The 141,981-nt window shown below is 37.6% G+C and overlaps 16 protein-coding genes across 22 annotated transcripts; 2 read left to right on the forward strand and 14 right to left on the reverse strand.

The window, feature by feature from the left end:
* Positions 1-3,522: 3,522 nt before the first annotated feature.
* Positions 3,523-7,990, reverse strand: LOC116206430 (protein DETOXIFICATION 24-like). 3 transcript variants are annotated; one of them, XM_031539302.1, is made up of 9 exons: positions 6,919-7,990; positions 6,149-6,690; positions 5,784-5,870; positions 5,651-5,707; positions 5,318-5,556; positions 5,088-5,206; positions 4,842-4,928; positions 4,513-4,746; positions 3,523-4,310 (listed from the first exon to the last, which is right to left on the reverse strand). In XM_031539302.1, the coding sequence occupies exons 1-8, from the start codon at positions 7,189-7,191 to the stop codon at positions 4,687-4,689; spliced, it is 1,464 nt and encodes a 487-aa protein (XP_031395162.1). In that variant the 5' UTR covers positions 7,192-7,990; the 3' UTR covers positions 3,523-4,310; positions 4,513-4,686. The 3 variants fall into 3 exon arrangements, with proteins under 3 accessions (XP_031395162.1, XP_031395161.1, XP_031395163.1); XM_031539301.1 differs by having other exon boundaries at positions 4,513-4,756; XM_031539303.1 differs by having other exon boundaries at positions 4,513-4,756; positions 6,149-6,767; positions 6,919-7,055.
* Positions 7,991-20,727: 12,737 nt separating this feature from the next.
* Positions 20,728-26,643, forward strand: LOC116205270 (protein DETOXIFICATION 24-like). 4 transcript variants are annotated; one of them, XM_031537812.1, is made up of 10 exons: positions 20,728-20,782; positions 20,908-21,005; positions 24,072-24,325; positions 24,427-24,968; positions 25,093-25,179; positions 25,254-25,310; positions 25,400-25,638; positions 25,793-25,911; positions 26,025-26,111; positions 26,312-26,643. In XM_031537812.1, exons 3-10 carry the CDS (start codon positions 24,080-24,082, stop codon positions 26,399-26,401), a joined length of 1,467 nt encoding a protein of 488 aa, XP_031393672.1. In that variant the 5' UTR covers positions 20,728-20,782; positions 20,908-21,005; positions 24,072-24,079; the 3' UTR covers positions 26,402-26,643. The 4 variants fall into 4 exon arrangements, with proteins under 4 accessions (XP_031393672.1, XP_031393671.1, XP_031393673.1 ...); XM_031537811.1 differs by lacking the exon at positions 20,728-20,782 and having other exon boundaries at positions 20,818-21,005; XM_031537813.1 differs by lacking the exons at positions 20,728-20,782; positions 20,908-21,005 and adding an exon at positions 22,659-22,680.
* Positions 26,644-26,766: 123 nt separating this feature from the next.
* LOC116205271 (RNA-binding protein pno1-like) lies at positions 26,767-27,818 on the reverse strand. The gene has a single exon (XM_031537816.1). It carries the CDS (start codon positions 27,684-27,686, stop codon positions 27,027-27,029), a length of 660 nt encoding a protein of 219 aa, XP_031393676.1. The 5' UTR covers positions 27,687-27,818; the 3' UTR covers positions 26,767-27,026.
* Positions 27,819-28,832: 1,014 nt separating this feature from the next.
* LOC116204347 (probable arabinosyltransferase ARAD1) lies at positions 28,833-30,634 on the reverse strand. The gene is made up of 2 exons (XM_031536433.1): positions 29,669-30,634; positions 28,833-29,583 (listed from the first exon to the last, which is right to left on the reverse strand). Exons 1-2 carry the CDS (start codon positions 30,632-30,634, stop codon positions 29,035-29,037), a joined length of 1,515 nt encoding a protein of 504 aa, XP_031392293.1. The 3' UTR covers positions 28,833-29,034.
* A 661-nt stretch (positions 30,635-31,295) lies between these two features.
* LOC116202423 (BTB/POZ domain-containing protein At3g09030) lies at positions 31,296-34,001 on the reverse strand. Its single transcript, XM_031533967.1, has one exon. The coding sequence runs from the start codon at positions 33,821-33,823 to the stop codon at positions 32,411-32,413; it is 1,413 nt and encodes a 470-aa protein (XP_031389827.1). The 5' UTR covers positions 33,824-34,001; the 3' UTR covers positions 31,296-32,410.
* A 620-nt stretch (positions 34,002-34,621) lies between these two features.
* LOC116202422 (vacuolar protein sorting-associated protein 53 A) lies at positions 34,622-44,896 on the reverse strand. The gene is made up of 24 exons (XM_031533966.1): positions 44,382-44,896; positions 44,201-44,295; positions 43,371-43,427; positions 43,034-43,184; positions 42,512-42,582; positions 41,907-42,031; positions 41,525-41,685; positions 41,278-41,419; positions 40,877-40,940; positions 40,202-40,387; positions 40,071-40,112; positions 39,573-39,677; positions 39,400-39,459; positions 38,212-38,289; positions 37,468-37,575; positions 37,288-37,353; positions 37,049-37,126; positions 36,811-36,944; positions 36,630-36,723; positions 36,201-36,278; positions 35,923-35,985; positions 35,742-35,810; positions 35,544-35,639; positions 34,622-35,439 (listed from the first exon to the last, which is right to left on the reverse strand). The coding sequence occupies exons 1-24, from the start codon at positions 44,428-44,430 to the stop codon at positions 35,149-35,151; spliced, it is 2,463 nt and encodes an 820-aa protein (XP_031389826.1). The 5' UTR covers positions 44,431-44,896; the 3' UTR covers positions 34,622-35,148.
* Positions 44,897-45,965: 1,069 nt separating this feature from the next.
* On the reverse strand, positions 45,966-47,927 carry LOC116203902 (probable lysophospholipase BODYGUARD 4). 2 transcript variants are annotated; one of them, XM_031535869.1, is made up of 4 exons: positions 47,401-47,927; positions 46,933-47,276; positions 46,614-46,810; positions 45,966-46,419 (listed from the first exon to the last, which is right to left on the reverse strand). In XM_031535869.1, the coding sequence occupies exons 1-4, from the start codon at positions 47,852-47,854 to the stop codon at positions 46,086-46,088; spliced, it is 1,329 nt and encodes a 442-aa protein (XP_031391729.1). In that variant the 5' UTR covers positions 47,855-47,927; the 3' UTR covers positions 45,966-46,085. The 2 variants fall into 2 exon arrangements, with proteins under 2 accessions (XP_031391729.1, XP_031391727.1); XM_031535867.1 differs by having other exon boundaries at positions 46,933-47,279.
* A 163-nt stretch (positions 47,928-48,090) lies between these two features.
* LOC116203901 (zinc finger protein VAR3, chloroplastic) lies at positions 48,091-51,849 on the reverse strand. The gene is made up of 5 exons (XM_031535866.1): positions 51,303-51,849; positions 51,095-51,212; positions 50,096-50,376; positions 49,874-49,972; positions 48,091-49,783 (listed from the first exon to the last, which is right to left on the reverse strand). Exons 1-5 carry the CDS (start codon positions 51,767-51,769, stop codon positions 48,217-48,219), a joined length of 2,532 nt encoding a protein of 843 aa, XP_031391726.1. The 5' UTR covers positions 51,770-51,849; the 3' UTR covers positions 48,091-48,216.
* A 22,436-nt stretch (positions 51,850-74,285) lies between these two features.
* LOC116202564 (transcription factor CSA-like) lies at positions 74,286-77,083 on the forward strand. Its single transcript, XM_031534159.1, has 3 exons — positions 74,286-75,389; positions 75,529-75,966; positions 76,437-77,083. Exons 1-3 carry the CDS (start codon positions 74,900-74,902, stop codon positions 76,694-76,696), a joined length of 1,188 nt encoding a protein of 395 aa, XP_031390019.1. The 5' UTR covers positions 74,286-74,899; the 3' UTR covers positions 76,697-77,083.
* A 2,014-nt stretch (positions 77,084-79,097) lies between these two features.
* On the reverse strand, positions 79,098-80,830 carry LOC116204348. Its single transcript, XM_031536434.1, has 2 exons — positions 80,097-80,830; positions 79,098-79,329 (listed from the first exon to the last, which is right to left on the reverse strand). The coding sequence occupies exons 1-2, from the start codon at positions 80,828-80,830 to the stop codon at positions 79,098-79,100; spliced, it is 966 nt and encodes a 321-aa protein (XP_031392294.1).
* A 10,479-nt stretch (positions 80,831-91,309) lies between these two features.
* Positions 91,310-94,473, reverse strand: LOC116202885 (WUSCHEL-related homeobox 11-like). Its single transcript, XM_031534520.1, has 3 exons — positions 93,711-94,473; positions 92,696-92,871; positions 91,310-91,724 (listed from the first exon to the last, which is right to left on the reverse strand). The coding sequence occupies exons 1-3, from the start codon at positions 94,336-94,338 to the stop codon at positions 91,707-91,709; spliced, it is 822 nt and encodes a 273-aa protein (XP_031390380.1). The 5' UTR covers positions 94,339-94,473; the 3' UTR covers positions 91,310-91,706.
* Positions 94,474-113,457: 18,984 nt separating this feature from the next.
* Positions 113,458-115,005, reverse strand: LOC116203098 (peroxidase 44-like). Its single transcript, XM_031534761.1, has 2 exons — positions 114,607-115,005; positions 113,458-114,466 (listed from the first exon to the last, which is right to left on the reverse strand). Exons 1-2 carry the CDS (start codon positions 114,793-114,795, stop codon positions 113,696-113,698), a joined length of 960 nt encoding a protein of 319 aa, XP_031390621.1. The 5' UTR covers positions 114,796-115,005; the 3' UTR covers positions 113,458-113,695.
* A 1,596-nt stretch (positions 115,006-116,601) lies between these two features.
* Positions 116,602-118,178, reverse strand: LOC116205420 (probable carbohydrate esterase At4g34215). The gene is made up of 3 exons (XM_031538029.1): positions 117,308-118,178; positions 117,011-117,220; positions 116,602-116,920 (listed from the first exon to the last, which is right to left on the reverse strand). The coding sequence occupies exons 1-2, from the start codon at positions 117,896-117,898 to the stop codon at positions 117,077-117,079; spliced, it is 735 nt and encodes a 244-aa protein (XP_031393889.1). The 5' UTR covers positions 117,899-118,178; the 3' UTR covers positions 116,602-116,920; positions 117,011-117,076.
* Positions 118,179-121,493: 3,315 nt separating this feature from the next.
* LOC116206432 (peroxidase 44-like) lies at positions 121,494-123,050 on the reverse strand. Its single transcript, XM_031539304.1, has 2 exons — positions 122,710-123,050; positions 121,494-122,569 (listed from the first exon to the last, which is right to left on the reverse strand). The coding sequence occupies exons 1-2, from the start codon at positions 122,914-122,916 to the stop codon at positions 121,799-121,801; spliced, it is 978 nt and encodes a 325-aa protein (XP_031395164.1). The 5' UTR covers positions 122,917-123,050; the 3' UTR covers positions 121,494-121,798.
* Positions 123,051-124,903: 1,853 nt separating this feature from the next.
* LOC116206433 (probable carbohydrate esterase At4g34215) lies at positions 124,904-126,494 on the reverse strand. Its single transcript, XM_031539306.1, has 3 exons — positions 125,598-126,494; positions 125,301-125,510; positions 124,904-125,203 (listed from the first exon to the last, which is right to left on the reverse strand). The coding sequence occupies exons 1-3, from the start codon at positions 126,087-126,089 to the stop codon at positions 125,201-125,203; spliced, it is 705 nt and encodes a 234-aa protein (XP_031395166.1). The 5' UTR covers positions 126,090-126,494; the 3' UTR covers positions 124,904-125,200.
* A 1,311-nt stretch (positions 126,495-127,805) lies between these two features.
* LOC116206121 lies at positions 127,806-128,873 on the reverse strand. Its single transcript, XM_031538893.1, has 3 exons — positions 128,694-128,873; positions 128,467-128,522; positions 127,806-128,219 (listed from the first exon to the last, which is right to left on the reverse strand). The coding sequence occupies exons 1-3, from the start codon at positions 128,782-128,784 to the stop codon at positions 128,064-128,066; spliced, it is 303 nt and encodes a 100-aa protein (XP_031394753.1). The 5' UTR covers positions 128,785-128,873; the 3' UTR covers positions 127,806-128,063.
* Positions 128,874-141,981: the final 13,108 nt, after the last annotated feature.

Here is a 141,981-nt window from a genome sequence, read left to right on the forward strand (position 1 = left end):
TGTAATTATATCTAAATAACTAGTCTTTTTCTATCCATCCATTTTACTGGTTCTTTTTTTATTTTTTTACATCTCTATATAAGTTCTTATTATAAGCATGACATCTGGAAAAATCACTTTTGTTATTAAAAACAATATCAATTAGTAATTTTAATCTTCAATATTTTTATTAGATATTAGAGTAATTTAATTCTTATCATAATGTGGTCAAATAAGTTGTAATAATAATTGTATTTAAGTTAATATTGTTAGTATAAATTTGTCACTTGCATTAATTAAGTTCAGTAAATTAGTGTCTTGTCAGACTTATTTTTGTTTTATTTATGAGATTGAGTTCATATAGCTATATATTATAATATTTTTCCTTTATAGGATTACAATTGTTTTTAAAAATTCTATATATGATTAACAAAAAAGAAATTGTGGTTTTTATATCCTTTGCTTTGTATATGTTCGTTTTAGCACATTTGTATAACATTTCTTATGAAAACTTATTTACTTCTTAACAATAAAACATTTTTAATGATTAATTTCAAAATAATCAATTAATAAAATGAGGCCAATTTTGAATAATTTAATAAATATGTAACTCACATCTCTCAGTTAGTCTATAATTATATATATATATATATATATATATACATAAACTTCGTATGCATTTTAGACAGATTTATTTTATATATATATATACACAAACTCGAATATATTTTTTAAATATAAAATTCATGAAAAATTTATTTCTAATATTAAAATTTTTTATATTATCATAATTTGATATTTTATAATAATTTTAATCTTTTGATATAAATTAGATTAATATTTATATTCTTTTAAAAGATTATTTTAATAATTTTGTTCCTTTAATGATGGATTATTTATTATAATAGGAGTCAATTTTACTTATATATATGGATGGATTATAAATTTTCTATATTCTCTCTCCCACTCCCTCACCCTCGCTTCTCTTCTCTCCCTCTCACCTCCTCAAATTTTATCTTTTAATAATTTAAAACATTTTGTGCCAAATTATTTTTAAAAAATTTGTGTACCAATCGTGCTAACCGTTAAAAGGTTTTGTACCACTAGAATAATTTACCCGTTTTGTGTGCCCTCAATGATATATCAGCCACTTTTTGCATATAAAAGAATGAATCTTCATTTATTAGTATATATATGGTATATATTTTTTCAATTTTTGTTATAGCTATTGCAACCTCCAAAGCCACTATTGGGTTAGCTATCGTTTCGTCAATTTATCGTAACAGAAAATCAGCTCATATCAATAAATCAAATTTATTGAATAAATAAAATCAATAAATAAAGTAATATCAACTATATAAATTAAACTATTCATCAATTTAAATTATCATCAACTTCAATTAGTATGAATTGAAATCAGCATAGCATGTATGATACGTAGCTTTGAATAAAAAGTGAAAATCATATTTTGGGAAACCAATTATTAATATGCAATTTAAACAATAGTCACTGAACTTTGAAGTATGCATTTTACATATATTTGATAAATTTGCATATAATAATCTCACACCACGTGTGATAAACGGCTATCAATTATAATATATCAAATTCAAGGAGCGATTTGAGAATATGTAACAACTCACTTTTTTGAAATCCCAAGCCTGTGATCGTCTTTTTGATTGCACGGAGAATTTAATTTCTTATTGGAAATCGAGAGCAAACATTAAAAAATTTTATTAAATAATGAAAAACTTACCGATTTATGAATAAATATTAACATATTCTTCAAAAAATATTTTTAGATAAATTAAACGATATGTTGTACTATGTCGTAACATGTGAGCATGCATTTGACACTTTATTATTATATAAGAATTTCAAATAAACATTAAAATTATTCATGAAAAAATATATAAAAATTCTCGTTCAAGAAGAAATTTAATTAACTTTCTCCATAAATTAGATAAATTTTTTTGATATATTAATAATTTATAACACACCAGCATAAAGGCGGACTATACTTAGTTCTTATGAAATTCCTTCAGTCATTCATTCGGCTGACTTCTTGTTTCCATAACAATTTTTGGGGGCAAACTCCACAATTTAATTTCCATAATAAATTTTAGGGCAAACTCTACAAACAATTCCGTAAAATGACAGTGACACTCCCTTTTTTAAAAAGAGGACGCAATTCCCACTCGTGTTCGCTGACATGCAAGGCAGCCGATTGGGCGCCACGCACTCATTGCGATGACGAGGCACTTTTATATATTATTTTTTTATATTAAAAAGTAAAAAAAAAATTGAAATTACAAAAACTGAAAAAAAAAATACTACTAGTGGAGGCATCGGTATCGGGCCGGGAGAGTCACTGTGTCTTTTACCGGGCTAGTTTCTGGAAATCTCCTAATTTTTAATTGGCGAAAGGCAGACAAAAGAAGGGCAGAAAGCTGAGTGTCTGTTCACTTGCACATATAAAATGTTCCACACTGACCGATGAACACTGGAACTATCCATGCTAATTGAGTTGGCAGAATACCTAGTACGATACGACATTATAATATAACATATGACTAGTCTAATAATTCGTCGAGTGTCTAAGTCATGTGCATCTGTTTTATGCAAGTAGACACACCGACATAATCGGGCAGTACTCTTTTTTACCGTTAAAATTGAGGTCTACGACTGCAATCGAGTCTAGTGGCGAAATAAGGTTAAAGGGAAAGGAAGGAGTATCTGAAGTTTCCATGAATGAGAAGTGAATCCAGGATCCCTTAATTCAAAGGATGAGCGAATATCAGTTTGCACCGAATATTATTTTTCTTGTGAATTGATCAGTTAGAGATCATCATGATATTCTTTAATTTAACCCTTAACCGATGTCAGTTTGAACTTATGATCTTTGTCTGACGTAAATCCATATTAAGCAAATAGTTTTCATGGTAATAATACATACCGTGATGTGGAAGATGACCGAAAAGCACAAATTAAATCTCTGCCTTGACTATTTCTCGCGTTATGTTATTGAGACTTCGTATGGTTCAATTACAGAGGGAGATGACCGATTTATATCTATGTATTTGGCCATTAATACGGTACATCCATCAAATCAAATGAACGAAATACTTAACCTGCTTCTAAAATAATAAAGATAATCCTATGAATAATAAGACAGTTCTATATTTCGATAAATCATTTCAGGTTGTTTTCTTGTTTTGACAACTCAACACGGATATTAACCAGGACACAATATTTAGTCGGGACGAAGAATAGGTTCTATTTTGTAAATCTTTTTTTTTTTTTCCTTTAGCATGAAATATATGAATTTTGTTCCTTGGACCACTAATGGATATATAATACTTCTTAAACAGATGAATACTTCTTTTCTGTTCTGTTTTTTTTCATTTGTTTATTTATTATTTTGCATTCTAATTTGTCATCCAAGTTGATGCCCGACGAATCCCAACGGTCAAGTTGAAGCTCGGCTAGCTCACTCAACCGCTCGAGTTTTTCCTACTACAATGCATATGCAGTCTCTGAAAAAACATCAAAATAGTTCATTTCGTTCAACTACAGGAAAGGAGTACAATTACATAAGCACAGACTAAACAGACACTAGGAAAATACAAGAAAGACGCACATAAGTGAAGCAAATCACCGGAAAGACAGACGCAACCGTAATACCAGTGTAGCGTTTGCTGTAATTTGGTTTTCGGACATATTCCACAGCTTGGAAACTCTGGAGTCCGGTACCGACTTACTTTGTATGCCATTTAGGACGTTGTGCTGCAAAAGGATTGAACAAGCCACGAGGCAGGTCAGGATCTAGGCATTTTACCATTCCCAGTGTGCTAGAGGGCGTCGATTCATGGCCCTGAGGCCCTAAAATAAAAACCTGAGTCTTTGAATCAGATAATCTCAAGGAGATCTCCGCGAGAGGCTGCAGATACTACTCCAACAAGCTCTATTCACCATTTGGGGGCGGTTGAGCTGGTCATCCAAGTCGAAGCTGATCGAAGCGGACATGCCGGCCGAGGAAGCTGGCGGGCAGACTTTGCTTCTTATATAGAAAGAAGGTTCTGAAGAGAGAATAAATGTAACCTCATCATATGCAGATGCAGTCTCTTGAAAAATATATTTTGCACAATCTGGTTCTGGAAACATGGACCGGGGCACAAAGAAATGGCGAGGATTCGGGACATATCATCTTCCAGAAAACCCACTTCAACTGAACAATAGTACGACTCTTGCTTGGTGGAAAAGAAAAAGCCTTGACAGAATTGGTGTCATATAGATAATCTCCTTTTTTCACTGTGGCCTAATCAAGCCATCTGGACAAAACCGAGATAGACGCAAATTCAGGTTCTCATTCAGTGCACCGAGCAATAATGTTCTCGCGAACTAATACTTTTAAGCCATAATCTAAGGAGCACCACTTTAGTAACTGTTTAAGCACAAAATTAAAAACGAAAACTGATTTTAATTAGCATAAATCCAAGAATTTAAGTAGTAATTCTCATGAGTAATACATACATGATGCAGAAGACGAAGCTATCTTGTAAACTCATCAGGCAAAACTCTCACAAATTGGTGCGATCTGAGAAGTCTCCTTTTTCTTATAGTCGTCTAATCAAGTCATCTGGAACAAAGTCGGGGTAGATGCGCAATGAAGTTCTCATTCATCATTATCTATGAGCCTTTCTCTCGTCAAACTGCTGGTACCATCTTCTGCATCTTGCAGGAACCATCTGTTAAGCCGCTCCGATGCTTTAAGTACCTATCATGAGCAGAATCATGGGAAATTCCCGGTACCAACTTCAAGAAAGCACGACTTTAAGCATTAAGATCTACTAGCTAGATACCTGCTCATCCCAATTGGTTCTGTAGGTGATGAATCCGAGTATCAGTGTCTGTACTGCTATCCCTATTGTCATCCCAATCCATATACCCTGCGGAATCACAGGTAATAATTTTCTTGTAAGTTATAACAGTGATCTGAGGACAGCGAGCTGTTATCAGGCCACAAGGTAGTCCAAAACAATCTGAACCAAAACTCATAATTCAAAATGTCTGGTTAAATTAGTTAGATTTTGCAGTACTTTTATTACCCGAACTTGTAGATTGGCTACATAACCAAGCACAACTCCTAGAGGCACCCCAATCACATAGTAGCATCCAATGTTGACATAGGCCACCATACTCTGCGTCCCAGCTCCAATTGCCGCCCCTAAGACGTTGAAAATACATTAAAAAGATAGAATCTTCACCTTTAGACGATTGAGTTGATAATTCAAAGAGTCATCAGGGAAAGAGTATACAATTGATTGGAAATATTTACCCAAGAGAACTGACTGAACGCTGTATAGCAAAATCGTAAATGCAAGCAAGACCGAGAGGCTAGCAACCTCATCTGCGATGTCCTCTTTGCTCGTGAATATGTAGGCGATTTGACGGCCGAAGACTAGGCAGAGAATCCAGAAAAAGACTCCAATATTGATAGAGGTGATCAATATTACTTTGATGGAAAATTTTGCCGCCTTTGCATTCCCTCGCCCCAATTCATTCGAGATACGCACACTGCATATAAAGAAGAGAGATACATAAGTGGCGAAAGCTCCTCTTAACTTGATTTAAGAAGAAAATATCGAGATTCCGATGATTTAGGAATTACCTTGCGCCAATAAGGAATCCTAGGAAGATCGTAAATGCCCATGCTGATATGTTAAGACTGAAAGAGAACAAATGATTAAAAGGGCTGCTTATAGAATGGAACCTCAGTTAATTGCATTTTTATATATTCTCACCAGATGGAGAATGCTGATATCGCAACCGTCGCATTCTTCATGTAACCGGCCAGCAAAACCAAAATTGCGGTGTACCAAAGCTCCAAGCTGTTTTCGATCAATCAAATGAGATTTTGGAAATCAGAACTAAAACAGGGAGAATCCAAAACAAAATTTGGCCGTGGAAAATCTTTACTGTTTTTCATTTCTTCATTACTAGAAAAACAGAAGACGCCAAGCAGCAATTCTGAGAATAGTTAACTGGAGAAATTCTCCTTGTCTTACCCATAATCCTTGAAAAACAAAAGTTCGCACAGATAAATTTACATTATAAAACTTCGCATGAGCTGCTTTCCAATCCTGCAACGAGCTGAACACCTGCTTACCATATCATCACCCCCGACGATACCGAAAGCTTTATGACAGGCCACAGATCAGCAAAAGCAGCCAGAGAGAATCCTTTCCATGTATTTGAACACCACCCTCCAAAGATGTACACAAACCCTCCAATCACCACGAACCAGCTAGCCACGATCATGGCGCTCATTGCACCAGGAATACCCCAGTTGAGCACGGTAACAAATATCCATGACAGCAACACGTGGAGCAGAAATGAGATTGAGGATAGCCAAGCGATTACAATATTCTTGAGCTGGGATTGCAAGAAACTTAGAATGGTGAAGCTGAAAATGAAGTAGTAGAGGATTGGGATGAACCAGCGGGCTATGTACCCCGCGGAGTCTGCAATCAAGTCGTCTTCCCCTAGGAGCTTGAAAATTGCCGCAGTACAGATGAATATGGGAACTAAGATAGTTACGGTGATAATGTTGATGATCCACGACCTCTGCAGGTAGATGCCAAGCATGTGGTATTGTTTGGCTCCAAAGGCTTGGCCACATAGAGTTTCAGTCGCACTTGACATGCCCAACTGTGTCAAAGAGCAAGCTCAATCCTCAATGCAGTCTCAACAGTATGGTCCTATCAAGCTATTGGTTTCCTGAAACACTAAGTCAGTAGAGTAGGGAGGTGCTCAACTAATGTGACACAGCTCGATCAACAATGTTGACATACATATGTGTATCGATAATGCTTCATGCACTAGCTCTTTACTGTTCAAATATTCTAGGGAGCTGCAGACTAAAGATATAAGGCTTACGATTATTCCGTTAACAAATTGAACACCGATGATTTGAATGAGGGCATAAGCGGCTAGCTCAGTCTCGCCAATGTGACCAATGAATGCCTGAGTGACAATAAAGATTCCGGAGACGGAGACTTTGGACAACATTCCAGGGAAGGCCACTCTCCATATCTTCTTTGATTCCTCCCAAACTTTGCTTCTGAGGCTACTGTCCTCTTCTGGCTCTGCTGCTCCACTTCGACTAAGCAGCCTCTCTTCAATCCCCTCGTCTGCTGTCATCCTGTTCATTAAAACTCGTTTGAAGATCTCTTAACCTTGAATGTGGCATTGGTGTGGATGGATCCATTGGCTGAGTGAAATTTGAAATTACCAGCGTGATGTGAAATGTGTAGACCCGACCGACTATAATACAGGAAACATGAGAAGTCGAGCCTAACATTAGTTTTGCAACTATATATTCCAATTGGGTGAGACCTTGGATATCCTCAACTTATCGGCTGAGAATAATTCCGTTTGGTTGTTGGCTTGGCATTTCTAGTGAGTACAACAGGATGACAATCAGCCAAAATCACATATGCAGACTAGCTAGGTGGCAATTTCCAGAACTCAAAGGTCAGGGACAAATTTCAAAGTCAGCCTAAACTTTAGAAGTTCAATTTGCACCAAGTGAAACCTTGAGGAGACATTTCACCACACAAGAAAGCTAGTTTAGGAGGGGGCTTTTTGCAATCTTTGCTTGTCTTATTTGGTAAGGAATGGTACAAAGACAAATTTGACAATATCTTTGCTAGCAATTGTATTTCTGAGGATACCAATGTTTTGGTCTGGGGCACTGGGATCTAAGTTATCTGACACAGATACACATTTCTTTTGCACAAAAACTGCTATGCTCAGGCAGTCACTTGAATCGATCTGTCGAAGGAAATGCATCGAAATATATTGAGTAGAATCTCCATTTGTTCCACTTTCTTGGTCTTACTGAACTTAACATAAGAATCTAGATTATGGATAAACACAGCACAAAGCACACCACATTTGAATTAGAGATGGAGACGCGCAACATTGAACCTGAGAGCTAGAGAGAGAGAGAGACTTACCTATGGGTTCTTGGAGGGCCCTTTTGCAAAGATGATGGCCTCTTGAGATTTGACCCTCAGTAGCATTTAATTGCTTAAGAGAGATTAAGCTCATCATTAGCTTCAGCACCCAAAGTCAACCCTCTCCAATAATTTTCCATCAGGGAGTATGAGAGAATATTGTATATGTTTGCATTTGTAACGTTACGTCTAACATGATAAGGAGAGTCACGGTGACGCATTCAATATTTTCAGTTGAGAAAAAGATAAAAACTCTCATTGTGGTTTGGGGTCGGGACAAATCGCACCATGTTCTTTTATTTGAGACAATTAGCCCCCTGTGATTTGTTCCATTAGACATAGGGATTACAACGTTAATTTTTTTCATTTTCAGTCCTCAATATTTAATCTTTTAATCATTTTGGTCATAAATATTTTTCTTTTATCATTCATATCCTCAACTTTTCATTTTGTTTCATTTTAGTCCTATAAAGAAAAATCGAACGGGGAGGGGGTCGGAGCCTCCAACTGGCAACCCCGACCCCTCCACCAAGGGCGCCGACGTCCTCTGTGGGTGTCGGCGCCCTCAGTGGAGGGGTCGGGGTCGCCGGTTGGCCGGCTCCGACCCCAAATCAACCAGGGACTTCGACTCGGGGTCCCCAGTCGATTCGGGGTCAGGGCCGCCAATCGGCGACCCCGACTCCTCCACTGAGGTCGCCGACGTCCTCTATGGGTGCCAGCGCCCTCAGTGAAGGGGTGGGGGCCGCCAATCGCCATTCGATTTTTCTTTATAGGATTAAAATGAAACAAAATAAAAAAAGTTGAGAATATGAATGATAAAATAAAAAGATTTAGGACCAAAATGATTAAAATGCTAAAGATTGATGACTGAAAATGAAAAAAAAATTAACGTCGTAACCCTTATGTCTAACGAAGCAAACCACAGAGGAGGCTAATTATCCCAAATAAAAGAACAAGGTGCGATTTGTCCCGATCCCAAATCACAATGAGATTTTTTGTCTTTTTCCCTTTTCAGTTTAAATGTTTAATATTTCAATTCAAATACTTAGTAATTTATATTATTTATCACAAATAGTAGAAATACCAATTACTTTATTCATCCGCAAAGAAATATTGATTGTAATTATGGTTAAAATAATAATGATTATACTCAACTCCATGAGATGAAGACAAAAGTAGTTGGGGAAATTATTGATTGTAATTATGGTTAAAAAATATGTGAGAGAATTTATTATTAAATTGAAGAAGAAGAAGAAGAAGATAAAATAATAATGATTGTACTATTAAATTGAGAAAAAAATACTGAATAGTTAAGACAATTTAGTGTTAAAAAATTAATTGTAATAATGGTTAAAAAAAGTATGTAAGTTGATTTATTATTAAATTGAATAAAAAAAAGTAATAATTGTGTCGTTAAATTGAGGAAAAATTAAAGTGTAGTTAAATGATGTAATAAACAATTTACTGAAATTATCAAGTAAATTTATCATGTTTGAATTTCTACTATATACTACATACAATATATATACCTTAATCGTCCTTTCATAATTAACTAATTGTAAATGTTCCACACTGACAGATAATGAGTGGAACTGTGCAACAGAGATCCATGTCTGATAAAAATAAGAAAAGAAAAAAAATTGTACGCAAGGGAAGTTTTGTGAATAGAAATCGAACTCAAGCTATGTTTGGTTTGCTGGAATGAAATAGACAGGGAATAGAATGGACAGGGAATAAAATAGATGGGAATATAATAGAAATTCAGATGAAATTTTTTTGTTTGGTTAGAGGGAGTAGCAAAACTGAGAATTATAATTATGATGTTTGGTTGATCGGAATACAAGGGGAATATGACATGTTTCAAAGCCAAAAGACACATATACCCTTGATTAAAAAAAAAGTAAACGAGCTATTGTTCATCTTCTTCTCCAAAGATGAAGAGCAGCACAACAGCCATGGATAAGGTCGGATCTGAGATCCCGAGCCCTGGTTATATGGCCGAACTCTATCTCAAGCGAGGAAACAGGCTGCGCAACGGAGCCTTCAAGGACCAGCCCGCCCAATCTGAACTTTGTTCTTCGAAGGATTCGCGGTGTACTTTTGCATCGGTCAGAGCACATAGGCTTTGGTCGAAGGCTCCCAACCTCGAATCGAAGCTCTAGGCTTTGGTCGAAGGCTCTCAACCTCAAATCAATCGAAGCCTTTGCGTGATTCGATTAATAGGTTAGAGGCTTCAAATGAAACCCCCGGTCTCGACATAAGGAGAAGAAGAACATAGGAGGAATCGAAGACGTGATGCCGCTCAATCTTGACAGAGAAAGCTCTGCTAGGGTTTTGTAAGCCTGCCGAAAGAAAATGTCAATTTTCAACAGAATATATGGGATGGCATGGGTTTGTAATTAGTGAAATAAGATGAGAGTATTTTTGTCCTTTCGCGTCTAATTTCGGATCCGAAAATGCCAATCCGGACTGTGGAGGGAGGCACCCGTATTCCACATTCAAACCGGATAAGTCTTCCGAGTCAGAATAACTATTCCGTATTCCGTTCAACCAAATGACGAAACACCTATTCCGTACGAAATAGTTATTCCGTTCCCTATGAAAACCTGTGAACCAAATGTAGCATCAGAGTTTTTTTATTCGAAATTGAGAGGGAATGATAGTGCACCAAGCAACAGTGTTCTTACCAACTGATACCACTGTAACTGGAAGTGTACTTTTTCATAAAGTTTTGATAATTATTTAGCTTAAAATCTAATTGTAAGTCCATTCCTGATGATGCATGTATTAAAGACATAGCCATCTCGTAAATTCATTGGACAAATCTTTCACTGAACGCACCAATTTGTTTCTCTCCCTCGACCCTCTTTTTCTCTTTATACTATAACTAGTCATATCATCAGCGCGTTGCACGAATATTTGTTTATATTGTTGATATTACTAATTTTATAATACAAAATTAAATAGTTACACTAATTTGTATCTCTAAATAATTTGAAAAAGTTTCATTGGCAACATATAATATAATGGTAAATATATTATAGAAATTTTGGAAAAAATTGAAAAAATGTTCAAGTTTATATTAATGGAAAAACTCGAAAAGATGGCTCGCCATGAACTAAGGGACACGAATGGAAGAATTTTGTAAGTCCATTACGCTCTTTGCAGGAAAGAGAAAATTTCGTGAGAATATATTAAATTATTATTATTACTATTATATATATATATATATATAGAGAGAGAGAGAGAGAGAGAGTAAGACTGTTGTACGGTTCAATGTCTATAAACCCAAAGGGGTCAGGAGATAAAGAACGTATGTCGCTTTGACTTTTAGTTGGATACATCCATCAAGTAACCAAACAAACGGATAAGATTTTAATATGCTATCAAGATAAGTAATCCCATAAATTAGGCAGTTGTTATATGATTCGAAGGATACCTACTCATATTCAGATGATTCAGAATATTCTCCCTATATTAAAAAAAAAAACCTTCAAATAAGAGACAAATGACCATCTCACTATACCATATATTAGTTGTTATATAACTCACCATACCATATACTGATTTGTGTTTTTCTTTTTTTTCTGTTATAAAGAATGCCCATACTTAGATGGAGATAGAAGAGAAATTAAGAGAAACTAGGGGGCATATAAAAATGATTTATATAAAAAAATCTTGAAAAATTGTTGACATCAAATAAACACAAATTTATTTAATAGAAGTTTGACGCTCTAAAATGTTCAAAAGAGATGCTCTATGCAGACTCTCTGCCCGTAGCAATTTTATTAATTATATATTATGGTGGATGACGCAATATTAAAGAAAATTTATATATTACAGGTTTACGCAATTTTTTCAATAGATTCCTGCTTTGCAATGACTTCTCATACAGTGCATGGAATCCCATCTCTGACCCGCCCATTTCGATTGAAATCAAATTGACTATGTGTGTGTGTGTGTGTGTGTGTGAGAGAGAGAGAGAGAGAGAGAGAGAGAGAGAGAGAGATTACCTTGAGTCATTGTCTCAGAAGGAGAACCAGAAGAGAGAAGGATCGGCGGAGGTTGTCCTTGGTGGGGATTCATGAAGGCGACGCCGATCGAGTGGGAGGGAGGCGGAGAAACCATCCAAGGATCTTGTCAGTGAGAAAAGCAGAGCGAAGGAAAGAGCGGTCGTGCGTAGAAAGGAGAACGCATGGATATGGGCATCGAAAAATGGAGTGTTAAGTGAAGAGAGATGTCCGTTAAACGAAAGGTATTGGCCTCGGAAGGGGCAGGTGGAAACGTGGGGAAGGGTACAATTGGCGTCTCCTCGCACTGTGAAAACACACAATGCAGCTTCACCTTTTTTATATAAGGTATAGATTATTACCAAAAGAAAATTACCGTTAATAAAATTTATTTTTTATGTGTCTGGTGATATATGCTCGTTACGCACAATACCTTCTCCTAAAACAGCGATAATAGATTGAGAATTGAGAAAGGTCGAGAATTATAGTTGTTATATCGAGGACATAAGACAGAGGATAATTTATGCCCTACTTCAACCAAGAGGTTTTTTCATTCAATTCTCGCTAGAGGGACTCTTCATGTCCCTTGATCGGATTTTTCGTTCATTTCCTCATATTAAATCCACGAATTTCATTTGTCATAAAAAGAGAGAAAGAACTATAAGAATATATTGTATATTTACATAATTAAAGAAATAATCCCTCAATTAGGTGGCCCTCGTGTCATAATATATTTCGTGATTTGAGTGAGATATTTCATATCTTGTGGATTACAATTAATATCCTTTTGATATGAGGATATATAAGGAAATATTATTCCGAGGGGTCCCTAACTCCGCCTATTTAAAAGGTTATGTGTCTTCATCTAGACGTCGTATACAGAGAGGTTATGAGCTAGAAGACATTCTCGGTCTTATTTGTTTTACAGGTCTATTGTGAGACATGTGAAAATTATCGACGTCATCAAAGCAATGGTTAGAAATCAATCGTTATGTTGCGCCATATAATATTATTAAATGTGAATTTAATCTTACAGTTGGTATCAGAGCTAACTACCATGTCATGCTTTGATGTTATAATCGTGCTTGATGATTTTACAATATCATGCAATTAGGGTTTGTAATTTACCGGTCGATTAAGGTTGATTGAATTTTAGTCTTGCAATTAGGGTTTCGATTATTGCAATATTATTTGATTCTATGTGGTTAATCTGTATTCAACCTTAATTAGTCCGGATTAGGGTTTTATTAAGGTGGATTAGGGCTGTGAGGGTCGAATTTGACCTTTGATGGTCGCGGTTAGCCCTTGGGGCGGCCAAAAGTGATGGCCAAAGGGTTAGACTAGTCTCGGAATCGGTAGAGGGCGTGTGTCCAGTCGGTGACCCGACACAGATGGAGGTGACCCGACCCAGACTAGATCGAATCATGGCCTGCAACCTCGTTCCGTGGCTTGAGGTCGACGTTGCCGAAAGGCGGTGTGATTGCAGTCAAGCGAGAGTTGCGGGTCATGCCTTGGAGGTCTTAGGCCCTCGATTGCAACCGCTGGTGAGTCGAGCTAATGGGTCAAACTCATAGACCGCAACTTCCACCCACTGATTCCAGTCGTGCGCGAGTCTCCCGACCTTTTGTCCATCCCGGTCTCTGTCCTCCGAACCATCCCGGCTCTGCTCTCAATCTCTATCTCTCTCTCGAGCCCAAGCCTAGCTAGTGATAGTTGTGGCCAACAACGGCGTGGGCATTGTCGTTGTGAAAGGTGGGCGTGACGGCGGGCATCTTATATAAGGAAAATCACATGTAGTTATACTACAATATGGTTATTGGCGTGAAATTATAATCGATTCATGAGATTAATAGTTTTGCCCCAAAGGGTAGATATAAGTCTTGGATCTTAGGTTAGTCTGAGAAGGTAAATTTTAATATTATGGTGGGATTGTTCTACGCCCAAAGGATTAAGGAATATTTTCATCGTAATTATCAAATTTACTTGTCTCACTAGTAAATTCATCCATTTTGCGACCTATTTCCAAAGGAAGGAGGAATTTACTATATATGATTATTTCTTATTTTACATAGCACCTAATTACTGTCCTTGATCTTTGTAGCTCTTTCTAAATTTGTTCTTGAAAATATTACTTATGTTTCTATACTTAATGAATAAAATTTTTCTGACGATGAGGAGTCAGTTCTTTTCACTCTAGGGTACATGAACCTAGACTATGCGCTCCGTGAGGAGGATCTACCTGCTCCCACAGATACAGATGCGCTTGAGGTCAAGGAGAAGTATGAGTAGTGAGAGAAATCCAACAGCTTAAGCCTCATGCTCATCAAGTACTGTGTGAATAAAAGCATATGGGGAGCTGTTGGTGAGGTGACTAAGACTAAGGATTTTATGAAGGCAATTAAGGAACAATTTTCCAAATCAGATAAGGCCTTGGGAAGTACCCTGATGAAGAGGCTGACTAGCAAGACCTTCGATAGTTCAAAGGGTGAGCGTGTGCACATTACGAAAATGAGAGACTTGGCAGCTCAACTCAAGACTCGGAAGATTTATATCTCCGAGCCATTTTTGGTTCATTTCATTCTCAACTCCTTGCCAGCAGAGTATGGACCTTTTAAGATCTCCTACAACACACATAAGGCGGATTGTTTTATTAGAGGACTCTTGACCATGTGTGTTTAAGAGGAGGAGAGGATAAAGCAAGACAATGCTGAAGTTGCCCATCTAGCTACCCGTCCAAAGGGTAAGGGTAAGAAGGATCATGGGAAGAGTCAATATAATGCATCACCCAAAATGAATGGCAATAAGGTGAAGTGCTTCTTTTGCAGGAAGGACATCCATGTGAAGAAAGATTGCCCTAAAATATAAGAAGTGGCTTTGATCCACTGCGAACATATATAAAAATAAGCGCAAATTCTACCAGCAAGTGTACTGAGTCAGATCAATTAATATAGTGATGAATAGAATGTCGATCTCACAAGGATTAATTAAGTACTAAACCTATATTAGATTCTATTATTATCTAGGCAATCAAATTGAGCAAATTAACTAATTAACTACTAACCAACCTAAATCGTCACAAAGAGCAGAAAGAGAATTGTATGAAAATATATCAATTGGAAGTGGAAAAAATAGAATCTACCATAGTTTCACTAATTATATAGATTAATAGCTATGTGGTCATTCAAGTGAGTTTATCAAGCCTTTAAAATTAAAGTCTTAAACCCCTAATTAATTAATCAGCTCCCGCATCTCTAATTAATAGTGGACTCTAAATTACAATCATACACCTTCTAGTGCTACGATTGCCTAATGCCCTAAATTAATTATCCCGAATGTCTTAGCGAATAACTAACTAGAAACATTGCATTAATCCATGGATAATCTCTAATTAAACTAATTAATGCAGCTTCCGCATGTAACTAATTAGTCTAATCAAGAATTCCTAACAAACCCTATATCAACTCCCGTATCAATAGTGTTTCTAACAATTATAATCAATTAATAATTAAAATTGAAATTATAGGAATTACAATCATGAATCATCCACACATCTATTAATCCTATAACATGACTACAATCATCATATTAGCTACCTAGGGTTTCATCATATTCCCAAAAGAGAAGCTTAGAACATCATGGAATTGAAAACATAATTATAATTCAAAAGAGTCATTGCAATAGAATTCATATTTAGCAGTAGACTCAAGATATTGAATCTTAAAACAAAGACCCCACAATTCCTTTAGGGAATAGTCTCTTCCACGATTCTTCGCTTCAAATCAATTGATCCAGGTGACGGCTCCAAACAAGACTCTCTCTCCAAAAACTCTCTAGGTTAAAAGAATGGTGAAAGATGGCTCCCCCCAGGGTTTCCTAATCTTGTTATAAGGAGTATTTATATCCAAAATTAAAAAAAAAATTCCAAAAAATATAGGCTGGCTCCAAATTGCACAAAACTCCTCAATATTGCTCGTAATTCTATCTAAGTCCTCAAAGACCTACAATATCAAATTACACATAATTAAGCACCAACTTCTTATAATTTCTATAAAATTAATAATAATTTAACATGAATTGCACAATAAAATATGAATATAATATGCCCTTATCAACTTGAAAAGAGAGGTATCTAAATTTGTTTAGTATGTCATGAATCATTCTTTATTAAAGCTCCTAACAATACATGGTGGATTGACTCTTGTTCTTCAATCCATATTGTTAATACCATGCAGGGCTTTCTCAACCTAAGGAATCCAATGGAAAGTGAGAGATTCGACTACTCAAGGAGTAAGAAGCGCTCTCAAGTCGTTGGTATTGGGATATTTAGGATAATTCTATCTTTGGGATATGCTTTAGATTTGAATGTCTTTTACAGACCAGACTTTTTGAGAAATTTGATTTCTATTTCCATATTGGTTGTATTTGACTACAAGTTTCTATTTGAGAATAAAATGACTATTTTTGAAATAATTATGTGATTGGTAGTGGTCCCATGATTGATAATCTCTTTAAAATTGATCTACATCCTGGCTTTGAGCAGAATTATTTATGTTTGCATGCAATTGCTAGTATCAAGAGAAATCCCGTGGATGAAAATTCCTCTCTACTTTGGTATAAGAGGTTGTGACATATCTCTTTAGAGAGGATTAAGAGGTTGGTAAAAGAAGGAGTCCTAAAGACTCTGAACGATATTGACTCTAAGACTTATGTGGACTGCATAACGAGAAAGTAGACCAACAGGACATCCAAGGGTTCTCGAAGGAGTTCTAAGCTTCTCGAAATCATACATACGTATATATGTGGTCCATTTGCTACCCTCTATTTTAATGGTCAGAGATATTTTATCTCTTTCATTGATGACCATTCCAGATATATCTATCTCTATATTCTATATAAAAAGACGGAAGCTCTTGGTGCTTTCAAATCATTTAAGGCAGTAGTAGAGAAACAAAAAGACAAGAAAATCAATATTGCTAGATCTGATAGGGGTGGGGAGTACTACAGGCGATACACAGAGAATGGACAAATGAGTGGTCCATTTGCAAAATTCCTCAAAAGTGAAGTATAATTTCCCAATACATAATGCTTGGCACGCCACAACAAAATGGTGTTAATGAAAGGAGGAATAGAACACTTATGGATATGGTAATAAGCATTATTGTCCATTACGAGCTGCTATTGTCAATATGGAGTGAAACCTTGAAAAATGTTGTATATATATTGAATAGGGTTCTTAGCAAAGCAGTGCCTAAAACACCTTTTAAGATATGGTGAGGTTGGAAACCTAGTCTGAATTATTTACACATATGGGTTGTCCTGCTGAAGTAAGGGTTTATAATTCTTACATGAAGAAATAGGACACAAGGATCATTAGTGGTTTTTCATTGGCTACTCCGTAAATTCGAAGGTTTTCAGGTTCTATTATCCTTCACACAGTCCCTGAATTGTCGGATCAAATAATTGAAGGTTTCTTAAGGATGTTAAACCTAGTGGGAGTAATGCTCGAGCTATTGAGTTTGAGGAAGCTCGAGAAGGTGTTTCGGGACCTACAATACCTTTGGTTGCATTAAGGCATAATAGATCGGTCAATCACAGAGAGCAACCAAATCAGGAACAAACTGCTCCTACTGAAGTTATGGTTCTCCCAGAAGAGCCAACTAGCTCTATTCATGACACTGAACAAGTTGATTTAAGGAGATCCTCGAGAACTAGGAGACCTGTTATTTCTGATGACTATCTTATATACCTTGTGGAGTCCGACTTTGATATTGGACCTAAGGAAGACCCCACAATGTATTCACAGGCCATGAGTGAGGATAACTCCTCACTTTGGTTAGACGCCATGAATGATGAGTTAGATTCTATGACTAAGAATTAAGTATGGGATCTCGTCGTATTACTAGAAGGGGCGATAGCGATGGCTGCAAATGGGTGTATAAAACTAACATAGATTCTTCTGGTAATGTCGAACGATATAAGGCTAGACTTGTCGCTGAGGGTTTTACTCAAAAGGAAGGTATAGACTACCACGAGACCTTCTTTTTATTTTCTAAGAAGGACCCGCTCAGGATAATTATGGCGTTGGTAGCTCATATTGACTTAGAGTTACACCAGATGGATGTGAAAAATGGCTCTTCTTAATGGGGATCTTGATAATGAGGTGTACATGAAGCAACATGAAGGGTTTAATGATGATAGTCATAAAGCGTGCAGGTTAAGCATATATGGACTAGAACAAGCATTCCGCCAATGGTATCTAAAGTTTCACAAGGTCATCACTTCATTCGGATTTTCTGAGAACCTTGTTGATCAATATATATACCTTAAGGTCAGTGGAAGTAAGTTTATTTTATTAGTCCTATATGTAAATGACATACTTCTTGCAAGCAGTGACTTAGGTCTGCTGGAAGAGACTAAGCAATTTCTTTTTGCTAATTTTGAAATGAAGGATATGAGTGAAGCCTCTTATATCATTGGCATAAAAATTCATAGAGACAGGAAAAAAGAACTTTAGGACTGTCTCAGAAAGTCTCCATTGAAAAGATTTTACAGATATTCGATATGGACTGTCGACAGTCTCCAGCTCCTCTAGTCAAAGGTAAATTCAATAACGACCAATCACTTAAGGATGAGTTCAAATTTGACTACATGAAAAACATCCCATATGCATCCGCAGTTAAAAGTTTAATGTATGCTCAGGCCTACACGAGACCTGACATATGTCTAGCAGTTGGATTGCTGGAACATTACGAGAGTAATCCTGGGATCCAACATTGGGTTGTTGCAAAGAAAGTGATGAGGTATCTTTAAGGAACCGAGGACTACCGGTTGACCTACATGCATACCGATCATTTGAGAGTAGTTGGTTATTCAGATGCTGACTTTGCCGAATGTGTAAATTCCAGAAAATCTACTTCAAGATATGTGTTTCTTCTTGTTGGAAAAGCCATTTCTTGAAGGAGTATCGAGCAGTCTATGGTGGCTACATCTACTATATAGACAGAGTTTATTGCGTGCTATGAAGCCACGACACAGGCACTATGGTTGAAGAATTTCATAAGTGGTCTTCAAGTTTTCAATACCATACAGAGACCAATTCAGATCTATTGTGATAACACAGCTGCAGTGTTCTTCTCTAAGAATAACAAAAGTGGCAGCATAAGTAAGTATATCGATATCAAGCACCTCAGTGTGAGGGAATATATCAAGAAAAGCGTGGTGATTATTGAATACACTAATACAGATACTATGATTGCGGATCCAATGACCAAAGGTTTACCGATAAAACAGTTTATTGGTCATGTTAGAGTATGGGCCTATACGCTATGTAGTTTCTCTTAATATACTTTGGACAATTATGTATTACGTTTATTATTTTATAGAATAAAGTTGAATTCTATTTTCCATCAGTTGCGCAAATAAAGTATTGAATTCATTAGGATATAAAGCAGGACCCATGTAACTTATTTTAAGTTATAAATTTTCCCTAAAGTACTTATTTTGGGAGTGTTATGCATTTTGACACATTAATGGGAACTACTCTCTTGCCAGGTATCATCGCCATGATTCGTGTGTAGCATTCTCAGGGTAAGTGAGAGGTTTCCACAGCTTAGAAATATCAAGTTTGGCCAAATAAAGTTTATTACTCATAAATATTTGTGTCATGGGACCAAGTAGGAGAATGTAAAAATATATTGTATATTTACATAATTAAGTAAATAATCTCTCAATTAGTTGATCATCGTGTCACAATATATTCCGTGATTTGAGTGTGATATTTCAGATCTTGTGGATTGCAATTAATATTCTTTTGATGGAAGGATATATAAGGAAATAATATTTTGAGAGGTTTCTAACTCCGCCTATCTAAAAGGGCACGTGTTTCCATCTAGACGTCATGTACAGAGAGATTAGGAGCTAGAAGACACCCTCGGTCTTATTTGTTTTACAGGTCTATCGTGAGACCTGTGAAAATCATTGACATCATCAAAAGTAATGGCTAGAGTTCAATCATTCCGCTGCGCCATATAATATTATTATATGTAAATTTAATCTTACAAGAACTCCCAATATTAATTCTATCGTTCTCTAAGAGTTATCCCCTTATAGATTATAAATTTGTGATAGAGTTTTTCATGTTAAACCTCCAGTTTACAAACAAGAACCGGTACTAAATAAAAGCCCATGATGATAGTTTATGCAACATAAATAATCTCAAACATATGCTGAAAATGTCGCGGTGTATAATTATCATATTATCATGAGATCATGTCGTTAGAGAGCGCCCGACGATAACTAGAATTCAAGATATAGCTCGACACCTAGTTTCAATATACATGGAATGATGAACACAACTATAATCTCTCCAAGCCTCTTCAAGCAAGCAATTCAACTCACTCTCCCCGGCCCCTCTCTCTCTCTCTCTCTAGAGTGCAACTCCTGTCAATCGGTGAGAAAATGAAAAAGGAAAAAATGCACGCGATTGATATTTCCTTTTCCACGTTTCAACACATAAATCACTGTACGAGTTGTTAGTTTCACTTATTCAGCAACATATATATATATATCCAACAGCTCACGTTGTCCTTTTTGACTTTTCTTTTTGTTCCTAATTAACTAATTTTAAACCTAGCTAGCCATCCCAGTACGCAATATATGTGTGGACATCCCCAGCTCATCGATCTTTAAGTGGACTGTATCCAATTCCAACATGATTTCGGGGATTTATACATGGTCGCGGTAGAGATGCGTCGACTTGTCCAAAAAATTTCAGTTGAGCAAAAGTCATATCTTTAACTAATACTATACCTAACTATATTCTCTCTCCCTGCTCTTACTAAGCTCTCTCTCTCTCTCTCTCTCTCTCTCTCTCTCTCTCTCTCTCTCTCTCTGTGCAGGACACACCATATAATTCGTGGGACTAATCGGTTTGAGCAGTTCGTCCGTGATACAGAAGTTCAGATTCTTCTCCTCAAGGATCCTCGACGAATCAACGGTGAGCTCGATCATCTCTCTCTCTCTCTCTTTCTCTCTAAGTACGCAGTTGTTTTCATACATCGTATACATACATCTTTATGTCTATATATGCGCATGTGCAAGTCGATCTTTCAAGTATACAGTGTTCATGTATGTACATGTACTTATACAGATGTATATATATGTGTATACATGTCTGCTCCCTCGTAGTCACTCTCACTTAATCGGGCATGGCATGAGCTATAGAGAGATGCTGCGTATATATTAATGCATACTTAATTATACATGTTTTTTATGTGTGTGTGTGTATATATATATATGCTTATCACCTGAAGATGGTGATAGAATGGTAATTTTTGAGCAAGCATAGTTACATTTTCATAGGCTTATAGCAACCACCGTCGATCAGCCTTCATTGAAACATAACATACTTCAGTGTTGGTGCTTATTGTGGAGAAACATTAATGGGAGGAAGTGACGGAAAGAAATGTGTTTCCATGCTCCAAACCATTTCCCCTCTTTTTTTTCTTCCTCGTAAGGGAGGATAATGAATCAAATACAAGAATAAGAAATGAAGTGAAATTAATGAAGAGGCAAGGCATATAAGTCTTACCGGAGAATATATATCGAACCCAAAATCTCTTAACTTCGAATCGACGCCTTGTACCATTGCATTAAGACCCCTTCATTCATTTACCCTTTGTTTGCATGAAGAGAGAATGAGAGCAAGGAAATGGAGGGAAGGGGGACTTCACATAGAGTTCGCAAATTTTTTCATATATACAAGTTCCCCTTTGTCCCCTCCTTTTTTTTTTTATTATCTCTATTTCCCTCCAATCCAAACAACTGTGATTAGAGCTTTTGGAGAGCACAGTTGGAGGTCTCATAAGAACATTTGTAAAGTTTTTAAGCAATATTTGGTGAGAAATGTTTTAATCATAATATTGAGTTAAATTTGTTTATTTCAAACGGTTCCTTATCCGACAGCTTGTTATTAAAACCAGCTCTACTTCTTAATTAGGCAATTCAAGTATGAACCGATCTTTCTATTTAATTCTGATGAGCAATTTTAAATTAGTGTCTTCCAATATTTCATAATTTTATTATGAAATTAGGTATTATTTTTCAGCAGGTCGGGTTCGATACTTTTCCATCAGCAACATAAACTCCCTCCCAACTCTCGGGGCAAGCCTTAATTACGTTGGCAAGGAGAAGCTTGACGTAAAGAGTGATCTTGGCAGGGGAATTTTCCCTGCTCGGTCTCATAATATTCCTAAAACAATCTAACATTAGTCAAATACAATCGTTCGATGGTGACATCGGACTTTATTGATTAGTTTTTAAGGAGTTTTTATGTGCTTCCGATCTTGGTTAGTGGAAGTACAACTCGCATTAAATTGTGGTAGTAACTTGTTCCAAATCGAACTACCTTGGGTCCCCCCACTTCCTCATAAGCTTCCATCCACTAGTCCAAGGGAAAGAACATATAAGTTTGACGCTTAGCTCAACTTCAAAAGGCACATTACGTACATAGTACTTTCCTTTTTCTTCTTAATATCGTAGGTCGTTTCAGTGATTAGTTCCTCTCAGTGGACCGGTTTTGTTTCGTCTTTAGGTGAATTCATTTGGCGGTACCACCCACCACAACAGTCCAGACTAAAAGGCTACATTTGACAAACCGGATTTGGATTGAAGTAAGGATTTCGAAATCCTTATCCTGTGTTTGGTGGTGATAGAATAAAGATAAGGATTGGAACAAGGTAAAATATAATCATTAAAAATGTAACGTAGGGGTGAGATTGTAGGGTGGATTAGGATAATATTTCATGCATAATGACGAAAATAATCCTCTTTTTACCGTCGAATTTCCCAAATTTACCGTCAAGCCTTTGAGGATGAAAAGGAGTTACAGTGGCCAAACTCCGGCCACCACCGCCATATCAAGGCTGCCAAGGGCCTCACAGGTCCCCAGGAACCTCGTCTGGACGATAGTGATTGACATCGAGTCACCACCGCACCTAATTTGTCCCACTCTCGACTCAAGAGGAGGGCGAGAGGGGCGGCACTGGCCAGCCGCCCCACCCCCCAATCCCCCCCCCCCCCCCCCCCCCCCCCCCCCCCCCCCCCCCCCCCCCCCCCCGCCCCGGGCGGCTTCTCCTCACTCGAAGAGACAGATAGTGACGATTGTTGGGAGCTGAGGGCTTGACACTAACCTCGTCGATGGCGGTAGTGGCCGTCGGCCCGCCGCCCTTCTCCTGTCTCTGTGCATCTTCTTCAATTTTTTAATTTGATTTTTTCATGTATTTTTATTTTAACTGAACCTTATTTTTATTTTTAGAAAATTATAAGAATAATTTGAAGGGTATTATATTCAATTTGAAAATTGAAACTAACTAAAGAAAATACTTATTTGAAGGGTATTATATTCTTTACTCTCTTTTTTTTTTTTATAAGTGAGGCTTATGGCCTAGTACGGTACAAAAATAGAAATAGTAAAGCTAAATAAAGAGAGACGGAAGTCCCACCCACAAGGTTTGAACCCGAGAACTTATAGTTTCGGGTAGCGACTAGATCATTTTAGTTTCATAATATCCCTATCCTAATTCATGACATGTACAGACAACTAATTAGGATAGTGCAAATTCATGGGATATTAAATCCTACCTTATCCCACCCGTATCCCTATTATTTTTTTAAATTTAATTCATATATGAAGTATCATTATAGGAAAGGGTAGTAAGAGATCCTAATTCAATTTGTTTTAATACGGTATATTTTTAATCTACTGAGTGAAATTATTTTTGCTCGGCGTCATTTACCCAGGCAGGTTCTGGTGATGGAAACTCATTCATTTCACCCTACCTCACACTGGGTCCGGCTACTTATTGTATCAGGATAAATATGGCTCAAACAGCTTGAGATGCTTATGAAAGTCAGTTCATATCTAGCCAAATCGACATGTTTCACAGTTCTCTTACTTACATGAATCGAACATGCTTGATAGATCCACGCATTAGTCGGTTTCTTCATGATGCCGTGCTTCAAGGTCTCATCACAGTACTCGTCCTTTGATTTGCTTATGTAGGTTCGATAATGAGCGACGGACCTGAGGAAAGGCTTCTTGGATCAGAGACAATTGACACGAGGAGTTTACCACTGAGGATTTGGGATGAGTCCAAGAGCATATTTCGGATATCATTTCCAGCCATACTATCAAGACTTTCTCTCTTCGGCGTCATAGTCGTGGCCCAAGCATTCATCGGACACATCAACTATCTAGATTTTGCTGCATTTGCGATAGTCCAGACAATCTTGGTTCGGTTCGTGTGTGGCATAACTGTAAGTATTCATATGCAAATCGTGTTACCAAAATTGTCCCACCCCGGAATTTGAGTATTATCTTACCATCACAAATTTTCTTAATACATGTATAATTGCAGCTAGGCATGTCAAGTGCGACGGAGACGCTGTGCGGACAAGCATTTGGGGCGAGGCAGTACCACATGATGGGCATCTACCTTCAAAGGTCATGGATCGTGAGTGTGGGAGCCACGACAATCCTGATTCCGACATTCATATTCGCGACGCCTCTCTTCCGGCTTGTGGGTGAGGAGGAGGCGATCGCCAAAGAGGCTGGGACTGTGGCCCTTTGGCTGATCCCTGTAATGTACAGCACGGTCTTTAGCAGCACGATCCAAATGTACCTCCAGGCCCAGCAAAAGAACTCCATCATAATATGGTTCGCCGTAGGCTCCTTCCTTCTCGATGTGCTCCTCTCGTGGGCCTTCGTGTCTTGGCTTGGGTTGGGCATTGCAGGGGCTTTCAGTGCGATGATCATAGCTTGTTGGTTGTTCGTGGTGATGAAGTTAGTGTACGTGCTCGGAGGTTGGCTCCCTGATACTTGGAAAGGGTTTACCCTCGAGGCATTTTCGAGTTTATGGCCTGTCATAAAGCTCTCAGTATCTTCTGGTATTATGATATGGTAACTTTGCCAGTCTTCATTTCAAAGTTATGGGGTCAATGAATATTTTCAATAATTAGTATATATTTTCGATATAATTTCGGGTTCCTGATGAAGATGGCTTTTCTTATTTTCACTTGGAAAGCTTGGAATTATGGTACAACTCTGTCCTCGTATTGCTTGCGGGATACATGAAGAATGCAGAGGTCACAATCTCATCATTTTCCATCTGGTGAGATTTTACAACTTCCATTCAGTTTCAGTCCGACTTTACGCTTCACTGATCGAAGTTGATTACCCTCTCAGCCTCAACATCGCATCATGGGTCCTCATGATCGGCCTCGGGTTCCTAGTTGCAGCTAGGTAAGTGATTTCTTGTGCGCTTCAAATCCGCCCTACATTTACTCCTTAATTTCCATCAAAACATTGAAAAATGTTGTTGTCGAGAACAGCGTGCGGGTCTCGAACGAACTTGGAAGAGGAAACACCAAAGCTGCAAAGTTTGCCATCAAAGTCATCTTTGGCATCGGCGCATTGTTTGGGCTGGTGTGTGCGGTTCTCTGCCTTCTCTACAGCTACGAAATCGCGGGTCTGTTCACAAGCAATGAAGAAGTGAAGGAATCGGTCTCCGAACTTTCCTCCCTACTCGCTGTGTCGGTCTTCCTCAACAATGTCCAACCGATTCTCACAGGCAAGCATACAATATATCTCCCAAGCAGCAAGATCTTACTTTCTGATAATCTGTTGCCAACTGATCTAAAAGCTTAGAAGCAGAAGCAATAATATACTCGACCATTTAGCATCAAAGTCGAAACTTCTACTTTTCGATTTCGTCTTGGAAGCAGGGGTTGCGATTGGGGCAGGATGGCAAAGTGTGGTTGCAATTGTGAACATAGGCTGCTATTACCTGGTCGGGGTTCCGATCGGAGCTCTGCTTGCATATGTTGCCCATTTGGAGGTTAAGGTAATAGAACAGAAAACATATGCTCCAGCACAGTTGAGTTAAAAAACAACTTCAAGTTTCAGAAAATTCGAGAAGTGTTCTCAGTGAGTTTTCACTTCTGATCATTCATGCAGGGCCTGTGGATTGGACTGATCTGCGGCGTCGCTTCACAAATGCTTGCACTTGTCTATATGACATGGAGAACGAATTGGGATGAACAGGTAATGTCTCTCGTTTCTGTACTTCTCGAACCTTCACCTTGACAGGAAAATTCCCAGATCAAAAGCTCGAATACTCCCAGTTCGGTTCCAAAATATCACTTCATGAACCGGTGCCGAAGCTTCCGTTCATGGAGTTTATACCTTGACAAACTGAAAACTGGTACCAACTGAAAACTGAAAGCTTCCGTTCTGGGTTACAGGTCATTAGGGCATCCGAACGTCTCAACCGGTGGCTGTTGAAGTCCTCGGATGAATCAAATCAGAGCGCGAGGGACGGTATGGAAGAATGAAGTATTTTACGAGCACTGCCTCATACTTCTGAAACATAGATCAGGAACTTACCATTTTGATTCCAACTTCACACACATTTCCAAGAGGTGGAATACAAACACCCGAGAGAGTTTGGGATTCTTCATTGCTGCATTGGGCATTCTGCAACATCTCTTAAGTAGATACACTGCTCGATCAAATCAATGTTTGAACCACAGTATGACACTAATCTGGCGACAACAATTACGTAGTTTTCGTTCAAGCGCTGTAAAATGCAGCTTGCCATGTTTGTTAGGCTTCTCAAGAAACGAAAAACTCAATTTCATAGGAACAAGTTCAGGCCACGATGCCATGTTTGATACTCAGGAACATAATTTCCACGACAGATTCAATCTCGTTTGACACATCGATCCCTAATTAAGGCACATCCCGAAAATCACAAAGAATGATGTGAGAACACAGCAACTCAGCAGAATCAAAAGATCATTTCTTTGAGCGATGTAAGCAACTCATCACCACTATGATTGAGTTTTTCATACAACTCACGCTCTCTAGAGGCCAAAATTGGATGTATCGAGCTTCGGACTTGAACACCGAATCGAACTTACGACCAACACAATAAACAAGAAGCAATGATCATCGGAATCAAAATCTCTCTGCAAGTCTAGCAGTGACAGCTCTGAGCTTAGAATAAACCTTCCCGGCGGGCGATCCCAGTATCAAGCTGCAGAGCGAATCCCTCGCGACCTTAATGTTCGCAAACGACCCAAGTATGTGAATCTTGGTGTCGGCAATGACGATCCTCGTCTTGGTTGCATTCTCTATCGCGAACTTCGTCTTGCCTCCCTTGCCCGAAAGTCGCCCGATCGCTCGGGAGAGGTGCTCACCTCGCAGGGTCTTCACATCCTTGATCTCAAACGACTCGACGTAGAGCTCGTCGAGGCGAAGGAGCGCAACGGCATCCACGACATCGAAACCAAGCATGAAGGCGTGGACGAAGTCGGCGCACTTCTGGAGGTTGCCAACGTCGGGGGTGTCGGACCTCGTCTTCAGTTCGACCTTGCGCGCTTTGAGGTTCATGCGGATGTCGATCTTCATCTGCTCGTACACCGGCATGTAGATCTCCATCCACGCCTTCTTCAGCGGCGAGTACCGGTGCGGCGGGACCGAGACCTTCCGGAACTGGACCCTCCTGTCGGACATCTCGTGCGGCTTCAGCGGCTCAAATTGAGGCTTCGGCGGCAGCGAGGCGGCCGTTCCCGCTGTCTCCACCTCCATGGAAGTGGATAATTCGACCGACTGCATTATGCAGCTAAGTCCAATGAAGACAGGAAGGAAATTCCGATTGAATTGCCGGCGATTCTATGCACTTGGCAAGGGTTTCTCGCCGTAGGCGGCGGTTGACGGGAAAGAGGGAGAGGGAGAAGGACGGCTGGGGTTCTGGGTTTTCGTAACTTATAAGTTTGGCTACTGTTGGGCTGGGCCGTACATAAATTGGACTGGGCCTTTCATGAATTAGGCTGGGCCGTCTTAGAAAGCGGGTGCCAGTAGAATGGAGATTGATGAATTCCATTTGTTTTTTCCTTCTCCAAGTTTTCCAACAATTTTCTATATTATTTTTTCTTTTTTTTTTTTGGAAAAATTTTCATATACGTCGCTTTTCCCGATTCAATTATGTTCTTCACTTATTCAGCCAGCATACGCAATCTTGCAAAATAATTATGAAAAGATTAGGTTGTATATTTAGATAAACAAATTACTCCTTGTAAGTTTAATTTATAAATCTTAAATTTTAATTTTGAAAAGATTCTTCAATGCTATGTTTGGATAGGAGTTTTCGGAGGGGCAAGGGTTTGGAGTTGTGTCATAAACCCCTCCAAAAAATCTTATTTGGGAAAAATTTATAACACGACTCAAACATAGTTTTGTTTGGTTTTCAAATAAATAATTTTACTCTATCCAAATCAACTCTATTCTTCTCCAAACTCAACTCTACAATTATTATTGTTTCGTCTTTTCTTCTATTTAATAATAATTTTTCACTAATTTTTCCTAACCATTTTTATAATCAATTTTTTAATAATAAATTTATCATATACTTTCACATCTATATATACATATATATTTTTTTTTTCACCCATCCATATATTTGTCAACACTTACAGGCATTACACAAAATCAAATTGAGTTGGATCATAATCGAAGTCAAAAATCAAACGAAAGCTAACCGTGATTACAGGAACTTTTAGCTCGTTAATCTGCTTGAGGATTTAACGTTGAGGATCTGGAGATTCAATAGCAGGTGGACGGAAGATTTACTCGGAAACCTTTCGATCGTCATGAGAACAAACGGTGCAAAACTTGAAGCATGCAGGACATTATGAATCACGCGCTAAGAGAGAAACGTAGAACGGGAAATGCAGGAACTAACGAATAGTGCTAATGAATTGATTATGCAATCTTGCCGCGCATTTTATGGCTAATTCACTAATGAACTCAAAAGGTTTACGTCTTTTCATCATCGACAATTCTCTTCAAAGATAAATGTTCAGTGCAATGTTGCATTGAGAGGGCATTGCCTGTCTATTTCTCTGGCAGCACTAAATTTGTGTTTCCTATCTAACTGAAACATACACCAAAACCACAAAAATAGTTATAAGAAATCGTGTCTGGACCGGACAGATCTCAATTTGACAGGAGCGGTGTGGTGAGAAAACCGGCTTGTCTTATGAAGCTTCCTGCGCATGGCCGGAACTTTACGTGCGATGGCTTGCCAAATCATCTGCACGGCATCTCCCTCTTTCGACGGGTACTGAAACTCGTAGAAACTCTCTACCTCCTTCAGCTTCTCCCACATTCGAGTCCACTCTTCCTTCCCGATACCTCTGATGTAGTTTACGAGGAAGTTCTTCTTGAGAGCATCTGAATTCCGAATGAAGATGCAAAACTTGGAGTAGTCCAGGACATCCTCGTACGGAAGCTCGATGTCGTCGCTGATAATGACCGGGACACAGTGACTGGCAATTGCGTCAAAGAGCCGGTTCGATGAGGGGGTATCCCCAGCTATGTTGAGGCAGAACTTGGACGAACGCATTCCCTGTGTCGCTTTCCTGATCCCATCCCGTTGGACGGTTCCGAACGAGAAGTGCACGTTCTTCTCGTTTTTCAGCAGGTTGAACAGCTCGTGCCGAATGAAGCCACCCTGTGCATCAAAAACCAAATTACTCAATTTCTCTTTCTTTTTTTTTTTTCATATACTGTATGGATTAAAGAGAGAGACAACATACTGATTTTCTTTGTATGGCGCCCTGGAAATAAAGCAGGGTTGGGCGGCTCTCGAACCCCGACTCATCATCAGCAAAGCTCTTGACCACATGCTTGTAGGGAACTATGATGTCCTTGTCAATGTTTGCTATGTTTGGGGGATACCTCCCGAAGTCGGAGAGGATAAACATGGCAGGCGACAGTTTCATCCTTGCGCTGAGCATACTGTTCGGATGGTGGGCAGGGACGACATGATCTCTTCCGCCTGACCGCTTCCATTCCTCTTGTTTCATTAAAAATTGGACGAGCTTCTCCTGCAACAATGCGTTCGTGCTCTTCTTCTGTCGTGGCTTCACCTTCGAGAACCGATTATAGCTCAGAGAGGAGAAGAATGGGACAAATACCACATCTGCCTCCCTGGAGTTAAGCACTCTGACCGCACTACGGCCTTCCGAGGAGAGGAGATCCAGAGTGAGCCAATACTCAATGCTGTGCTGCAGGTTGAGTCCTCCAGGATGGGATGGGACTTGGACTCGAATGTTGGGCCACACGTTATTACCATTCCGGCCTCGGGCTTTCCAATCTAAGAGTTCGAAGTGAAACTCAGGGGGCAAATCGTACATATAGACCTTCAGGATCGTTCTATTATTCGGGGGGCATTCTGCAGGAGTCGATTGTTGGAGCCCCTGAGAGGTCGTTTCCTGGGCATCCTTGGATTCCTCTTCATGGTCGTTAAGGATTGATCGATTTTTGATTGAGGGTTCGATGTCAGTTTGACTGTCGGTTTCAGGTTTGATACTCTCCAGGGGAATGAATTGCTGGGATGCTGGTAAGCTCAATGAGCTGCGGTCGAGGAAGCGAGGTTGATCACTGGACTGTAATACGGAGAACAGTGGAAAGACAAACAGGACGGATGTGACCATAAAGAAATACAGAACAAATTTCCAGGATACGACCCCGGGGGTCGAGACGAGGTTCCTTTCAACCATCAGAACCGCCTGGAAATACTACCTACGAGAGATGATTCCTCATCCAACCTTCAAAGCATTAACGTCACGAACACAAACATAGGACATGATCAATCAGGGCAACGAGCTCACATGTGACAGCACAAGATGAGCAAAGTCATCGACGTTCATACATCGAAAAACGGGGAGGGCCTGCAGCAGTTTTATGAGGTAAAGAAAAACTTCGGCGGAATGAACTCGATGGCGCGGGATTGAGAGAGATGGAGGGGGAGAAGAAAGCGACGGAATAGGGTCTTAACTGTTGAATAGGGCCATGGCTATTTTTGCTTACTCCCTGTTCCCTGTCCTTCCGTTACAGTTAAAATCAGTTAACCTGTAGATTTACATATATGCCTTGATTGGGTTTGCCGCTCGGGCAGGTTCTGAGGCCAAATATGGAATAAAGCATAAGAAATGGCTTGATAAGAATATACTGCTACATATCTGTGCCATTAGGTCGGTTCCGTTCTTTATGTATCAATGAAGAAGTAGAGAAGGATTTGAATTCTCCAAGAAGGCTGCGGAGAAGAGCCGTTCGAGGGTGAATTTGGCACGGATGAATGCGGGTTTTCATTCTGATCCGATAACTCAGTGTATGGAAGTCCGTGGAGTCGAATAGGAAGTGAAATGGTGAGGCTATGAGTAAGACGATAAAGAGTTTTTCCATAAAATCTATGGATAGAAATTTCGAATTTTAGGCCATAGAAGGCGATTACAATGTACATGTACTGAAAGAAAAACAAACATCCCGAGGATGAAGAGAAGCTTATCTAGTTCTAGATTGAGCTAAGCCAAGAATGAGCTATTTATGGCGGCCAATCGTACTTTTGGTGCTACTCCATAGAAGACATCTCGGGGATCCAAAATCGAAACTGATCGACGGTTGTTCGCTCTTCTCGTGAACAAAGCGTCAGCATCTCAGCAAAACATCCTTTCTCAGTTTCCTGCTCTTCAGCCTGCTCTTTATCCAATGTCTCGCATTACATACTCAGCTGAACTCGTGAAGGGAAGCGGCAGATTTCCTACCGAGGTCCGTAGCAAGTATCATCAGCTTCCTCCTCACCTTCAACTCTTCCTGTTTCACTCGAAAGATGGCTATATGATCCCATGTAATTGTAAAGCTTCTATGGCAACGGTATCCATCAACCAGGAATGTAATTGGTTCTCCCCCTTCGACTATTATTCATTAGCGAACCTGGAATGTCCTTTCCATCTCAACTTTGCAGCATCTTCAGCTTCAAGAATGACAGGGACGACCCCCTTCCTCCATTATTCACGAAAAAAGAGCTAAAGTTGAGTTCAAGGTACACTTGGCTTTTGCTCCAGGACCATAGGGACGAGTTGGCTACACATCGAGCTCAAATCAATCAGCTTCAACTGCAGAAGGTACAAAAGCTAACAAAATACAAGGACCCTAAATGGGACTTGAAAGTTGAAATTTCCAAAGACGACACCGGAATTGGTGTTCCTGCTGTTTTAGTTCCATTCCCAGTCCCCATTTCACAATGTCGTGGTGGCTCATTTAAATGTAATAGCTCGACCCAAAGTTAGAGAACCAATTCCAAGAACCTCTGCTTTAGGAGTTCGTTCCACTTTTCTTCACCTCATCAACAACAGCAAACAGATAGAACAATAGCTCAAGCAATGGAACTTCTCGAGAAATGTCCAGCAACCCAATACAATGACTAACTGGACATTGATCGAGATCCGAACTATGAAGCAAACATTGGAACCGGCAACAGTTTGCCCACGGTTCCATCACGAAATGGGAATGGCAGCAGCAAAATTTGAACTCTCCCAGACCTCAATGCCCTCAACCTGCTCTCTCCCAACAAACAACCTGTCTCCCCCTCCTTCGATCATCCTTATGGTCCCTCTCTCAGCATCCTCCAACTTGTCCACATAGTTCCTCCGATACATCGCATCGTTTTCTCCCTCCACTCCATTTTCTCCTTCCTCCACCCTCGACCAGACTTCCAAGTTCCCTTCCCTGCCCACAAACACCTGGCCCCGGTGGCACCGGATTACACTACTGCCACTCCCGCTGGTGTTCCTCATGCTGTAGTTCTTGTCTGTCAGATAAACCCACGGGTCATCCCCTAATTTACGCAGATCCGCCATTCCAAGGTCCCCCGACTTAGAGCAGATCTTGAAGAGCTTCGACCCCTCAATGTCCGCATCCATGTCCGCGAAGGAGTCCCCAAACCTACTGCTTCGGCCCGAGCCGGGCTCATTTGTCTCCCAAACCACCTCACTGGACCTGGGGTCCCACAGCCTGATGTAGCCTGAGTACCCGAAAGCACCACAGGAGACGGCGCTTCCCACGACGGCATTGCTCTCAGGCAGCCACGTCAGCTTCCCTGCAACCATGTTCTTGGCAGAGCTACCGGGCTGCCTGCCGAACTCCGAAACGGTCTGAAGGGTGGACTTGTCAATCTCAAAGATGGAGTTCTCCTTATGCGGGCACTCAAAGGAAGCGAATACTGAGTCTGCCGAGTCGGCAATGGCCATGACTCGGGCCTTGTATATCCGCGGATCCGACGGGTCGGTCCAGTGGGTGGACCCGACGTGGCGGCCGCCGGAGATGTCGTAGAAGTGGAGCCCTGGGGCGGCCTCGGACCCGACGGCGGCGATTTCCGGCCAGACGCGGCAGATCGAAGTAACCTCCTCGAAGTGGGTCCTGATGGTGGCGGTATGCGCGAGGCTCCAGTCGTAGCAGGAGATCTGGCCGCCGTGGGCGATCCAGAGGGATCCGTCGCCCGCGGCGGTGAAGGAGGAGGGGAAGCCGTCGGAGGCGGGGCGGATGGTGGACACGACGGAGGCGTCGATGCCGGCGAGTGGGGGAGGGGACATGGCGGACCGGAGGCAGGACTCGACGCCGTAGTAGAGGGCCTCGTCGGCGAGCTCCTGCTTGGAATAGCGGGAGGAGGCGGTGGAGGGGAGGCGGGAGGTGCGGAGGAGGGAGAGGAGGACGGAGAAGATGTCCGGGTCGCGGTCGATGAAGACGGGGTTGGGGTCGGCGACGGCGCGGTTGGAGAGGGCGAAGAGGAGGGAGTCGGGGCCGCCGGACTGGAGGGTGGAGACGGTGGTCTCGAAGAGCTTGCCGCCGACGTTGAGCTTGATGCGGCCGTGGGCCGGCGAGGGAGCGTTGTTGGGATCTCCGTTTTCCATCTCCACGGCCGAGGAGAGCTTAGTGATGATGATTGGACGGCGGGAGGCGGCTGAGGATTGCCGCCGGGGATTGCTTTCCCTCCAAATTGTTTCGGAGTTTTAGTAAGCTACAAAACAAGACAGCCTAGTCGATGTCGAGCCTCGATTTTGACAAACAATTTTCTTCTTACTTGTTCCCCCTTGTTTTTGGATAATTTCTTTTTGACCCTACAACTCATGTTTATATGAGATTTGGTCACTGGATGGATGCTCGAGTGACCTTGCAGGTGAGGTGAGGATAGACAAGGGTTCACTACTAAACTTGAAAAAGGCTCGACGAAAACTTGAATAAGGCTCAATCTTTTTGCGGTCAAGTTTTTCACTGCTCCATCGACACCTCCACATCCACAACAGCAACAGCGACAGCTCCTCGACATTGTATTGCTCCCAGACGAGCCCAGACCCCACAACCTCCACAGTAGGTGGCAGCTTCCCAACTACTGCTTCAATCGAGCTCGTTCGACCTCGTCCACCTAAAAGTTGCAGCTGGGCCTGTCGAGCTCGAGCTCCAGCCAGTTGTTTCTGTCACAAGCTGAGATTGAGCTTGGGTGTGCCTTAAAGGTTGACCACAACACCCCGAGCTCATAATATTTCGAGATATGTCGGCAAAATGCATACAAGGCATTAACTCGACCAATGTCTCAGAACAAATGAGGCTTAAACACATTTTCTTCTTAGATTTTCTGAGAACCAGATTTTTCACTCTGTATGTGTGGGTGCGTGGATATACACGCATTAATAACTAAGCTTACATTGACATGGGGGAAAAAAATGAACTTTATTTTTCGCATCTGTTCTCTTTTAGCAATACACCACTTATTATTGCATCCCAAATAACACAAAGCATAGAAACATGTCCTGAAAGAGAAGTAATTTCCCCGGGCAAGAATCGAATGCCCACCAGCGCAGGAACAATAGTTGGTAGTAGTACAATGAAAATGCCGACTCTAAGTCGGCGGCTCAATCAACTCACTCTTCCCAACTCAACGAAACTGCTGGAAGGAATGCTCATTTGTTTTACAAAACTTTAAGCCAGTTCCCGTCATCTATCTACAAGTACCTAATCTTGAGCTGGAAAATGTATAATAACTTTGTCAGGGTCATCTCCTCTTCTCTACAACACTATCCACAACACGAGACGCCTAAATTACTGTGCCAGGAGGAGCCTCCATCCCCTCGCAATGAATGGCCTCAAGAATTTGTTTGGACCAGGAGGTCCAAGAGCAGTCGCAATCCGGATTTCTACTAGAATTAATAAGCTTGGCACGATTGAGGCGCATTACTTCTCAGGCATTGAAGAGCTTCCTGAAAGGCCCATCCTTTCGGTCCTTGGCAGCTTCAGTGAGGGCAAGGAACCTCTTGAAACCCGTGGAGGCAGCACCTCTTCCTAGAGCAGCAGCTCGGGTTAGCACATCCTCGCCAGAAGCAATGAAACCGGCCGATGCTGCGTTGAGTAATGCTGGAGGAGGGGCTGCTGGTGCAACAGCTGGGGCTACCGATGCAGGAGGCTGGGTAATCCCAGGCCCATGTTTGTTGAAATCGTCCAGTATGCTTTGCTGATCAGCCTTCTTCAGCCCCTGAACACGTCAATCGACGATCAGTAACATATAACATGATCGAAGCAGACAGATATACTGAGAAGTTCCTAAAAGGGGGAAAGAAAAGGACAAATTGAAACAACCTTTAACTCTAGAACACGCTGAAACTCCATCGGGGTTCCCTCTGGTAACAATGCACGATAGGTATCCGCAACAGAATCAACAGGAGATAATATGACCTGTGCAGAAAAACAAGCGTTAGACTCGAAGAGTATAGTTAGCCTTCAGTTGCTTGAAACTAAGGCCCAGCATGAATATATGGATGAAGATAAATATTAAACCTTGAGAAGTGCTTCTGCTTTGCTCATCTCCCGGCTTACAAACTTTGTGTAGTTAGCAGCACTTGATGTCTGTTTGAAAGAAGGAACAACAGAGTATAAATGCTAACGAAAATAACCAAAAAAAAAAAAGAAAAGTGCAAATATTAAGCAATGTATTGCAGTGAAAAATTCAACGACTCGCCTGCCGCGCCAGAGAAGGGATATCCAGAAGAATAGTCTTTATGGCTTGAGTGTCCAGCAGCATCTGCAAAGGAGATGATACCGCAATTAATAATGCATAGCTTCCAATCAGAATAGACAATTTACGGTGTGGAGAATAATGAATTAGTATAAGGAGAAACTAGCATAATGTATTGAGCCCCTGTGCAGTAATAAGCTGATTGTTCTCTAAATGAAAGTTTTCATGCAGAAAAGGAATTCAACAACAAACAATTAAAAAGAAGAGGTGGCAATGACTACCTGTTGGGCTCCTGTTTCTGAAATCTGCCTGCACTTGAAGATATTGCTAAAGAAACGTGGACCAAGAGATGATGCAAGCTGCAAAGAAAAGAGTTCATTTTGAGAAAACGTGCGGTGATGAAAAGAGAATCTTCTGATCAATGAACACAGCACAGGAATTACTTCAGCATCTTTTTCTCATAAATTATGCATGCAATTTTGCATATAGGGACAAACCATAACATTCTTTAGTCCTACGGTGAATAAAATCAGTAATATCTGAAAGACGAAAGGGAACCATGAATGCAATAATCACACTTATCATCATCATCATCGGGACCAATAATCCAATAGGAAAGGCATGTATTAAATAGCTAGCTTAATCAATACATTGGATCAATAATATCTCAATGAGATCTAGTTCCTTTTACCCAAAAAAAAAAAATTCACCTTGTCTAGAAAGAACTGGAAATAGATGGATGATAGGAGGCTCCCCAACACAGGAATGCTGTTATTGAGCATCAGATTTATGTTATTCACATACCTGCAGGAAAGGTTTAAGTAGTTAACAACAGGAAGTAAAATAAGGCCGTAGTATTGACAGGCTTCAAGTCCCTAGGAAATGCCATACCCTGACTGGTCACCCACACTTTCAAGGGTATTCCAAGGGATTCGAGTCATTGCAGCCATTTCAATGTCAAATTTAGTTTCGAGTCCATGAACTAGAGTGACAAGAGCTTTAGTTATCACTGCTGAGAACTCATCCTGCAGTATTAATGTCATTATTAACCCAGTGGGAAAAGTCATCAGAAAATAGAAACAATAATGAAAAATTACCAGCTGAGTTTTATCTCTTAATTAATTAGTACCTGCACTTCTGTCATATCCACACCATCGGTGAATTGGGGATCAATTATCTTTGATATGCTTTCTGCAAGCTCACCGGACTGACAAACATAGAATAGCAGTTAGCATATATTTCATATTCATTGTGAATAACAGCTGCAGAAACTATTCCTGATGGAACAACAAGATATTCACTAGAGAGAGTCAGCAACCGCTAACTGCTGTTGTTGTTCCTTTTCTTTTTAATGAAAAAGTAACTAACCGTTTTATGGCAGTATTCTGCTGAATTCACTATATAGCATATGATCCTCTCGTCTCTATCTGAAGTCTGCTTAAAATTGTGGCACAGATGTCAGACAACATTTTCTCCACGTATGCATATTTCAAATAAAAAAGAAGAGAGGGAAAAAGGAAAGAGGGGAAAAAGAGAAACCATTGCTACCTTTATTTGGCCGTCTATACCAGTGGCTGCAGCAACAATTCCAGAACCTCCTTTTGGTAGTTTAGCATAGAGCTTCGTAGCGTATGCTTTGAGAACTCTTTGGAAAACCTAACCATAAAACGAAGGCATGAACTTAGGTTTCCTGCAGAGAATGAAGTATGTGTAGCACGACTGTCTAAAATATATTGTGCTACCATCCTGACCATGCAATTGCCATAAGCACGACTCAGTCCTTTGACAATCAACAAAATGTTTAAGATGATTTTTAACACTGTCACGTCACGAGTGCAAAGATTTGTTAAATGGCCTAATCCTACAGGAAGGACGTTCATTTCTTATGGGTTATGGGAGAATGGAGCTTAATACTAAAATTCATCAGTGTTGGGAAATGCCCTTCATCTTAGCTCTAATCTATGTTGTTATGTATGAACGGTCTGAAATTTTTGGTTAAAGATTTATTTCTCAGAAAGAACCACCTGAAGATTTCTTTTGTCAAAATGAATTGAGACAAATAGGTCATCTTGCAATGCAATATCCTTGGAGACGTTTTGAGTTTCACCTCACATTCCCATCAAATTCCAGTCAAACCAAAGCACTGCCAAAGTACCATCTATACAGAAATTTGTGAAAAATAAGGACAAATTCCCAGGGGCTGTTTCCATTCCCCCCCCCCCAACAATAAATGTGCCAATGCTTGCAGTAAATTCAACTTGATACATAATATGATTGGCTTCAAGGACACACCTTAAACAAATTGAATAATGTCTGGTTCTTAGTCAGAGCACTGCATCGCTTTAAGCTCCTCTTGATTATAAGGAATAGCTGCAGAAAACAAACATAATTGAACTACGTCAATCCAAATATCCAACATCACCGCATCATCAACTCATTCTTTAACAGGCACACAGTTAGAGTACTGTTCTCCTCTCACCGCTCGAGAAGCATTGGCTAATACAGTCTTTTTAATCTCAAGTCTTAAACCATCTTTTCTGAGAACCATGTAAAGTTCCTATTAAACAGATGAAACGATTTTTCTTTACACAGTTGACATAACGAGCCTTCCAACATTTGAAGGCCTGTTAATTCTGTATTCATGTGTCTAAGTAACCGAGACTTCATAAAGTTCTAGGAATTGTAGAACTGCTGATGCTTTATTCATCTGAAAGTGGAAAAAAGAAAAAGACCAGAAAATATCAATATTCGTGTTTAAAACTTGTGCAATCAACCCTTTCAGTTAACCCGAGAAAAAATGGACTAGATCTTTAAAAATATTAAACATTACCGATCTTTTTAAGACCCCAGCTTGTTAAATGACACTGAATTTCAAACAACCAGCACCAGTTTTGAGTCCCCGGCAACTGATTATAATTAATAATTCTGACAAAAGAACATGTGTGCATCTTCTTGCATCTTTCTTTAAAAAGATAAAAGCAAATGCTTCTGCCTTATTCAAGAAATCTGAAGTGTTTCCAGCTTTAGTTTCAGAATAATAACTCAAGTAACAATCCAAGTTGTATAATAATTCACATCATGAGAATAGAGATCTGAGACAAGTTTGAGTCGGGCATGTACAGAAACAAAAGGTTTTTCTTTTTATCGTATAAACTAGTAAAAATTTGTTTGACCAGCATCAGACACGAAGAATTTAAACAACACAGAACATTATTCAGTTCATTTAGACGAAGATATGACACCACAATTTAAAAGACCACAATTAATATTTAGGGGGACCAGGCCAAAGGTAGAACGCTAAACCTTAATACTATTACAATTGATTTCTCACTGCAGTCAATGCATAATTTATTAAATGAGAAGATTCCAGTAATTGGAGGTTGCTATGACAACCCACCTGTATTAAGAGATTGCACAAATTTGTATCTTTAACAAAGTGTTCCAGATAAAATCAACGTAGAAGTATGTTTAATTGCTTACCTGCATGCTACTAGATAAAACATTATTCTGACTTCCTTCTTCAATATCCCATGTTTCCTCCTGCAAAAAGCAGTGTACAGGCACATAAGCATACAAGGCCCTGTATATGCAAGGGATGAAGTTCATGCACCAAAACAAAAATTCAGGCTGTAAAAACAATGCACTCGGATTACCTGGATCAGTTTCTCTAGATGCTCCATTAGTGTCTTCTCTTCTAATTCTATATATACTGTCAAGTGAGGTTCAAAGCAAGATGATATGATTCCTCGGAAGTTGAACTGCCAGAGAAACAAGCATAGAAAGTTCTTAGGATCTATATTGGTCATCTAAAGACCATAGACAAGACAACAAATGAGCCCACAGCAAGTTAACAAATCATAAAGTAATGCACCCACGAAAAATACTTGAAAAGGCAAAAAAGAAAAGTTCTTTTTTCTTTTTTTTTTAAAGCTTATGCAACATAAGATGGTGAATGCATGGTACACAAGCATTTTATGCATGTGCGCCTGGTTAGGCAAATAAAACCACCACAGAAGTATAGTTAGTTATAGAGATTTTTCTGCAGGTACAGCACAGCAGCCCAAGAAAACCATTGAAAACTTCTGTTCAATAGTCAGATAGGTTCCAACTTCCATGTAAAGCTGAAAGTAGAAGATACAGCAGACAAATACCCCAGCTCCAGGCACTGACAAATCCTTGTGTATGTCCTTTTCCTGCAAATAAGTAATTTAAAAATCAGGAAATATATATGGATCATCATAGCAAGGAATTTCCTTATCACACTAATTTTAATAATACATACTTCAGTCTCAGCTCCTTGATGTGCAGCAAGCTTTCTTTCGTACTTTTTCCGAATATCTAGGACAATTTGACTGTTATTGTCCCCAGTATCACTGTCTTCTTTGTCATTAACAATCTCTTTGCTCCTAGTGCCTCCTCCAAACTTCTCAGCCAGTTCATCCTCAAATTCTAGAGTTCGTTGCAGTGCCTACAATAATTTTTCATAATATTTGGCATCAATCAGCAATAATAAAGGGCCAGAAGGGAATGTAACTAATAATCTTTCTGTCAAACGGCTGATTAAAGATAAACTCTCGACAATTCCAGTTACTGATCTTGCACTTTCAAGGGAAACTCTTCGACTGTCAAACATGAAATGCTATAATACCATCACTTAAGAGTACTATTGCATTTGAATGGACTGCAATGACAATAAAAAGCAACAGAAGGAAAAAAACAAAAAAAAAGAAGAAGAAGTGAAATGGACAAAACCAAAGTGTATGATATGGTTTACAATTTCATAAAAGCAATCGTGACTGTTAAAAATAAGACCGGTTGAAATAACTAGCACTGATGTCATAAAACTGCAGTCAGTGAACAACTACTAGAAGTATAGAATAAGTTAAATCCCAGGTTTTTAAAAAAATTGTATAAGTTCCAAGACTCAGATCCATTCATTCAGTTTAAGGTTGCTTACCAGTAATAAGGTTCCAACTTCGGGTTTTTCTTGCATACTGCTGAGAATATCTTCAATCTGCTTCCTGCAAAAAGGACATAGATGCAAGGACTGTAAGGTTCTCTCTGTAAATAATTTTAACTTCTTATTACAACTCTACAATTTACTCTCAGGAAATACTTTTGCTGTCTGACTAATATTAAGCCACAACTAATGCAATAGTAACTATTTAAATCTTCTGTGAACAGAAAAAGCTTAGAACAATGTGTCTTAGAATAAAAGCATTCCACTACATTTTTTAGCTCATTTATTTTATCAGCATAATACTTTTTGCACAATTTACTCAAACAACAGCCAGACATGGATAATTTTACATGACAGTTTCTCCACATATAAATTCTCATCAGATGTTCCGATCATACCTAGTCTTCTTGCAGAACAGGATACACAGGCGATAAGGCACATGCCAGGAAGAAGGAAAGATTTTCCAAATCTCTTCATTGGTTCTTATCCGACGCTTGATCCAGGCATATCTCCGTTCAGTTTTATCCAGCTTAGCTAATTCTGTTAACATGGAAGACAATCAAAATAAATTGGAGGTATATTTTTGAGAATTCTGTGGTGTAAGCTTAAAGGCTTATAATTGAGAAAGTGGAAAGTGAGGCACACCAGCTCCTTCAAATATCTGTTCATATGATGTAAGCTCTCTGCTGCAGAAAGTATTTACCAACTCTTCCCTCACTGATGGCTCCAATGCATCAACCACTAAACAAGCATCAGATAACTGCTGCAGTAAATTTGTTTCTTCGCTCTCTTTCCCAGTACCTAAACTGGACAGGGAACATGCCAGAGTCTATCTTAGCCAGAGGGCAGTAAGGGCTATCCCACTATAATAAACAGTAAATATATCTTCTACAATTCAAATAATGCAGAACCAAATCATAACTTCATAACTCCTGATAAAAAGAAACCAGTTAGTTATTATATATATATGTACGTGTTTTGACATCTCACAAACTGTAAACCTTGGTCTTGTTAAATGTTAGCATACCTAGAGAAATCAGAGAAAACGTGGGACTTGAGAATTTGTTTGATATTCTTAAACTTCTCCCGAAGCTCTGTAATTTTTGGGATGTCCCTGTATGCTTCAAAATGACTACATAGTTGGTTTACAGCCTGATGCACAAAGAAAGATAAGCAATTTCAGTCCTTTGCATGAGTAGAATGCCACACTGTGATTAAAACCAAAAAGTAAGAAAAACTATCATGATAAACCAAGATTTGAATGATCTTATAACGTGGAAAACAAGCCTTAATAGTAATTGAGAGGTTGGAGTGCCAATGGTTTTTTCAGAAGAATCCAAAATTAAGATCCACTCTTAAGAGAGTGCCATGTCAGAAAAAGTGTTTGTCCTTAACTGATGGGGCTTTATAGAAATAATAACACAATACTAATAATAACTTGTTAATGCCAGCATTCATTCAAAACATCAATCATCTTTTTTAATATAAAAGCCCCAAAACTAAAATCAAGGGCAAGAGGAAAAATTTGTTAGGGTTATTTCTTTTTCTTTTTTTTCACATAGAACAATTTCTCTAACTGCTGTGTCCCACAAGTAGCAGGTGACCATCAATAACCCAGTAAGAACAAAATACCTCTAATTGTGCAGCTGCCTCTTTATAGTGTCGTTTTGAGGCCATAACTTGAAGCTGATCAATAGCAGAGACTGGTATTACATGAAACACATCAGAATTTCGCCTAGAGTCTTGCATTTGAATAATTTAGCAATACGTGGAGATAGAACATTTTATCAAATAAAAATTTTGATAACCAAAATATATTTAGAAAAACAAAAAGGTAACTACAGCTGAATGTCTGCCCAGAAGATACTAATACCACTAAAAGTCTTCCAGCTGAACTCCACTGTCAATATTCTATTAGTATTTGAAACATTGAAGAAACTGAAGTCAATATAAACTTGTAGCTTCACAATGAAAATCCTGACTAGAGGAAGATGATATTATGGAAGGTAATCATGAATTCCTTGCTGCAATATAAACTTTATTGGTCCACCATACACTAAGAAGACGTTCTATAATCTTTAATCTACACATCCAAGAGGCAGCAACAGAAACTCTCAGAAGAATAAATGTGAAACCGATGTAAAAGCTTCTAACCTAGCATGGTAAGACGGTGAAGGGCAGTTATGGTAGTGGTTATATGCTTCTTAGCAAAGTCCAACTTCTTGATGTCTCGGCAGATTTCTTGTACCATCGTTTCACTTTGCTCAGCCTTGGTTTTTATTTCCCTAATTTTGTACATGAGCTCCTGTGGGGAGGGGAAAACAGATACCAGGATGAGAACGACTCCGATAATCAATATATGCTGGTGTATTGTTATGGCAAGCCCTCATGCAAGTAAAGAAGACACATTGATGTGGAAGAACTTCATTTTCCCCGGTGCATTGATAACATACCTGATAAAAGATTTCAGATTGAAATTCAAGAAACATACCTCAACAGCACTTGTGGCGGTGGCAAGATCTTCTTTAGCTTTCGTTCCCGAATTACTCTGGATGAATTAAAGCAAATTAAAAAATATGAAATTCATGACTGCATGCACCGTAAGTGTGGATTTGGTGCTCTGCTCCCGGTAAAATATACCGCCCTAATGATGACTCAGAGACACAAAAATTCTGAACTGTGACAAATTCTAGAATTTCTGATGTTTATCCAACTTCTTTACAGTAAAGCGGCACTGTCACTGTCTTAAACTTCCTCGGTGCCTTCATTTGACAAAGATCCTAGTTTACTATTCAGACAGGAAAGGAAATCGGTTCAAACTTTCATGGGAATAGTGCGTAGAATAATTTATTACAAGATTGCAGTATCTCTTTCCCATAATAACAAATTCAAAAGGAAAGAAACTGCACATCAGGCCCGGTGCAAATCCATAAACAGCAAATTTCTATCAGAGAGCATCAACAAAGTCTAATGGCCACAAACAACAAAATCACAAATTGCAATCTTATTTCCACCTTTTCATTTTCTCCAGAGGAGCAGATTTACCCTTCTTAAGGGTAAGAAGGACAAGCCTCAAAACAGCATTATCACTCAGAACTCTGCTTCTAATGACATTCTAAACTCCTTGTGACAACCTATGGTTTGCAGCGCAAAGCTGTGACCAACCTATACCTCTTACCAACTCGCTCTAAAGTCATCACTCAGCTATGCATCCGGCAGAGATGTGTGCCCGAACTACTAAAACTCGCTCCTTTCCTCATAAGATTGATGATTGATCCCAAGGAAACCGGAAAAAAGAGGATAGCGGTAAAGCTATATCACCTGTTGGCGAACAGCACTGAGAATTTCGGCATCAATTCGACGAATCTCACTGTGTATCTTCTGCATCAGCGGCTCAACACCAGAGAGAGACGCCTCTGCAAAACAAAACCGCCATTCCACAATGTCAATTCCGTCAATCATCGGGCTCGAACGAATTGCTCAGGAATCGAACCACACAGACCTGTAGGGAACATCTGATTGATGTAATCCAACGTGCTCGACTTGTCCATTGCTGCCACCGGTTGCAACCACACGCGGATTCCGTCTGATCCAGCCGACCTACAAACCGACTAATATACAACGAGCGGAGAAAGGCCAACGCCGACGGGCCTTCCCCTGCTTCCAACTCCTGTGACGCGGCCAATGACGCGTCGAACTCGAACCAGAAATTCAAGAACACCTGCTGAAGTAGCGACACCACCCCGGCCAATCAGGTTCGCCGAAAATCGACCGATTCAGCTGCCGTCTTGGCTAAGGGAGTGGATGGCCGGTGAAGCGGAACCGTGCAGGATGGTGAATGAGAGAAGGAAGCAGCAGGCCGACGACGGAGAGATTCGGAGATCGGCGGATCAGCTCAATTTCGTGGATGTTCGAAGCAGAGAGCGAAGATTTCCGGAGGAACTCCACTGATCAGAACTCGGTGGAGAGCTTGACGAAGAAGGATATTAGATCCGCACCTTCATGCCTCCACTGGACTGATGATTAGACGATATGTGTAGTTCGAGGCACAAAATGAAAAAGAAAGAAAATTTGGGTTAAAATTATAATTTCATCTCAAATTATGTACCTCGTTAGAAATTTCGGTCTAAAGTTTGTTTGGTGGTACCCCGACATTTTCGAGTTTTGAAATTTTACCCCTGAACTTTAACAGAGATATTTTTTAGATGGAAAAATTAACATCTTACAACACTATTTTTTGACTTTTTCATACCGCAGAATAATTTCACCATATATCATAAAAAAAATTTCTTACATAAGATAGAATTCCGGCCAAAGATGGACGAAACACTGGCGTGATGGCTTTTTTGGAGAGTTTTGCAAGTACTGCTATAATATAAAATTTTTAAAAAAAAATAAAAATAAAATTAGAGGCAAGATGGGAGAAGAGGGAAGGGGATCACTCCCACCAGCCGCCCATCCCCCAATCGTGGTCACGAGCATAGTCTGAGCCTGCCAGCGACCTCAATCAGGGGGTTGGCAGCCGACGGTGGCGCCCTGCCTCCCTTCTTTGATCCCATCTCTATTTTTTTTTTAAAAAAATTATATATTTTAATTTTATTTTATTTATTTTAGGTCCCTCTTGTTGGAACTAGCAAAACTCTCCCAAAACGTCAAAAAACCATGTTACCTGGTGCAAAAAAATAGACAGAATGCTACGGGGTAAAATTTTTCTTCTTGTGATATATGGTAAAATCATATCATATTATGCTGAAGTGTGAAAAATAGAAAAAAAAAAAAACCGTGTTGTATAATATTATTTACCAATTTGAGATTCAAGCCCGCTTGTTTATTACTACCTGCCTATACATCGATCAATACAGTAAGTTTTAGATTTCATATGGTTCGATGTGAATCATTGTCCGAGAACTTCAAATGGTCTGTGTCGGTCAATCTCGACGGCCGAGATGATAGTTCAGGTTTAATTTTGTTCTTTGGTGGGCTAATGAAAGTAAGATCAGATCTGCACAACAAATCCAATAATTCAGGTTAAATTTTGTTCATTGGTGGTCCAGTGAAAGTAAGATTAGATCTGCACAACAAATCCAATAGTTCAATTATGTTCCCATTCCATTTCATTCTACCTTTATTCTTTCGTACCAAGTATGTGAAAAATAAGCCCGCTCAACTGAAAGAATGACATCGGAACATCGATCTATCGCATTATTCAGCTCGTCCTGACACTAGAAGAGGACTCCCATGTGCACCCCAGGAACCTAGTAAAGTCACGCTCTCTCCCGAAGATGACGGTATTGTGATTGGCGTTCCGGATTATGTTGATCTCGGCATCAGGAAGCCTCGCCTTGATGCTGAGGCTGCATTCCAACGGGACGACTTGATCTCGATCCCCATGAATAATCGAGATTTTCGCCCCGGATCTCCTTAGAGTCTCCAAATACCCGTCCATCAGCTTCGTACCCCCGCAGATCACGTTGTGCATCGTGTGCCAAGCCGAGTGGTGGGTGTGCCTTGTCAAGTCTATCACCGTGAAGTGGACATCGCTGCAGACACGAAGGAAGAGCACCAGATGATTGTTAAACAATGTACATGTTCTCAATTCCGAAAACTATCTTGTTTTCTCTGATAATTTACGATTCTATATGCACTACATCGGTTCTTTTCATCTTACTCATCAGCGAAAACCAGTAAAAGCAAACGACGAAACAGATGCGAGGTTTCCAGGATTATCTTTCACCTTCTCCTCGTAATGAACTTTAGAATCCTTTCCCATGTCCTGTGGTTCCGGCAAACGATGAAACAGATGCACCGGCCCAAGTGCTCGTACCACGACATGACTGACGAGCCGAATAGTAATGGAGGCCAGAGCCTCTTCTCAGCGAGTCTTCTGAGCACCGTCAAACTAGAGTCCCGTTTCGAAGACGGAAAGTAAGGCTACAAGCAACAAGTAAATGGGAGATTGTCTCTCTGGTTTCAAAAAATTGCTTCTACTTGTCTAGATATCTGCTTGGAAATGAAGAAAATAGGGAAACTAGTCAAGCTGCAAAATGGCTCACAGGTGCTGTCAAAGTCACTGACTTCACGGACGTCTCATACTTTGAAGCTAATGCCACGGCCACGACGCATCCCATGGAGTGGGCGACAATGTGGAAAGAGTCCAACTGAAATGGGCAGATCACTGACTTCTCGATCATATTGAGGTGATCTTTTAAAGTGTACGAGCAATCCCGGGGCTTAGGACTCTTCCCGAACCCCAACAGATCGACCGCGAACAACCTGTAACTAGCTGCTCCAGATTCAGATAGATGTGGAAAAACCGACTCTGTCCAAAGAGATGACGAGGCAAGGAAACCATGGAGGAATATCACGTTCTCGGGTGCCTTTCCCTGCCCAGAGACGGCTGCTTAACATATGAAAAAAAAAAAAAAAAAAACAGCTGCATTACTATACAGAGAACCCGAGTTTCCCCGCAACATCGCTGAAACTGAAGCCATTGTCAATGAGTTCTATAACTGAACCATTACCTCCCGAAGGTTCCTTCACAACAACGTGGAGCTTCTGCTCCGTATTGCTCATCCACGAGACGCAAGTCTCGCACCCGCAGTCCGACCACCTAACCGGAGTCCCTTTGCTACCTCCATTTCCATTAACCAACCTCTTCTCCTGTCCGAAACTTGCACGTTTTCTCCCGAATGCGAGAAACCACATTTCCCGGAAAATGTTTTCCCTTCTGTACAGACTCTCTGAGAGCTCACCCTCTTCCTCTCCTTCTTCCCCATTAACACCACGACTGGACTCTCCTCCCTGGGTGGCGCAGTAGCAAGGAGAGGCTTCCCCTTCGAAGAACGAGTCAAGGAACCGGTAGACCGGGCACAAGACGCACTCGACTGCGTCGAGGAAGAGGAAGACGATGAAATTAAGGGCACAGAAGAGGGCTTCTGCCGATTTTCTCCCCCATTGTCCCAGGGAGGGAACCATGGAGAAAAGACTAGAATGAGCGAAAGAGATGACTTGAGAGCTGAGAACGGGATTGAGCCACGTCAAACAGACACAGACCAACAGAAGTTAAGAATGTAACTTCTGCCTTATTTATAGCAAACAAAATTCGAATCCCAAACGGCAAGGGAAGTGAATTAAGGACAGACCGGTCAAAAATTGAAATTTATGACAAGTGGACATAGAAAAGTAATTGCAACGTCAATACGACTAAAAGATTGTGGTTGTACATAGAAATTTGTTATTTGGACGAGGGTGTAATTAAATAAGAGTTGATCATGTAACAACATCAAAAAAGATTTTTTTTTCCATAACAAATTACAAAATTTATCAAGAACATTCATTCAGTTTCCATTACTGTCGGTGTCCTTCTTGATTGGATCCGAGCTAACAACCGGAAGATTCCTTCTGTATTGAGCAGAAGTCAGCCTCCTCTCCAACGGCGTCTTCCTCTTACTCACGACGAACCTGTTCACTCCTTTCCGCATCGGCATTATTGAAGGGAAGTCTTCGTCGGGGATTTGGCTCAGCTCTGATATGTCCTTGATCTGGGCGACTCGTCGGAACCACCTCTCAGCCTTCGCCTCCTCTGACATGTCCAATGGATCGGGTTCTTTCACCGCTGAGCCCTCTAAGCTCTTTCCGCTCCAGCTATAACTCCTTGATTGTTGGGTTGAACTAGTCGCCGTATTTGTTGTCTCATTCACAATGCTAACATTTGAACTCGCCTGAGAATCCCCAAATTCTTGGGTAGAATTCTCAATACCAGCTTCCCTATTAGGGGCATTCTCTATTGAAGATTGCATGTCCCAATTTCCTGAACTGACTTGTGGGATTTCTATCTTTTGCTCTTGGGGTCTTGTCGAAGGCGACAGATATTCATGGGCACTTTTATCGATGGTATTTTCCACATTGGACTGTTGATTTTCCTTCTTGGCAAAATAGTCGGGTGGAAATGGGACGAAGGGCACATAGTTGGAGTTCGAGTTGCTTGCCTGTTCCATTGCAGCCCGCCTCTTGTACAACGGAGAAGTTAGAGACCTATCTTTCTTTTTGCTGATCACAAACCGGCTCTCTCCCTTCCGCATCGGCATGGCCTCAGGGAAGTCTTCATTCGAAATGGCAGCAGTCAAATCTTGTGAATCGTGCAACTCAGTGATTCTCTTAAACCATCCCTCTGATTTTTCTTCCCGTTCCCTGTCTTTCTCTCCCGAAATATTACTAGGACTATTCGCATCAGCAGATGTCTGTCCTATGGTATTCGAACCAAGAGAAATGCTCCTTTCTTCTGTCGTTTTCCTGGCATCTGCTGCTGAATTTTCAGGTTTCTTCGCAAACATATCTGCAGGTAGAGGTACAAACGGAACATAACTGGAATTGTTTCCTCGGGGGTATCCTTGCTGTGGAGGAGGCGAGTTCGGATATGGAGGGGTATTATCTCTTGCTATATTATTCCCGACGTCAGCACTCATTTTATCCTCAGATTTACGGCCCATTACATCATCTGGCCTTCTGGAGATTGACGAGTCCTCAGTCTTATTAGCATCCCCCGTTGTAAGAGTTCCACCATTGCTTGAGTTTCTACTGTACTGGGCATTAGCCAACCTCCGCTCCAGCGGTGTCTTCCTTGTGCTCACAACAAATCTATTAACACCTTTCCTCAATGGCATGATTTCAGGAAAATCTTCATCCGCAATGGCACTACTGATATCAGATGTGCTGTTGAGCTGGGAAACTTTACTAAACCACCGCTGCGCCTTCTCTTCATTGGCGGCTAACCTGCTCTCAAGATCAGCCCTGTCCGCAGAGCTCCCAGCACCATAGCCTGAGCCAATAGGTGATAGTCCTCCAGGATGCTTGCAGTCACATCTTAAGCATGCCGTGTTTCTTCCATGATTAAGAAAGTCGCATCTAACATGAAAGGAATGGAAATTTCAGATCTTCCGATAAACACAATGTTAAATTATCAGAGAGCTACATAGAAGCATAAGAAATGATTACTGTGGACACTCCCACTCCCCGCCTGCCAGCTGTCTCTTCGGTCGTGCTTCCTCACATTCAAGGCATTTCATGTTTCTTGCAAAGTTCATGAAATTACACCTGCTCAGTCCAAAGAAAAATTGAAATGCCTTTTGTTAAGAACTAATTCGTTTAACATTACCATCTTGCAAGAAGACTGAGCCATCAATTCTAAAATTTAATAGAAAGCTAAGCAGGACATACCTTGGACAGATCCAATCCCCTCTTTTCATTTCAATGTTTTGTCCACGAGACCTTGGTGCCTGTCCATATCTACCAGCAAACTGATTCTGAACAGGTTCAGTAAATTTGGGCCCAGAAGAAGTGGAACTCAGCTTCACCAGCTCTTTTATCAGGTTCCTCACAGATGATGCAACAAGTTCCTGATTACTAAAACTGGCTGCATCCTGAATCACGGGATTGCTGGCATAACTCAATATAAACCTCATCAGATCAACGGTTTGTGCTTTATCAGAATCTGCCACCTATACAGCAGCAAACAAACAAAATCACATGTGAGATATGAGAGAACACTGAAATGATCAAAGATAAAGAAACCATCTTGAGATTTCTCATGCTATTAAATCATGATTCAGTGGAAAGTACATAAATGTTCTAAAGATATATTGGTAGTGCAAAGTATGGTTCGTGAACTCGTATTAGCAACTAAAATGAGATAACACTTTGCGAAATTCGAAAGGTGAAAAGGTGACAGATGAAGTACGGGGGCCGTCAGACTCATTGTTATGGGGGTATTGCAGCATGATCAATTAACCCTCATCCCATTACAGAAGATTAGAGCATAGCACATTGCATATGGAACCGAACTCATGTAATGAAGATAGATCGTCAATAAAGTACCTCTCAATGCTGCTAAAGCTATTAGACAGTATACTCAAGTATTAATATTAGACAGTCAATAAAATCCTCGTTATCAAATATATATGTTTTAGTAGCCCAGAAACTCAAACTTTCACTAGTCATCAAACATTTGCTGAGGTCCATTTCTGCAAACCAAATCGCTCAGTCATATGGAAGCCTCTTCATGGAAAAGTGTACGTTCATCAGATGAACTCTGCAAGTAATTGTAGCATAGAACACGTCGAAGCTCAACAACTCCACGAAGCTCATTCCAGAAGACTAGAGAAATAGCCCGTTGATCAATTTTTGAAAGCATAGGCACAAAATAGGTGCAGCATTTACCATTCCCTCACTGCTGATCAGAAACGACCTCATTCTCCTTATCGAATCATCGGCGTTCTTGAACAGAAATGGGGTTCCGTTATTGACAACAATCTCTATATCATTCCTGGGGAGCGCCCTGCAATGACCCAAGTTAAGCTCGGATCACTATCTTCCATCACAACAAACTATAAGGGGAAATATAAAGAGTTGGTATAAGAGAACAGACGGTATTAGCTGAGGCCGGTCACGAGCAAAAGCCAAGCAAGCCCTAGCAGCACTGAGAAACTCCTCCGGCAAATCAACGCCCGCCGCATATTCATCCTCGAACCCAATCTCCGGTGCCAACGCACTGGATCCTACCCTCACGTACCCGCCGACGGATAGATTGCCGATGAGATGGAGCCACTCTGGCCACGGATGATGAGCTTCCGGGGTAACTGGGGGAGCAGAGTCCGCGAAGGGGTCGTCTCTGAAAGTGCTAGCCTGAGCGTGGAGCTGCTGCGAGGAGGAAGACTTCACCCGAAACGATTCTATCCGATGAGAGGAGCCGCTGAGGACGCGGGGAGCAGAGAAGGAAGTGATAGAGGGGCAGTGGCGGTAGTGGTGGTGGCGGCGGGCGAGGCGGAGGAGGGAAGGAGTCCGGGGTGGGAAGGGAGTGGCGAGGAGCATGAGGAACCGGGTGGCACCGCCCATCGCGCCGGCGGTGCTTAAACCCTATTGGCGGTTTCCGGACTACCGGGCGGAGGAGAGAGCTAGCGAGCTGATATTCTCTGGACTCGGTCTGGAATATCTTCAGCCATGAGCCCCATCCGATGGGTCCCACATGAATTCTTCCTGGGCCGCTAATTATAGCTTTAATTGCAAATATTCCCCTCAACTATTACTATATTTGTAAATTGCCCCCCATCCACTTCATAGTCTTCGCTGACGCATTCCCGCCCTTTCTTAGCTCCAAATCCCACACTCTGAAAGCTGGCCCTTCCCATGTCTTATAACGTCATCGAGCATCTGCCTCCAAGATACATCCATTGTATACGCCACGTATTACAACGGACCGGTAGAAAGATAAATCCGAATACTCGAAGAAAGTTACTAGCAGGTTGATCCTTGTCAAGCCTTTTACATGCTCTGATGCTCTCTTGTATGTTACGGTCATGACCGACATAGAATTTACTAGTAGTTTGGTTCTGGTCTTAAAAACTTGAGCCAATGTTTTGCACGAGTAGAGAGCAGTGATAGCAAAAGCTAGCTGATCAGAGACGACATTGCAGCTGATCTGAAATTTCCACTGGCCTTTGAATCACAGGTAGGCTTGAAAATTCTACTGGGACACCTTTTATAAGGTTGTCATCACATCGGTGGCGGCGTGATTGAAGGTGAAAAGTTCCGCATAACTTGGCTCTCTTTTTTCTGAAAAAAAAAAATCTGCGATCACTGAGAATTTGAGTTGTGTTTGGCAGAAACTTACTTCTATAAACACTGATGGTGCGTTAGTGAAATTAGTCCGAAAAGCTACTTCACAAAGGAACAAATCAACGAGGAAGCTACAGCTCAGAATTTCGTTCCTCGATCTGTCACCGCCCCTGTTCTTGAGCCTCTTAAGTGAGGTATGGGAATGTAAACCATGATTTTGCACTCAATTTATGGTTCATCTGCTAATGTAATCCGAGGTGTAATATGTTGAACAGAAAGACATGTTAATGGATCATGCTGGTTGTCCCTCTCATTCGTAAGCTGATTGTTCCTCTCGCTTGCTATCATGTCCGGTGCTGGTTAATTTTTTTCTTTTGTTGGTAGATTCCCATGCTGCTTAATTAGATGCCATTTCGAGTTTAGATTCCATATATCAGCAGAAGTTTGTAATTTTCATCTACTGCTGGAAGTGTCTTAGTGGGAGAACACAAGTAGCAGCATTCAGGTTCATCTTGCCCATGTCTTTGCTTATTTTGCCGTCCAAGTTAGACGTATAATTTCTATTTTAGTGTCATAAAACATCGTAAATACTGGAGATCAATCTACGTACTCATGAGTCATCAAGTCCATAGCTGATTCCTTGGGTGAAAAAAATGTGGCAATTTATGATCAAGTGAGAAATTTATGACTTGCAAATATCTCCAGTTGTGAAAATGTTTAAGTCGCTTTCTTCTTGAAGGCACAACGGTCATCGCACAGACGACATGATTGACCCTTGTATTGTATTCTCTTTGATATCTTTTCCGGAAATAACACAAAATAATCGCGAGTTGCTTGCTCCTATCTACTTGCAACTATGAAGTTTGCTCTGGCATGGTGTGTGTATCTGCTACAGGAGAGAACTATATGTTTACATTGTTCCAAATTATTTTATACAGTAAGATAGAAATATTATCGGAAGAAGGCGGTTGATGGGGTTGAAACCAAGAGAAACGTTGAGTCGAATGATCGATTTCGGCTTGTATCTTCTGCTAGCGTGACTCTTTCATTGACTGCAGCAAAAATGTGGCAGAGAATCATGTCAATCTTGTGGCGCACATTCTCGATCTGCCAGGGTTCACTCGGACCCTCTGAAATCTGAATTCGATGATGCATCAATCTACATACTCCCGGCTCCAGTAAAACCAATATGCTGTCTGTGCTTTACTATTCGTTCGGAATGATTTGAAAAGCAAATCAATTTGTTTCCTTTGTATCATTTGTAGCATCTCAATCTGAAAACGAGATAATCCCGCAGCCTGCCAAGGAAAATGAACTGAAGATATTGCATACCTGTTTTGAATGTGATCAAGCATCAAATTCGACCTGCTTTTACTCCCCTTTTCAAGTATTTGTTGATTGCCCATGCCAAATTTCCAGCTAAGAGGCGAAAATTTCACAAATTTAATTGAAAGACATCTCTTTAGATTTCCACCGGACTCATAAGTAGATGGTCCGTTGTCAAATCTTGAACTCTCCACATAATAGAGTATCTGCACTATAAGATATTGTTCATTACGGGTTTTGATGCTCGAGTCGTGTGTTAGAGGATCGTAAGCTGTTGCAATCTGTTTACACTGGAATATTACACATTGACCCGGGCAAGTCAGGCCCAGACCTATCGAGGAACATGAGCCCGTGATTTTCATTCGATCGGAGCTAGTTATGGTGAGGCGAGGGTTACTTTGCTTGCAGGGAAAGAATCCAGAGAACGGCCCAAGCATTAATGCAGCTTGATTTGCAGCATAAAGGAGCAGATTCGGCTTAATTCCGGCTAACATGGGATCCTTGACCGCAGCCGGAAGATCATCTCAAGTTAAAGAGACATTTATTTGCTAATTCTATTTTTGTTTATTTTTGGAAATGGCTGAAAATTTTGGCTGTTGCCTCATGATTAGTTTGAGGAAGTATTGTATGTAATGTAACGGTTATATGTGATGAAATTTGCGTGGCAAAATCACAGAAAAGTTAAATTTCTATTATTGTAATATTTCTAAAAATTAATAGAAATTGAGATATCCTAAAATGTTGTAATTTTGCCATGTGAACTCCGTTACATATGAGACTTTCTTGATAAGTTTAGCCTATATATACAAATACAAGCTTGTAAACATTTCATGAATACACATCAATCAACTCTCTTTTACTTATCTTTGCATTATTGCAGTTCTAATTCATTGCACCTTTACTATTCCGCACAATTTATCTGTCCGAAAGCGCTTCGTCCTTTGTCTTATCAGAAGTGCCCCGTGCCTACGAACCTCTATATTATTATAAAATCCAGAGGTCAATTTTCTCAGAACTTTTCAGTCGTTAGCAATGCTTGATCTGATCCAGACTCGATTGCCGGTCAGCATCGCAGCGCTCCGAGCCTGTGACTCTACGTTAGGAGAGAACTCCGGTGTTATTGAAGGATCTTTCACTCTTGGGAGACGACACTCCTGGCACGCCCGGGTGATATCGTGTGACACTTCCTGTCCCAAGAATATTCACCAACTAGGAGGGGATGCGTGGCTGAGAAATTTTAACGAACACAATCAATCTTAGGAAGGACTATATCGACTGCTTAACTTATAGAAACTGAATTAAGGGCAGCATGCAGATAGATCGTTATATTGTTCCAACCACGAGAAAAAAAAATGGATTTATGCTATCATGACGCAATATCCTCAGTGATGTACAACTTCCAACCATAATCTCGCAGACTATTATTCTTCGAAGCCTGCTGAACTCGTTGGTTTCGATCTCGATTGGAAGTTGCTCATGCTACTTCGTGTGCACGAAGTAGTACTATCTTATTCGTAGAACTGTCGGCAAATTCAGACACATAATATTTTGCTATTCAAAGTCATGCATGCCATGCAGGACTACGCAGAGATATTGTTTGTTTGTTTATCACAAAAGAAGCACCTTTTTGTATTCAACGAAGACTGCGCCTGATATGTTCCGTTGCAGCATACAGCCATTTGTGCCTTTGAAAATCTTCATTCAGTGCATTTACTCTAGGAGAATCTCTTCACGTTTTAACATCTGCCGACATATAATTTTCGCGCAATACTCAGAGTTGTCTCGAGACATTACTCGGGAACATTGTTATGTTTGGGATCGCATGATCCATGAAGAGGAGACGGGCGAGGCAAATGGGGTCGGGGTCTACGATCATAACGGTGTCTTAATGAATATTTATCATGAATTATTTGTTAAGGACCTGGCACAACACATATTGTGGTGGGTGGACAATTAATTTCGGGCCAGGCCCAGTGGGCTGGTTTCAATCTTTTGACTTACGTTCACTCCCTCGAGATATATAATGGAAACGATTCTCGTCTCCACGAGTAATATCGGTTCACCCGTTGGAATGACTGCAAACCATGATATCGGGACGGACCTCGATGAAAGGCTTGAACGTATTACTGTCGAAGATCACCTCCTCGAAAATTTAATTTTCAGCTCGAGGAACAGCGAAAAAATAAGAGCTCGAAAGAATGAAAAAATAATAAAGACAAATAAGAATAAAAAAAAAAAAATTGGATGTTCTTGAATATGGCTTCTTTCCACCCCCCGCCCCCCTGAATGGCCTTGTTTTAAATTGGAAATTGATTGATGAAAAAACCTGTTATTGGTTTTCCACGAAGCAGAAATATTTATTGATGTGTGTCGAGGCTGAAATTAAATTTGGTTATTTTGTCAGGATTTGTTCGTTATGATGATTTTACAATACTTAGGATACTTTGCACGAGACGATTTATCAATTTATATTCACCCCTCGGGGACATCAAAATCGTTATATAATAGGCACGTAGAGATGCTTACTAAGAGAATCAAAAAACTGTTCTGATAGCAACAGCTCTTCTTCCCATTACGTACGATTTATTCCCCATTGAAACTTCAGCCAAAAATATCACATATATTCATTTTTTTTTCAAATATAAGATATTCCTAGTCTATTAGGTGGGAAAGGCTTGGACGAGCCACAAAATACTTTTGGTGGGTTTCAAACCTCATAATTATAAATAAAATGCCCGTTTGTCGAAAGCGTTATCTACCAACTGTATCACCTCTTGAATATCTGTTTATCGAAAGCGTTATCTGTCAACTGTATCACCTCTGGAGTTTAAATATATTTTTTCTATTTTTTAAAGAAAAAATATATTATTCGATCACAAAACAAGCAGGCTCTGTCTAGTCAATTTCCACCATTGAGAGGCCGGGATTTTATCCATAGTATTTCAACATTTACTGAAATGATTTCGTTATCAGATCAAGCGATACATGAACTGAAATTAGTATCTATCGTCCGACCGACAAGGGGAGAACAAAAGCCTCCTTCCCTAGACGATGACAAGAGTGTCAATAAACTTAATTTTGTCAGCATTATGTTAAAGAACTTATGTACTTAGTTAAGCCCCAAAACATGGGTTTCCACGCAGACAACCTCTCTCGTGCTAAGGGTCCCTTCGTTTGGCTCCTGGGAAAATGCACACTTCTCTTGGCAACATAACATTACATTTCCCAAAACCCTAATCAATATTAATTAATTTGACTTAATTGTGTCCTGTCTTCTGGGCTTTAGATTTTTTTTTTAATATTATGACATTAATTAGTTAGAGATTTTGATGGGAACAAGACTCGAACAAGAAACAGACATCCCTGGTCGTTAGATTACTCCTAGAACAAGAACCATATTATATATGATTCATTGAGCTCTGTCATTAGATTAATAAAGTATATCCATCGATTGATATATCAGGCCCCCATGTTGACAGATTCTCTTTGCCTATTAACGGCATTGTCTCTATTGGAATTGACGATATATTTGTATGATTGATGGCTGGTTAAAGTACGTCACATAATTAACTCGAACACGGAGGCCATGTGAGTCGATCGACTAGCCTAATAATAATATAAAACTTAGTTAAAAACACTACTGGATGATCGGAGTTTTCTACGAACACACACTTATAGTACCAAGATACATATAAATATATATAATCACTGACACCATTTTTGATATATTAATTGTTTATTTAATGTGTTGAAGTTTTTAATCAGTTTGCCTATGCCTAATTTTACTCAACTCAATTTTATTTTTCTCTCAATTCAACAATATAATCATTATATTTTTATTATTTCCTCTAATTTAATAATAAATTCTCTCCCATACTTTTTTCTAATCATTTTTATAATCTATTTTTAATAATAAATTCCCTTTCTACTTTCACATCTATACACATATCAATTTTTTAATAATAAATTTAACATATATTTTCATATTTACATATACATAGATATATATATATATTCTCAAACATCAATATATTTGTCAAACACTTGCAATCAATATACAAAATCAAGTTGAGTTTAATCATTATCCAACTCGAAAACCAACTGCGAGTTGTGTTTCTCAAGTATTTTTGCAGTATACTAAGTCTACCTGTTCCAACATTAAGACATGAACAAGGCTTAGAGCAAGAGCCCAGATTTCCTGATTCATCTCCCGGTGAGCTCAAATTTACTTATTCTTTATCCAATGCATTGTGGTTTACTTAACGTTTTTATTAATGTATTTTGTATGAAAATTTGCTTTTTATAGTTTTATTTCTCAGTTGTTTTGCAAAATTTTGTCTTTTTATCTTGTATATATCTATATAAATATAAAGTTCTTTAAAAAAGCATAATTTCTTTCATTGAATTTTTAAATCCCCTATCAATAGAAAAATCTAATAACTTTCAGGTTTATTTAATTATTAAAAATAAACTTGAAAAGGAAATCTTAAAGCCTAAATATCTCTTAATTTGTCAAATAAAGCAATTCATTTTGAGTCAATTGAGTTTAATTACTTAAATTTTTATTTCGTTCTAAACTACTATGTTAAAATTCGATATATATACTAATGAATATTAATATTTTTAAACTATTTTTCTACAGTTCTATTTTTTATTGAAAAAGAATTAAATTTATGATATTAAATTAATAATATTTGGACCTATATCCAAAGTTTAAAATATCTCAATGTCCTATCCATTAGGCTGTGGATACTTTTTTTTATTCCAATTAATTTTTTCACATTTTTTAGTTTCCATTTTTTTTATTATACATGTGGGAATTGCACATCCAATTCAATGATTATTAATATATAACCAAATATTATTGTTTTAAATAAATTCTAATGTAATCATACTAATATCTTATTTAATTAAAAAACTTAAGTTTCCTATTCAAACTATTCAATGAAAAATTGAAGGGCACAATTAATTTGATAAGAACTATCTATAGACATTAAATATAGATAAGATACCCATTCATTTGTAGAACCACTTATTTTTTTTCTAATAGATGTTTATATTGTATTAAAAAAGAAGAGAACAATAAGAGAAAAGAGAAATTAATTTTTATATTGTACGGACATACTTTTATGCTCTCTTACTATATATATATATATGTACATGTATGTATATAAGTTAATTGACAGGAGCATGAAGTCTAAAAGACTATTTCAAATATTATTATTTTTAATAATACTTTTTAAAAAAATAATCTAGAAGTACTTAATATTAAAGTGAGGATCACAAACAATTTAAATTTTCCAGATTTTTTTTTACATTTTTGAAAAAAAGTGATTGGTTACTCTTTTTTTTTTGCTGGAATAAAAGGTATTATTAGCTAGGTATTAAATGCTCTGAATAATTAATACTATGTTAATGCGTTTGAAGAAAAAGAGAATGAGAAGTTGAGGATTTACATATTTAATAGACATGGCGAATTCTGACGAGTATTTCGGCTCATATATATAATATATATACTCCTATCTAAAGTAAACGGGGTATGTCCTTGTTGAAGTTACTTTGAAGGTATACGTGAAGATGAAGAAAAGAAGTAATTGAGGAACTTATAAAAAGGAAAAACATCATAATGAGACAAAAATAAAAATTTAAAAAGATTATAGATAAATTTTGAAAAAAAAAGGAGAAATTTGGAAAGAATTTATTAGATGGAAAATAGCAGATACATGGCCACATTCGATCGCCATTAGTTTTAGAACATTTTCTTTTTACCAATGCAGATTAATTCAAGTGATTTGGCGAAAATCCCAAGAGATGGGTTACGTTTGGAAATAGAATGGAGTTGAACTCAATTCTATTCCAAATATAAATATATATTTAAATGGTGTTGTAATGATGGTTAGGAAAATGTACGTGGGGAAATTTGTTATTAAATAAGAGGAAAAAAATGAAAAGGTAATGATTATATTATTGAATTGATTGAAGAATCAAATAGAGAGAGGAAATTTATTATTAAAAAATTAATTATACAATGATTATAAAAAAACATGTGTGATAATTTATTATTAAATAAAAAAGAACAAAATAGTAATAATTATATTGTTGAATTTGAAAAAAAAAGGTGGAGTGAAATTGAAATGGGTTTCATTCGATCTCAAGTTCGAAACCCTTTGAGGTTACTGGAGCGCCTTTGATCAACCACTCCGTGCGCCACCGAGGATTCATGAAGTCCAAAGGGATTTGTCAGGCGAAGTCCAGACACTCAAGGTCAAAAAAAAAATATTCAGCATTTTTTTCCCTTAAATAGGATCTTATGTTCGAATTTTGGGATAGAAAAAGTCCACGATATGAGAGTCTTACTCTAATGAATCGATCAAATTCGACTGGATTAGTCAAGATTGACTCGATTTCATAATACCAAAATGCAGGAAAAAAAAACTTTCCTTTTCATTCTCTTTTCTTTTTTCCGGTAAGAGAAACATTTTCTTTTCCTTTTCACTATTACCCCACTTAGCAATTAATAAGTAGGAAACCCGTTATGTTACATGGTGGCACATAATGAGTGATTGGACGCACTTCTTATCAATGAATGGTATGTACTGGTCAGACCATAAAATATATATTTCAATTAATTAAACCTTGTCTATTATTAATTAGTGTTACACCACTTCATGATGTCTTCTTGTTAATAAGTGTAGTGCGCTAGTGGATCTTAACCCAAATCACTAACCATGAGCAGTAGCAATAATTGAGGAAAACGTATTTAACTTATGAAGAGGATATACCATTCCAAGTAGGGGATCTGTTTCCTTTTTTAGGGTGAAATTCTAAGGTGTTATGCCCCCCTTAGCTCAAACTAATTTCCGTTTAGCTATTAATTTATTCTAGCCTTGAAACGCTTCTAATATTTCAAATTCCTGCATTATATATAAAATTTGCCTATTGACAACGTCATATACCGTCACATCTCAGGGTTATAGTGATCCTTTTATTTATTTTTTTATTGAGTTATTTTTAGGATAGTCAAATGCGTTTCCCTCACCTGAATCAATAGTTTCATATAATCTTTTCAATCTCATGATATTGGACCAAAAAATTCATCTGGAAAATCCCACTTTTGGGTGTGGCTTTTGCATGCTTTGACCAGTCTCACATTAGCTTGACATAAAGCGGTGACAACATATGCATGCATGCACCAAAATAAGGGTCAGATTTCACGATGAAAGAAAGTAAACAATAATTAGGAGAAAAATACATAAATTTGGGTGGGGACATGAAAAATCGAATTAAAGCCATAGCACGTGTGGTCGATTGCCCCACCCACTTAGATTTCCTGCAATTTGATACCATTCACTCAAGCAAATGTACGATACCTTTTTGAGTCATCTGATTGTTATAAATAATTTACGGTCTTATTACTTTAACGTGTAACTCAACTGTCCATAAAAGGAAAATAACGCTTACTAAATTAACGATCATGCATGGAGAACTCCGTATTACACAAAGAGCTAGTATTTTTCTGTAACCTAATAGTTGAAGTTTGTTGTCACGCCCAGACCCATCCACATACATAAAATATTCCCCCAACTAAAATAAGGGTTTAGTCGTAATGTGTTTAATTTAAAGAGTAATAAATGGAGAAGGAATGCGCAATATAATTGCACATTCTGACTTTGAAAATAATATATTTTTAGTTCAATTTTCACTAATAAAATTGTGAGTATTTATTTATTTAGATTTATAATCTTCTTCATAATTGAAGAAAGCATAATAAGTTGAACTATTTTTTTTAATGATATGAAGTATCACAAGATTCAAACAATTGTAGGAATAAAATATAACTAACATAAATTCAAGACTTTTTCCGTACTAATCTTACTTTAAGTCACCAAATATAATGAAAATTGCATAACTAATTTTATCTTTCTTACGAAAATCCGAACCTTATAGGATATACACACCCACACACCCACGCACACACACTTTACTAAAAAGCGTATATAGCCATTTTCAATCCAAAGTTGGCCATCTCTTTCTTTCCTCCTCCTCTGCTTTATCCTTCTTATTATAATAAAATTAGGACATTACGACATGGTACACATCAGTATAGTAAAAAAAAAAAAGAAAATGTGAAGCAAAGGAAATCAATTGATTTATTGAATATAATAATGAACTTTTAGTTATAATTAGATGCATGATCAAGAAATTGGTAATACAGTGTGCCATTTTAGTTAGAATTTATATGAATATGCAAATTATAAAATGAAGTTTTCTTCGCTTTCTTTTTTTTAAGAAAAAGTGGAGAATTGCCGTTAGTTTGTGTATATAATGTGACAAAATGAAGTTTTCCTTTAAATAATAGCGTAAGATAAATTTAGACCTAAAGCAATTGATTAGGAGGCTGCTTAGCAAAAACTGGTTTAATATTAGATTAATCGATTTGATTAGGCACTTTAATCCTTGTAAAGATCCACTTTGAGACCACGCTTTGTATCTCCACACAGGTGTTGAAGTTGACATGAGTGAGGGAGATGGTCTTTTTGTCTTTTAAAGAAACTCTTTTGACCTAATAATAAACTTATATAATCAATGAGACGATGACTAAGATAATGCGCTAGTATTTGAAGTTTCATATTAGAGGTCTACTGTGAGCAGATAAAGTCAGAAGGTCCCTTATTTCTTGTTAAAATCACGATAGTATTCGGTCTATTAACTCTTGGATGTGTGGCATTCTTCCGAAGTTTTATTGCAGAGCGGTCATTAGCACAAATGCTTTAATTCCAGTGTATTTATGACTTAATTGAACATCTCGCAATGAGGTTCAGATTCATATGGTTACGTTCTATAGGACTTGTTAGGCTAATCAACCCGATCCCTTCCTATAAAAAGAATAATAATAAACTTATACATATATATATATACATGCATATATATTAATTATTTTATTATTTAATTTTCTCTCTTTTACCCTTTTTCTTTTTGCTTTTTATAAAAAATATTCAGTCAAAAAATAGATAAAGCTTGCAACACTTGAGGGACCTTTCATGCCTTTCTTTCAACAAAGACTGCTTTCCGTGTCCTTTTTGGCTCATAGGGAACTGACCTAACATACATTTATTGCGTTATCCTAATTTATATCCCCAAAAAGGTTACGAACTACCAATTAATTATTATAAATTAGGCTAATTGACATAGAATGGTCATTGTTAGTATAATTAATGACGATTAGATGCCCTTGTTAGTCCTCATGAGCTTAGCTGGGATCATTTTAGATGTAGGTATGTATGCAGTCACACTGATACATAGGATCAGTTCAAAAGTTCAAATACATGATTGGTATAGGATAGTGCTATCGGAAACTAGTCATAAGGAAGTATCGTTAATTGACACGTGATCTAGATCGGGAATAGGTTGTACCACCTCTTTTTGGTTATGTATGACCTATATATAAGAACAATATAACTTCTTGTACCAATCGCACTCTATTTGAATTTGGAGTTAATTGAAAGTTTACATGCATTGTCCTTAGCGGAATTAGTTGCATGTGTATCTTCATAGACCGATGGCTTTGAGAAATTCATGAGTGATTCTAACTTCACGTCACATGAAGAAATACCCAACTTTTTTTATAGGTAAAGAAAGACATATTAAATTGTACAGAACGAGGAGTAATTGTTAATTATTCAATTATTCTTCATTAAAGTAATTCTATTGGTTCTTTTTCTCGGCGTACGCACTGGTATCTGAAAGCTTAATAGATTATAATTAATTTAGTTCGAGCCCAATCGGTCCATCAGTCAGGGACGAAGCCAAAACATTTTCTTCCCAACGGAGAAAATAATGAACCAAATATATTACTTGTTAAATTACTCATAATATTGGGGCACAATTGAAGCACGTAGGGTGAGAATTATAAATAGCTATAAAGTTGGGGGCAGTGCAGGGGCAAAAATTTTAAAATCATAATTTTTAGGGTAAAATATGAGAGAAGCTGCAACTTCAGGATGGGCAATTGCCCCCACTCCGGCACTCCCCACCCTGTGGCCCTGTCCTTGGCTACTAGGGGATAAAGTTTCTCTAACGTGAATTTTTTTCATTCATGAGATTCAAACTCAAAATTTTATTTAAAAAGAATAATCATTAAATCGCTTGATCCAACTCACTTTGAAAATTTCATTGGCTTTTTTTGCTACATTATTATATGGCAGGACTATTAATACTTTTCTTAATGGCTCCTAAATTGATGATCCTTTATTTTTTTGGTGTGAACCCTAATATTCAGAAATCCAATTGGGCCCGACTAATTCAGTCAAGTCGGGTCGTTCCACTACGGAGTGAGCTCTCTCAGCGTGAATTTTTTACATTCATAATGACTCGAACCCGATACTTTACTTAAGGAAAATAAATATCGAATCGCTTGAACCAATTTGAGGGGATTGAATCTCTATTTGGAAGGAAAAATTGAGGGAAGAAAGGGGAAACAGAAAGGGGCGTTTGAATTGTTCACTGAAGAAAAAAAGGGCGTTTGAATTCAACAGTCGTTACGGTCCGATCCGTTGACTCCGTTCTCTCTAACCACAAGCAAAAAACAAGTGAAAAACAATGCACGTGTACTTACCCTGGCGAAGCCGCACGTGTAATGGAAGGACACAACCTGCGTGGGCCCCACCTGAAAACTGAAAAAGCATGTCACCACGTGAATAAAAAAATAAGTAAAAGACAGAAAAAAAAGCAAATATGTTCCCTTGAGTTGGCCTTTGATTTGGGTATTCTATAAGATTACAAGAAAAATAAAAATTTGATCATGGGATTTTTTTTTCGAATTATAAATTGAAATGTGGTAATATTGTATACGTTAAGTATATAAGATTATCAAAAATGGGAGTAATAATATAATATAATTTTAAAAAGGATAATACATTAATATCGTTATAAATTGAGCATTGCATATGTGTTGAATGTAAAAATTTTATCAACGATGCTGTAAGATACAATGTAAAATTCAAATTTTACAGGAAAAGTTTGAACTACACGATGAACCAAACGCCCCCTGAAGGCAACCAAGCAAGAATACTCTCTTCCCGTCCTGCACGAAGAGAGAGCCAGTTAGGAAAATAGGAAAATTAAAACGGGAGATGAGTGTCCAAATCGACTGGAAGCACTTAAGGGTGAGTCAAGCTGATTTTCAAATAATGATTATGATTAGTATCAATCACTATGTTAAAAAAAATTTCGTGCTTTTAACAGAAAAGAAGTTTAAATTATATGTTTGTCTCACACGCTTACAAAAGGCAGGAGCTTACAATTTCTTTCGCAAAATACGACCATAGAGTGCATTGATCATATCAATTATAATATATAAAAGCTAAGGTGGGATATTCGCTACAATTTACTTTTTTTTCACAAAATACGACAATAGAGTATATTTGATCATATTGATTACAATATATAAAAATTGAAGCAGGATATTCGCCACAATTTACTTTTTCTGAAAGTCTTTTTGATTACTTGGACAATTTAATTCGTGATCCAAGGATCGTGTATTTGCCCATTTCTACATTCTATGTACATATGATATTAGAAAGACGTTGCTACATTCTATATGTGTAATGTATTGAGAATTTATCAAATATTTTCTTGAAAAAATTAAAAAGATTCATTTATCATGTAAAATTTCCATTGAACCTATAAGCGTTTTGGCCATATCCAACTAAAAAACTCAAACTGATAGATTATGGTAACCGTTTCATATAAACCCAAGATTTTTCCGTTCTATTTTTCCGCGTGGGACATAACATCTCTCAACATTGCGAATAAAAAATTTAAAATTAATTTGGAATTTTTAAATAATCTTAATAAATCGAATACACTAAATTTATTAATTTTTTACACTTGCAATGCGTGGACCCGCACAGTCTTATTTTTCATTTTCCTTACCGGATATGGTCATAGAGGCAGGAGCATAGATAAAGTTTCTTTACATATAGTTGATAGCTGATGTGGGAATAGACTTGCATTGCATGTAATAACACGTGCCAACTATTTTCTTTTTCCTATTCTCTGATAAGTTCATAATTTTTTTTCCCATTCTGTTGTAAAGGAAGTTCATGAACTAGTATAAGAAAAACGAACAAATTCTTAAATCTATATTATGATTAAAACGTCTGAGAGGGGCGTGTAATGTGGCAAATACTTTCTTTTGAGAGTCAAGAGGTTGCATGTCTAATTTTGGTTGGAGAATTTTTCCATGCCTATTTGGTTCTCATTTTTATTTTTATTTACCAGGTATAAGGTCACCTTTGCAAATCAGGAAAAAAATGTATTTCTAGCAAACAGATCTGTAAAGTATGTGATTAATAACCTTTTATTGTTCGAATACAAATCAAGGAGATCAAAACGTACGCCTCCGTTTGGTATACGGGAAACAAATGGGAATGAATTGCGTATAATGAGATATGATTAACTTGAGAGGAAAATAGAAATCTCTAGATTGGACAAAGAATATGAAATATTGTATTTAATTAGATAAATTTAATTTTTAAGATATCATTCTATAAATTATGTTTTAAGATATATAAAATTAAAAAAAGATATATGATACATATAAAAATTAGTAGAAACGATGGGATCAACGTTCCTTAAATTTTTTGAAAGAATGACATTTCCATCAAGTTGGAGAGAAATACATTCCAAATGAAATCATCATTCTAATTTACGAAAGTATCACCATATAAGCAAATAAAGTGAAATGATGAGATCTGCATCTGCATTCCATTCTATGCCCCCCTTATATCTAGATCATGGACTTCTTTATAATCGAGCAAAAATTAAAAGTTCAGAGTAAAAATAATAGAATATCACGAATTGCGATGCAATTAATAAATTGCACTTTCATAGCATTTTCCGTATAATATATCGTGTTTTCACGGAAAGAAAAGATGAAAAGAGAGATAAATTGCACTTTCATACGCAATGTATTTTCTTCCTTTTTCTATTTTATTACATAAATTATGTTTTTCCGATGAAATTCGTGTCCCTGGCCTATTACACGAGACAAATTCCCATGCGGCATCGGCTTGGACTTGGGACACGACATTTTTAAAGTATTTTGAACTTCCACGTTGTAATTAATCTTCACCTGCTGACAACAATATTTACTTCTCGTGATTAATAATGTTCTTGAGAAAATGAAAGACTTGATACTCTTTTTGTCTTTTGGTTAGTTTTTCATTCCATTTTATTAAACTCGCGTCTCTCCCGCGCTCGAAAACGCAATTTTTTTTGGAAAACTGAGGTTATTTGTTTACTTATTTATTTAGTTTTATTTTTTTTCCTGGCGGCCTTTGGTTATCATCTGTCTTTTCGGACACGATGAAGATCTGGTTTTAAAGCTCACCTGAGGCTGAGGCTGAGGCTGAGGCTGAGGCTGAGGCCGGAAACTGAGAGAAAGCGATATGTCTCTTCAAACAATTCCTTAATTAAAAATCTCATTGCTTTTTGCCTACATAAAACGAGATGTAATGATGAATATCATTAAAACCGACCTGCCCTGCAGCCTGCCCCGATCCAATCTAACTACTACAGATCTCTGTCTGACCGACCGCAGGCTCAGGCAGATGAGTGCGGTTCTCCGATCAGATAGATCCCCAGTGACAATTAAGGGCACCTTACTTCGTCCACCTTCCACGGTCACCTCACTTTGTCGTGCCTTTCTTCTGTAACTTATTGCCTTATTGGATCAACTTTATTATTAGTGCATGAGGTGAAAAAAGTACCAGCCTTGTTTGGGATTAAATTCAACCCTATTTTAATTATATATATATATATTTAATTAGATTATAATGATTGTATTATTAAATTATTAGAAAATGTGTGAAAAAGTAATGAATAATTGAGAAAATTTAGTATTAAAAATTGAATTGAATGGTTAAAAAATTGAAGAAAAAAGGAAAAATAATAATTGTGAAGATAAGTTGAGTAAAGTTAAAAATATATTTTAAAACCAAACAAGATATAAGACTCCGATAATTAATCTTATATAGTTTCTCGACGTGAGATTTTTTTTTTTTACATATAACTCTCCATATACTTACGAGTTTTCACATTTGCTCCTAATAGCACAGCTGTAATCACGTACTGAGGATCAATATCGAGCTCAATCTCTGTTGCTCTTAACTTTGAGCGTAGTATATATCGTGCGAGCCTACAGAATTTAGACCTACTCTAACACTATATTAAATCTCTTAATGGGCTTATAAATAGATGAACTAATATTTAACTGAAAAATCTAAAGTATTATAATTCGTGATACTTAACCGTCTTATAATTTTTATTTTTATTTTCATTTTAGATTTGAGGAAAATCTAGCTAACAATTTGGATTCTAACTGTAATTAATGTGCCATCACATCATGAAATAGGAATATCACCTTAGACTGCTACATATAATATCATTACGATAGGGGCAATGATTATATCTGCAACCATTTATTCATGTAGCTGAAAAGGTCTTCTCCTATAACCTCTCTACTATACACAGCTCCATGGCACTGCCATGCAACATTCGGTCCGTTTCCCTCCGACTCGTCAGCTCCCCATGTCCTTGAATTCGTGTATATATATTCATGGCAAGCTCCTCTGAATATCTCCCGGCCGTTTAAGAAATCACTCTGTTTAGCAATTACTAAGGGTGTGCATCGGTACCGAGTATACCCAGAATTAGCCGGAACCTACCCATTAGGGTAAGTTCCGGATAGCTCGTATTTAAAATATGGTAGGTTCCGAGTATTAAAATCATGAACCGGTGAAAATCGGTTCCGGTTCCTGTCTACACGGTACCCGGAATCGGTTATTTATTAAAAAAAAGAGAGGAAAGAGTAAAGTTACTATCTCATCTAATGAATCAGAACATAGACACTTTGTTGTGTGAGATCGTATTATGGATATTTAATTTTGTTGATGGATTGATGAGACATATTATTTTTTTATCATTGTGGATTAATCTAAATTTTGTTGATATTGCGTAATTATTTATTATGTATGTGACATTTTCGATTTTATTTAGTAAGAGAAAAAAATTTACAGGTTCTAACAAGGTACTCGGAACCTGTGGTATAATACAGGTTCCGAGTATGTTCCGATTCCATGATTCAACATGGTATGGTCCAATTCCAAATCTTGGAACATATCCCTTACAGGATAGGGTCTGGATATCGTGAAAAATACAGAATACCCAAAATCGATCACCCCTAATAATTACTACTGTTGTATATACCTTTTAAGTACATCTTTTGTTAGCTAACCACACGGGATGCGAGTCTAAGCACAAATACTACAACACTTCGAAACTTCTATGTTGTTATCGTGTTCTACCTTGACACCAATCTCCCCTTCCCGAGCAAAAGATGGCTCGGATGAGAAAATAGTAAATACCCGATGACGTGGGAGAACAGTAAGATGTGCTACCAGGATCGTAAAAACGAGTTTACTAGTCAATAACTTTTTGTAGGGACCTTTTTTGAAAATCATTGGAAAGAAAGGGCTTCTTAGTAGTAATGGGCACATTATCTTGGTTATAATAGCGATGAATAATGCTCATAAAAGAAATAATAAGAATTTATCTGATTCAAAAATTATGAAAGTTAAATAAAATGATATAGATTTTCCATTAACCAAAACCGAATTTAAAATCTCATAATTCTAAACTTATGACTTATGTCAATGTATCAAGTTCCTTTCTCGTGAATAATAAGATTATTACCAATGAAAAAAATCATGGTAAAGAAACCTTAAAAAGAAAGAAAAAGGAAAAAAGAAAAGGAAAAATTTTGAAAAGAGACGGGCATAAAGCGGGGCAATCATTTCCATGGGGGGGTCAAAAGTAAGCTGCTGATGTGAGTCTTCAGCAAAAGTAGTTACTGAACTCAGTCATCCCCAGAAAAAGACATTTAACAATTACGTACAATAAAATAGAACCTTTTTAGTAAAAACAATAATAATAAAATTAGATAGTGAACTATTAGATGGCATGAGCAAGAATAGAAAAATAAAGATCTAAGGGTTTAAAAGTTTTCTTTCGGCAAAAAAAAGAAGAAGGCTTTAAAGGTTCTAAAATTAAGACTTATTCAACATTTAACAATTATGTAAAATAGAACCTTTTTAGTGAAAAAGATATAAAAAAATGATAACATTAGATAGTGAATTATAGATGGCACGAAGTAGACAGTGAAAACAATAATAAAAAATTAATAAGGTTTAAAGGTTTTAATTTGTTACAGGTACGAGTTTAATTGATGGCTTCTAAATCATTATGTGTCATGCAATTAACAAACTGCATCCCTGTTATATCTTAAGTTCAATGGTACATACATCTTAAGGGATTAACCCGGTAATAAGGAGGAGTGTAAGTATTCATGTGATTTTAAATTCGAAAATCCTTGAAGTCATCTACCACAATTTAACCGCCCTATTCACCCATTTTCATATGTCAGTAGGGCATGCATGGGACATAAGGAATTAGTTAAGCGAAGTCTGAACACCCCCGATCATCATTTAAAAAAAAAAAAAGCAAAGCTCTGTGCTATACTTCTTTGAGTTATAATAATCCACACACACGATGCTCATAATATACTTGTTTGATGCGATGCTCATAATATACTTGCTTAATGCTCATAATATCCAATGTAATACATAAAGCGCCTATTAAGACATACATGTATGTTCTACGTACTCACAAACCATGATGATATTAGTTCTTCAAATTTGCTTGAAAACAATGTATATCTCTCTGTAGCATTTCGCATATAATAAAGTGTAGTACATGTATGATTAAAGTTGGGCAAGGCCACCTCACCACACCGGCGCATTCGGTTCCGGCCAGATGCGTCCGGCAGCACCGCCACCGAGATCGGGAAGCTGGGGCCTCCCTCTTTCTCTTGGTGTCCTCGTTCCTGGTGGCTCCTATCATTTTTGCTTCACCTCACTCTTCCTGCTCCTCGGACAGATGAGGGCGTGGTTTAGGCAGGGACGTCATTGCCGTTCGTCGGCTCAGCAGTGGGTCGCGGTGGCGGCTACGTGTGCCAGTCATCCACTGATCTGAACGCGGGCCAAGGTGCTCCTTAGCGAAGGTCACAGTGCTCCATCTACGACGAGTGTCGCCGGCCTCACCTTCTGTCTTCAGTTACGGCCAGTGTCGCTGGCCACAGCTCCAGTCAAGGGTCTCACCGGCCTCACCTCCTCACCGCTGCGAGGACATTCCCAGAGGGCTCTTTCATGGCGGCACCGTGGCAGGCTCTTCCATGGCGCACCTTTGTCGCCCACGGTCGGTTGTTCGGTGAAGCTAATGGTGGTGTCTAGCTCCAGATTTGAGGGGGATGAAGTGATGGAGGGTGTCCTGTAAGTCGCAGCAGCCCTCCTCCACATCCTCTCCATTTTCCAGTGTGGTGAGTTTGAGGTAGTCTATCACTCCCCTCTGGCATCAGCGCTTAATCCTTCCCCGACTCGTGGCGGCACGAGGAGGCGACCTTTTTCTCCTTGGTTACCGACAACAACGGCGACAAAGGCCATGCTGCCTCCTGAGCAGGTCGGCCTGCCTCTTGACCAACCACGCCGCCTGACTGGCTTGTCCCGACCGTCTACTGATCGCCTCCAAATCGGCCATCCGCCCCTGACCAGCGGCAATAGCGGTGCATCGATACCGTCCTCCCTCTCCCTAATCTCTCGGTCTGTCTGATTGATCCTCCTCCCCTCTGATGGCGATTTCTATCGCATTACATTTTCCTTTGCAGCAACCCTAAGAATCTACTGTATTATTCTATTATTGTAATATTTTTCTAGAACATTTTACCTAGTACTAATGGTCTATCGTACGTCTGAAATATGAGTTTGCTTATTCGCACGCAACAGAGAAAAGAATTCAAATTACACCAAATGAAGATTACGTGTCTCAGAAAATAGACGAGGACATATTTTATTACAAAAAAAAAGAGAGAAAAAATTCAAAATTTTAATGGAAAAATGAGAGAATTAGTTTTTGCAACAATCTATTATAGATGTTTAAGTTAGACTCCCCGATTTCTTATAATAGAATGTCTCGATTCATTTAATCAGAATATTCTACATCAGCACTTTTAAAGTTTTTGATGCATCTGAACAACTGACCTTTCATTTTTCTTCTACGTGCTGAATAACCATTAATTTTCTTTTATTTAGGTTTTATCCTCATAAACTAATTTTTTTTAAAGAAAAGAAAACACATCACTCTCGGATAAATCTTAATTTTTTTTTCGGTGATAGATAAATCTTAATTTTGGTTATATTTGTGACTGATTCCGCCTCCTTGCCCCAACGTGGGTCTTTCCTCCTCCTTCTCCATCTGCGTTGCTCTCAATTACTCTTTACATTGCCTCCATCTCACCTCAACGCCAGCAATGCCGCCATCATCGGCCTTCTAGCCCCGTCCCTAGCGTTGCCACCACCTCCATTTCCATTTCTCTCAATATGTGGGCCTCCCCTCCGTCTGTCTTGGCTCTTCCAAAGTCTTCTCCTCCTTCCCCCATCTTCAATAATTGCTCCAGTCTACAGTGTGGAAATTGATTTCGAAGTTGCAAAAATTGTAACTCCTGCTACTACTAAATGCAAGAATTATCCTATATTTCATATATATCAATATTTCCTTTTCATATAACTATTGATATGAAAAAACTACATTCAAATTTTCAAAATAATAATAACAAATTCAAAAATAATCGATCTATACTCTCAATCAATATGACATTCATTAACACATAATACTACATACAAACATAAGCAAGATATGTCATAGTTACAAACAATATTTTGTTTGCGAGAAATTAAATAAAAAGGAAAAATTATAAGGACCCGTGCAACGCGTAGCCTTCGAGACTAGTTACTATCATGTTCGGACTGTATAATTATATCTGATGCATGAAGAACCTGATATTATCACGACACATGCGCTCATTATCCTATTTTTGATACTTAGTAAAGATTAATATAGACCATAAATGTTATCGAATTGGAGAAATTGATATATCTCCTTAGATCAATCTTTGTTGGGTTTCTGTCTCTGGAATCAATTTTTGATGAGATAGATGTTCATTTCCATACTTATTAATTATCTTCGTGAAAGTGATCGGTTTGTTCGGATATATGTCGCCTCTCCAATTGAATGTGTTTTCCTAAGCATCTTCGGAATTTTGTCCCTTACAAGCTGTCGTTGCTAAAAGCTAAATGCAGTCCCCGCTGGATTTAGGAACGGTCGATGCTAGTCTTCTTAGTTATATAACGAACTAGGACAAGAAATATTTCCAATTTCTAAACTAACATATCTCTGTCTTATTCTTATAACATCGGACTAAACGCACCTACCTTAGATGCCAGTTCATTAGGCATAACGGAAAATAACAAGACAGCATAATCCGCATTTAGAAAATAATACCGCTAGCAACGGTATCAACTTTAGCATAGTTCTAGACGATGAATAGCTGTATTATGTTGGTAGTTTGTTATGAGTTTTACGCCCAAACAGTTGATGGATCATTAATAATATTTTCAATGCCTCAACTCTCCTTCCAAAAGTCACCGTGGATCATGGAGATATGTTTGATTCAAGAATATCGATGACATGTTTGTTGCAATCTACTTTGATCAGTAGCGGCTATGATATTCCATGAATCGGATTGCTCTCTATGCATGATAGGAAGCACCAACTTAATATAAGATTTGGACACATCATTAAATTATAAAGTTGAAATGAATCAACCAACATTAGTTAGTTTAAATGGTTCGATACTTGCTCTGCTAAGGTCTCGAGTTCAAGTCCTCGTGAGTGTAGAAAGTTTATCATAGGAGAGCTTTATTCTTTAGTGGGCCGATTCAGCTTGACTGGATTAGTCGGGGTCCAATTAGATTTCAAAATATTATGGTTCACATAAAAAAAAAAGTTGAAATGAATCAAATGCATTTACTAGTCCGTTATTAATTAGTTTCAGAATACCCTAAAATTATGGAAAATAATGTAATACATGCTTATATGTGATGCTATTGTTTTCATGTTCTCATGAAAGTAGAAGATGATGGTATCACTACAATTTGATAATTTAGTACACGTTGAAATTTATTAGAAGCATCTCGTGGTCAGGCTAAGTCAACGCCCGAACGAGATTAATCTTTGTAAAACTGAGAATTCTCACGATTCTATAAAAAAAATGATGGTATCACGGACATGTACATCACACTTCCTTTCAATAACAACATAAGCCAATTGCTTCAACATTTTTTCCCCTCCATTTAAGTTTGGAGGAAATACGCTATCTATCTAGACATCATCGTGTAATGTATGTGGGATGGAATCTATTATTGTTCGTTAGAGGAAGCGGACAATACAGCGACGGACAGGGTGAGGCATTAAAGACAGGTGTTGGTTCAAAGTTGTTAACGCTCTCAGCTCTCTGTGTTCCGTTCCTCTTCTCCTTCCTCCTCTTCCTCCGTTCGTCGTCTTCTGCAACTGCAACAAAGTTCCCTACGTTTCGTCTGAGAAAGCAGGGCAAGTGGTTTCAGTAACAGGCAGGACATCTTTTTTTTTTTTTTTTTTTTTTTTCCTTTTTTAATAGTTTTTCCCAAAGCCCAATGACATGAACAGCAGAAAAGACAAGTGATGGGGTGATGGTATATGTACAGAGCCTCCCCCTCACCTCCTCCCTCCCATCCCCCACCACACGAGCGGTTCTCGGACCCCATTTCCCCTGCCCATTAACAGAGAGAGAGCGCGAGGAAGAGAAGGTGGAGGTGATGACGACGAACCAATCCATCAGTCCTTAGAATAACATAACTACTCTCTCTGTCCCCATTTTCATTCCAAATCTCGAAGCCGATGGAGATCAAAGAGACGGACCCATCTGGGTCTTCTTCTTGATCTTTAAGCTAAGATGCTTTTCTGATCGCCTCTGCGTTTCTGTTCCCCGACCAGTCCTTTTCCGGTTTGAACAGAGCAAAAGAGTTTTTCTTTTTTTGGCAGCCTTCGTAGGCTTTGTTCCTTTTTACAGTGTCATTAGCCATTACCATTACAATGAGTAAGACAGAGCACCTGAAGACACGGTTGGGCAGATTTACCGGGTTCCAGGATTTGAACTCCCTGCCTTCTTCACCTTATAATCCTCCTCTGCTCTCTCTCTACGGGGCCTTCCCCGGCGCTGCCTCTCTCGGCGAGAGGAAACCGGAAATGACTGAGGCGGGTTTTCAGTTCTTGGCCCCGGCGATGGGGCAGACCGACAAAGCTTGGGCCTTTGAGCCATTGAAGAGCAGGGGTGGGGTCAAGACGCAACACGATGTTGAGTCTGATGGACATGGCGGCAAGGCTGATAAGACAACCGTGCGCCCGGGCCTCGACGAGGAGGACGAGGTTAATAGGTGCTCCAATGTCGGGAAAGGCGGTCACGTGAAGCTCTGCGCCAGAGGGCACTGGAGGCCTGCCGAGGATGCCAAGCTTAAAGAGCTCGTGGCCCAATTTGGTCCCCAGAACTGGAACGTCATTGCGGAGCACCTCGAAGGAAGATCAGGTAACTCGGTCGAAGATCGATATTCTAGTCGAAAGGAATTTAATGCATTGGTTTCGGTCGATGGGCTGACTGCGGAGTGACGGTAAAGATAAACAGAGCATAATGTTTCTCATTTTCTGAGTATTATTGGTCTTTGCAGGGAAGAGTTGCAGGCTGAGATGGTTCAACCAGCTCGACCCGAGGATCAACCGTAAAGCCTTCAGCGAAGAGGAGGAGGAGCGGCTCCTGACCGCTCACCGGATGTACGGGAGCAAGTGGGCGATGATCGCGAGGCTGTTCCCGGGAAGGACCGACAACGCCGTGAAGAACCACTGGCACGTTATCATGGCGAGGAAGCAGAGGGAGCAGTCCAACGTCTACAGGAAGAGGAAGCTCCTCCCTCCTCACATGGCTTTCGACGTGAAGCCCCCCAATCGGAACACCAGCAGCACCGAGTCGACGATCTCCAGCAACAGGGATGAATCTGCCTCCACTTGCACCAAGCTCTCCCTCAGCGCCTCCTCTGCCAGACCAGTTCCCGTCCTCTTTGGCCGGTCCGGTCCAGTCCAGAGGCTCCAGCCGTCGGACCCTCGGATTGGTAAGTTTATCGCCTTTTTCTTATCCCCGGTTTCCTTCTGATCACGCTCCATAATCGGCAAAGAATGTTCATGGCGATAAATGAATGGACGTGTGTGCTCAAGATTTTGAAAAGTTCAATCCGTAATCTGTTGAGCATTTGCTGTGCAGTCTCCTAGATCGGTTTAGCTCGCTCGGTATGTGAATTTTCTCCATTATATTCAAGTTGAGATTTTGATTTGAAAGTGTTCGAGATATGTTGTCCCACGCGGAAAAATTGAGAAAGAAATCACGAGATTGAGTCCAACGAGTTTTGGGTTAACAATTCTTTGTTGTCCTCGAATCAATAATTGCACCGATAGTATCAGTATTTACTAATGCAACAGATAATGCTACCAAGTTGGCACTTGGATTTTGCTCTGATGTTTTATTTCTTGAGTCTACATTACTTGTCTGACTAGAATCTCTTTTCTGGGTAAAATTTCATCACAGGTCCCCCGAACAAGAAGCCACTGCTGGCTACGGTGAACGGGCCATCCGATGACCGGTCCAGCGATGACAGCAGGAACTGGACCCACTGCACGGGGCCGAAGAAGGGATCCCGGGAGAACTCCGGATCAGGGAACTTGGACTCGGTCTCAAACTCGGAAGTATCCGGGGCGGAGTCGGTCACCACACACAACCTCATCCTCTCTGGGCCCGAGAAGCAAGACCTGCCCTTCATCGACTTCCTCGGGGTCGGCGCCACCTGAGCCCAGTTCCCATCAAAACTAGAGGATATTCATAGGATATAACAGACCATGTTAAGAATATATGTTTTGGGCATTTTGGGTTGGTCGAGGAGCATGGGAGTCGAAGCTTTAGTTCCATAAATGGGAAAAGTAGAAAAGCCAGAGAGAAACAGTGTGTGTGGGTGTGGTTGTGGCTGTGTTTGAGGTTAGGTAAGTGATAGAGTGATGGCAATGGCGATGGATGGATTGGGTGCAGTGATGAGAGACTTCAAAATCTCAGGCAGACAAGGGACTCGGGTTTTAGCAGCAGCAGCAGTTTTTGGTTATTCTCTCTGCTATGAATGTCATGTCACTGTTTCAGGCTAAGTTTGTATGGGACCAGAGGTGGAAAAGTTTCTTCCTTTACTCTCTCTCTCTCTCTCTCTCTCTCTCTCACCCGACTTGAAATTGACTGATCAGTAGACTTGGCCTCCTATGTCTTGCATGCATGGTCCCCCTTATCATTCATTCTACTCCTTAGTCATTTGCTGTCTGATAGGATGAAAATTTGAAACTTAATACTACTCGGTTTCGGTTAGTTTAACGAAGTCGGTCATGATTCTCGGGGCAGATAGCACACCGTTGAAAATGACATACGGCTCGCACTGGCCCAACTGAGTCATACCGGAATTGCCATTGCAGAAGATGGTGCAGTGCCCTTGTTGCGTATCGCGGGGGCATTGGAGTGGTCAGTAAGATGAGATTGCTGACTATCCACGGAATGTTTTTTCTGTTTAAAGTTACATATCACAGTGTAACTGTTAGTTTAATGTAATATTTCCTCTAAATCCACACCTGACTGGCGCTGTTTCGACCTTGCCATATTATCTCAGGCCATCATCAAGAACGACGACCTCATCATTTGACCACTTTCGACCTCCTAGACCCTTTTTGCGCTTTCTGGGCTCCTAGCCTTTGGTCGATGACGGGCACGATCCCTCTTCGTGATAGAGAGACTGCTCCATCCATATGGATGGCATGAGATAAACGTACATTATATCTTACACTGCCAGACACAATACAATAAACTTCTTTTTCACTCGCGCACTCGGTCTTTTTGCATATTTTCCGCCGACGGGTGCTCAATGATCTAGTGAAACATAACATCATCCGCGGGGACCTTACCTTGGAATGAACAATAATCAAACGTGATGATGCGGAGGACCGTAGACAAGATGAGCTAAGATTTCAAACTGTGGGTTGGCACGATGCGAGTTTCTTGTTCATCGTGCGTAAAGAACAAAGGAAAGGTCTTATAATAGAATGAGGGAAAGCAATCAGCTGGGGTCCACGTCCGATCCTTGCATGACCATTTTCGAATTCCAACATGTATTTATTTATTTTATTTCCTAAACAGATTACTGGTAACTCGATTTACTATCTGAGATTAACTTATCAAAACGTCTATCGATCCCAAGATGCTTAATATTTGGAACATTAAACTGGACGAAAAACCTACCCAGTGAGGCTAACTTGTCGTCGAAGTTGAGCTACATCCTCGTAGTTGTTTAGTCTTATCTTAAATATGACGTAAAGATGTTATAGTAGTCTTAGTAGAGATATTTGAAAGCACCGGTACGGTCTAAGTCCCGAAGACCAAGGCGACATATCATTTTCAGGGAGGAGGGCTTATGTCAGTTTCACACACATGAAATTATCGAGGCACCTTCCCCTTTTATTATAGTTTATTAACGTTATAGATATTTTTATGAATATTAAACCATATAATATAATTTATTATAATTCAATACCAAAATAAATAATTAAAAAACGATGTTTACGTCTCTTCGAGCCCTCGCGGGATGCAGCCCAATCGAATGAGTATATGCGATTTATTATAATTGTTTTTAGCTCATAATCTGCTTTGCCCTTTATTAATCTTGACGATGCGTTTGCATTCAGAGTTAAAGTAACTTTAATTTTGATCGTGGAAAAAGACAAATGAGTTGGGATTATAAATTTGACTTGAGAAACATGTGTTTTTGTTGTGTAGTGTGTTGAGTTGAAGTTAAAGTTAAAATTTTTGACTTGGAAAATGTGTATTTTTATTGTGTAGTGTATTAAGTTAAAGTTAAAGTTAAAATTAAAGTGATTTTAACTGTTAATCCAAACGGGCCCGAAGAAATGGAAGCATATGCTATACAAGAGTCTAACAAAGAAAAAACCACATGGGCTCAAGGCTTATCAAAACATGAAGGCAATTTAAACCAACTACCAGTACAACCGTTGTTACAGAATAAGAGAAAAATCAAACTCCCCCGAGCTTCCAGTTGCCTCCTCTGGTGTTCTGTCTGTGCCTGGAAGATCACGTTGAGCCCCCATCAATGTGCCTCGTACCGTCCCGCTAATAGCATTCCAAATTCCTTCCTCCAAGTGAATGGAATCATTCCTTGCTTTTCCAGATGTAATACACATAGGCCTGCAAGGCAATTCTAAGGATAACTGCAAGAGTACTCTTCCTCTTGAATTTAACAGTAGCCCATTCAACTTGAGATCTCCAGGCCCCAACATCTCTATGTTGTCCAGCTGCATTCATCACCCTTTCCCACATTCTCTTAGTGAAAAACCAATTGTCGAACCGGTAGAAAACAGACTTTCCAGCATTCACTTCTTGCCTGATAAGAGGATATGCAGAGTCCCTCTATTGTAACAACTTCCTCCAAGCGTACGAACAATCAGTAGGGGCTTCGAGAGACCAAAAGCTCCTACCTTTGATGAGGTAAGCCTTGACCCAGGCGATCCATAAAGACCCAGCTTTGTTGAATAACAACCATATGTATCTGAGGCTGCAAGCCTTGGTCTAGACCACGGCTTCCTTAATTCCCAGGCCCCCCTCTTTTTTAGGAAGACAAACAAGTTTCCAATCCACTTTGGCCCCTTGTGCTCCATTACTTCTTCCTCTCCATAAGTGTTGAAATATATTGTCCCACATCGAAAAATTGAGAAAGAAACCACAAGCTTATATGAGGTTTGGGTCCAGTAATCTATTAGCTTAAGCTTTTGGGTTGCAGATGGACTCGAGTCCGTGTAGGCCCAAATGGGTATTTTACATGGTATCAGAGCGGGTTATGCTTCCGCGCGCTCATGTGGGCTCACACCATGCCAGATTCGATTTCGAGGTAGCCAAGAGTGCGTCTCATGTTAATCAAGCCCAAGAACGTGGCACGTGTTGGACCACACGTTCAAAGCCTTTTTGGGTAGAGTGAATGCAGTGCACCAGAAGTTAAGAAGGGACTGAATAACCAAAGTCACTAGTTGCAACCTCCCAGCATAAGAAAGATTTTTAACCGCCCATCCCTCGATTCTGCTGGTATTCTAGTCAATGAGTGGTTTGCATTCTTTATCAGATAGTCTTCCAGGGACAAGGGGGACCCCCAAGTACCTTACAGGCAAGGCACCTTCCGTAAAACCACTCAACTGCAAAATCTGTCTTTTAACTCCAAGATCAACCCCAGCACAAAAAATCTCAATTTTCCTTGGATTCAACTTGAGTCCAGACATAGTATAAAATGCATAAAAGATGCTCAAAATTGTTTTGATAGAAGGAACATCACCTTTCAAGAATATCATAAGATCATCAGCAAATCCCAAGGGCGTAAGTTGGACTTTAGAGCATTTGGGATGATAAGCTAGCCTTCCTTCAAGAGCAGCTGAATTGAGAAGCTCTGAGAGCACCTCTATAGCCATGACAAGCAGGTATGGTGAGAGGGGAACACTCTGTCTAAGATTTTTTCTTCCCTCAAAATAGCCATGCAATTCACCATTAATAAACCACAGAGAATCTTGGATCGTAAATGCAGGAAAAACCCAGTCAGAGAGCCTCTTAGACATGCCAATAGCTTGAAATATATTCATAAAAAATCTCCAGTCAATGGAATCAAAAGCCTTCATTACATCAGCCATTACAGTGCGCCTAAATGAAATTCTTCTTCTTCCATACCCTTTGAGCAATTCATGTGCCAATAATATGTTGTCAGCAATACTGCGTCCTTCCACGAAAGCACATTGCCTTGGAGAAATGAAGTCAGGAAGAAAAGACTTTAACCCGTTAGAGAGTACCTTGGTGATGCATTTGTACACCACATTGCAGCAAGATATAGGCCGAAATTCAGTCATCCTCGTAGAATTTGGAATTTTTGGAACCAGCCTGATGCAAGTGTTATTGGTCTCCCCTAGCAGCTTGAGTAAAGTCCTTTCAGACTAAATCCCAGGAAGACATATAAAAGTGAGAGCCAAAACCAATGGGGCCAGGGGCCCCATCCCCATCCATTGTCCGTAGTGCAGCTTTCACTTCCTCAGGTGTAACAGGAGCAGCTAGCACAGAGCAGGTGTCCTAAGGAATGTTATAATTAAGCAAATCTCTTAATTCACTGGTATTTCCTCTTGTAACTTTAGGATTAACTTTTCCCAAAAGATTTTGATAAAATCCCGCAGCCTCAGCAATTATGTCCTCAGGCTCCTCAAGCCTTTCGCCATTTCCATTAACTAGAACCTTGATGGAGTTCCTGGCTTTTTTTTATCTTCACGGTTCCGTGGAAAAAACTCGCATTATGATCTCCCAAAGAGAGCCACCTAACTTTTGCCTTCTGCTTGTAAAAAGATTCCTCTGCTACTTTTAAGTCGGTATATATCTTATTCAAATGCATATCAGTAGCAAGCACTTCAGAATCAAAGCAGCCAAGCATAATCTTCCTCTTTACTTCCTGCAACTGTTCTCGAGCTTGCCTGACTCTGTTAGAAAGATCAGAGAACTCTTCTCTGTTAAAAATAACTTTTTATTATTATTCCGGATATTATTATCCTCCTATGAATTTATTTTTGACAAAGGAGGTACCATTTATGGAAGTAGGAACAGCTGATTGTGCGGTCTACTCAGAGCATGTCTGAGTTGGGATTCATGTGAGGTTTTTTGTCTTGTCTTGTCTTGTCTTGTCTTGTCTTGTTAAATGTTGTTCATTATATATATATATATGTATATGTATAGATACATATAAATCTACTGGAGACATGAATGGCGATTTAGTCAATGAGCATTTCGGCATCATCCTTCAGCATTTTCATTCTTCGAGCGACTCCATCTGGATCAAGTCCTTAGCTTGATGTCGGGCAGTCGGTTCGTTGAGAAAAAGGAAGTATATCTAAGGTTATTAGCGTCATGTATATGATATATTGAATATTTTTATGTACTATCATATGATCCTTTGATAAAGCCACCTAATTCTGGTGTTGGATCATTACTGCAGCCATCCTATACAGTCGAGACCCCAGTTACGGTCCACGGAAACTAACAGGTCACCCACTTATATGTCGACTTGAGAAATGAAGGTCAGTTCCATCAGAAGAGGCTCGAAGTTACAATAACATGTAGTATGTATCATTATTAACCACAACCACATATATGCATCATATGGACGTTATGGATTTGTTTGTTTACCCATTAAAAAAAAATAAAAATACATGGATTGGGCCGAGCCCAATCTTAGTATTCCTAGTGAATGATATTGGGCCGGGCTCATGACCAACCATGGGCTCGTCTGCACATGTTTCGCTCATCTTAGCCCATTCAACTCCGGCTAAGCTCATCCCTCGTTGCAAATCTTGCTTTTGCTCAACTATATAGAGCGTTCTAATGCTAATGATCTCAGCATTTTAAGAAGAAAAGGCTTTTGTTGTAAACCAAGAGACTGGGTTGAAAGACAGGTGTTTGGTATAGTGACAATCGTCTTCGATTTGGTAAAGGTTTGGGTGCAATAATTAAATCGATTTGATTTTCCACAGCCCTTTTTACCCCTGTTACCTACTATGGCCGTCTCTGGCAGAAAATAATTCGTCTCCTCAGAATGCTCTGTTCTTTCTGTTTAGGGCTGTATGTCTTGATCATAAAATTCATATCGACTGCTGACGAGCGTTAAATATCCGATGCCTAGAAGGATCTCCACTAGTTAACAAAAAAGTTCGGTATTAAAGGAAGATCCAATCATCCATATGCAACTGGTTCATTATTCATGTAATTTCCTCTTTCAAAACATACCATTGGTTCTTTTCCTTCCAATCAAATGAAGAAAACTTATCAAAAGAGGGTATAGCGCAGTGTCTCAAGCTCCTACTTGACAATCAAGTGGTTCCAAATTCGAAAATTAGTAAAACTATTTGTGCCCCTTTATAATAATAATAATAATAATAATAATAATAATAATAAGTATTATTATTTTGATAACAAGGATATCTAGATTTCGCCCAACTAATGATTAAGATTTATATTTCATTGTATTAGACAGATAGACCTCCACTGTAATCGAAAAAAGAAAGAAAGAAAGAAAGAAAGAAAACATACTCCAAATATGACTAGGGACTTGATAACGCTGAAGTCATACGGCAGAGATATTGAGTTCTTAATCTCACCCAACCTCGGCCAGCTTGGTTTGGTTTGTATACTCATTTCCGATTATACAAACGAAATTAATTTATATCAGAGTCAGGATTAAGGCTTGGTTTGGGAGCATAGTTGCTGAAATAAAAGTGCTAAAGTATAATTGTTGAAAAATAATTGCTGATTTTAGAATAAACAAAAATGTTTGAGAGATAACAATCTGAAACTGCTGAAATTAAAATTAATGCTTAAAATAGAGACTAAGCAGAGCTAATTTTTATAAGCATCTATTAACCTGCTGAAAAATCACGATTCTAACCGTAGAAATTAGCCAAACCATGATTTTTAAAGATCTTCACACTGTTTCTAGTTAAAACTCAATAAAGTAACGCTTATTCAACCGGCACCACACTCCCAAACGAAGTTTAACACCTTTATTATGCCCACAGTAGGGACTTATTGGTTCAAACTTCTAACTAATCTGATAATTAAGAATAACTGATGGTCCCCGTTTATAACCATCAAGGGGACCACTAATTATTTTCAACCGCGCTATCCCATGGAATATATATATATATATATACTATATTGAGGTAAAATAGCATAATCAAATTCCTGTACTTACGTACGGCTTCCTCGGACGATCAAAATTATAAGCGATACATTGATTAGTGCTTCGTATAGTGTCAATCCTCTCAAGTTTATTTTAAAATTCATGAGTCTAATTTGTATAATTTAGAGGTTGTACGGACGCATACAGCTTGATGTTAATTTAAGTAGTTCCTAATATAGTTAATTACTCATAATATACATGTAAAATAAGTGCACAATGCACCACTAAGGTTTTGGAACTTGAGATGATTCGGATACATCATTTCTCATCGGCAAATCCATATAATTGGACGCTCAGAAATTTAGTGCTCCGCAGGTAACATCCAATCTGATTTGTTTCTTTTTTAAGCGTTTTGCCCAATAATAAGGGTTTTCACTTATAAAAATAAATAAATAAATAAAGAGTTAATCCATTCTTGAAGAACCTTAAATGAATTTCCCAAATAAGAAAGTTAGCCTCATTGGGCAAAAGGTTAAGGTATAAGCAAAATATATTTAAGTAGAATTCTGTAAGCACGAGACAGACAAAGATAGTAGTAAACGAGGTCACTCTGCTCTTAACATTTGGCTCGCATGCAAATGCAGATCTTAACATACATACACACACAACGCATGTATATATATATATATAATATAATTCATAATAATATAGTATATAATTTGATTAAATCAATTAATTAAGAGCTGGATCCACCTAGTTAATATTTGTTTTCACTTTCCTCCACAAGAAGTTACTGTTTTTGATATCTGGCCAACCATAAAAAATTAGATTGATCATTAACTTGCACCGATTAATGCATCAAATCATGGGCCGGCCATGTGATTAATTTTATTAATCTACCACTTGATTAAATAGGATAGATTGTGCGTGATCGTACATCCTATTGTAGAGCAATTGCAACTAAGCTAATCGAGGTAGCACTTGATGCTTTGAAGGTGCACTGCAGATGTCCATGTGTCGACCCTCCTGATCGTACACCCTAAAAATACTCCCGATCTCTTGGTTTAGTTAAATATGCATGCTCGGGGAATAATTCGGCTTTTATTCTCGAGTATCGTGATTGACGTCTTTGGATATAAAAATTATTTTAGCTACTCGTCGGCTTGCAGATTTTTTCTTTTCTCGGTTAAAACGGTACAATGCTGAATTCTGAATGAAGAAGATCGATTACTCATTGAAGCAAAAAAATGGAAAACACTTGGCGTATTGTTTTATATGAAAGTATTCTTACTCCCTCATGTGATGATCGTACGTTCTGATGGGCTCATAGTCAATATCGATTTATTATAGATGAAGGCGAATTCGTATATGCACGTATACATTTGCATATTCCTCCATCGGGTGGTTCGAGGTATAGTGATTGTCCTAGGATGGATTGACACATGGGCACTCAAAAAATTGTTAACAAGTCTCAATTGTTGCCCCATAAACAAAATGAATTAGATGCCCAAGGTATAGGTTGACTGAGATGTTTCCTGGTCAACAAAAGATTACAACCTTAGGGATATGGCATGTAGAAACCCTAGAACCCGATGGGGGTTAAAACCACTAAGTAATGTTTATTTATCATTATTGCCAGCCAATAAAACTATATATTTGGTAAAGATAAAAATATGATTTCACATGGTATTTCTCTATTAGAGTGCCCTTATGTCGTGAGACTTTTTTTAAAAAAAAAATTATTTTCTATATTGGCAAAAAGATATGCTCTCTTTTCAAGACAAACATCCGTCTGTCTATGATTGGTTATATAGTCGGTGTTAAAGCCCCAAGTTGCTTATTGTAGTGAGTTATGTGTCCGATGAGTTCTGTACTTCCATATAGCTGGGTCTGCATATATATATACACACACAGATACACACATGTAATATATGATAATATATCCACACACGCTGCCCCTGCTTTCATTTTATGTGGTTATTAAGAGAGATATATGGGCTTCGCAAGGATTAAAAGGTACCCAGCAAAAAAAGAAAAAGTTCCCAGCAAAAAAGGCAAGGGTTATAAGGAAGGGAAACAACGGGATATTAAAATTTTCGGTACTGAAAATCGAATTTAGAATTTTTTTTTATTCCAGGGAGTTGAGGCCCTGAAATTTTGGTCTTGATGATCATATGTCTTCTTTTTATTGATGTTATTATTGTACAACACATACACATAGTTTAAGGTACATTTAATTCATCAACTTAGGACAACATATTTTCCAACGTGTGAAAGTGAAGATAAACAGAACCTCTGAAAAGACAACTTCGCCCGTATTGCTCGAATGAAAAATAGGTGAGGATTTACGAGGAGTGAGTTATACATAACAAATCATTGGTAGATTTTCCCCAACCTTGATTACATGATTATTAGACATCATACCATTGTAACCCAAGTTTTTATCTTACGAAACAGCTTCTGAATTCGGGTTACAAGACAATGTTTTTTTTTTTTGGTGAAAATACAGGCCTAGCCCAAATGCACAGGACATGTAATACTATGTAATGTTTTGATCAATACCATTATATACTTTTTGGGATCATATGTGTGTTAGACGAAAGTGATCTCTTAGCTTTCGAACAGCAATCCAAAATAAAATATTTCAAGTAGTTGTTTCCTATTAAATAAGAGTACTAGGCCTAATCAAAATTTGGAGAAACCAATAAGTTTCACTTTTCTTCGGCATCTGCTGATGAAATAAGAATTGTTCAGCTATGAAATGATTGGAGAAGCGGCGATGGCCGTATTATGATTGCAACAATGCAACGTGGATGCTGAGAATGAAACAACCTAAATGAACTTTGCAGATAGATTCTCTCTAGGTTGCTTTGTTAAAATAATATTGCTTTATGGTCTTAAACAAAGGTCCATGAACTTAGTAAGAAGAGAAAATTTTAAAAGAAAAGACATCATGTGAAATCATACTGATAAGAACCGAGATCAAATATCAATGCGCTAAATTCATTTTCTCACCCGGGTGTCTTCTCTTATATAGCAAATAATTGCATGTTTAATGCGAATATGTAAGACCGGAACAAGTTGTCTACCTTTATCTATTTTCGGCGAAATCACGAGGTATTATTAGCCCACTAATTAGACTAATACTTGTTCGAATGACGAACTAATTCAAACTATGTGATACTTCCAATGTATCTCAAAGAACTGCGTCCCAAATAAAATCATCTCCTGATGCGCGACTGTACAATACCTTGTGATTTATCTTTTATCTATTGATTTAGTTCAACCTAATTATTTGGATTTTGTAATCCGCTAGTAATTAAGAAAGCACGACATTGTGGTTGCTTTATATTACTTTTTGAAACATGAAACATTTTTTTTTCTCTGGTAAATAAAACAAGGGAGCCTGATTAGTTATAAGGGTTGCTTTTTTCCCTAAGTTAGGGACATTGTATCTAACAAAAACTATGTAACATCCGAGATGATTAGGACCATTGTATTTAGGCTCATGTAGAGAGCAAAAGAGTCATAATGATGCTAAGGAAAGTAGTTTTATCTCATCCATATCTATATCTATATAAATATATAAAAACTGAAGCTAAAAATATGGATCAGTAGCCATGTGAACCAAATTCAAGAACCCGCAGTTCTCTGTTGATTAATTTTTTAGATTCTTTTTTTTTTCGGTTACAGATTCTTTTTTTATATATATAAATATAAGTAAGATTTCTTATTTTTAGGAAAAATAAGTTTTGCCATATTTACTAGTAGAGACTCATAAATTTAATACGGTGAAATATAATTTCTAAAGCTAATAAAGGGTATATATAATTCCACCATAAGAATCGAATTTGCAATTTCTTACTTGATAAGCGAGAACTTCTGCTACTGCATTACATTATTTTTCTTTGTATATCTTGGTTTTAAATAGAGTAAAATATAGTTTGACTCCCGACCTTTGAGTCTGTTGGTAGATTGCTCCCTAACCTTTAAAAAATTACACTATACCATCTGACATTTTAAAAATGAATCAAAGTGCCACATTGGATACTTTCCCGGCAACTATTCTGGCCAAAACATAATTTATTACTTTCAGATTTTAGAAAATAATTTCAAAAATTGAAATTAAGAAAAAAAAATCCAGAACAGGTTCCGGGGGGGGGGGGAGAGAGAGAGAGAGAGAGAGGAGGGAGACATAAAGAGGGTCGGCCCCTCCGTTCTTCTGCTGTTGCTTGACTGCTCCTCCTCCTCTTATGACTGCCTTGCCTGCAATAAAACCATCACCAAAGAGAACACAGACATTAATTAAATGAATCAAAGACATCCTAGGATCCAGATTTGATCTACTATCAACACATACACAACCCCTGTGGTTTCGTGCGGAGAAAGGGAGGATATTTAATAGGTTTCTCAAACCATTTTTATTTACGAATTAACAAGAAATATCAAATTTCAATCACTAATTAAATTTCAACCGTAGACCCAAATTTCTCACCTCTTTGTTTGGGGGACAAACTGCATTTTACTCTTATAAGTACTATAATTGCACTATCATCATTTTTTTCATATTATATGTTTTTTCTTAATAAATCATTCATATCTCTTTAATAGAAGTGATCTTGCAAGAAGAAATTCACCAAAGATTCACAACTAAATAAAAAACATACCATATTATATGTACTAAAATATATATCTTTTTTTGGATATTGTAAACTTTCGATGAAACATGGACATTCTCAATTTAATGGCAGAAACTAATCCTGTCCGGTTTTGGATATTAAAAAGTTTTGTCAATACGTTCAAACCATATATAAAGAAATTCGTTTACATAATTAGTTCACCAAATTTTTTTTTACACAATTAAAATCTCAATGTAAGAAAATTCTATAAATAGAGCTTCCTTAAAAAACACTTTCTTAATAAAAAATCACTTTCTTCATGTACTCATCTTTTTGTTCCAATTTTTCGTTCTTCTTGCCCTCCCTTCTCTCTCATTCTCTCTTATATATGTACGGACACATACCATATTAAAAAGCAATCTTATCTATTAATTATTCTAGAGCTATTTTTTTCGATTATAAAAAAAGCTCATAGATCTGGAATAATATGAAATAAAAATCCTAATAACCAATATAGAATCACGGACAATCTCACCAAATATCAAATCTGGAATCTCTTAATTATTAGGCTATGCTCCACTACGCTACACTCTCATTTAATAACAATCTTATTATTTTGATTACAAACACGGTATCATATAATTATTTGATATTACTTATTTTATGATTTGACTGTCATAGTTATTTATATTTGATCGTAGACTATATTACTAATTATTTTAATTTTAGATGCATACATTTTTTTTATAAAAGATATAGTGAATAATTTGCAGGTATCGACTAATTTTATTAAACGCTCAAATTCTTGCATGTAGCCCTTATATTTTGTACAAATTAATTAATGAAGTTTAAAACAGATAGAAGGAAGAAGACGACGCCCAAGCAATTGATCCACGCATATATTGCAAAAGAGGACTTAAAATTGGTTTGTTATGAGAGAGGGAGTGATGCAATCACACATTTTTTTGATAATTTATAATTAAATTTTATGTTCGATTCTCATTAAAGAAATTATCTATACTCTTTCATTTTACTTTCTTTCCTATTTCTTGATATTAGGTTCATAAACATTTTTTATAACCGAAAAAATATATTTTCTTCTCACATAGCATGGAATAAACTAATCCTATCTTCCAGGTACATAATGTGAATATTGCAGCTTTAAAATGAAGTAATTTCTTATCCAATTTTTTCCCGTACCAATCATCATCATTATCCCCGTCGTGTCCTCCCGTTCATTTAAACCGTTTTCAATTTTAACAAGTCAAATAAAAAAAGATCATTGAAATGTGAAAAGATGAATCTGTGCTAGATTCACGTCACCTGATTATTCCTTTTTTATTTTTTTCTTTTTCAACGGAACTTTTTTTTTCATATTTTTCGATTAAATGAGAGACTTATATGCCTACTATATGAAGATAAAAAACCTAATAAGGGATTGTGTAATTTCACTATGAAAATCAAACCTAAAAGATATAATTCATTGGCAAGGGCGTATGTCATTATCTGCATCTTCTTTCTCATTGAACATTTCTTTTTGACACGAGAAAATTTATAAGGTGACTTGAGAAGGTATTGTGTGTAACATTTATATTCCGTGACATTGTGTCACCGGACACAAAAAATTATATATTTATTAATAATAGATTTTCTGTGATATTTTTAAAAATCAATAGAAAGTGAAGAACCCTTATCGGCTTGTGATATTGCCATGTGATATATCTCGTTACATATAAGACTTCTCGACTTTTAGGCTTCTGTGTCACCAACGAAAAAGAAAAGAAGAAGAATGATAATGTGACATTGTATATGACAGGTCTAGGAAAATGGCTGAATCCACTGCATTGCCATTATTTGTTGGATCTGCCTTCCGTCTGGATTAAGAGATCCGAATTTGATTTTCAAGCAGAATTTTCTGTACCCTTTAATTTATGTTCATCACATCCATTTTCTCTAGAGTAGACGCATGAATTTCGTTCACTAAAAAAAAAAAACATTGGGAAGTAGTTAATTTGTGATATATATATATATACATACACTTGATTTATTTAATAAACTCAAACTTTTATATTGATCGGTTCAATTGTATTGTTTCCTCTTATAATAATCCTTTAACTAAGAATCAGACAAACAAGAGATATCAGCAATTAATACTACATGGGCATGAAATCCACAAAAATAAGGTTTTCTTGCTATCGTTCGCTGGTCTCGTAGCTCGTTCATAAGACGAACTAGAATCTTGACTTAGAGACAGTAAGGAGCACATCAGAGTGATACTATGTGAAAATTTAGTTGGCTTTGATTGTTAAAGTTAAATGTACCAGAAATTGTTAGAGATTACTTAGATTGTCACTGATTTACAAGCAACTTTTTGCAAGAGTATCCAAAAAGTAAGGAAGATGCTTCAGTTTTGTTGGGAAGTAAATTGAATTAAAATCCCCCATTGATTAGAGAAAGAAAGCTAATCGGTTTACATGAGACTTGAATTCTACTATCTAACCGCTTGAATTTCTAAATGAAAATAGGTATAACCCAAATTAGTTTACTAAAAATTTATAGTTATTTACGAAGACTTGAATCGACATGACGGAGAAAACTTGAGCTACTGTATATGTAAACGAAAGATATATAATAGTGAATTTTCTCTATTCACAGGAAACTTAAATCCAAAATCTAGACACTAAACTATTTGAACTAACTCATATTAATTATATTAGAGGAATTCTCTCGATGATGGGAATCAAGTTACAGGACCAAGTACAAAGGGTGGGGTAATACCTCCATTGCATTACATCCCCATACTTCGAGAAATTGTAGTTTTCATTTCTTACAAAGGGAAATAATTAGAAACCGACATGAATTTTCCCCATGAAAAAGTGAGAGAGTCCCTTAACCATGTCTGTTATATCTTCTTCATTTTGTTTTAATGTACCACCGCAGTAAAATATGTACTAGTCCCAAGCATAGATCCGTTAAAAATACCACACTGAAAAATCTGAAAAAAAGAATATATATATATATGTGTGCATGTATGTATGTATATGTCACATATATGAAAGACAAATGCCACCCCAAACATTTTTATTCAATTCCAATATAATTCTATATCATCATATGAACTAATCACTTCCATCACCAAATATTTCACAAGTGCATAGAAGAACTTCCCAAATCTAATCCTAGGATAACTGAAGGAAAAAAAAAAACAGATACACATAAATTAGATGACACCAAACGATCGATGTATGGCTTCTCTTGTCCTCCTGATCAATTCCCACGGGTGGATACATTGTATGTATCTGTGGAGAGACGATTGCCAAATATATCTCTGTATAATCCATTGCTAGAATATCGACTAATGAGCTTTCATGTTATGTATGACTCGAAATCCTGCAACTATATTAGCTGTTCCTAGTACGAAGCATCGTTGGTGCAGGCAAAGAAACCTCGTCATGTTGGTCTTGAAACCTGAAAAGAGAAAGGAGGAAAAAAGAAAAAAGAAAAAAGAAAAAAGGTAAGCGTAAAGCTCTTTTAGTGCCTCCCTTAAATCATCTTTCCTCTCTTTGTAGATTCCAAGAACTATCGATATGATGGAGACTGAAGATTCTTCATCTCAGCTTGCATGATTTAGATTTCAGAAAAAGAGAGACAATTGAGTACTGATCTCTATAACATACTGTCAGGGGGAATCATTTATATTAATATTTTTCTTTTTTTTGTCATAAACATACCACTCCTCTCGGTTCATTTATAAGCACCACCAAAGGAAATCAAGAAACCCCTCAATTAAAATATGTTTGTGGAATCAAAGAGAACACTTCACCGAGAAACGGAGCTTAAGATTTTGAATTCAGTTCTTATTAGCGAGTCCCAGAAAAGAAAAACAATTTCAATTTTGTTAAGAAACTATGTTCAGTGAAGTTCCGAGGAAAATAATGTTCTGAATTCTTGAATAGTTAATATATGAATGTGGCAAAAACCCTGATGTTGCTATTTGGGGTCACTCAAAGTTAAAAAAAATGGAAATGGAGATATTGAGTGGGAACAAAATTATAGAGGAAGCAAATTGTCAAAAGAAGCATAACACATAGCAGGTAAAACTTATTTTTGTAGGACTCTTACAAATAATTTAATATATAGGATAGTGGTGGTGGTGGTGGTGTAGGGATATTGATGAAGGAGTGTTAACGCAATTTACTGAATAAAGGAAAACTTATTGTTAATTAACGAACTATGAAAACCTATATGTGGAAGAATATACAGTCACCTTCTCCATTTGGTAAAATATTTAATTTGTCTAATAGGATAAAGGGTTTTAGCTAGATCATGGAGATTATTATATACTAGAGCACTCTAGATATATTAATAATTATACATTATTGCAAAATGCAAACAACATAATTCTATATTTAAGGAGGGGGGAAAGGAACAATATTTACCAGGAAATAGCTTTCACCATGCTCCAAGCTCTGCATTAAGAAACCAAACTCATTCATGGGCAAAGGTACACCAGAGGAGTGGACCAAAACTGCACTTTGACCAAACACTGCTTTCATGTCAAATGGGCCTCTTGGCACTTCTGTTGGGATCCCATTGATGAACACTGTGATGTATCCTATACATACATACATACACACACATATATACCCAGAGAACCAAAGCAATCGATTAATTTTACCAGTTTCATAGTTAATTTAGTGACATATAGATTCATGGACATGAAATTAACCAAAGAAAGTTGAATTCCATTACTACTAAAGTTCTTAGACCCATGAGAAAATGGACCATTAATTTCTGGATAGGGATAGAATTATTTTTTCCCCTTGAAATAAAGTAATTTAATTCATTAAAGAACGATTTATTGGAAAATCTTGTTTTCTGCAGGGATTATGGGGAAGTAAAAGGGGAATTGGCTATATAATTTTCTAGCTGAGCTCAAAAAGCTTTATTAGGGTTTCTTCTATATGAAATCCAATAAAGTTTCTCAGAAAAGAGGCAGATAAAAAGGGAATCGAAAAATTGTCAAAGTACGACTTTTGTGTCAAAAAATTGTCGAAGGACTGTCTGATCTCACAAGTACAAGACACCGTCTGTCCTGACTGATCGCAAAAAGGTTTGGCAACCCTCTTGTCCCGACAACCTCATCCTGATCGATCTATCCCAATCCTTTGTTGTTAGGTAGAGTTTGACTGAGAATTTGTATAAAAATTGGTATTTATATTTTAAAATATGGGGCAAATAAAAAAAAAATGAGCACAAAGTTGGCTGATTCAATCGATTCTGTGAAAAACATGGAGCCGAAAGGTCAGAAAAATAATGAAGAAAATCAGTCAGCCAGTATAAAAGCTTGGCAGATTTTTTTCCCCCTAAAAAAAGTTGAAATTAACAAGAAAAAAATAGAACCCGATTGCAAATGATAGAGGGAAGTTTAAGAGGTAGACATGCATCAGTTACCCGACTGGTAGGGCAAACTCGAAGTCTCGGACGGGCAAAACATGGAGCTCTGGTCTGTTTCGGGGAAACCCACCACTTGACCGGGGATCGAGAAGAAGCTCTCGGTCCCGTCTGGTTGGCCGAGACTGGCTCCAAAGAGGTTATTAGTCGATGAAGATGACCCGATATGGTAACTTGTCGGCAGACAATGAGGGTAATTGTTGTTGTTAGTAAGTGGTGCATAGCCCATACCACAAGGCGTGCCAGAACTGCCCTCACTACTGTGAATTGCACCTCCTAGCAACTGAGGGTGATGGTTTTGATGGTGGGCATCGTTATTGTTTCCCGGGTCTCCGCCAGCGGCCAGGGCACTGGCCGCCTGCATTTGCCGCTGCCTCCTGCGCGACCTCGACCGCCTGTTCTGGAACCAGTAGAAGACGTTGGCATCCCCGACCGCTCCGAATTTCTCGAGGAGCTTACGGATCCTCACGGTCTCATCCTTCGGGGGGTTCACCATCCCACTGTTGAAGATGGACTCGAGGATGAGGATTTGCTCTGGCTTCGGGGTCCATCTCGACCGCACCGGCTCGCTGCTCCTCTCCTGGCTGTTGCCACCGGGGCTGTTCGGATCTTGGCGGTGATCTTCCATGAGATCAATTCCTAAGCTTATCAGAAATTTAGGGAAGGGGGAAACAATAAGAAATTATATAATCTTTGGAAGAGCTAAAACCTAGGCAAGTGAAGAATAATATATATATGTGAAGAGGGGAAGATGGGTTGTATTGGAACTTACATATGATGGGTGACTTAGGGCTTTGATGCTATATATATATATATATATATTGAGGGGAAAGGGGAATGTTAGTGCTTGAATTTCCCGCTTTGCCCTCCTTGTTGTCTATGTTTAGTTCATTGAACCGTTAATTAATGGCGTGGAAGAAGCCAAAGCCAAGTTTATTCCATGGAAATCAATTTAATGATAATAATTGATTAATACACTACTAATAATATTATTTAATGATCGGCGAAATAGACGCAACCGTCCTTTTAAATTCTCTGAAAACACAAGAACTTGAGAGTATTAGTCAGAAGTTTACTACGTATCAATGACATTATATCACAGAACCTTAGGTTACTAAGAAAGTATCTATTTGGTAAATATCACCTAGCGGGGTCTATTAATTTCTACTTATTATGGTGTGATCCCATGGAGTTAGTTTTGCAAAACACACCTTAGTGATGGTTGACTTACATTTCACTTTACTCACTAATTTTAAGGGGCCTTTTTGGTTGGGAATTTGATCCCTTGATGCTATATACAACTATAAATTGTGTTAATGTACTGCTGCATCCATGATCAAAGATTATTAGATTATGGCCATCTAGCAAGTACTCCAGAACATCCACTAGGGATTAAGAATTGGTTTTGCTTTAGTAGTCTCGAATTGAATTTGAAATATGGTAAGGAATTGATATAGAATATGGTGGCATTCCCATTTTATTTAGTTTGTCATGGAATTAGAATTCAATTGCATTTCTTGCTACTTAAATAATCAATATTTGAGAAAAGGAGTATAGTACAATGATACATGCTCTTATCAAATATTTTATAGATTCTAAATTCGATTCTTGCGGTGGATTATTCCAGTCCCTTTTATGAGATTCTCTGATTTCCTTGTACTAAATTCATATGAACATTTTTTACGACCGAAAGAAAATACAATATCTATCTTGTATCGGAATCAACTATATATATTGCCAAGAATGAATTATATAATTGATTTGATATCTTATATCTAATACAAATTAACCAACTTAATCTGCCATCAAAATTTACGTCAAATATATATATTTTTTCATGATGAGGAAGTTGGATACCTTCATTTTAAGAACCATCTGTAATATATAAATTAGCTTTAGCTATTCTAATTATATAATATATATATAAAGAATGTGACTGCTATATGCCAAATTAGCCCTAGTTGGAGCTAGCTATTTTAGTTGTATGTATTTGTATATACACACACACTATATATAGGTTTTGGGCAGACGATCGACATAGAAGTCAAAGCTTTCCACTAAAACATTCCCAGTTGATGTCAAATCAGAGTGTTGAGAGTCGACATAATCATAAACAGCCCTTTGCCTAATTCAACAAATAATGGTAGCAAAAGCAAAATTTCAGCGTCAACATGTTTCCTCCAAGGATGAAGCCCAACATGCATCTGCCTTTTTTATTTTATTTTTATTTTTAAAAGACCCTCCACCTCCTTTTCTCTCTCTTTAATTAATTTATTTTTATATAAATTTTGTTTACCTAAGGAGCTAGCTGAAATTTAATTTAATACAGTGATACTCGCCCTTCATCTAAAAATAAAAATAAAAATAGATTTTATTTTGTTAGCAAAACTCTAATATATCTCTTTATTAGTTTCATTCACGTATTTCTTACTAGATCGGTTCATGGATATTTCCAATAATCCAAAAGAGATTGTCGAAATACATTATTGTTGAGGATATTAATCTCACATGGAAAATATGAACGAATATCTATTGATTATATGATATTTGGATACTGCCACTTATCAGCTTAAACTTTTAAGTAAGAATAGATCTAAACCCGTATAAGTTCAATGAAAATTCAAATATATATATATATATATATAACTTAAATTCTTGTTTTATTTGATTATTAATAAGTTCTCCTCCCTCAATGCCTCATTAATTGATCCTCAACCTTTTGTTGGCTACTAGCTAAATTTAGCAAGATTTAATTGCCTTTTATACAATGAATCTCTTTCATACTTATACGTAATTCCCCATATATAATTAGACGTTTGAAATGGTAGTTAAAACTTTGGAGATCTTTAGTCTTGAATTCTTTCGATTATAAAGAGACTCATAAAACTAATAATATAAGGAAAATGAAAGATGAATAAATGAACAAAAGCAATTCATTAACGAGAATCGAATATAAAATTTCTTAATTTCGAAGCGAGAACGTGTACCGTTGTATTACGCGTCTTTTCTCTTCGATTCTTGAATTTGATTTTAAGTTCTATCAAGTAATTGATAAAACCACCACTCGGGCTAGTCTTGTTAGATTATGAATTCTGTGATATATGAATATATAGATTTATATATTTATATGTAGATGACTAGTTACCCCATGTTAGTATACGCCGTATTCCTTTTCACTTGGCGTATGAGAACAGATCTGTGATTTTGATATTAGGAACAGTCGATGGATTCAGATAAACTGATTAACCAACGATTAGAGCAGTGTTTGAGCAGCATCCAAAAGGAAAAATCACTTGGTCCCAAATTGTTTCTATGAATGAACAACGGTTATTAGGTTGCATGGGAAAAAACATGAAAGCTGGGGTCAGGATCGTAAAAACGTCCAGAATTTCCAGGACACGGTGGAATCAGGTGGGCCCAGGGGGGGTCCTTTGCTTTTGCCAAAGGTGGGGCCGGGTTGAGTAAGGCATTGAAGTGGCTAGTGCATGTGAAGGTAAGCATTGAAACCCGAGTCTCTCCATCCCCCAATTTCTTTTTTCTTTTTCTTAACACTATGCGCCGGTTTCAATTCGCCGTTTACTGCGAAATTTTACTACCGAAAGAGTTTTATCCTTTGATAAGTCGTTTCAATTTAAATTTGAATCAACTAATGTTTATTGAACTTTTAAATAAGAGATGGTGTAAGTTAAAGAAAAGAAATCAAAATTTTAAATACCAACACTCACTTATAATTTAAAATCAACGAATTTTAAATTTGATATGAGAATTTTTGTGCCCTTCATTCTCCTGTCGTATGCCCTCTTGTCAGTTGTCATCTCGAAAAAAGCAAATAAATCTTAATTCATTCTTGTTTCAACACGGATCATTCACTTATTTTCACTTACATGAAATATTGAGATCGAACTATACATGTAAGAACATCTCTAAAGTGAGGCTGTATTTCACCTGTGTTGCATTACCCGATATTTAAAAACTCAACAAAATCCTTGCTAATCCACGGTTTGAGTTGGATTAATATACTAAAAGGCAAATTTTTCTTAAATTTTCTCTGTTCATATCGGCTTAAATAAAAAAAATTTACTCAAAATGAATAGATACGAAACACATAAATCAATTCACGTTCGATTATAGTGAGAATATTTTGCATCTATATACGACAGACTAACCGAAAAAAAATATTCATTTAAATGAGAAAGAAATTAAGAAATGAATGAATGAATTAGTTAATTAAGATCATCAGTCTGTCGGGGAGGGGAGAAGGATCCAAATGTATGGTCAAGAGAACAGAGTCGGCCGGAAGAGGAATAATATAATGGAATCACTCTGACGTTAAGCAAACAACGGGCTTACGGTGGGAGACAACTGCAACTGGAAGTGTCTCTCCCTCTCTCTCCCCCCTCCTTGAAAACTATATACATACATACATATGTAAATATATATAAACATATATGTATTTTAATTTCTAAAATATTAATTTATACCCGAGAGGAAGCCGGCGGTGGCTAAGGTTGGCTTAAACATTGAACACATTTCACACGAGAAAGGGGATTATAGCTCTTGCACGATAATCAAAAGATTTCATATTGAATTCTCGTAGTAGAATTATTTCTTATCTCTTTCTCAGGAGGTCGATTTCTTTGTAATATATATGTTTAATTATGAACCTCTCTTTTAATAAAAAAGAAGGAAAATAAAGGGAGTTTGTGTGTCCTTCTATTGTAATGGGCTTTCCATGACATCGAATCTTGCTTGGAAGCTCAGCGAACTCCTAACAAAGACTCGAAGAAATCCTTTCTAATATATCGGTTTATATCTTTTGACGTGAACGTCAGCACATGTGATGGGTGGGAGTTTTGGTCACTCATTTTTCTTGCAAAGTTGCATTTTGAAGATCGATCTAGGCGGGGAACTCAAATCCCTCTGGAAGGAAGTTAAATAATTTCATGTTTTACGAATGAAAATAAATTGATAAATAAATAAAATGATACCGCACAATAAACAAATGAGCATATGTGGGTTTCTGCACAGATAATAATTTATTTTATATTATATTATAAATTAAGAAAAAGTATACACACGAGCACGAAAAAGGTGCAGAACACAAGAATCGACTTTGCGTCTCAGACGCGGTTTACTGTCGCCTCGCCCGCCCGACTAACTTTCTGCCTTAGTTTCTAAGCATTAGTCATGGGGGGAAATTCTTAAGTTCATTGACCGGATATTCGGTTTTACTAAAAGTTTTTATAGTCGAAGCATAATAACGTTTTATACAAAGAAAATAATATTCCGTACAAAATAATCAGTCGACTGATTCGTGCATGCAGTCTCTGAAATAGGAATAGATCGAGATGGTTGAGAGAGAGTCATCTCCAAGATCTTGATGTTCTATGAGGATTCAGGGATTGATTTCTGATCTTCGATAAATTATGTAACCATGTGATTAGTCTCTGAAATAGAAATGGACCGAGGGGACTGAGAGAGTGTCATCTCCCTAAGACCTTCATGTTAAACGAGAATTTAAGTAATGATTTTTTATTTACAATGAAATTATGCATGTTCATCGCCTAACTCGAAATTTTATATTCCTATTTGCCCCCTTAGTTACCCCCAATTCCTTGATCCAAAACCTACATTTTTTGACAAATACCCATTATCAAGCGGAAAGGAGGGGAAAAAAAGAAGAAGAAGAAGAAGAAAAAGAAGAAGTCGTCACACCTCGTACGGGGGTGTTCTGTTGTCTCTCCGTGCGGTCGCTGTCTATGTTCCTCATCAAACAGGAACACCACCTACATGATCCACAACATGTCATGTACTTTTTATCTCTCTTTCTTTTGTTTTCTTTTTTTTTTTATTGGAGAAAACAAAAATGAAAATTGTTGAAAGGATGGGGGGAAGAATAGGAGATTGTTTAACTTTATGTTCATTAATGGGAACATATGGTGCAGAAAAACAACCTAAAAAGGCCAGAAATGGTGGACATATCCTGTTCTTGCTTGCTAAAAGAGAGAAGGGACCGAGTGCATTTGCCCCCACACGTTTGGAAAAACACTCCCCTCTGCTCCAAAGTCCAATCTGGTTCCCCTCTCATAATCATTGTATGTTCATGCATTCGATCAATTAATTTGGCCAAATCTCATATATTCATATCTTAATTCATTATTAATAAGATCGATATACAGGTGCAACATCAGCTGGTTCGGGACAGATAGAATCATCATGCAAAAAGTCCCGTGGTAAGAGGCGATGGTTCTCTTTTGCACCCTGTATCTGTCATTAAACATGGTTGGACTTAATGAATTCTAAATGACAATTTATACGCATGCACATGTCCGTTCGTCCCCCCATCTGAAAGAGCTCAGAATGTACATATTATTGTTTCATGACTAGTATTTGAGGCAACTTTAATGCCTGTAAAATACATTATCATTACTATAGTGATAAGGAGTGGGCATTTTTATCGAAAATTCAGCGTGCCTTAAGTAATTATATGAAAGTTACGTTTGTACATCGAAATCGAAAGGAATGGATAATTCATTATTTTCTCCATTTCTTTCTTTAATGTCTATTTTATGAGTTGATAATAGTATTCCGTTAGAATGATAAGCTTTCTCCAACTCGATGGAATGATGTTTCCTTTAAAAAACTTAAGTAATCATTCCATCATTTTAAACGGCTTTTATTCAAATATGATATATTTTCTTTGAGTTTCATATATCGAAATAAAGGTATAAATTGAAATATTGAAAAGCAAGTTCATTTTTTCTAATAACATTTATATACGTTTTCAAGTTCAACTACAAAAAGAAAAATTATATTTCTCTCAATAAAATTATATTTTGCATTATAGAACTCGTCATTCATTTACATTTCATTCCGGCATATCAAACGTAACCTTCCGGTCATTTGTGGTAATATAATCAATAATTTCGCTATGCCTTCTGAACGGACATATTGATTAGCAAGAATCAAAGTTTTGAATTATTTTATCAATTTAAAGCAATAAAATGATTTGGCAATGTCTAACCTTGACCGGCAGTTTCTCAGCTGAAAGGAAAAGCAATGACCGACTGGCTATCCATTAATTTGAGAAACCACCTGCATAATGAATATTGATATATATCCAAAAAAACTGATACATACATATATATATATATATATAACAAATATCTGTTTATAAATATAATTGTTCCACAGATAGAAAAAATGAATTTTTATTAAATTTTATTTCGGTGAACTATTTTTGTTTAATTTTTACATGTACTGGATGTGATATGATGTCAAGAAGCGCTTTTAGCTAGGGCACTCGTATATGTATACTTATTATTCGGAATATTTTGCTCCGAGATCTCGTCATGAACATTAATCCACTTGGCTCTCGAAGCTCAACCTTGATGACACCACGCATCATAAATTTCTTTAGTTTAGTAAATTATCTCCCCTACTTTTTGTACAATATATATAATATTCTAATTACTTAATTTTGTGCATGTGATTCCTTTTTTTCCTTTTAATTAGTACTTTTTTATTACAAAATGGACTTATAAATTTAATACATGGAAATAAAAATAAATTTAAATAAATAGACACAAGTAGTTCTACTAACAAAAATTCGAATATGGAACCCAATAGGGTTGGTTTGGTAGTTAAATGATATGACTTCCTTGGAGAAATCTCAGATTCGAATACCCAAAAAACCATGCAAGAGAATATTCCATATTGGGTCACGTGCATGGTTTGTAATCGGATAGATCTATCATGTGGGCTTGCAAGCTATTCACATTGACCATGTGATTAGTCGGGTGAAATTCGGACACTCTCGTTACAAAAAAGAAACATTGAATTTTGAAATTTTCTAAGTTAGCAGGAGAGCATATGTAACCTCAACATTACACCCCTTTCTCTTGCATTAGAAAAATTTAAAACACATGGAAGAGGTTAAGTTGGCGGAAAATTCATGCGCAGATCGCATTGTCCTTCACGTGGAACGTGGAAGAGATGCAAAATAGGTTATCGAAGCGAGAAATTTACAACGTTTTTCCTCATTAGCTCTTTAGTGTGATGAGACAATTAAAAAATGTTCTAATCCACCCCGAGTTCTGGATTCAATTGACGTTATGTGTCGATTCATAAGGCAAGCATTGTGATGATAAACAAGGTTGGTGGGAATCGTGGAAAAACTACAACACATGCGCCCCAAAAAGCAATAAGAAAATCAATGTCGGTCCCGTGTCCCATAAAATTTGACGACAATATTAGGAAAAATTATATTTGCAACAGGAAAAAAACCAATAATAAAAAGAATAATAATTAATAAAAATAAAAGGAGTGCATGGGGGGAAGTTGGTAGGTTGCCACTTATGTAACTTTTAAAAGGTTTTCGAGGGTTTTGGAGGATAGCCATAAATAGAAATCTGCCTCCTATACTTTTTTTTTATACAATTTCTGTAATTATTTTACCTTCAATTTCATGAATATTTATTTAATTACTGTGAAGAGGGGAATCTTCACTGTAGTTTGACAGGCTTTTCTGCTCCCTCAGTGTGGGTTTTTGTTTTTTTCACCCAATACACAGCACTTTCACTTTCACTTACCCTTTGGGTTGATTTGATGTGTCTTACTCTTCCTTAAAATTTTTCATTTTTTACTTTTTCCAATTTTTTTATATTTTTTTACCAATGAGAAGCTTCATTATTGGAATTTGTCCTTCAATTCATTAGATCCCATTTCGGATGCATTTTGCAATCCACTTTCTTTGCCGTCTGATTCAAGTCTTCCCCTGGTTCAGTCATTTTCTATATCTTCTGGATCTTAAGGCCATTCTACTTGGCACCCTCTTGAACTTGAAGAGACACAAACAAGAAAGACAAAATGCGATTTGATCTATACTGACCAAAGATCATGAGTAGTTTATTCGTTATGTTCATTTTATCATGATACGATTCTGTGATGGAGTGGAGTAATTGTAAGTATACTAAGTGATCCCTGTTAAAATTTGTCTCAATCATCTTGTAAAGTACGTTTGACATGAATGTACCTCAAATCTGACTCACTAGGTAAAGAAACTCAACGTCTTCTATTTATATGATATTAGCTAGGTTATTTGGTTACTAATTTTGGTTATCGATGAAGAGGGCATGTCTTCTTATAGTTCATGATATAAATTGAATGTGATATGTATTTTCTAATGGGTGTAAAGCCTTCTTTGGATTTATTTTGGAAGGAGCCGATAATTGTTTACATTGAGCCGGTTCTCACTCTTAAATTCCGATAGTGATTAGGGACTTACCATGTGTTCTTATTTTCTTTCTTCTATCTATTTCTTCCTAAGTCCATGTGCTTTTTTATAACCGCAAAAGAATTCCAAAAGTTATCTTCTTCCATCAAGCATAATTTCAAGCGTTTCTTTCAATTTTTTTGAATTTACTAACACTTTGATCCTCCAATTTTTCAATTGTCAGTACTTCACTATATGAATTTTCAAAATCAAAAATTTGATCCATGAATTTTCAAAAATCATAACAAAATGGTCCTTTTAGCCATTTTTTCGGCCAACAGTTTGGTCCCTAAAAGGATCATTTTGTTATGATTTTTGAAAATTCAGGGATCAAATTCTCGATTTTAAAAATTCATGTAGTCAAGTGCTGACAATTGAAAAATTAGAGGATCAAAGTGTTAGTGGACTCTTATATTTCTCACGGGCTTTAAGTGCCTGATCATGATGATCTATTTGTAATACGCCATTTTGTGTCCTTAAGTGATGTATTAAATCATTTACCTTAGATCCAACATAATTCGGTTATGTTGGGCATGGATGTTGCATTATCGACTCTCATCGAATCCAGCGTGCATCCAAAATGAACGCTCACGGGTATCATCTAATTGGCATACCAAAAGAAAAAGGAAAATAGAAGGAAAAGAAAATATCAGAATATGGTACCAAACAGAGAGGAAGAGGGTCTTTTTGTTCTCTCATGTTGACAACCAAGGTTGTCTTGCTTTTGAATCCCTACCTCGGAGCGCCTATGTCAAATAAGAGAGCTCCCTAAGCAGTCCAATTACTATGAAATTGGAGCAATTTGTTGATATACGTTATCTCACATGAAAAAATTGAGAAAGAAACCACAAGCTTATATGATGTTTGGGTCCAGTAACTTATCAGCTTAAAATTTTGGGTAACAGATGAGCTCAAGTCTATATAAGTCCAGCGGGAGTTTTACACAATTGTTTATGTATCTTGGACAACGCTTCAAAAAGCTATTGTGGATAATAGCCAAGTGTCATCAACAGCATAGACAGAACTACAAGACCAGATAGCGATATATAACTATGAAGTATGGAAGAAAGGGGGATTTCCGCCTTTATGTTCCTTCCTCTATCCCTCGCCGGTGGACTCCCATATAACTTAATTTTGATGTCAATTTGTCCAGAAAGAAATAAACTTTCTAATCACCTGAATCAAATATTTACGTATTTATTGATGGAAGTAAGAAAAAATTTTAGATTTATAATAATATACAAAATTTTATGATAAGGGATGGGTATTATTTTTGAAATTTAAGTGTGCACAATCTGATATCCGAAAGCCCAATAATCCCGACTAATTGAGAATCGAGTTTATTTTATGATAAGGGATGGGTATTATTTTTGAAATTTCAGTGTGCACAATCTGATATCCGAAAGCCCAATAATTTCGACTAATTGAGAATCGAGTTTGGGTCGGCTCACTAATGAGTAAAGCTCTTTTAGTTTTAATTTTTTCCATCATTAAATTTAAATCCGAGACTTTGTTAGAAGAAAATAAATGTTGAACCACTTGAATTAAGTTATATTGGTAGATGTGTTTGAAATTTAAATATGCATATATATTTTTTTATATGGCTTAAGTTCATTTGATTGAATCAAATGGAATTATATTATTCGACAAAATCATGCATTTTCCCCCCTTTTTTAATTAAGCAGAAAGAAGGGTGGATTTAGACCCGCCGTTCTTATTAGACACAAGATGTCCCGACAATACATGCACGTTTGCTCGCTTTTAATAGCATGAAGCTATAAAATTGTTAATGGAATCCCTTACCATGGGACCCTTCGTAAGAAAATATATCAAAGGTCCCAATGATTAGACATGGGAATTCTTCATCTTTAATTACTTCGGTCGGGCTATATGTCTTTTTTCGTAACATAAAAAGCTAATTGGTAGCCCTCTTATAGTGCAATCCACATCCTTACAAGAGACAGGTGATGAGGCCATCTATATATATCATCATCCAGGCTATGGAATTATTAGGTTCGAAATGACAGGTACCGACCCCTACCTGAGGATAAAAAGTTCGATCCACCGACGTAGAGATTGACATGTGTTAATGAATTAATGACCCACTTATATGAGGCACATACAACTTGGGTCATCGTTGCAAACATCTCGGTGCCGTTTACGAAGACCAACATTGTACTTTTGCGTGCATCATAAAAATTATAACTTACTGTGATGAAACATAACATTAGGGTAGGGATGATAAACAACTAAGTCGGTTTTGTGGTTATATCTTGAGATTAGAGAGGGGACGAGACATAACAATATATATTCAACGCATATTTTTTTCATCTACTTATATATAGGGGAAAAAACACACTGTTTTCATAGAAGTGTATCGGGAATGTACGTATACGTAGTTTCATTAATCATGTTCAGTTTGAGCTGAGCTTTTTTGACGTATGTTTCATTATTGGAGAAAACTTACGACAGCGTTATAGTAGCTCATTATCTCTAGATTTTGGAACTCATACCTGCCGATAAGTATAATTCCGAGTAATTACTAATATAATAATGCAAACGCCCAAAATATATAAAATATAAAAATAAAAAAGACAAATAGAAATTAGTATATCCAGCATGAATAAATATATATGTATGGATGTACTTTATAGACACAGTGAGTCCGAGATTCCTGCCATTTTTTCCTCACGCAATCTATCGGAAGCTTCTCTACTGCTACTGTCTTCCCCAGAAGACATGCATGTAGCTGATGATGATTAATGATAATCTTGCATTAGCTTGAAATTATTAGTTTAAAAAATGAAGAAAATGAAGGAAATTTAATTATTACATCAATTGGATTTCCCATGTTTAATTATGATTGTGTTCGTGCGGGTGACTTTTAATCCTATATTCCCGGGGGAATCACCGCCGGACCAATCATACTTCCATGCCTTTTTAATTTTTATTGTTCAGGTGGATATGATTACCTACGTCCTCAGTTTATCTTATACATTGTTACTCTTTAATTAATTAGTTAATTACCTCTCAATATAGGAACTTTTGGGTGTTGGATATGATTTCGTGATGTATGGGATGATGCATATATGAATACCTCGTCAGTAAACAACTCGTGTGATTCGAACGGAGTGCGCTATTATGTTGTTTCAAATTATTCATTTAGATGGGGGAATAAATTATTCATGAGTTCTTTTGCTCACACGGATGGTTTTATCGTCGAGGGGTTTCGAGCTTGGATGAACTTGGAGGCTTCAAAGGTCCGAAATAAAGCTTAGTGGAATGACACTCTCCCCCGTCTCATAACCGAATCGATCCTGAACGATCCCATTCATCAGAATTTTCAACCTGCTTAGTTTCCCTTCTTCCATACTTTTCTCTAGTCCCATGCACGGGATTCCATTTTATAATACGAGAAAAAACAAATGAATGTGGACATTTGAAATTATAATAAGATTGCAAATACAGTAATGTTTCGATATCGATTGTCTGTACCCGATGAACTAAAAGATATATAATGTTCAAATTCCATTGGAAAATTAGTCAGGCAAAAACATTATCCAGCAAGTATAGTTTCTTCGGTGTTATATATTGATGACTCGATGAGGGAATGATATTGGGCTTTGGTTTGTGATGGACCACCTCACTGATATTAGCCTCCCGCATTCGTCGGGCATTGGGCCTACCTTCTTAATGGGCTCGGCCCATGAACCCTTTTGTGGAAATCAAACGCTCAAAAGAGATATATTAATGAAGGTGCCTTGTCCTTCTTTTGCTTATAAAACATGATTTGGATTATTACTTAAGAGTAGGGTAAGATAAGTTGGCGGTTACGACCTCACCTTATATCATGGGAATTCGAAGGTAAGTAATGCTCGTATATATATGTGAGGTTATGTTTAGGGATAGTGATTAGCGGTTGATCTCCTCTCACTGTTAAATTCTTTAGGGATTTACTAAAAAATGAAATATGTCCAAGTTAAAACCGTAACTCTATTTACAATGGTTTCGATGTGTGCGAAATCATAGCATTATGTAACAAACCAATGTGTGTGGGAAATACCCTAAAGCTGAAGGGACATTGTTTTGTATTAATGCTTGTGCGAGGCGCGAGAAATTCATGCAGTCGCTCTCTCTGTTTTTTTTTTTTGGAGGGGGGGGTGTTTTAGGGTTTGATAAGGAAGGAGTCGCTCTTTCGATGTATAGCCGCACGTCAAGGTGGAAGATTATCTCTAGCTAATGATGAGAAGTCTCTTTTATCCTTCTCTAATTAACCGTTGTTTTATTGATGGACCTCCCTTGAATGTAGCAAGAAAAAATGTACAGAGACTTAATGGAGAAGCTCCCCCAGAAGACATGCAATGTAGGTGATGATTATTAATGATAATTTCACATGCGCCTAATAAAATTAATATTAAAATATATGAAATTGAAGAGCAATTTAATTAGTACACCAATTTGATTTCCCATGTTTAATTATGATTGTGTTCGTGCGGCTGACTTTTATCCAATATTTCCAGGGGAATCACCACCGGGCAATCATACCCCAATGCCTTTTTTAGTTCTTCTGTTCAGTGCATATGATTTATTCCATCGTAGAACCATCGCGCGATGTCGCTAGCTGAAAAAACTTTTTCTTTGGTCTTTTGATTTAATATATTAGCATTATCTAATAATAATAATAATAATAATAATAATAATAAGTATAAGTGAAACTTATGATAAAACTACATATATATCTAAATAAATATTATAAACTTTTGGTTGTTAGCAAATCATCTAGTATCTAAAAGATTAAATTAATTAATATGTCATACAGTATAAAGCTAGTATTTCTTTTTGTAAATTTTAATTTTAATGATCTCTCTAAATAGATTATCATGATTACAATATAATAAGCTTAAGTGACCTTGCTAAATTTAAGTGGACAAACCTACTAGCAGTGCAAGGTTTAAATTTCGTTAAATGCATCTCGTCGTCATGGCCAAGGGAACGACAAGTAAGGATTAGTCTTAGTCACTGGGCTATAGCATAACCTTCCATTCTACCGAAAAAATTATGATATTTATAACTTCATAAATATATAAAAAGAGGTTATTTAAATTGGTGACCAATTAAAATATGTTTTTCATACATAAATTAAGAAATAGACAAGTGATGATACCTAATATGAAGTGGAAGAAAACTTGCAGTGCAAGGTTTTGAAATTCATTAATTAGTCATAGTCAAATCAAAGCCCGAGCGAGAATTAATCTCAATCAAATAAGCCAGCATAACCCTATGCTTTACTGAAAACAAAATGAGAACATTACAACGTCACAAATAAGAAGAGATGACTTAATGATTCAACTAGATTTTTAACACTTAAATAAAGAAATTACAAAAAAAAAAAAAGTGGGGTTGCAGACGGGAAAAACCCACTTTCTCGGCCCAAGGATTCGATGGACGGGTTTTAATCCACACACACACATATATATAAAATTGACTCATGTTATAATAGATGATCCATCATTAATGGATCAAAATTATTAAAATAATTTATTAAAAAGATGAAATTATTAACCTAATTTTGATTATAAGACTAAAATTATTGTAAGATATAAACTTATCAATATATATAAGTAAAATTGACTCTTGTTTTAATTTTTTTTCTTTTTCAAAATTTTCATTTTGCAAAACATTTGGTATTGATTTGATAATCAATAAGAGGTTCACGCCCCGCGTAAAGAACACTAGCAAACAAATTAAGGTCCTGATGATCTTCCAATTTCTTTCCGGACGATCGGAAACGCTTATAAGAAAAAAAATTGGGTGTGAACAATGACAACCCCAATTTTCAGGTCATATGCAAGACGCGGTGAGCAATCTAGCTATCTAATTATGCGTACGAATGAGCATCGCATGACGTGCTGATTTCATTTAATTAAGGGATGGAATCATCAGTTGTACTAATTAGATAGATCAGAGCTGCAAAATATATCCGAATTGACGCTATGTACGTAAATCTTGGCTTATTTTACTTTTCTTTTGTGTATCATTGTATTTCTAACAAAATAAAGAATATTAAATCTGATATAATACCATAATATCAATAAACTAGGCCGAAATCCTGCGCGATGCCACGGTCTAGAATTGTTTAATTATTTATTATTCACAATATATCAATTTATGTAATAATGTTGGTAGCACATGGATCAAAAATAAATTATACAAATAATTATTTATGAATAAAGTTTGCTAATTTTTTTCCATCCAAATTAGCGCGCTCGTTATTACGAATCGAATACGATCGAAGAATACAAAATTAATTTACTAATTTACTTTCAACGTGTTCATAAGTTGATGGTTGTTAATTAATTGTATTATTTAGAGTCCTTTATGGTTATATTTGAAATTGGTTTTACTTCGTTCTTCGCCAATCCTTAATATCGATCCCATGAAAGTATACAAACTTTTGATTTTTTATCACGTTTAGTACGATGTTAATCAGGTCATCAGATACCAGAGGTACAAAAAAAATTCCAAAATTAATCCCTCTAATTAAGTCAAAAAAGGACATGAGAGTTTCAATTTGCAATATAGATCTAAATTTTGAAAAAGAAAATATTATAAATAAGCTAATTTGTATATCTAACATTTTTGATGTAATTTAAAAAAAAAACATTTCTAGCTTAAAGTTGGGGGAAAAATACACCGGTCCGACCACGTTGAACGATCGTTTAATCGAAGTCTTAATCAGATGATTTACAATCACTGGACAAAAGAGAAATTTTTTTAAGGTGAAATTAAATGTTCCTAGAAATAATTGGTCTAATCATAATCATCATTTAGGCAAAGTGGCCAATTTGGTCATCGGATATCTTGTCAAGAGAGTGTAAAGAACACGATGAAAAAAGTTAAAGAAATAATTAAATAATGAATTAAATAATCTTTTTATAAGGAAGTGGGGAGTTGAAAAAAATTCTCTACTCGCCGCTACAATATGTTTCGTAAATAATTTGTAAATATATATATGCACATAGGTATTTACACATGTGCATATACATATACTCTAGTTATAAATCTTTTAGGCTCATAAGATAATTGAAATTTGAAAAGATAATCAAATTTCCATCAATCACAAATCGCTGCTCATATATATGCATGTTATGTATATATGAGTCCTGATCACCCCATGTTAAGTACGCTCATTTTTGTAAGAGGACAAAAAGAGAAAAATAAAAAGGGAGTTTGAAAGGAATCTTCTTTTTAATTTGCGGTAAAAGATAGAATTAATCGCTTCCATTAAAAGTTTGCTTAAACAAATATACTATGCCGATGCTCTAATTACTATTTCCTTCACAAATCATATATAACATTTCTCTCCTGTTTCACGTACGAAGAAAGAACCAAATGATATTGAAAATTAAATTTCGTGTTGATCCATATATATATTATCCATGCATAATTTCCATATGATGTGATGGTTCTCTTTTTCTTAATGCTAAATCACATCGTCTTTAACCACTCGTACTTGGAAATTTCAGTATCAGTGCCATTTTTTTGTTTAGAATATATATATATATATATATATATATATATTATATGATAGTATAATGGGAGAAGAAAAGTAGTTGGTGTTATTAAATGTCTCTGCTCTAAGCATCTATCGAAATCTTCTCTATTAGTACTGTCTTCCTCAGAAGACATGCATGCAGCTGATGATGATTAACGACAATCGTGCATCAACTTGAAATTATTAATTAAAAATAATAAAAATGAAGAGGAAATCTAATTAATATCGCATCATTTGAATTTCCCATGTTTAATTATGGTTGTATTCGTGCGGGTGGGGCTTTTCATCCTATGATCCCGGGGGAATCACCGCCGGCCCAATCATTCTCTATGGTTGTTCAGTGCATATGATTACATGCTTTTTTTTTTTAATGAATATAGTATTACATGCTGAATTTGTCTTGAACATCGTTATCTCTTTAATTAATTAATTACCTCCCAATATATGAATTTTCGGGTGTCGAGTACGACTTTTGTGATGTATACGATAATGCATTTATCTTCTATGATTCAGATTTCAACGGAGTCTTTCAAATTATTCATTTAAATATGAATATTCAAGCGGTTTACATTTCTTCAATAATTTTAGCCAATGAGATTCTATTTTATATGGGAAAAGGAAAAAAAAAATAGAGATTGTGGACAATGGAAATAATAAGAGTAAGTATACAGTAATTGGTAAACATTTCGAAATCGATTGTCAGTACAGATGAACTAAAAGATAAATAATGTTCAAATTCCATTGGAAAATTTATCTGGCAAAAAATAGTTTCCAGCAAGTATGGTTTCTTCGGTCTTATGATGACTAGGTGAGAGAATGATATTGGGCTTTGCTATGTGATGGACTATCAAACTGAGATGGAATTGGGTCTGGCTTCTTAATGGGCTCTACCCATGAACCTTTTTGTGGGAATCAAATGTTCGAAAGAGAGTGAAGCTTCCCCCCCTCAAAGAATGAAGCTAAGGTGTCTGTCTTTTCTTATAAAACAGAGTATAATGCAATTCGCCCCCGAAACTTTGAGCCTCGAGGTAAAGTGCCTCCCTACCTTTAAATTATTGTACCATACCCCCCAACCTACTTAAAAGGGAGCAAAGTGCACCCCCATCTACTTTTCCAGTCACTTTTATGGCCAAATTTTTAATTTACGATTAATTTATTAATTTCATAATTCATAAAATAATTTTATTGCGCCACCACCACCCATTTTCTCCCCAAATCTCTGTGTGTCTCATGAATTCTCTCTCAAGCTGAGGCCCAACATGCTACCGCTCCCCAAGTCTCTCCCTCTATCGTCCATGGGTGGTTCTGGCAAGGATGAAGCAAAAAATTGTCACTTTATACATGCTACTGCTCCCCTATGTTTGTGATCTGCATGCCTCATCAATTTAGATCCTCATTTTGGGAGATTATGCTAATCGAAACAAGGGCAATATGGGTGTTCATCTTTTGGTTGCTTGCTCGAACTTCATATGATGAATGTGCATAAAGCCCCGATTTTCACATGTAGTTGTTAACATTAGCACAACAAATACTCATCCTGACTGTGAAGCAGTATTGAAATTGCAAAATGCACAATTTCCATATCCTTGAGAGTGACCTTGGACGAGAGAACGAGGAAGCAATAGCATGTTTGGACTAAGCTTGGGAGAGGATCATGGAACATAGATAGAGAGATCATCGCGCCTAGTTTGCATCTTCCCCCTTCTCTCTCTACGTCCTTTTTTTTAACTTTAGAATTATTTTATGAATTATGAAATCAACAAATTAAGCTTTGGCCGAAAAAGTGATTGGAAAAGTAGACAGGGTGCACTTTACTTCCTTTTAAGTAGGTTGGAGGGTATGGTGCAAAAATTTAAAGGTCGGGAGGCACTTTGCCTTTGGACTCAAAGCTTATGGGGCAAACTGCATTTTACTCTATAAAACATAGTTTGGATGTATTATTTGCGAGAAATAAAAAGTAAAAAAATGAGGTTAGTTCAAGAGATTCGTTACTTGTCCTCCTCAAACAAGATTTCGGATTTGAGTTTTGTGAATGGAAAAAATTCACGGGATTACCTCTAAGTGGACCGACCGGGCTCGAGCTGAATTAGTCGGGGCCTATTATCCATGAATTGGATTAGTCGGGGCGGGAAGCTAAAGTGACATGAATGGTTTTGTATATATGCATGATATGCTTGTGTGAGGCAGGCGCAAAATTCATTCAGTCGATCTTACAAATTACAATGTCTTGCCACACGTCAAGGAGCAACACCTTAACCATTCCATGATTATGGTCAATCATTCCACGAATGTGTGAATATTCCATGCTTAGTTTTCCCTTTTTTGGGAAATCATATATATCTAAGTCAATCCTTAAGTATATAATTACTTATATATCAAGGATCGACATCTAAGTCTTTCCATAAGTATATCTTACTTCAAATATATCGAGTAGCCAGAGCTAAGTTTTCCCTTGAGTATGGCCAATGATTCCTTGTATTTGTTACTTCTGAGTCAAAGAACAACATAAAGTCTTTCCTTAGATATGGTCAGTCATTCTAATTTGAAGGATTAAACGGTTCGTTTCAACTGCAATATGACCCCCAAGATTATTTTTAATGGATAAATAGCCTCTTTTACCCCTCTTTATTTTTAATTTTTTACTCCTATTGGTGGATTTTCCTCGATGGTGTTGTGTATAACGAGTATCCCACAAAAAATCTATTTTTATCAACAGTATATATATATATATTGTAATATTTCTAAAAATCAAGAAGAATTAGTCAACTCTTATTGTTTTATGACTTTTGGAACGTATGAAAAAAAATCTTACAAAACTTTGTAATATATATATAAGTATATATAGGTCTATATGAGTATACAACCTTGATAATTCATCAAAAAAAAAAAAAGATATCATCAAAAAAGAGTAGACAGCATTGATATGACACTAAAAAGAGTCTACAAATGGATAGCAGATTAACGATTATAACTTTTTAGGCAGTCCCGTTTGCCTCCTACACGATTAGAACTATAAAAAAAAACGAAAATCGAAGCAATAAAAAAGAATTAATAAGTAAAAATGTTTGATAATTGAAAGAGAAAATGTTATTAGGTATGGATCAGACCCTTTGGGCTTTTTAATTGTTGATATTGCAGGTGCATGTGCACGTCTTGCTATTGCCGCTGATTATTGAAGACGCGGCAATTTTTCCTGATTTCCCCGGCATTTCCTGTAAGAACTTGGACGTTCCCCATCTTTACCATTGCCCTCGCGAAGCTCCTCTGAAACTCGGCATTGTCTGCTGCAAGCTTTGACACGATCCCGGTGCTTGATTTGTCCAACCCGAGCTCCTGGTCTATTTGGAGAATCCCTCTCTTCCTGAGCACTTGGCTGTAAAACTGATTATCAACTATGAATGACGTCCCCTGATCCAGGAAAGCGGTGGGGTCCACCCCGCCGGTGCCCGACCCACATGTCTTATTAAGCTGGGAGACCAGGGCTGAGTCCATCGACGGGTCGGGCAACCCGGTGCCTTGGAAGTTCGAGAGGCGGTTTTGGAAGGACCTGCAGTGTGCCACTCCCACAGTGTGGCCCCCGAGAAGGACCACCATTTCGGTGAGTGTGAAGCCCTTGGATTTGAAGGCCTGAAGCGCCTGCGGCACCGTGAAGCTTGGGCCCGGGAGGTTCACGTCTGATGGGGTCGAAACCAGGCCATCTCGCCGACCTGTGGGGATGTCATATGTTGGTCCACCAGCCAAGGAGACCGAGTCCCGGGTGGCTACGGTGATTATATCAGCACATGAGACCGTCGAAGGGCATGCAGCCTCTAGTGCTTTCTTGGCCTCATCGATGATTTCAAATCCCCGGACAGTTAGGGTCGGGCCAGCGGATTTCTCGGATTGCTTGTTCGGGGTGGAGTCTATGAGGATGGACGCATCACAACCCTGAAGTCATCGAGTATGGAGGTACGTTAGGGACTGATGCATAACTTAACTATTGTATACTGTAACTAAATAGCACCTCAACCGTATAGATCTTTATCTTTCCGATATAGATCGATGACGATCAGATCAAGAGAACTTACCCTAACGAAACAGTCGTGGAAATGCATGTGTAGAAATGCGGCAGTGATAGAGCGATCAGCTTTGAACCTGTTCTGAACCACTTCGCGGATGATGGCCTCAGCTCTAGGGCATGTCGAATTGTAGAACCCGACTCTCAGCTCAGCCATTGCCAAGTTTGGAAGTAAGTACAGAAGGAACCCGAAAATCATTATCGCAACTCTTCCTATTTTTGATTTACCAAAGTAAATATTGGAAACAATTACTCCTCTCTGATTGTATCGCGTTACGGTACTACGATTTGGTTAAGAATTGGGAAGGACGCAAGAGATTGATGAGTTCTTGTGGGAATGAGGATGGAGGGGAGATCACCTTACAACAGATATATATAGTGCGTGAGAGGAGTCCCGTGATAATGAATGAAATCATGAAACCGTGGGGGCGTAAGCAGCAATGGTCAATGCCAGTGGGACAGAGCATGTATTTCGTAAGCAGCAATTAGTATGTATATTATATATATATATATATATATATACCATATTGGTACACTTTACAAATTACACTTTTAGTAGGTGGGTTTTATTTAATTTACAGGGATTTGAAATTATCTGAAAATACTTCATTCAAATAAAAAATAAATTTCAATCAATAGGTCAACAATAGTGGTATTTCAACTAGAGAAAGAAACTGGTGGACGTTGATAATCTGGCATATGAAAACACAGAGGCCTGCCTTTTTAGGGTACAAATTTGTTTTATGGTCCAATATTTCTCGCCGAGCAATAGTTTCACTTGAAATAATTTATTGTATTTTATTTTGGGTACAGCTGGATATCTTGTACTCTTGTTACTTATCAATGTGTAATCGATCGATCCCATGAAGATCACAAGTGGCTGCCACTTTTTTTTTTAATGAATAAAAAAAAATGGCAGCCACCATTTCTGTTAAAATTACGTACGTCACGCATGTTGCACTTTTTTTTTTCTTGAAAAGGAATAATATTAATAAACTTTAACTATTCAAGATTCATCGAGACATGTCGATTAGTACAAATAGTACGGATAGTATTAATACCCATCTAATCTAATAATATAAAGTCTAGTGCCCTAACAGGATGAGAATCAAAGTAGATAGTTGCTTCCTGAACTTGCAAGTCTTCACGAGCTGTCCAAGTGAGTGAGTCCACAACTGCGTTGGCCTGTCGAAATGTGTGTTTAATCTTGAATCTGACAAAGGAACTTGCTGGGGTCCTATAATCCAAAATAATGGACATTAGTACGGAATTATCACAACATTTACCCAAGAAAAGATCGACCACTACCTTGGCATGTTGCACTTTCAAATCCTTAGTTATATCCTCTTTTCCCCCCTTAAGATCGAGTACGCCATAGGAAGTCCTGCAAGGAACTTTCTCAGCACGTTCAATCAGCCAATCTTATGATATGATGTATGAAAATCGGCTATATTGTTATAGAAACATGGATTTTCTATGTGCCATATAAACAATATTTTTCTTAGATTCTTATGATATAGCTTTTATATATATATATATATATATATATTTCTTTTCTTTTCTGAACTTATAGCTGGATAACTAATGTTTAATCCAATCGAATCAACTTTGAAACAATGTCTTTTTTTTGAAATAATGTCTTCTTTCGTCTGAATCTGAGGAAAAAGGAAATTAATAATGCTAAGCTTGTCATGGAATTGGCTCGTCTCATCATCATGATTCGACATTTTAAAAAGAACGACTATGTCATGAAAGTTTAATTCATTTTCTAAACTGTGATTAGTTCAATCTATCGAAAATGACGGGTCAATAATGTGAGAGAGAGAAATGGTGCCGAAGATAAGATGCCAAACTTGAAACAAAGTGTGGTCTCTGCATGTTCAGGAGACTACTTGACTTGCCTTAGGGCATACGAGATTACAAGGGCAATCATTATAAACTCTTTCTCAGTATGCAAATAAAATCGAACACGGGTTGTTAAAATTTCTACTATAATTTAGTTAAATTGATTCGTAAATTTAAAACTCATTTTAATTGATTATTAAAGAGAAAATCTTGCACATATAAAAGCGTCAGGAAGATATATTAACTCATTACAATGGGATTAACAATGAAATCATGTGACAGTGTATGTTCTCTACATATTTAGCTTATAAGGTCTCTCATAGCCTTGGCAAATCTCAGTGCAAAGTTCTCGGTATTACAGTAACTAACTGATTTCATCATTCATGGGGCCGGATTGACGTATTAATGGATATGTGATGGATAGCGAGCACCGTTTCCTCGATAATTCAGTACATGGTAATGCGATGGCTTCCTCGTCACTGCAGAAAGAGAAAAGTTTGTTCGTCGGTTTGTGGCAAGCATATCGAACTTTGATTGTACGAAATCTAGGAGAAGGGAAATCCACAAACCTGAGTTGTAGTTTTCTTGCTCGTCACCTCGAGGAACTTGTTGGTTAGAAGCTTGCCCACTGTAACCTAGGCTTGAGCAGTCCCATGGATTCCATCTGCTTCCAAAGGCAGGACGTGCGGATCGACGTTCTCCACGTTCGGAACGTTCAGTGACAACTGAGCCTCTCGGACTATACTAGCAAATGGTTTCCTCCCCGGCAGTATCACGACCTGTGGATATCACAGGTAAGTATGAGAATGGGAAGGAATTTGAAGTAAGGAGTGGCGGGGCTAAGGCGAAGAAGGAATGGTTTCTACCTGAATGATTAGAAGCTCTGGCAACTTAAGATCGGCTCGGATATCTTGGAAGAACTTGGTCAGGTCCTCCTTGTATTTGTGTGCTTTGTTTATGTTATCCGAATCTGCTCCGCCCTGCCACCACAGAAGTGCTTCGATCTTGCCACCGTTCTTCACTGCTGCCTCGGCTCTCGCCGTTAAGTTGCCATACACGTACCTCCCCCGCTGCCACCTGCTTATGCTGCTGCACGGGACGAGCCCAATAGTTCCATAGCTTGGGTTGCGTTCCAGGATCCCCTTGGCAAACGGCATCTCAGGCCCGAGACCCGTAGCAGGTTGTATCTTGTATATGGCGGCGTGGATTGGCTCCTCAGCCTTGACCCAGTTCATGTCCACGTCAAGCCGCATGATCGAGTCATTGGATTTGAACTCCTCAGGTACGATTCCATTCCACACGAAGCGTTGGCCGGCCTCTTCGTGGACGCCGCCACGGCCCACCATGTTGCTCTGCCCCGCCAAAAGGAAGATATGTTCGGGCTGAGAGGGCAGTGTGGAACTGACGGTGGACAGTGCATTGGCTAAGAGGAACGAGATGAATACAAAGGTCGACATTCTGAATTTCTTGCCTGTGGGAAGATGATCGATGAAAGAAGGCCTTTGGTATGATTCTTCTTTGGAAATGGAATTGGCCACTCTTATAATGTCTTATTTACTATTTTTATACACTTTCAGCTGAAACTGATTTCAATTTTCATATTTTACCCAAAAATTCCATTTTTATATCTTTCTTAACAGAATGAAGCTAGTTCAGTTCTACATCAGTTAACTGAATATGACCTCTCGAGAAGATTTTTGTTTCACAAGAAGCTGTAAAAGAACCAAGTTCGGAATGGAACGACAGAATTTTGGGCAACTTAAATGGAATAATAATTATAGTTAGTTTTAATTATAAAAAAAAAAAAATCAGGGTTGGGCTGGTGCCTGAACATGGCAGAATCAGATCATTATTGTGAAATGGATTGTTCCGGTGATCTTTGCACGTGCTTAAATCGCCCTAGATGAGGTCTCATACGACAGTGTTTGGGACAAAATTGGCATTCTACTCTTTGAACCACTTGGCCGACTCATGGTCAATTTCACGCTTGAAATTTGATCATCGGGAAGTCAAAATTTACAGTAACTAGGTACAATGATTCATACATTCATACACTGCCCTGCTCCTTCCCTTTCCTGACAAGGCCATGCCACAAATGTACAGATGTAATGTATATGTGACGGGAAAAAATACTAGAGACTGTAATCTGTTCTTGTTTGCATGGTACTATAAAGGAACAGTCTTGCTTTTGTTGAACGATGTAGATGGCGAAGCCAGGGACCGGGAAATTGATGACCAAATTGATGTAACCAAAAGAGGGAGAGGGACCGGGAAAGCCAGTGGTGGAGGAGGTGATGGCAGGGGCAGAGTCGCTCCTGGGAATGGAATTAGTGGCGGAGGAACAGGAAAGGAATGGTGCCGGTGGTGGAGACGGCGGAGTGAAACCCGGAATAGGTAGCAGAGGAATCAGCGAAGACAGTGGAGGTTGAATCAGCGGGATAGTTTAGAGACTAGCATGGAATGGTATACCTGCCGGGAAAATTAAACTGGACTCCAAGGAAAGAGGGTGTCCTTAAACAGCAATTTCTGAGAGTGACTAGAGCACTTTATCGTATAAAATAGAGAGCATCAGCAACTGTAGTTGACTGGGTTTACAGTCGACAAACGAGACGTCGCAGATCGGCACAATCACCAAATCTGCAACAATATGTCCGCATAAATACTCTAAGCTGTTCTGAGCATTTAAGATTCCGGTCTTGAGTTCAGGCAAACTATCAGGGAACGGTAGTCAGTGTCATTAAGTTAATGAAAGTGTATCAACAGAGGACCCATAAAAGGAAGTAGCAATGAGTGACCAGAGACACTTCAATAAGACGATGTCACTATATCCATAATTAAATTAAATTTTCCTTTTGGGTCAGAATAATCAAACTAAGTTTAACATCAAATAACCAATTATAAGATTTAAATTACACTATTTAAATAAATAGTGTAATTTAAATAGTTAAATTACACTATTTATAAATTTTCCCTTCTGTGACAAGCCAATCCGATGAATCCCGACGCCATCTTTGGGCCTGGGCCATTCAGCCCAACAATTTGGGCCGTCTTGTGTTGGGCTTTTGTTAACGGCCTGATTTGACGGACCTTGATCATATTCTAGACCAGAAACCGAAATTCATATGGGAGGTCCAATAGAAATTTGAGATCGTATCATTGACTGGAAAACGTAAAATCTCTCCTTGAGGCTTAATTTGACCCTCATCTGTACAATAAATTAATTGTACGTATGAATATATTAACGACATCTGGAGTTATTTATTTGTATATATTTGATATATGATTATACTTCATATATGTGATTGAAGACCAAGTACATTAAGGTGACCCCGGAGGCGAGGGAACTTTAGGTTCGTGGCCAGGGTCGGGACCTGGGTTGGGATAATCATTGGTTTCGAAATCCATCCTCCCCTTGATAAATCCTCTTCCCGAGCCTTCCCCCTCCAATTCCTCCTCCTAAAAATAAAAAAACGAAAACGTTAACTATATATATATATATATATAAAGAATTTGATTCCATGGAAGCAGATCATAAGCCAGCGCCCATCGGGTATGGCCACTAAATGTTAATACAGAGTGCACGAAATTGAACGTACATAAGATTGGTCACTTAGTCTCAGTATGCTCATTTAGCTACTCAACCAATCAAAATATTCGACAAACGCGTAAATTTAGAATGCTGATCTAAGTTCCTCGCTCGAATCATTGAGGTTAAAGAAGACTACCTGATCAGGGACCAAGTGTGGGACTGAGATGTCTTCTACGCTTGACTTGAGGCTTCCTACACATTATTAACCAAGCAGGAATTGCAATCAGTCGATGCACAACATAATTAAAAAAGAAGAAGAAGAAGAAGCTATATAGTATAATTTTAAAAAACATACGAAAGATTCTGTTGAACTTCTCAAAATATTGTCTCTCCCGACCATTTGATAAACGGAGGAAGGAAAGCTTACTGGTTGAAGGAACTGCCGAAGTGAAAAGGATGAAGGAGAAGAAGAGATAAACCAGTAAGAGCTGCTTCAACAGGATAGCTTTCGATTTCATGGTGATGAAAAGGGTTTGGTGTTTAAGTTGATGGAGTTCGGGAATGGAAAACGGAGTGAAACTCGGGAATTGGTGTGCAGCTAATTCTAATGAGGTTGTTGGTGATAAAGATATAAGATGAGAGAAGACAATGTGGTAATAAACCTATTTATAGAGCAAGAAATAGTTTGTAACACCCATTGAAAAAGAAGTCGGAATTAGATTTATGACAAAAATTGCTAGGAATCAATGAGAAAAACGGAAGGAATTAATTAAATTAATTTTTCGGTGGAGAATTACATTAACTAATTAATTACTCCAAACCTGCACAAGTCAACCTCCCCAAATGTTGATTAAATTTTATGGAATTGAGAAACAGGTCGCAGCGTATAGTGGTACGCGCTCTCATCTAGTGAGTAAGGGAGATTCTTGGTTCAATGATCATGGTAGGACTATTTGTGCCCTTTTATTAGGATTTTTATTTCCTTATAATAAATCATGACTCTCCCTTATAACCGGGGATGGTGGAAAGAAATTTTGAACCGGTCGAGACCCACAAAATTATTTATTTTTAATTTTTTACTCCTATTGGTGGATTTTCCTTGAACGTATTATGTGTAATGGGTATCCTACATAGTACTGTATCACTAGACACAAAAATCTATTTTTGTCAACAGTATATATATATATATATATGTATGTATGTATTGTGATACTTCTAAAAATCAAGAAGAATTAGTGAACTCTTATGGTGCGTTTGGTTTCAGAGTTAAAGTAACTTTGATTTTGATTGTGGAAAAAGACAAAATATTATGTAGTGTGTTGAGTTAAAGTTAAAGTTAAAATTTTTGACTTGGAAAATGTGTATTTTTGTTGTGTAGTGGGTTGAGTTAAAGTTAAAGTTAAAATTTTTTTATTTTAACCCTGAAAACAAACAGGCCATTATTGTTTTATGACTTTTGGAATGTATGAAAAAAAATCATACACAAACTTTGTACTATATATATAAGTATATATAGGTCTATATGAGAAAACAACCTTGATAATTCATCCAAAAAAAAAAGAAGAAAGAAATCATAAAAGAGTAGACAGCATTGATATGACACTAAAAAGAGTCTACAAATGGATAGCAGATTAACGATTATAACTTTTTAGGCAGTCCCGTTTGCCTCCTACACGATTAGAACTATAAAAAAAACGAAAATTGAAGCAATAAAAAAGAATTAACAAGTAAAAATGTTTGATAATCGAAAGAGAAAATGTTATTAGGTATGGATCAGACCCTTTGGGCTTTTTAATTGTTGATATTGCAGGTGCATGTGCACGTCTTGCTATTGCCGCTGATTATTGAAGACGCGGCAATTTTTCCTGATTTCCCCGGCATTTCCTGTAAGAACTTGGACGTTCCCCATCTTTACCATTGCCCTCGCGAAGCTCCTCTGAAACTCGGCATTGTCCGCTGCAAGCCTTGACACGATCCCGGTGCTTGATTTGTCCAACCCGAGCTCCTGGTCTATTTGGAGAATCCCTCTCTTCTTGAGCACTTGGCTGTAAAACTGATTATCAACTATGAATGACGTCCCCTGATCCAGGAAAGCGGTGGGGTCCACCCCGCCGGTGCCCGACCCACATGTCTTATTAAGCTGGGAGACCAGAGCTGGGTCCATCGACGGGTCGGGCAACCTGGTGCCTTGGAAGTTCGAGAGGCGGTCTTGGAAGAATCCGCAGTGTGCCACTCCCACAGTGTGGCCCCCGAGAAGGACCACCATTTCGGTGAGTGTGAAGCCCTTGGATTTGAAGGCCTGAAGTGCCTGCGGCACAGTGAAGCTTGGGCCCGGGAGGTTCACGTCTGATGGGGTGGAAACCATGCCATCTCGCCGACCTGTGGGGATGTCATATGTTGGTCCACCAGCCAAGGAGACCGAGTCCCGGGTGGCTACGGTGATTATATCAGCACATGAGACCGTCGAAGGGCATGCAGCCTCTAGTGCTTTCTTGGCCTCATCGATAATTTCAAATCCCCGGACAGTTAGGTTTGGGCCAGCGGATTTCTCGGATTGCTTCTTCGGGGTGGAGTCTATGAGGATGGACGCATCACAACCCTGAAGCCATTGAGTATGGAGGTACTTTAGCGAGTGATGCATAACTTAACTATTGTCTACTGTAACTAATATGCACCTTATCCGTATAGATCTTTATCTTTCCGATATAGATCGATGACGATCAGATCAAGAGAACTTACCCTAACGAAACAGTCGTGGAAATGCATGCGAAGAAATGCGGCAGTGATAGAGCGATCGGCTTTGAACCTGTTCTGAACCACTCCGCTGATGATGGCCTCAGCTCTAGGGCATGTCGAATTGTAGAACCCGACTCTCAGCTCAGCCATTGCCAAGTTTGGAAGTAAGTACAGAAGGAACCCGAAAATCATTATCGCAACTCTTCCCATTTTTGATTTACCAAAGTAAATATTGGAAAGAATTACTCCTCTCTGATTGTATCGCGTTACGGTACTACGATTTGGTTAAGAATTGGGAAGGACACAAGAGATTGATGAGTTCTTGTGGGAATGAGGATGGAGGGGAGATCACCTTACAACAGATATATATAGTGCGTGAGAGGAGTCCCGTGATAGTGAATGAAATCATGAAACCGTGGGGGCGTAAGCAGCAATGGTCAATGCCAGTGGGACAGAACATGTATTTTGAAGCATATTTTGGATGTTTGTGCGATGATTTTATGCCTTCTAACATATACAAAACTACAAATTAATATGTATATTTTATATATATATATACACACACACATGCATGTGATATATGGATACGCGTAGAAGGGTTGCTACAATGTTTTTCATTTGTTTAATGAGAGTCAAACTGTAGGACTAAATCATGAGACCATATTAGTACACTTCACAAATTACGCTTTTAGTAGGTGGGTTTCATTTAATTTACGAGAATTTAAAGTTCTCTAAAAATACTTTGTGGTCAATATGAAACTAATATTCGAATAAAAAATAAATTTTAGTCAATAGATTAACAACACTCGTATTTCAACTAGAGAAAGAAACTGGTGGACGTTGATAATCTTGCATGTGAAAACACAGAGGCCTGCCTTTTTAGGGTACAAATTTGTTTTATGGTCCAATATTACTCGCTGAGGAATAGTTTGGCTTGAAATAATTTATTATATTTTATTTTGGGTACAGCTGGATATCTTGTGTTCTTGTTACTTATCAATATGTAATCGATCGATCCCATGAAGATCACAAGTGGCTGCCACCCTTTTTTTATGAATAAAGAAAAGTGGCAGCCACAATTTCTGTTAAAATTACGTACGTCACACATGTTGCACTTTCTTTTTTTTTGGTAGAAAAGGAATAATATTAATAAACTTTAACTATTCAAGATTCATCGAGACATGTCGATTAGTACAAATAGTAGGGGTAGTATCAACACCCATCTAATCTAATAATATAAAGTCTAGTGCCCTAACAGGATGAGAATCAAAGTAGATAGTTGCTTCCTGAGCTTGCAAGTCTTCACGAGCTATCCAAGTGAGTGAGTCCACAACTGCGTTGGCCTTTCGAAATGTATGTTTAATCTTGAATCTGACGAAGGAACTTGCTGGGGTCCTACAATCCAAAATAATGGACATTAGTACGGAATTATCACAACATTTACCCAAGAAAAAATTGACTACTACCTTGTGATGTTGCACTTTCAAATCCTTAGCTATATCCTCTTTTTCCCCCCCTTAAGATCGAGTACGTGATAGGAAGTCTTGTAAGGAACTTTCTCGGCACATTCAATCGGTCGATCTTATGATATGATGTATGAAAATCGGCTATATTGTTATAGAAACATGGATTTTCTATGTGCCATATAAACAATATTTTTCTTAGAAACATGGATTTTCTTATATATATATTTCTTTTCTTTTCTGAATTTATAGCTGGATAACTAACGTTTAATCCAATCGAATCAACTTTGAAACAATGTCTTCCTTTTTGAAATAATGTCTTGTTTCGTCTGAATCTGAGGGAAAAGGAAATTAATAATGCTAAGCTTGTCATGCAATTGGCTCGTCTCATCATCATGATTCGACATTTTAAAAAGAATGACTATGTCATGAAAGTTTAATTTCATTTTCTAGACTGTGATTTGTTCGGTCTATCGAACTGATGGGTCAATAATGTGAGAGAGAGAAATGGTGCTGAAGAGAAGATGCCAAACCGGAAACAAAGTGTGGTCCCTGCATGTTCAGGAGACTACTTGCGGACCAGTGACAGCCACACTTGCCTCAGGGCATACGAGATTACAAGGGCATCATTATAAACTCTTTCTCAGCATGCAAATAAAATCGAACACGGGTTGGTAAAATTTCTAGTATAATTTAGTTAAACTGATTCGTAAATTAAAACTCATGCAAATTAATTGAAAATTAAAGAGAAAATCTTGCATATATAAAAGTGTCAGGAAGACTCGTTACAATGGGATTAACAATGACAATGACAATGAAATGATGAGTGACAGCGGATATGTTCTCTACATATTGAGCTTATAAGGTCTCTCATAGCCTTGGCAAATCTCAGTACAAAGTTCTCGGTATTACAGTAACTGACTGATTTAATCATTCATGTGGCCGGATTGATGGATTAATGGACATGTGATGGATAGCGAGCAGTGCTTTTCCTCGATAATTCAGTACACCGTAATGCGACAGCTTCCTCGTCACTGCAGAAACAGAAAAGTGAAAAGTTTGTTTGTCGGTTCGCGGCAAGCATATCGAACTTTGATTATACGAAATCTAGGAGAAGGGAAATCCACAAACCTGAGTTGTAGTTTTCTTGCTGGTCACCTCGAGGAACTTGTTGGATAGAAGCTTGCCCACTGTAACCTGGGCTTGAGCAGTCACATGGATTCCATCTGCTTCCAAGGGCAGGACGTGTGGATTGACGTTCTCCACATTCGGAACGTTCAGTGACAACTGAGCCTCTCGGACTATACCAGTAAATGGTTTCCTCCCCGGCGGTATCACGACCTGTGTATATCACAGATATGTACGAGAACAGGAAGGAAGTCGAAGGAAGGAGTGGCGGGGCTAAGGCGAAGAAGGAATGGTTTCTACCTGAATGATTAGAAGCTTTGGCAACTTAAGATCGGCTCGGATATCTTGGAAGAACTTGGTCAGGTCCTCCTTGTATTTGCGTGCTTTGTCTATGTTATCCGAATCTGCTCCGCCCTGCCACCACAGGAGTGCTTCCATCTTGCCACCGCTCTTCACTGCTGCCTCGGCTCTCGTCGTCAAGTTACCGTACACGTACCTCCCCCGCTGCCACCTGCTTATGCTGCTCCCATCCAGGGCACACGGGACGAGCCCAATAGTTCCATAGCTTGGGTTGCGTTCCAGGATCCCCTTGGCAAATGGCATCGCAGGCCCGAGACCCGTAACAGGTTGTATCTTGTATATGCCGGCATGGATTGGCTCCTCAGCCTCGACCCAGTTCATGTCCACATCAAGCCGCATGATCGAGTCATTGGGTTTGAACTCCTCAGGTACGATTCCGTTCCACACTAAGCGATGGCCGGCCTCTTCGTGGACACCGCCACGGCCCACCATGTTGCTCTGCCCCGCCAAAAGGAAGATATGTTCGGGCTGAGAGGGCGGTGCGAAGCAGACGATGGACAGTGCATTGGCTAGGAGGAACGAGATGAATACAAAGGTCGACACTAATTTCTTGCCTGTGGGAAGATGATCGATGAAAGAAGGCCTTTGGTATGATTCTTCTTTGGAAATGGAATTGGCCACTCTTATAGTGACTTATTTACTATTTTTATACACTTTCAGCTTAAACTGATTTCAATTTTCATATTTTACCAAAAAATTCCATTTTTATATCTTTCTTAACAAAATGAAGCTAGTTCAGTTCTATGTCAGTTAACTGAATATGACCTCTCGAGAAGATTTTTGTTTCACTAGAAGCTGTAAAAGAACCAAGTTTGGAATGGAACGACAGAATTTCGGGCAACTTAAATGGAATAATAATTATAGTTAGTTAATTACCAAAAAAATCAGAGTTGGGCTAATGCCTGAACATGGCAGAATCAGATCATTATTGTGAAATGGATTGTTCCGGTGATCTTTGCACGTGCTTAAATCGCCCTAGATGAGGTCTCATAGGACAGTGTTTGGGACAAAATTGGCATTCTGCTCTTTGAACCACTAGGCCGACTCATGGTCAGTTTCACGCTTGAAATTTGATGATCGGGAAGTTGAAATTTACAGTAACTACGCACAATGATTCAGACATTCGTACGCTGTCCTGCTCCTTCCCTTTCCTGACAAGGCATGCCACAAATGTTCAGATGTAATGTATATGTGATGGGAAAAATAATACTAAAGACTGTAATCTGTTCATGTTTGCATGGTACTATAAAGGAGCAGTCTTGCTTTTGTTGAACAATATAGATGGCGAAGCCAGGGACGTCTCAGGGAATGGGGACAGCAACGGAAGGAAAAGAGGGAGAGGGACCGGGAAAGCCGGTGGTGGTGGAGGTGATGGCAGGGGCAGAGTCGCTCCTGGGAATGGAATTAGTGGCGGAGGAATAGGAAGGAATGGTGCCGGTGGTGGAGACGGCGGAGTGAAACCCGGAATAGGTAGCAGAGGAATCAGCGAAGACAGTGGAGGTTGAATCAGCGGGATAGTTTAGAGATTAGCATGGAATGGTATACCTGCCGAGAAAATTAAACTGTCCTCCAAGGGAAGAGGGTGCACTTAAAAATGATAACCTGGCCATGCATTCACCCAAAACATAAGCGCAGTGATAGATTTGAAAGACCTTAACAGAATCTCGACCTCGACGGAGAATGGATGCAAGTGCAACCCTTTCTGTCCCACGAGGCACAGCCATCATTCAACATAAGAGATGAAGCAGTTTCTATACGCATTCGCATTTGACTTGATCCGATACCTACTTTGTGGAGGAAGTGATGTTCCATCAGGACTACGCGAACAACAGCGAAGACTGATCAAACTTCGAGAAACAGATAAAAATTTCTGAGAGTGACTGAAGATGTCGCATTCTCAAGAGCACTTTATCGTATAAAATAGAGAGCAGCAGCAACTGTAGTTGACTGGGTTTACGGTCGACAAACGAGACGTCGCAGATCGGCACAATCACCAAATCTGCAACAATATATCTGCATAAATACTCTAAGTTGTTCTGAGCATTTAAGATTCCGGTCTTGAGTTCAGGCAAACTATCAGAGAACGGTAGTCAGAGTCATTAAGTTAACTACTACGATAGTTAAATTACACCATTAATAAATTTTCCCTTCTGTAACAAGCCAATCCGATGAATCCCGACGCTATCTTTGGGCCTGGGCCATTCAGCCCAAACATTTGGGCCGTCTTGTGTTGGGCTTTTGTTAACGGCCTGATTTGACAGACCTTGATCATATTCTAGACCAGAAACCGAAATTCATATAGGAGGTCCAATAGAAATTTGAGATCTTATCATTGACTGGAGTTATTTATTTGTATATATTTGATATATAATTATACTTTATATATGTGATTGAAGACGAAGTACATTAAGGTGACCCCGGAGGCGAGGGTGACCCCAGAGGCGAGGGGACTTTAGGTTCGTGGCCAGGGTCGGGACCTGGTTCGGGATAATCATTGGTTTCGAAATCCATCCTCCCCTTGATAAATCCTCTTCCCGAGCCTTCCCCCTCCAATTCCTCCTCCTAAAAATAAAAAAACGAAAACGTTAACTATATATATATATATATATATAAAGAATTTGATTCCATAGAAGCAGATCATAAGCCAGCGCCCATCGGGTATGGCCACTAAATGTTAATACAGAGATTGGTCACCTAGTCTCAGTATGCTCATTTAGCTACTCAACCAATCAAAATATTCGACAAACGCGTAAATTTAGAATGCTGATCTAAGTTCCTCGCTCGAATCATTGAGGTTAAAGAAGACTACCTGATCAGGGACCAAGTGTGGGACTGAGATGTCTGCTACGCTTGACTTGAGGCTTCCTACACATTATTAACCAAGCAGGAATTGCAATCAGTCGATGCACAACATTATTAAAAAAAAAAAAAAGAAGCTATATAGTATAATTTTAAAAAACATACGAAAGATTCTGTTGAAATTCTCAAAATATTGTCTCTCCCGACCATTTGATAAACGAAGGAAGGAAAGCTTACTGGTTGAAGGAACTGCCGAAGTGAAAAGGATGAAGGAGAATAAGAGATAAACCACTAAGAGCTGCTTCAACAGGATAGCTTTCGATTTCATGGTGATGAAAAGGGTTTGGTGTTTAAGTTGATGGAGTTCGGGAATGGAAAACGGAGTGAAACTCGGGAATTGGCGTGCAGCTAATTCTAATGAGGTTGTTGGTGATAAAGATATAAGATGAGAGAAGACAATGTGGTAATAAACCTATTTATAGAGCAAGAAGTAGTTTGTAACACCCATTGAAGAAAGAAGTTGGAATTAGATTTATGACAAAAATTGCTAGGAATCAATGAGAAAAACGGAAGGAATTAATTAAATTAACTAATTTTTTCGGGGAGAATTACATTAACTAATTAATTACTCCAAACCTGCACAAGTCAACCTCCCCAAATGTTGATTAAATTTTATTGAATTGAGAGAAAGGTCGCAGCGTATAGTGGTACGCGCCCTCATCTAGTGAGTAAGGGAGATTTTTGGTTCGATGATCATGGTAGGATTATTTGTGCCCTTTTATTAAGATTTTTATTTCCTTATAATAGATCATGACTCTCCCTTATAACCGAGGATGGTGGAAAGAAATTTTGAACCGGTTGAGGCCATGAAGATCGCAAGTGGCAGCCATCGGGCCTTAAATTCCTGTTACAAGTATGTCATGCATCCTTATGTCAAGAATGGAATTGGGGCGAAAAGAAGATGCTTTGTTTCAATCATTCTATGGCTAAACTAGGATGTTCTAAGTATGGTATACAAAGATATGTACATATGTTACAATGGTAAGAATTATTTCCTTACCATTTATAACTTATGTACATATCCTAAGTATGAATGTTCTAAGTATGGTATACAAGGATACGTACATAAGTTATAAATGGTGAGAATTAACTTATGTACATATCCTTGTATACCATACTTAGGACACCCTAATTTAGTCATAGATATTGCTTTCCTTTTATTTATCGGACCTGGATGTATACATACCCATTGTTCATGGTAAGGTTATAAAAATTTCCTTACCATTGTAACTTATGTACATATCCTTATATACCATACTTAGGACCAAGGTTGTCAGAATCGCGATTCTACCTAGAATCGGTCGAGGGTCGTAAAATCGTGAATCGTAAGATTATACCTGTAATTAAAAAAAACATATATATATATATATATATATGTAACATACTTTCCTAAGTAAAAAAAATCAATCTTTGTTCATTCAAATAAAGACCACAAACCAACAAATTAATAGTAAGTTAAAAAAGCACAAAATATCGTTACAAATTATCGAAATTCAAGGTCCGAGAGTCCATCCATAGTAACTAGATTCTTCCCTTTTTTTTCACCATTCATTTGGCTACTCGATTTTGTAGTGAATGTGAGTGTAAGAACAATGAGCTGTACAGCAACTGAGAGGGCATAAAACGATTTAATTTCTGCAATTAACATTCAAATGGTAAGAAGACGGGAACTAATAGGGACTAAAGAAATCTTCAAGAATGATCCATGGATCCGAATTCTTTTTTTAATTATCTCTTTCCTTTTTTCCATCTAAATATAATGTAAATTTTTGTAAACAGTCATCTTCGATAATGATAATTAACATTGATCTATATCTTCAAAATAGCAGCAACCTATTCGCATAAGGTAATTGATCTTCATCTCCTCAGAACAAAGAAATTGAGAAATTTAAACAACCAAAGAAGAACAAGCAAATGTGTATTTTGATCAAAAGCCAAAAACCTCTGTTCAATTAGATTCTCAGAATTAATTAAACCCTAAAAAGAATGAAGTTGAACCCCGAGAACACAACAAAAATCAAACCTTGAACTGGAATTCTTTCAATAGATACTACCCAATAGAAACCAAACTGTAGAAAGCGTCAAAAGAAAAGAATCACACAATCACAAGATGACTTCGAGAGATGAGAAGCTGCAATCGGGAAGCAGAGAGTGATGATCAGGACTTGGGAGCTGAAGCGCGACCAATCAACCGGATCTGTGATCGATCCGAAAACCACTGCCAGATACGATTCTGCTCCCCCCCTCCTACGGAGCTCCTTGAGTGGAACCTTCTACCTCAGAAATTTCATGAAACCGGCCCGGAGCATTGATTCCCCATAACGAAACGAATAGGCTAGCTTTATCTCTCAATTGAAGCTCGGACGGTGAAGCCGTGAAGGTACCTGGTGGAAGAAAGGGTGAAAAGCTGGTGATTGGGGGACTAGAGTCGTCGATCGAGAGAAAAGGGTGAAGAAGAAAGAGTGGGACTGGACTGTCCGGAAGAAAGGGTGAAAAGCTGATGAAGAAGAAAGGGGAAGGGGGAACCAAAAGAAAAACAAAAGGAGTTGGGCTTCGGCCCGTGTCTGGGTCTGGGTTGGGCTTGGCCTAAGTCTAGGCTGAACCCAGAATTGCAGAATCGGGCCGATTCTGCGATTTAGCGATTCTGGCTCGATTCAACACCGATTCTAGATATTCTGACTCAGTCCATAGAATCAGAATCGGTTCCCCCCCTTTGAATCGTAGAATCGTACGATTCTACGATTTGAATCACGATTCTGACAAATATGCTTAGGACACCCTAGTTCAGCCATAGATATTACTTTCATTTTATTTATCGGACCTGGATAGATACATACCCATTGTTCATGGTAAGGTTCTCCTTCTACTGGTTGTGTTACCTTGTATTTGATGAAACTGAGCTTGTTCTTAGCTTGAAGTGTCGTTTGCATTGCTTGAGACTAAGTATTGTAATTCCTGCCATTGAGTTTGCAAGAAATAAGTTGAGTGCCGGGACCATCAGAGGGAGTGAATACATAGACGAGAGGTATGCCTGCACCCGAAGTATTCTGATCTGTGGTTTTCGACGTGATGATGACTTAGAGAAACGTGGAAGAATTTTGCAGGACAAATCAGAAGCGTGAAGGATGATGCTTAGCAGGAATCGCTGGCAGATGGAAGCTTGACTATACTAGCTGGCAATGAGATTAGATGGCTGGCCTCAAGACCACCGTTCTGATACCATGTCAAGAACGGAATTGGGGCGAAAAGAAGATGCTTTGTTTCATTTATCCAATGGGTATGTATACATCCAGGTCCGATAAATAAAAGGAAAGCAATATCTATGGCTAAACTAGGGTAGGGTGTCCTAAGTATGGTATACAAGGATATGCACATAAGTTACAATGGTAAGGAAATCTTTCCATAATACCTTAGTTGATGTTCTTTTCTGCTTTAAGATCGAACTAATTATTGAGAACAAGAACCAATATAGATTGGTTCAAATAGTTTGGCGCTTATTCTTAATAAACAATATCTCGAGTTCAAGTCTTTATGAATAAATAAAATTCACGTTGAAAGAGTTTTATCTCTTTATAGGCGACTGGCTCGAACTGAATTAGTCGGAGCAAACCGAGCTTTAGAATATCAAAGTGCAAACTAAAAAAAATTATTGAAATCAAGAGTCACCTCATGAGGGAACTTCCTCAGCAAGTTTAATCAGTTGATGTCGTAATGGTATACGAGATCGATAGGTTGCTGCTCAAACACACTAATCGTTTATGCTTAAGATCGAACTTGAGATCAAGAGTCCAATATAGGACTTTTCTTACACACGTCTCATGCTCTTAAACGTCTATGTTCAATAACTGATCAAGGGGCAAACTTCCTTTTCTGCACTCGAGCTTAGTGACAATAAGGCATAGGGCTTCATCTTCCACACTCGGTTGGAGGGATTAATATAAAACACACTCTTGGAAAATCTCGACTTTGGCTTCTGACATGGTGTGAGGTCACACAAATGTAAAAAACATACATTGATACGATGTTAGAATTTTTAACTTAGTTTATAAATTGTTGAGCCCCCTTTTTTTTGTGTGTACCCTACATTCGAAAGTCCGATGGGCTCCAACTAATTCAATTGGAGTCGAATCGGCTCACTAACGGGGTAAATTTCTCCCAACATGGATTTTTTCCATTCATAAGACTTTAATATGAGATCTTATTTAAGAAGAACAAATGACAAACCGCTTGAACCAATTCATGATAATTGTTGAGGCATATTCAACCGAAAAGGTTTAACTGTGAATTCAATTATCTTATATACAAGATTTTGCTATTGATGCTTCAATAAGAAATTTTAAACTTTTGACACTCCCTTCAGGTCGCAATTTGTGATTTTTGTTTGTTCACATGTATGCCAAGTATGCTAGGTGCGCTTAAATACTAATCCTCAACATATGGTTTACCAATCTACAACTTTGGTGGGAGAGTACATACTATGTGCCCTTGAATATCCATCTGCAACAACTAACTAAGAGGTAGGGTTCCTCTTCCACATTCAAGCATGCTAACTATGAGGTGGACTTCCTCTTCCATACTTAATTCAAGAGGGGAAATAAATAACTCATGGGCGCACTTCCTCTTCACGACCAGGATTTTACGAACTTAAAGCGAGTTTCCTCTTCCATACTTGGGCTTAGGAAACTGTGAGCCCCTCACAAATCCGTAAAACTTGATCTAATACCAGTTGAATTTTTACCAATTTTACAAATGTTGGGCATGCTAAATCCAAAATTTGTTTTTCAATGAGAAACAGGGCCGAAGCCCAAATAAGCAAATTAAAAAAAAAAATCAAAGAAAGTATAAAGGACCCTGGGCATATCGCCTAGACATGTATGCCCCATGGAGAGGTAGAGCCCAACGAGCAAGTCAGTTCGCACACGTGTCCCTTCCTTTATAGGTGATGAACCTCGATCTGCCAATCCCGTGCAAGCAATCCCCTAATAGCATCAACTAGCGGGGTGATAAGAGGAGTACAACCTCCCTCACGAACGACGACACTCTAAACAACATCGGAATCTACTTCAATAATAAAACTCGTAAAATTTGTTCTAATATCATATTAAATTTTTACCAAATATATAAGTTATTGGGCAATACTAAATGTAAATATTTCAAATGATAAGTTAGCAAATTACTTAATTATTTTATATACCTAGATTTTTTTATTGGTTTTCTTAAGTGGGATTTCAATTCTCAATAATTGCCGCATGCACAGTCGACTGGCCTGCTGCCACTGCATTCGGAGGATGCTTGGGGCCACAATTTTAAGCTATGGGTGGCATAGGGACCCTAAAAGGAGCAGCTGGAAGTCACAACTTGGCTGTCCAACAACAGTAACCTATGTCCAAGCAACTGAATCAAAAGATGCAATATAGCATTTCCTTGCCCTACGTTGTTGCTCGGTTGATGTCGTATACCGAGCATATGGATGTGCCATGTTAGATTCATCTTAGAATGACAGACTCTCTGCCAAAGGTATGTAATCGATGCATGATACACAATAACATAGGAGAAAACCTTGTCACCGTCGCATGTGTAGCAAAATCAATTTTGTTTTTATTGTAATTCAGTTTATAAGAGAAGCTTATGGGTTCAATACAATAAAATAAAAATCTTTTATTGTAGTTTATAAAAAATATCTTTGAATCCATTCAAAACATAATTAGGAAAAAATCAAATATGAAAAGTTCCTTCTGATAAGCAAAGCTGGATCCACTATCTGTGTAGTGGAGTTACTTGACCGCGTTTAATTTTTGCAAATTTTCATTAAGGTATAAAATTTATAAAAGTGTTCATAATTTTCCTTTCTTTCTAATTATTTTGAATAAGTAATGATTCATAAAATAACTTTAACCCCACTTCTTTTCTCATTAATTCTCTCAAATGTGAAAAGAGTAAAATTGGGGTTTCTAGTACAAACTATCCCTTTATTATCTCTTGAGATTTGGATCTTCCTTTATATATATATATATATATGTCATCCTCTTCTATTATTATAAAAAGAAAAATAGAAACAAAATCTCTAAGTCTTGAGAATTCTTCTCAATCTCAAATCTCACGTCTCTATATATTTTGTTATCCCAAAGTATATTTGTCATGCTCTTTGATTTTTAAAATTTTAGATTTTTATTAATATGATAAAAACCAAAATATCTCGTCTTTTATGAACTAGTTTAAGTCGGATATTGAAGTTCGCAAGTTTTTCTTTTTTTCTCCACCTTTTTCCTGTCACCATATATAAATGTGGAGAGGATTTTTCCAATGAATGAGAAGAATAGATTAAGAATCCACAATGAGAAACTTATGTATTAATAGTAGTTTAACTACGCTTTTGAAAAGTGAGTTGATAATTGAGGACAAGGTATACACAAAGATCTTTAAATACGATATCTTGAAGAGCGATTTTCAGATATTTTAATTATTTTATGATTCTAATAATAGCAGTACAAAATGTTTAATGATCTTATTTTTGTTACTTTTATATGTTAATAAGAAATCTTGCATTATTTAAATAATATGTTGTAAGATCATAGCATAATACCGTTTATACTCACTGATTCTCTAGTCCTAAATTCGCCACCGCCGGTGAGAATTGGACATGAACCCTTTTGGTTAGAGGTATTGCAATACCCCACCTGGCATCCGGCACCATTTTCTCCTATATTAGTTTCAATTAAGTCGAAAAGAAGATTTCACTTAAATCACATTAGATTTGGTTTTCATCCCATTCCAGTGAAGCTCAATGCCACTTTTGGTCTGGTGGACTTGTATTTCATGGCCTAATTTGACGGGGTACAATTTAATCAGAATCCCAAATTAAAGATCTATCATTAAACAAAAAACAACTAATCTCTCCTTATAAGGGCTTAATTCGACCCTCATCTGTACAAGTTACAGGTAGGTGAAGTATAACATATTGAGTTATTGAGTTGTATATATAACAATAACAATATGATTATACTTCATATGAGTGATAGATGACCGAGAACATCAAGGTACCCCGGGAACTTTTGGGTCATGGCCTTTGTTGGGACCCGGGTCCGGGTAGTCATTCTTCTCTAAATCCATCCTGCCCTCGAAAAATCCGTCTCCCGCACTCTCTACCTCCGAATCCTCTCCCTGAATATACAAAAAAAGAAAAAAAAATTAAATAAAAAAAAATTTCTATTTTATCGAACCAGATAAGTCAGTGTCCACTAAACATTAATACGTAAAGAGCATGGCCGGATGTATATGAGATCAGCCACCAAGCTAGTCTCAGTACACTCAGTTAACCACCAATCCAAAGAGAGTTCGAAATGAAGGTACGAATCCGCAAATTTGACAAACATATATATTAGGGTGTCTATAGTTCTAGAATCGGTGGTTGAGTGATTGTCTAAGTTCCTGACTCGATTCATCGATGTCGATAATCTCTTACAGGGATCTCAACCAGATCTAATCGAATTTCTTTTCTTCTTCTTCTTCTTTTTTTTCCCTTTCCTTTTCCCCTTTCTATGAATAATTATTGTACTCTAAAGTACCACAGACATGAATCGAGAGGTGGATGAACATTACCTGAGCGACCAAGTATGGGACCGACGATGAGATGTCTTCTGTGCTTGACTTGAGGCTTCCTACATATATATTTGATATTCAATCAGTTGATGCACAAAAAAAAAAGCCACTAATCAAAAGAACTTACAAAATAATTCGAAGAAATTATCAGAATATTGTGTCTTTCGGATCCTTCTAATAATTAATAAATAAATAGATAAATAACCATAAAATATGAGACAACAAGAGAAGAAAGGCTTACTTGTTGAAGGAACTGCATAAGTGAAGAGGATGGAAGAGAAGAGCAGATAGATTAATACTAAGAGCTGCTTCGACACGGTAGCCTTCGATCTCATGGCGATAGTCACGCTTGTTTGATGGAATTTGGGAAATGAAAATGAAAAGAAAATCAGGAATTTGCAGCTTCGTGATGAGGTTGGTGGCGATGAAGATGAAGAAGATGAGAGATGAGGATGTGGTGAAGGACCTTTATATAGAGCAGCAGACTCATCAGAAATAAAACAAGTTGTAATTTTATTTTATGACAAATTCTCCTAATTTAAAAAAGAAAGAAAAAGTAATTAATTGATTGATTAATTAATTAATTATTAAATACTCCGAACCCAAAGTCAACTTACCGCGTGTACAATATGTCCTTTTCAATTAATATCATCAAATTTCACTTTAAAATGTATCATTGAGTATTTTCCCCCCTTCCATATTCGGGCTAGAAATTATGAATTTTCATAATATAAATAGCAATTTTCAGTTGACTGTTTGTCCACTCTATGTAGTAACTCAAAATCATTTTCTAGATCAGAATGCTAATGTGGTTTGTGGAAGCCATCGGTATATAGAAAGTCCCAATAAGGAAATATTTGGTATCTTACCTATTAATCTCGGTATTTTTTATCGTAACGGATAAATGTGAGAAAATTTTAGATGATTATACCTCAAATAACGTGTTGATGAAGAATCAATAAAAATTCTTTAATAAAGAATAATTATGACAATTATCCGAGTGATTAACATCAAGTTCCTAATTTCATGTAATTTAATTGGTATTTCTGATCACCTAATAACTTCTCGATAAATATGTAAGATAAACGAACAAAGAAAAAATAAAAACTGAATCGGCCTTTCATTTTGATGCGTGATCCTCTCCAAGGATCCTATAAAATGTTGGAAAGGATAAGGTCAATGCGTCAATTTTCCATAATTAGAAAATTGTGTTTTTTATTTTGAGATGAGATCATAAATAGTAGTTTTTTTTTCTCTAATATAAATCTCTCCTCGTCATCAGTCTCTAAATCTGACATAAATGGGGTCAATCGACGTGTTTTCTGCTTTGTCTTATCCCATTAATTGGGGGGATTCTTATCTGCAATTTGTTGACCAACGTTTCCCCATCAAAACAGGATTAGTCAATTAACCTCCGAACCTCTCGATGATAAAAAAAAGTGAAAATCATCGACATCAACATAAATATAAATATTCAAATGCAAAAAAGTGCAAGAAAAAAGCGTCACAATATGCTTAAAATGCAAACTCCATCTCATTATTTTTTGAATATTTTATTTTTTGAATAATTAATCATTCCTTAATAATGTAAAAGATATTTAAAAACTTTAAAAACTTTTGTGTATGAAGATATTAAATACATTTAGATATATGAAAATCACATTTTAATATGAAATTAATATTTAAAATAGAAGTATTTGTATTTCTCAGAGTAATATTTCATATAAAGCATTTAGAAAAATACTTGCATTTCTAAAAGTAATTAAAAAAACTAAAGAAAATATAATCTAATAATAAGACTTAAAAAATTCAAATATTAGATGTGTAAGTAATATTTTTTCTTTTTGACCAAAAAGATAAATTTATTGAATAATATGCATAGACTATAGAGAAAGATGAATTTTAAAAAATATCTAAATCCACAAATATTACATTTGGTTAGGGACAAAAGTGAACTTTTCTTTCCAACTCTAACATCTGAAGTGTAAAAAAATATATTTTATTCTAATGAAGATTCAACAAACAAGTATATGAAAATTGAAAACAGAATAATTTCATGATTATATTCTTCTACCTTAAAGTTATTATTTTGCACACACATGTATATTAAGAAGTACGACTCTCAAAATATAATGTGACAAATTAGAATGGACTTGTCAATGACAGTTATCATATATATTATGAGTAGCACCATGTGAGAACTCCATTTTGATAATTTTCAACTCTTCAAATTCTTATACTATTATTTTAATTTTAGCAAACTTATGAGACTTAAAGTTATATTATATCATGAATAAAAATTTAAAATTTTCTTAAGGATAAAATTTGTTTTTTAATAAATTAAAATTTACTTGACAAATTTTGTATAGAATAATACTTTTGTTAATTTTCTTACACACTCAAGCCGCACGGACTAATGTTGTCCATTGGTGCTATATATTAATTGTTGGAGATACTATATCATGTAGTCCTTCGGCCCATGCGTTGCGCGGGTACTCGCATTTTTGGGAGATGTGTAAGCAAATTGTCAATTTATTGGAAAATTAAAAATTCATTAGTGATGTTACTCAAAAGTTTTCTAGAGAAAAAAAAAGGATAAAAATTAGAAAAGTCAATATGGGAACTTAAATGGACGATAAACCCTTAGCTCCTTATTTACCGAGGACGCTTAAGTGGAAACTCCTCAAAAAATGAATCGGAAATTCTTGTTGAGAGCACTTCATATACTACATATATATAGATTGATTGTTACTAATTACTATGTATTTGGAAACAAGACATGCAATACGAGGATACAACCGGTGACTTAATTGCGATACTTTTTAATTAAAATTATGCATAAAATTACTTACAAAATTCCAGGGGCTAACTTTATATTATTGTCCTAAGAAATAATTCCCACAAAGTTATATATTGTATGTTAATTTCATGCATGCTTTTTAGAAGGTTTGTCCCAAAACTTCCTTAATTGTTTTTTCATAATTCTCCTTCCAATTTTATTTTCTATATTACTTCCTAATTTAACAGAAGATTCCCTCTCAACCAAGAACTTGTTTTTCTCCTATATTATATGCATATGTAATCATCCAATAATTTCTTTTATTAAGTTACTGTCTATATATTATTATTTCTGTTGAAAATGAAATTTTAAATTACTTTCTATGATCTGACATATCGGTCAAGAAATTAAAAAGCAAGGCATAGTGCAATGTCTACTCATTAATCCAATACCGTCGATATATCTTCCTATTTCAGCAACCATATTTCCATTCTTGCTCCTCTTTTCATCAGCAAAACGTCTCATTTCAATCTAATGACATGAATTTTCACCTAAAAGAATCTGAACAAAGTATAGTCCACTTTCCCGAGGCAGTCGAGGTGTCATCATACCGCTTCTCTATGGACCAATTAACCTAAGCATGTCTTTTTTTTTTGGTTAAAAATTAACCTAAGTATGTCATCGATGCGGTATCTCATGTTTTTATAGAGAAGTTAGGACTTTTCGAGATTCTTTGAAATTTTGAAGACTTGAGAAATTTTTGATGATTTTAATGCAGTTAATGAAGTGCTATAAAAAAAAATAAAATTGGTGTCTCTTCAAGTAGGGTGGCAGCAATTTGGTCAACCTGGTTACGATTTGCTTTTTTTCTCTATTTGACTTGGATTTTTTTGGAGATGAAGTTGGAAGATTTTTAATCCGGTATCTGCCAGATTCATCATAGGGTTATTCCCATGAATAAGACACTAATCAATGATTCCATGGCAGGCATGAAACGATAAGGAAAAACACAATATTGTATATGGATTTCATCTTACTAATTCTTTCTATTCGATCACTTCAATGTCTCGCATGCGAATTCATATACAGAAAAGCTCGACGACATAGATAGTGCAATTTGATCCAAAAGGGAGTATATTCCTTCCATGACTTCACAGCAGCTCGAATTTGAATCTTTATCAAGAAAGCTCTACATCGTTCAACCACCGGACGAAGTACGAACCATACTAGATATACAAAATAATCTTTGGGAACTTTTTATTAGATTTCATGATGGTAATTATTGAGGCCCTGAATGAAACACTGATTGCATGGGAATCTCGATCTCATGCTCTGTGTGGATTATTGGTGAAATGCGACAGGACATGAGGTTGGGCGGTGGGGTAGATATACACGACATGCGTCTTTGTCTATATATATAGTTCACATTCACAAGAGGAATAGACAATTTCATGTTGTCGTTTTCTAAATGCCCCGTCCTCTAAGGCCTGCTTGATGTTTGCACCTGAATGAACAAAATAATTTGTTATCACAATATATATTAGTGAAACCAAATTGTTCTAAACTAATGCGATATGGCTTGTTAATAATTAATTGTGCAAACTAATATATTAAAGTCATTTGGGTCATAATTAGATATAAAATTTGACCTGTTTTTCAGGAATCAAATTGATTACAATATTTTTTTCCGGTTACAAAGGAGAGTCAATGTTTAGTATAATGAAATAAAAATCCCAAACAACTAATAAATAGGCACGAGTAGTCCCACTAGATATTGAACCTACAATCATTAGGTCAATAGGTAAGAGCGTGTGCCGCTACACTACACCCTCTTGATAATTAATTACAATATTGTTAATACAGTAAACTGGAAAAAAGAAATCGACAACGGAACTTTATATATATACTTTCAGTGTATCAGTTATCGTCTCTACAGTCTCTTTACTATAAACTGAAGTGATTGACTGGTTATATATGCACGATTCATTACAAGTGAAATTCATTGTGAGTAACTCCCGACCGACACATAAGGTGTAATGAATATCCCTGGGCACTATTCACCTATTTTTTGTCCGTTAGATCAGTTTGACCTATATATAATCGAGACTAAAGGTAAATATTTATTCTAAGCTTGGTTATCTCGATAAGCTGTGTAAAAAAGCGACGTGTTTTCTCTTGATAATGCAAGTCATGAAGGTTTACAGGGTTTTGAGATGCAAACGAGGGTCTATAGCGATAAAAGTAAGCCACATTCAATGCCCAACAAGAAGTTTATGTAAGTACTTGGAATTGTGGGCTTGATTTTCATCAGATATCAACGATAGTATAAGCACACGAAGGTTGCAGAACTTGTACTTAAATGTGAATGACTATATACGACAGATGTTTACGAATGCATATTCCTAGCTGATAGTTTACGCGTAATATGGACATCTAATTGACATATTCCAGTCTCATCTTAGAGATCGACTAATCCATTTAAAAGGAAGGGACCATATGAGCATTAGATGGAAGCAATGAACTCCACCAACCCAAAGTGGGGAGCTTTCTCTTCAAGTATGATGAGGTAAGAGAACACACTAAAGTTGATTAATTAGTAAATGTCTTTTCCCATAAAAGCAAAGTCTTCCACTTTTATCACACGAGAAAAGTCAATCCCATGAAATTAACTAAGGCGTCTTTAGGATATTGATCTATGGACCGATTAATATTTGACACAATACTGATTAATAGCTATAAGTAAGTACATGAACGAGATCGAAGGACCTCTCGAGTCAATAAGTCTTCTTCATACATACGCATAGTTAGGTTTTCATCCACGATATGCTTTTGTGTTTCATGCAATGATTATGAATCCAAGTTGAATTTGCAAAAACACCCAGTTAATTTTAAAAAAAAATTCGACCGAACCCAAAAACCGCGATTTGCTACCTGCCTGTTTGCGGTTGAACCGTTATTCTCGAAAAAAATTTCTTTTTTACTTCCAAACTTTTTTTCCTTTTTGGTGAATACTTTCAAACGTTTTCTGAGCGATTAATGAACTAATATCGGTATATGTAGGAAAAGGCTAAATTTGTGATCGGCTAG

Source organism: Punica granatum, chromosome 4, assembly GCF_007655135.1.
Source record: "Punica granatum isolate Tunisia-2019 chromosome 4, ASM765513v2, whole genome shotgun sequence".
Taxonomy (NCBI): Eukaryota; Viridiplantae; Streptophyta; class Magnoliopsida; order Myrtales; family Lythraceae; genus Punica; species Punica granatum.

Excerpts from the sequence above, each read along its gene's own strand:
- LOC116203901 (XM_031535866.1), bottom strand. The coding sequence starts at position 51,769 with ATGGGCGGTGCCACCCGGTTCCTCATGCTCCTCGCCACTCCCTTCCCA. Across the intron at positions 51,213-51,302 it reads GACCGGCCTCAGCTAATACC|GGCGCTCCCCAGGAATGATA; the intron begins GTCTGTTCTCTT and ends GGGTCATTGCAG. Across the intron at positions 50,377-51,094 it reads TGATCAGCAGTGAGGGAATG|GTGGCAGATTCTGATAAAGC; the intron begins GTAAATGCTGCA and ends GCTGCTGTATAG.
- LOC116205270 (XM_031537812.1), top strand. The coding sequence starts at position 24,080 with ATGAGCGACGGACCTGAGGAAAGGCTTCTTGGATCAGAGACAATTGAC. Across the intron at positions 24,969-25,092 it reads TCTTCTGGTATTATGATATG|CTTGGAATTATGGTACAACT; the intron begins GTAACTTTGCCA and ends TCACTTGGAAAG. Across the intron at positions 25,311-25,399 it reads GGGTTCCTAGTTGCAGCTAG|CGTGCGGGTCTCGAACGAAC; the intron begins GTAAGTGATTTC and ends TGTCGAGAACAG.
- LOC116202885 (XM_031534520.1), bottom strand. The coding sequence starts at position 94,338 with ATGGAAGATCACCGCCAAGATCCGAACAGCCCCGGTGGCAACAGCCAG. Across the intron at positions 92,872-93,710 it reads GAGTTTGCCCTACCAGTCGG|GATACATCACAGTGTTCATC; the intron begins GTAACTGATGCA and ends ATGTATGTATAG.
- LOC116203098 (XM_031534761.1), bottom strand. The coding sequence starts at position 114,795 with ATGATTTTCGGGTTCCTTCTGTACTTACTTCCAAACTTGGCAATGGCT. Across the intron at positions 114,467-114,606 it reads TCCACGACTGTTTCGTTAGG|GGTTGTGATGCGTCCATCCT; the intron begins GTAAGTTCTCTT and ends CGATGACTTCAG.
- LOC116204347 (XM_031536433.1), bottom strand. The coding sequence starts at position 30,634 with ATGGTTGAAAGGAACCTCGTCTCGACCCCCGGGGTCGTATCCTGGAAA. Across the intron at positions 29,584-29,668 it reads GCGCCATACAAAGAAAATCA|GGTGGCTTCATTCGGCACGA; the intron begins GTATGTTGTCTC and ends TTTGATGCACAG.
- LOC116206433 (XM_031539306.1), bottom strand. The coding sequence starts at position 126,089 with ATGGTGGGCCGTGGCGGTGTCCACGAAGAGGCCGGCCATCGCTTAGTG. Across the intron at positions 125,511-125,597 it reads CAAAGCTTCTAATCATTCAG|GTCGTGATACCGCCGGGGAG; the intron begins GTAGAAACCATT and ends TGATATACACAG.
- LOC116205420 (XM_031538029.1), bottom strand. The coding sequence starts at position 117,898 with ATGTCGACCTTTGTATTCATCTCGTTCCTCTTAGCCAATGCACTGTCC. Across the intron at positions 117,221-117,307 it reads CAGAGCTTCTAATCATTCAG|GTCGTGATACTGCCGGGGAG; the intron begins GTAGAAACCATT and ends TGATATCCACAG.
- LOC116206432 (XM_031539304.1), bottom strand. The coding sequence starts at position 122,916 with ATGGGAAGAGTTGCGATAATGATTTTCGGGTTCCTTCTGTACTTACTT. Across the intron at positions 122,570-122,709 it reads TCCACGACTGTTTCGTTAGG|GGTTGTGATGCGTCCATCCT; the intron begins GTAAGTTCTCTT and ends CAATGGCTTCAG.
- LOC116206121 (XM_031538893.1), bottom strand. The coding sequence starts at position 128,784 with ATGAAATCGAAAGCTATCCTGTTGAAGCAGCTCTTAGTGGTTTATCTC. Across the intron at positions 128,523-128,693 it reads TTCGGCAGTTCCTTCAACCA|GAAGCCTCAAGTCAAGCGTA; the intron begins GTAAGCTTTCCT and ends AATAATGTGTAG. Across the intron at positions 128,220-128,466 it reads CACACTTGGTCCCTGATCAG|GAGGAGGAATTGGAGGGGGA; the intron begins GTAGTCTTCTTT and ends TTTTATTTTTAG.
- LOC116202564 (XM_031534159.1), top strand. The coding sequence starts at position 74,900 with ATGAGTAAGACAGAGCACCTGAAGACACGGTTGGGCAGATTTACCGGG. Across the intron at positions 75,390-75,528 it reads GCACCTCGAAGGAAGATCAG|GGAAGAGTTGCAGGCTGAGA; the intron begins GTAACTCGGTCG and ends TGGTCTTTGCAG. Across the intron at positions 75,967-76,436 it reads GCCGTCGGACCCTCGGATTG|GTCCCCCGAACAAGAAGCCA; the intron begins GTAAGTTTATCG and ends ATTTCATCACAG.
- LOC116204348 (XM_031536434.1), bottom strand. The coding sequence starts at position 80,830 with ATGACTGAATTTCGGCCTATATCTTGCTGCAATGTGGTGTACAAATGC. Across the intron at positions 79,330-80,096 it reads GAAGGTGCCTTGCCTGTAAG|GCAAGAAGTGAATGCTGGAA; the intron begins GTACTTGGGGGT and ends TCCTCTTATCAG.
- LOC116202423 (XM_031533967.1), bottom strand. The coding sequence starts at position 33,823 with ATGGAAAACGGAGATCCCAACAACGCTCCCTCGCCGGCCCACGGCCGC.
- LOC116206430 (XM_031539301.1), bottom strand. The coding sequence starts at position 7,191 with ATGAACAGGATGACAGCAGACGAGGGGATTGAAGAGAGGCTGCTTAGT. Across the intron at positions 6,691-6,918 it reads AATTTGTTAACGGAATAATC|TTGGGCATGTCAAGTGCGAC; the intron begins GTAAGCCTTATA and ends TCTTTGACACAG. Across the intron at positions 5,557-5,650 it reads GGATTCCTTATTGGCGCAAG|TGTGCGTATCTCGAATGAAT; the intron begins GTAATTCCTAAA and ends CTTTATATGCAG.
- LOC116205271 (XM_031537816.1), bottom strand. The coding sequence starts at position 27,686 with ATGCAGTCGGTCGAATTATCCACTTCCATGGAGGTGGAGACAGCGGGA.
- LOC116202422 (XM_031533966.1), bottom strand. The coding sequence starts at position 44,430 with ATGGACAAGTCGAGCACGTTGGATTACATCAATCAGATGTTCCCTACA. Across the intron at positions 43,185-43,370 it reads CCGCCACAAGTGCTGTTGAG|GAGCTCATGTACAAAATTAG; the intron begins GTATGTTTCTTG and ends CCCTCCCCACAG. Across the intron at positions 37,576-38,211 it reads CATTATTCAATTTGTTTAAG|GTTTTCCAAAGAGTTCTCAA; the intron begins GTGTGTCCTTGA and ends TTTTATGGTTAG.
- LOC116203902 (XM_031535867.1), bottom strand. The coding sequence starts at position 47,854 with ATGGTTCCCTCCCTGGGACAATGGGGGAGAAAATCGGCAGAAGCCCTC. Across the intron at positions 47,280-47,400 it reads TGTGAAGGAACCTTCGGGAG|CAGCCGTCTCTGGGCAGGGA; the intron begins GTAATGGTTCAG and ends TCATATGTTAAG. Across the intron at positions 46,420-46,613 it reads AAGTTCATTACGAGGAGAAG|CGATGTCCACTTCACGGTGA; the intron begins GTGAAAGATAAT and ends TCGTGTCTGCAG.